The sequence below is a fragment of the Durio zibethinus genome, chromosome 4 (genome assembly GCF_047325235.1).
Source record: "Durio zibethinus cultivar Kanyao isolate XHJ-2024 chromosome 4, ASM4732523v1, whole genome shotgun sequence".
In the NCBI taxonomy this organism is placed as follows: domain Eukaryota; kingdom Viridiplantae; phylum Streptophyta; class Magnoliopsida; order Malvales; family Malvaceae; genus Durio; species Durio zibethinus.
The window spans coordinates 31,701,543-31,821,844 of NC_143165.1; the positions used below are offsets into that span (position 1 = coordinate 31,701,543).

Sequence of the window (120,302 nt, forward strand, 5' to 3'; positions counted from 1 at the left end):
AACATCTGACCATTGTATTCTTTCCTAACAATACTTTTCTTCAAAAGGCTGCAACATCAATGTCTTGTCATGCTTTTCTCATCATTTTTCATTCGCTTTTGTCAACTTTTAAAAAGTAATGCTAAGATCTTTTGTGTTTATTTTTCTTTTCATCATTTTAAGTTTAAGACAAACAAAATGCAATCACACATTTCTCATATTCGTACAGTGAACAAGGATATTAAATGAGGTAAAAGAATGGATAGGCGTTATTTCCAAATGAAAGCTAGCATATCTTATTAGACTGATAATAAGTGCATGATAACAAAAGTGTTTTAGTCAAAACAAAGGTGCCCAAGTAATGACTATAGGAAAATCATGAACAAAATATTCTCAAATTCTCTTTCTAAAACTAAATCAATTGACTTCATTGATTCTTCAGAGTTTGTCAAACTACACTTACCCCCTGTATTGTAAGATCATCTCTCGATGATGTTTCTTTTGCACATCCAAGTCGTCTTTCCAAGTTTTCAGATCAAATAAGTCATCATTTTTCATTTTTCATTTTTTGACTTTTTTTTTTTTTAATTTTTTTCAAGCAAAATATTTCTTTAGAGCATCTGAGTTTATCGGAATAGGTAAATCATTTCGTCCATTGCTGCCAAAATCAATGCCCCACTAGAAAAGGCCTTTTTCATCATGTACGAGCCTTCATAATTTGGTGTCTATTTTCTTCGATTATCATGTTGATTTGGAAAGATCCTTTTTAACACTAAGTCTCCTTCTCTAATGTGACGAGGGTGAATTTTCTTATCATGTGCTCTCATCATCCTCTTTTGATATAATTGACCATGATATAATGCTGTAAGCCTTTTTTTTTCAATGAGGTTCAACTGCTCATAGCAATTCTGAACCCATTCTACTTCTTTTAACTCTACTTCTATCAAGACTTTCAATAAAGAGAACAGGGTGGCCCCAGTTGATGTTCGGGCTAATGTCTTATAAGCATGCAAAACAAAAGATAACTTTTCATACCAATCTTTATAAGTATCAGTCATTTTCTTCAAGATTCTTTTAATATTCTTATTTGTAGCCTCCACTACCCTATTCATCTTTGGACTATATGGTGTCGAATTACGATGATGGATCTTGAATTGAGTGCACACTTTATTCATCATTTTGCTATTCAAGTTTTTAGCATTATCAAAAATAACTGTCTCTAGAAGCTCATATCTACATATTATCTCTTTTTTATGAACTTGCATATCACAGATCGGGTTACACTAGCATACGATACAGTTTTTACCCACTTCGTGAAATAATTAATCATCACAAAAATAAATCTATACCCATTCGAGGCTTTTGAAGTAATAAGCTCGATGACATCCATGCCCCACATAGAGAATGGCCATGGAAGAGCCAACACGTGTAATGCTGATGAAGGAGCATGGATCTTATCAGCATAGATCTGATACTTATGGCATCTTCTAGCATAATCAATACAGTCACTCTCTATTATCAACTAATAATATCCAACTCTCATAATTTGTCTAGCCATCATATGACGATTCGCATATGCCTTACAAATCTCATCATGCACTTCTTCAATAATCTTATTTGCTTTAGCTGCATTCATACACCTTAAGAGTACTTGATCTCGACTTTTTTAGTAGAGGATATCTCTATCCAAGAAGAAACTCATAGCCAACCTTCTGATAGTTCTTTTATCATTTTTTGTTACATGTTCTGGGTATTGTTAACTTTTGATGTATTGCATAAAATTATGATACCATGGCTTCCCATCAACTTTTTCTTCGACACTTGAGCAATGTGCTGGTTCATCCTTTATATCCAGTTTGACGGGTTGGATCTCGGTACTTATATCTATTTTAATCATTGCAGCTAGAGTAGCCAATGCATCAATAATTTGGTTTTTTTCTCTAGGTAGATGCTTAAACTAAATTTTTTCAAATTGTTTGACTAACTCAGATATGTATTTATGATATCTGATCAACTTAGAATCCTTTATTTCTCATTCTCCTCTAACTGATAAATGATCAAAGCTGAATCTCCAAACACATCTAACACTTTTATTTTCTTTTCAATTGCTGCTTGCAAACCCATAATACAGGCCTCGTATTCAATCACATTATTTGTGAAATTGAAATTCAACCTGGCTATGATGGGATAATAATGCATGTCAAGAGATATTAAAATTACCTCAATATCATGGCCTAAAGCATTTACTGCTCCATCAAAATACATTTTTCAAGACTCTTCAGCAGGTTTATTTTCTTCAATGGCTATCACATCTTCATCATAAAAATCTAGGTTTATTGGTTCATAATTTTTGGTAGTGCGGTCGACAAAGAACTCGACTACTATACTCCCTTTTATAGCATTTTGAGTTACATAAACAATATCATATTCCGAAAGCATAACTTGCCACTATGCTATTCTTCCTATCAATGATGGCTTCTCGAAGATATATTTAATGGGATCTAACTTTGCTATTAGCCAAGTAGTGTGATAGAGCATGTATTGTCTAAGTCGTCGAGCTATCCAAGCCAATACACAACATAACTTCTCTAATGGTGAGTACTTGAACTCATAATCAGTAAATGTCTTACTCAAGTAGTAAATTGCTCATTCTTTTCTATTAGCTTCATCTCTTTACCCCAGCACACATCCCATTAATTTTTCATGTACTGTTAAGTATAAAATCAAAGGCTTCTTTTTTTTGCATGTGACACTAATATGAGCGGATTTGATAAGTACTTTTTGATTTTGTCAAAAGCTTCTTGGCATTTGTCATTCTATTTTCTCATATCATGTTTTCTAAGAAGCTTGAAAATGAGACCGTACTTGTAGGTGAGTTGAGAGATGAAACGAGCAATATAATTCAATATTCCCATAAAGCCTCACATCTTTTTCGGTGTACGAAGAGGGGATAAATTTTGAATAGCCTATATCTTATCTGGATCTACTTTGATTCTTCTTTCACTGATCATAAAACTCAATAGTTTTCTTGATTTGACACCAAATGTACATTTGGCAGGATTCAACTTCAACTGTAACCTTTTCAACCTATTAAAAAGCTTTTTGAGATTGACTACATGATTTTCCTCTTCATAAGATTTTGTAATCATATCATCCACATACACTTTTATCTCTTTATGTATCATGTCATGAAATAGAGTCACCATTATCTTTGATAAGTAGTACCAGTATTTTTCAACCCAAAAGGCATGACTTTGTAGCAGAACATTCCTTACATAGTCAAAAATATGGTTTTCTCCATATCATCTCAGGCCATCTTGATTTGGTTGTAACCTGAGAAGCCATCCATAAAAGAAAATATCGAATGCCTAGCAGTATTATCCACTAGGGTATTGATATGGGGTAGAGAAAAATTATCCTTAGGACTTACCCTATTCAGATCTCGATAGTCAACACACATTCTCACTTTTTCATCCTTCTTGGAAACTAGCACTATGTTGGCTACCCATTCAAGATATTTTGCCACCTTTAAAAATTTTACATCAAATTACTTTTTCATCTCCTCTTTAATTTTTAACATCTCTGGCTTCATACGCCTTAACTTTTACTGTACTGACTTGCATTCTGGTTTCAAAGGCAACTTGTGTTCTATAATATCAGTGCTGAGTTCTGGCATATCCTATTAAGATCATGCAAACACATCGTATATTCTCAAAGTAGCCCCTCTAGCTTATGCCTTTCAACTGGTAAAAGGGATGTACCAACTTTAAGCTCTCTTCTATTTTCATCATCCTCCAAATTCACTAATTCAGTAATTTTTTGGTGATGCTCTATTGACTTATCTTCATGCTCTATTAATTTTAACAAATCAGAAAGCAATGTGTAATTATCTGAATCTTTTTCATTATCAAATTCATCAACATGAATTAAGTTTTTGAAATCAAATCCGAGATTATTGCCATAATTATCTTTGAATTTATTATTTGGGACCCTACAAAAGGTAAGATAAAGAGAATATTGGCACACAAAAATAGAATGACAAGAAAATGATGAAAAGAAAAAATGGAAAGCAAGATGAAAATGAAAATAATAGAAGAAATATGGATGCATCTTCTAAGTCTTTTATTAAAACGATAAACATAGAGACACCACAAAAGATCATCCAATGCTCATAAAAGTAATTAGGGATTTAGAGTTCCATAATACATTACTTTTCAAAGGTTTTAAAGACAACAGGCAGCTCTATGACTTTTCAATTATCTAGCTCAAAATCTGAAGGATAAAGGTGTACGAACAACTTTTTAACTTGACTCTTCTTTTTTTCACCATCCATTATTTTAAAGGTCAGCTCCAAAAATTCTTTCACGAGTCCTGCACGTAGGATTCCAGGCAAATTTAGGTAAATATATCCTTCTAAATGAAAGGAATCATAGAGGTATGGGATAACCATTGACTCTGACTCCGACTTATATCCCTCAAGATTAGCCATCTTCTTATCTTTTTCTTCATTCACCATTTTCATTCTATCATTTCTTGTTGGCTTATATCCTAAGTATTATCTATCTTTCTTATCATATATTACTGGTAGCTTTATGATTTCTTATAGATTCTTCCCTAATCCAATTTTAGGTCAACATCTCATTTTGGTAAGCTATTTAACAACCATTTTAGTTGTCGTAAATGGCAAATACAATTTCGATCTTTTAGCCACATATGTGGTATTGGTAATCTCGAAAGATTTATAAGAACATTCTAGTGCTTCATTTGCTAATTCCATATAAGGAGTATTTATCGATTGAGTTACTAGTAAATCTTTTTCTCTTACCATACACGTTAGCTTTTCTTTAACAATGAGTTTGACCTTTTGATGTAATAAAGATGGAACAGCATTTGCCATATGGATCCACAGCCTACCCAACAAATAACTATATAAAGGGAAAATATCCACAACTTAAAATTTTATGTTAAAAGTACATGAACTGATCTGTAATGGCATTTCTATGTCTTTCAGTACCTCTCTTTTGGTTCCATCAAAGGCTCACACTATCATATGACTAAGCTTCATATGAGATCCATCAATAGAAAGTTTTGTCAAAGTAGTCACAGGCATAACATTAATGGATAAGCCATTATCAATCAAAACCTTAGCCACTATATGACTTTTACATTTAGTAGTAATGTGGAGAGCCTTGGTACTTTCATGACCTTCGAGAGGAATTTTTTCATCACTAAAAGAAATATAGTTTGAAATTATCAAATTGCCAACAAGTTGTTTCACATAATCAACAGAAGCATTGTGAGACACATATGCTTGATTTAGCACCTTCAGCAAAGCATTATGATGCGACTCTGAACTAAGAAATAATGACAATAACGAAATCCTAGCTGACATCTTGTTTAACTGTTCTACCACTCTATACTCACCATGTTTTATTAACTTTAAGAATTCATAAGCTTTGTGCTCAAAGACTGGCTTCTGACTTTTTTTTTTGGGCTGCAATAGGATTTCTCTGACTTTTCTTTTCTTCTCCTACTTGGCTTTCTTCTTTCTAGCTTTCTTTAGAGCCTCCAGGGTATAACATTTCTCACTTCAAGTCATGCCTCCTACGTCCATTATGTTCATAGTATTTGGGTTGACTACTACATCATAATCGTACTTCCATGATACTGCTTTATTATTTTAATATGAAAAAGGATCAGAAACTTTAATTGTTACTACTGGTCAAAAAATAAGCTTTTTTAGCTTCAATGTCGGCTTCTCATCATAATAAATAGTTATCGATCTACGTGTAAACTTATTCTTTGAATTAATGATAGACCTTTAATTTTCATCAACTCTTCTCTTTTTTTGAAAAATTTTATCTGACCCATATCTATCAGTTTTTACACTTCTTGACAAAATTATTCACAATTTTTGATAGAGTGCCCCAAAGCACCTTTATGGTAGTTGCACTTCTCAATTGAATTAATTGTTCTGGAGTGTTCTTGAAGCTCTATTAATTTTAACATATCTATTTTAACTAAGGTTTTGAACACTTTAGCCATCGGAGTTTTGACTTTCTCTAACCCTTTTTTCACATAGCTTGCTTGTAAAGCATTTATTGATGGTCTAGTATGGTTCGATAGAAGGTTCTCATTAACATTTAAAGTTTTTCGTTGGCTAGTTTCAAAATTTAACACCCTTTCATTGATCAATCCTTGCACTTTATGCTTCAAAGTAGTACAATTTTTAGTAGAATGGCCTAGATTTCCATAATGATAACACAATATACATTAGGGTCAAACCATTTGGGAAACGAAAGTTTCAAAGGCTCAACAATAATGGGGGCTAGTAAATGTTTCTCTACAAGTTGAAAGTATAAATACGTGTATGTCATAGGTATGGGATCAAAAGTAGTTTTTTCTTGGGTAGTTCTTAAGGCTCTTGGACCACCATTAGGATTAGGCCTCCATTATGGTCTAGTGGGTGTAACAGAATAGTTGCAGATGGGTGTTCAAAATGATGACTGAAAATGGGGCAGATAAGTTGGTGGTTGTAGTGGTCGATATGGTTGTTATGGATGAGGGATAGATGTAACATTGTTTATGAGAGGGTAATGGGTTTGGTAGACTGGTGCAAGGAAAGGTATGAAACCTCTAAACTATTACTCCATATAGTTTACCACTTTAGCTTCGTTCTTTTTTTTTTTAGAACTTCACCTTTCTTTGCTCCACTTGTCTATCCTACATCGAGCTTGCCATTTTTTATGGTATTTTCGATAATCTCCCCTAATATTACCATATCTATAAAGTTCTTGGTTGCATTGTCTATCAATCTCTCATAGTATAGTATTTTCAAGATATTCACAAACAAGATAATTATTTTTTTCTCATTGAATGGAGGTTGTACTTGTACGATTATATCTTTCCAACTTTATGCATATTCTTTGAAACTCTTAGTTGCTTTCTTTTTCATACTTTATAAAGATATATGATCTAGAGCTAGATCCCTAACATGCTGATATTGTGTGAAGAATGCCTTTGTGAGCTCTTGTCAAGAATGAATATGAATTCTGTCTAGTTAAACATACTATCTGGTTGTAGATCCCTTAAGGCTATCTTGAAATACGTGTATTAATAACTTTTCATCATGAGCATGTGCCGCCATCTTATGACAATACATGATGATGTGAGTCATTGGGCATTTTGTGCTATCATATTTTTTAAATTCAGAAACCTTAAATTTAGGTAGAATGACCATGTCAGAGACCAAACAAAACTCGATTGTATCTGTGGAGCCATAAAAATTCATTCTTTCTATTTTCCTAAGCCTTTCTTCCAATAGCTTCATCTTTTCCTGGGCACTAGTATCTTTTACTTTTTTAGGTATCTTTATCCCTAACTTTTCTCTTTCTTTGGGATCATCCAAATCAGGAACCAAGATTGGCTCGGGTGATTTTTCCATCATAACAAGATTAACAAAATTTTGGAATTATCCTGGAGTAGGTGTGGATGTCATTCTTGGATAAGGATTAAAATATCCATCGAGAGTAAGAATTTGTACTCTGGTTTCTTGAGAAGGTTGGGTCAATCGTGGCTCAAACCTTGGAGGGTAAATAGGATCTACCATGTCTGGCGATTACCCTTGAGAGTTAGGATTTCTTTCCACTATTTTTTTCTTGTCAAGTTTTTTGAGCATCTTCATTATTATACTAAGATCCCCTCTTAGTTCTTCTTGAGTTTTCTCAATTCTCTCAAATCGACTGGCCTGTTCATGTTCCATAATTCTTATTTGAGTCCTGGTGTTGTATAAATAGCAAGTGAATTGAGTCAAAATTTTTGAAAGGCGAGCTATTCTTGAACCTTTACTACCATAAATTTTTTAAAAATTAGAATGCCATGTGTCAAAAAATTTTATTTTATTTTTTTGAAAGAAAATAAAAATGATGCAAATGAAGCATGAATGCAAGTGAAAAATATTTGCTCTTAGATAAATTTTAACACTAGAAATTTTTATTGATTCCATACAACTTTGATTACATGAGATTTATTATCCTAGAATTATATCCATAGAAGCGTTTGACTTGCTCATAATGGTCTTTCACCTCATCTAAAAAGTTTACTAGGCACTGTCCATATTCTCTTACAGGATTGACTTCTTGTATTAATGCTTCTACCTTTTCAACCATCTTCTATGCCTTTTTTATTGCCTTACAAACTTGACTAGTTACATGCTCTATATACTATTGCCTCCCTAAACTTTTTACTTTTCATATCATGCGAGCATCTTTTTTTAAATCACATGTGAAGATCCAATCTTTTTCTCTTCTCTGTCACTCATTTATTATTGCTGAAATATAGCTCTTGTGGTCTTGTAGTTGTAGCTCTAACCCTTGGATCATCCAGTGAAGTGATTATTTCTCATTCAGCACTTTCAAGTGCTTTTTTTTCTCCATCGTGATTATAGCCTTTAACCTTTCTTTTTCTTTCTGACATTCTACCAATCTTGCAAAGCCATATTATATAACCTTTTCCAATTCTAGCATTCTTGAGAGATTTTGGTGGCCTTCTCCTGCTTTTCTTGAGCTTTACCCTTATATTAGTTCATTTCTTCTCGGAGCTCATCCACTTCGCGTTGCTGACTAAGGTAAGACTTGGTGACTTTTTTGGTTTTGAATTAAACTCACAATCTCTTTTTTTTTTTTAGTGTAGATCTTTCAAATCATTATTGGCCACATCTCATTCTTTTATAATCTTTTCCAATCTACTCTTTTGTATTTCTACTTCATATTTCAATTGTCTCACTTTCTCACGAAGTCTCAAATTCTCTCTTTTTATTTTTTCTTTTTTAACTTTTAATTTTTTCTTCATAAGCTCAATTTCTGATAATTGCACTTCTTCTGAAAGATTAGCTTATCGATGTTAGCTATCATCAAGAAGGAGTATTATATCTCTAGGTTGCTTTGCTTTTCAAATTTGATAATCAGGGTTGACTTTATCAATGAAAGGCCCTAATCTCATTCTTCATTTTTTTTCATGCTTAAATCAGCTGCTCTAAGGTTCTTGGTGGATTTGGTTCCCCGTAAGTGAATTCTACTTGAGCCAGGCCATGAGTGGCGGGAATGAACTGCTTCACATCAAATTATTTAAGCACCATTAACGAAGCATAACTTGCAACACCCTATAGTCTTAATAACGGCATCCATGGCTTGTTTCCTCCATGATACAATGAGGGCACTCAAGGCATCTAAGGTGTCATCTATTCGATTTCATCCCCATTAAGCCTCTATAGGAAAAAGACCCACTCTTCCTTAGTCTTTGATGTCAGCCATTGGCTTCTGCAGAATTCTTCGATTGATGCCTTATTTTGAAGATATGGCTTTGAAAAAACACTCTTCTTACACTTGAAATAACTTTTAATCCACACATACAATAGTGATGCATATCTTATGAACCTTCTTTTTCTATTTCATCGACAGAAATTCAATGATCGGATGGTTTCTACTAAAACTGTTAGTGTGGGATTAATAGCTTGGGTTTCAATTTGCTCAAAAAAATTCACCACAGTTATCTCAATATAACCCAAAGTCTTCAAAAAAATTCTCATGCCATACAATGCTAGAGCAAATATAGCCATGCCTTGATCATCATTTAAATGCTCTTGAATGAAGTTTCAGAGAAAGTCCCAACGAATGTCGAGATGTTCACCTTTAGGCTTTGTGAAGGAATCAATGGTTTCCACTTTAACTCCCATAAACTTGGCCAACTTTTTGCAATAACCTAATTTTGGCTTTCGGGTAAATACTTGATCTAGACATTGTAGTTTTATCCCGAGTAAAATTGAATATTCTTTAATAGTTGGCACCAAATCTTTTTGATTAAAAATGAAACATCTATAGGATGGATCTAAAAACTGTATAACTGCCCTAATCAATTGTTCATCCATCACTATCGAAATAAGAGATGTAATCTGTCTGTACTTTTTGTAAAAGCTTTTTTTTCTCTTTTCATTTAACTGATCCCAGATAATGATCAAGTCTTCTAAAACATTTTGCATGAGATCTAAATGTACTTTCTTAAGCAACTTTAACACATAACTAGTAGGAATGTAATTTTTACTTTTTTGTTGGGCCTTTTTTTACCAAACATGTACTTTATTATAAGGCTCACATGGGATATTGATTGAAGATGAGTAAATCTATAGTTCTATAAGATCCATGAAGACTTCTTAGGAGAAAATTGTCCTAGAGTAAATATCTCAATACAGAGCTGTATAACATGATTATGCAAAAAATAAAAAGAAAACAAACAAAATTGAGTTAGTCTGAGGATGTGATTTAAGAAAAATATTTTTTTTTATGCTTTGAGATTTTTTGTTTTGTTTTGTTTTGTATTATAAATAGGTATTTCCTACAAGAAGGTGGATGAGGCTCTACCTAAGGCTAGTTTTTTAGGCTTATTACATGCTAAGTTTGGATTGACACGTGACTAAAAGTTTTCAAATTATTCCTCACTGTCATTCACATTGGACTAGTAAGGCACCTCGATCTTTCACCCATTATAAGCTACGAACGAAAAGGGCTCAATTTGAGTGAAAGTATTTCGCTTGCCATTACGGAAGTTATCACCTCACGAGGGCATAGGTACTCTACTTTTTCCTATAAGGGACGAAGCCCAGGTATAGAGCTCATGCATGAAATGCATCATGTTATTGTGGGTGCAAATGTTTCCTAATCTATCAAGAGTATTATATACGAAAAAATAAAGCATAAGAGGCATAATAAAAGAAATGTGTGTGAATTTTTTTCTTTTTGTTTTTGATTTTTTTTTACTTTTTTGTTGAAAATGAAAAATAAAAATCTAAGAAACCGATTATGACTGTTTAAATCAAAATTTGAGGATAACACGTAGTTAATTTTGGCATAACTCTCGAAAACAAATGGCATCCCCAGCGGAGTCACCAAGCTATCGTAACGATTTTGAAGCAGTCCGACGAATTTGAAAAAAAAAATTAAAACATAATGGAGTCGCCACCAGTCTTTTTTGGCTAGGTGCGATTGACCATCTATTAAAACATATCTTTTTAACAAAATCTTAAAATTAATTAAAATTTATTAAAAGAATAATTTTAAGGTTTGCAAAGCAGTTTGAGTTCGGGAGTCAGTTACAAGTGGGGAAGGATTAGCAACCTCACAACTCCCGTTCAAAAATGATACTACTTAACTATGTGTTATCTATTTATTTTAATAAAAACAGTCTTATTTTCGATGTTTGAAAAATAATTTTCTTTATTTTTTTATTTATTAGAATTTTTTTAAAAAAAATCTATTATTCAAATTTTATTCGAGAAAAATAAATCAGAACATTTTTATTAAAATAATTCTTAAAATGTTTCAATACATTAGTAATATTGAAAGAACTCTTTATCACCTAGAGATTTTTTAGGCATCGCTTTTCAGAATACTTTAGAATCTCATTTTCGGATCGGATCGGTCTTGATCAAAGGGTGAGTTGAGTTATCAGATCGGTTGCGAAGACCCCGGGTTAGGTCGGCAGGTTGATGCACGAATCCTAGGCTTAAAACGATGTTGTTTTGACTATTTAATGAAACGTTATCGTTTTGGCTTTCAACTTCCTATAAAAGCCTAAAATTTTTTTTCCATTTTCTCTTCTCCCTCTCTCTCTTTACACTCTCAAAGCTTCTCTCTCTACCATGTTGGTCGGTCACCATCGATCGTCGTTGATGGTTGATCGTCGGTCGCCATACACGACTGTCAAAAAATTTTTAAAAAGCTTGAAATACTCACTCAACTCTCTGAACACAGATCTGACCTTCTTTTCACCAAAAAAGGGTCCTCGATTCCCTAAATCTACCTTCAAACTTTTTGCTAAATTTTTTTTTTATATTTTGACCCTTCTTCTTTTTTACTGACTTTGCTTTCTTTTTACAAGTGATCTCGACGCTGGGTTCTCCGTTCCAAGGGACTGAGTTACTTTTTTGTATTTTTTTGTTGTTGTTTTTGGCAAAAAGTTTTTCCTTTTTTTTTGTAGGGTACTTTTCCTTTTTTTTATTGGTTCAACCAAAAACTCTATTTATAGAGCTCAGGCTATACCTTGTGCCTGGGTGAACGGCATAAGGCTTGGCAGAGAGAGATGCCGTGTATGTCACCTCAACATAGCCTATCTACCTTCTTTTTCTTCTTATGTCATGTCTAATGGTAGGGCATAATTGCAGTAAGCATAAGATGTGGGTGTGAATAAGGATGAATAGGAATGAACAGGGGGTGGCAGTGGCACCGTGCATGGCACACACTGCCACTGGCCATTTGTATTTTCCTTTTGTTTCTTAGCTTTTGTTTTTTTTGGTTTTGTATTTTTTATTTGTTTTTTTCATTTTGTTTTTTTTTGTGTATTTTGTTTAATTTTAAAAAAATAAAATAAAATAAATGGTAGGCTTAGCCTAAATAATAAAATGAGCTTCGGGCTAGATCGAATTTGGGCTTCAAGCCCAATCAAATTGAAATTGGGCCTCAGCTTGATTGAGCTTGGGACTGGGCCTCAACCCGATTAGATTGGGCCTCAACCCTAAAATCCGATGATCCTTACTTAAAATTCGGACAAATTTGATGTCTACAAGATAAACTAAAAAAAATCTGGAACATGAAGGTTGAAAAGATATCACATTTTCATTATGATTTGACAACAGATTAAAGTTGGAAAGAGCGTATAATTTTGAAATGATAACTTTTATATACAGGTATAGATATCACAATGCATTTATTAAAAATAAAATTTTTATAATTATTACAAAAAAATCGTTTTCTCTTTATTTTAAGTTAAATTTTTAAAATCAATGGCAAAAATGATACTTTCGTTTCCTTTAATAGAATTTTATAAATTTTTTTTCTAATAAATACATTTAAATTATTTAAGTAGGTTTTTTTTTCTTTTTTTGTTAAAAGTAATTTCTAGCTTTATTTTTAAAAGGACTTAATTTCATTTTTATCAAAATTTGTAAATATTCAAAAATAAAATAAAATATTGAAAGAAAACAAATCGAGATAATTGACCTTAAATTATTATTTTTTGGTATCATACCAAAACAAATTTATTAAAAAAATAAAATTTTTATAATTATTACAAAAAAAATAAATTGCTATTTTTGCCTTTGATTTTAAATTGAATTTTTTAAATAAAGGACAAACATGATAATTACATTTCATTTTTTAAAATTTTAAAAGTTTTATTTATTTTTAATAAATATAGTTTAGTATGGTAACAAAAAAATAATATATCTAATCTATATTCCTAAGTTGTAATTATTTTATAAAATTTAATAATAGGACCATCTTAATATCATTTTCAAATGTTTGAGATTATCATTAAATAATTTAGAGTTTAAGAATAAAAATGAAATCTAAGTAAAAGGTTTAGAAGTATAAATATACTTTACCCTTATTTTCGTAGTGCACAAATTGCGATATAATAATTTTATATTTTGCGCTTAATAAAAAACCAAACAAATACACAAACGATGAACTCCACGTCTTTCTTCCGTACAATCCCGGGCAAAACAGAATCAAATAAACTAGTAAGGTTTGAACCAACAGAAAAAAATAAACTAATAAGAAAAAAAAAAAAGGATAAGCCAACCGAGTTCGAGGCTTTGAGTTAGCGAAGTGAAAAAAATGAAAGCCACACTTCTGACACCCCAACTCAGGACTGCCATATCTCCACCTCTTTCAATCTCCCTTTCCTTCGCTTTCCCGGAGCACAGAAGGAAACTAAGCACCAGCTTTATTCTGAGGGGCGCACCATCTTCTTTCTCTTACCTTCCACTAAGGGTCAGTGCGAATTCTCAAGCTGCTGCACCTGCTTCTGCTCAAACGGCCAAAGCGACGGCTGTGCCTAGTGAAATGAAGGCTTGGGTATATGGGGAATATGGAGGTGTTGATGTTTTGAAGTTTGATGAGAAAGTGGCAGTTCCTCAATTGAAGGAAGATCAGGTCTTGATAAAAGTAGTTGCTGCTGCTCTTAACCCTGTTGATGCCAAGAGAAGGCAGGGCAAGTTTAAGGCTACGGATTCTCCCCTTCCGGTAATTCTCTCCTTTCTTTTCTTATCTTTTACTTTTTCTTTCTTCTCCTTAGTTTTCATGCAAAGCTTTGTCTTGGGTCTAGTTTGGTTGATGAGGAAATGTGGATAATAAGAATAAGATTGACGTTTGCTGGTTATAGGTTTTCCATTTGAAGCGACCTGAGAGTATCTTTTCGGTACTTAAAATTTAAGGGTGAGGGGACGTTTTCCATTCCAAGGCAGGGCAGTCCACAGGCTTCATAGAGGACTTGCATTATATTTACATATCTCCTTAGTCCAGTTTAAGGAGCTTCCCTTCCTTATCAATCTGTCAATCTGGTTCGATTCACAAGCACGTCGAATGTAAAATCTTGAATGCGGAAAATAGATTAAATCCTAACAAACCAAGATACCCTCTGATGGTAGTAAAAATAAAATCTCAAATTTTAGTTGGAAATGGAATTCTTAATAGTTATGGTTTAATGATGAAAAGATGGCAGTGTTTCTTAATTAAGATGGCGTTTATAGCTCAGTTTATTAGAGCACCCGTTTAGTAAGCTGGAGGTCTTAAGTTCAACTCTCAATGGAAGCGAATTTGGATCCTTTTGTGTTGAATTTTCAGTTTTAATTTCCTGAAGCTGTCAAATGATAGATGTTAGGGAATTTCAAAGGAGAAACGTGTGAAAGATAATGAATTTAAATTACCCTAAATTTTTCTTCCTCGTCGTTGCGCTTGCATATTCTGTCTATTAATGAATGGGTTCTTTTATCTGTATTTCTGTTTAACATGGGATAAGCATCGCTTCTTTAATCCGTAAATTATGTAATATTTCTTTAACTTGGTTTTCCTGTAGACTGTTCCAGGCTATGATGTTGCTGGTGTGGTGGTAAAGGTTGGAAGTGAAGTAAAGGAGCTAAAGGAAGGAGATGAAGTGTATGGAAACATAAATGAGAAAGCATTAGAGGGGCCTAAACAGTTTGGTTCCCTTGCTGAGTACACTGCAGTTGAAGAGAAGCTACTGGCATTAAAGCCCAAGAATCTGGATTTTGCCCAAGCTGCTGGGCTTCCTCTTGCTATTGAGACAGCTTATGAGGGGCTTGAGAGAACTGGCTTTTCAGCTGGTAAATCAATTCTTGTTTTGAATGGTGCTGGTGGTGTTGGAAGCTTGGTGATTCAGGTATGTCATGATCCTATCATCATCAAATTTTTGCCTGCCGTGGCCAAAATGAAAAATCCATTGAGATTTATGACAAATACTGGTTTGAGAAAACATAATTTTATCTATTAATGTTGAAGGTCTACATTAAGAAAGTCTTTCTTGTTTTTTTTTTTTTTTTAATATTATTTATGCTTAGCATCAATTAGTCTTCAGTCTGCATATCTTCTGTATGATTCTGTTAAGCAGTTTAGCTAACTTGATTTATCATCCTTGATATTCATGTTATTTGACTCAATTTTTATATCAAAATGGTTGATCATAATATTTCCAATACTTCTTTTGTTCTGCACAGCCTCAATCATTTTCAGCCTTTATATTTTTTTATGTTGTTATTCACCATATTTTGTGTCCTGCAAAATGCAATCGGCGTGGGAAAGCAGAAATATGGTGTTTTAAGTTCAAAAATGGATAATTCAAATCTTCTGTAATAAATTGTGATACTTGCCTCGAAAGTTTTGAATAAGGCACCAAGTGTTATGCTTAAGTTATTAGTTTCTTACACAAGGCTTTGTGCATTATAGTGTTCTTTCCGTTATCTTCTTCTCATTTATGCAGTTAGCAAAACAAGTATTTGGTGCTTCAAAAGTTGCAGCCACTTCTAGTACTGGAAAACTGGAGTTGTTGAAGAGCTTAGGTGCTGACTTGGCTATTGATTACACAAAGGAAAACTTTGAAGATTTGCCAGAAAAATTTGATGTAGTCTACGATGCCATTGGTAAGGTTCTATACTAATGTTCTACGTATTAGCATCATTTTCAGTCAAATGGGATCTTTACAAAATGAAATGAGGATATACCTGATTACTTCAGTGAGTTAGTCATACCCTAGATATTCAATTTGCCAAAATCCTTGTTGCATTAATTTTACAGTGCTAGAGCTACAAAAGAAAGTGTCTCTAAACTTTTCTATGTGCATTGCATGTCCAAATTGAATTCATATTTCTTTCTCTTTTTCAATTATAGGGCATTGAGATTTTCAGGGATTTGTTGCATAGGTAATTGTTTTGCTTTTTTATTACAGGGCAATGTGATAGGGCAGTGAAGGCCGTGAAAGAAAGTGGCAGTGTTGTGGCCTTAACTGGTGCTGTCACACCTCCTGGTTTTAGATTTGTTGTTACTTCCAATGGAGAGGTTCTCAAGAAACTAAATCCATATTTAGAGGGTGGGAAAGTGAAGCCAGTTGTTGATCCCAAGGGGCCATTCCTATTTCCTCAGGTTGCTGAGGCTTTCTCTTACATTGAAACAAATCGAGCGGTTGGAAAGGTAGTTATACACCCAATTCCATAAGTCAAATATAAAAAAGGGAAAACAGCTGTTTTGTATTGCATGCTGCAAACCCCTCTATAGTTAAGAACAACAAATGCCAGTTCTTATCAATGAATATGACGTTATGAGATTTTGCATGCTATTTTCACATGTTTCCTTGGTGTTTCATAGATTCCAAGTTATGATTAAGATCACAAAAATATCGTCTCCTACAAAGGAATGAAAAGATAAAGTTAGCCTTCATTATCCAGGTAAAAATGTCACCATATCAAACTGCATTTTTTGCGACAGAAGGCCTTTGGTTTCTATTTCCAATAGATCAATGCCTTCATTCACCTAGCTAGTCTTGTCCTGGTGGCTGGTATTTTAAGCTAAGAGAAATGAATAAATGCCTTCATGGGGATATTGATTATTGAACAGTTAGAACTTAAATTTTTTATTTTAAAGTCTCCTATTCATACTTTAGGGGAAAACAATATCAAAAGTTACATAATTTATCCATAAAATGTTGAACTTTTAATTTCACAACTCTTCAGGTTCGTGAAGTTGACTGTCATATATAATCAAATTGCTCGAATGGGCCTAGCCTAGCTAGCCTAGCCTAGTCACTTCTGGTTGGGCTTGAATACAATCTCATCGACTCAAGGCTGGAAGCTTAGAAATGGACTTGGGCCGAGAAGTGCCAGTCTTCGTAAATCAATTGCTCAAATAATCAAAGGTTAATGTCACAGATTGCTTAAAATTAATCATATCTGAAGTGAATATTATATTAATTATAGATTAATAATTTAAATAATATATTTACAATATTTTAAATTTAAATATTATATCAAATATGTTATTATAATTTAAAGGCTGTTCGTGATATTAACCCAATAATGAAATTACTTTGATAGCTTCTTTGACTATTCGATGCAGACAAGGAAAGGATGATGATCAACTACTTTCAAGATCATAGCCAAACGCCAAAGTCACAACCCTAAATCCGACACAGAGAACTCCAAAGAAGGAAAACGGCTATGCCTTGGGTCACATTCGCAATAAATTCAGTGTCCGTTGGCCGAATGTTGGTGCAGGCACATATGTCTTATTGATCTATGCTCGTGGTCCAACGATGTGTCCAAACAAATTCAATAAAGAGATGCAAATGTTTTGCTGTTTTTTGTGTGCCATAGCTCTGACCTGTGATCCTTCCGCATTCACCCGATGGCTATTAGCTGGCTTTGCTTCGTACGGACTGTCTCCAAAACTTTGGGTGCTGTCACAGAAGAAAAGTGCCAATAAAGCTTAAAATTTGATGTCTTAACTCTTAGAGATAATTTGTTGATTATATTAATTTTTTTGTTTCATTGGAATTAATCTTCTTCCCCTCAATTGAATTACATATATTTTGAAAGGCATTTTAGTAACTGCATGCCATTTCAATTCAATAATTAAGTCCATGGCATATAATTTGAAGGGCTAAGTGAGCCTCCCAACCACCACCAATCCATTTGACATGGTACCCTAAATAGGTGTTTTCCTTTTATAATTCATTTAATTTGTTGATGAAACATTCAACATTATCTAAGGAATGACAAAGAGAGAGGTAATTAGTTTGGCCTAATGTCATGGACATGAAACACATCATTTACACACCGTCATAATGGTTTTGAAGACTATTAGATAAATTTTTTAAAAAATTAAAACAATGAGAGTCATCATTAATATTTTTTGTTAAACATGATTGATTACTTAAAAATTATTAAAAGCAATTTTGAGTTTACAAAAGCAAAATTGGGTTTGAGAGTATGATTACATATAATAAAATATTAATACTCTCATTGTACCTGTTTCAAAAATGATACAAATTAACCATATATTATCCTTTAACTTTGATAAAAATGTCCGACTTATAATATTTAAAAATAATTTCTTCAATTTTTTTATTGCAAAAAATTTTTTTTTTGCTTTTTTAATCTTTTGCTTGAAAAATTAATAAGAACCTTATATATTGAAAATTTCTAAAAAATATTCTAATACTTCAGCAATATTTCTCATCTAGAGATCTCTTTAGAATCATTGTTTGGACTTCTCAATAATCTTTTTTTTATTTATATTTATTTTCAAAATCAATATTTATAATACATATAATAAAATATGATGCCCAAAATTTAATCCCAATAATATTTTCTTTTTAAGAAAAATTCATTCCTTATTTTTTATTAAATAAAAGATAAACAAGAAATTTTTATTGAAAATTATTCTAAATATCTCAATACTTTGAGGTGCTTTAAAAAAATATTTTCTCATCTAAAAATTTTTAAAGAATCACTACTTAAACTTTTTTTAAAATCTCATCCTCTAAAAATTTTCATTTATTTTCAGGATTACTATATATGCATGAGATGTCAATATGATATGCATGTAATTTCATTTGTCTTGTTAACCCCTATTTTTAATTATTTATTATCTATTATCACGTTTAATTTCCTTTCTGTTCATTTTCTATTTTTTTTGTTTTTAACAATTTTTTTTGAAAAAGAAAAGGAATTCTTTGTATTGAAAATTTCTAAATACCTCAATACTTTGATAGTGTTTTACATAAATTCTCTCATCTAGAAATTTTATAGGAATCGTTACTCAAACTTCTATAAATTCTTATCGTCGAAACCTTTTTTCTTTGTATTTATTATGATTTTTTTTAATCTAGTCTGAATTGAATTTCAAACATTTGTGAAATCTAAAATTTATTTTTAATAACAAAATTAAATATCTATTTTAAGGTCTAAAATTTTAAACATGCATAAACAAGAAAATAAATATTTAGCATAAATAAAAAAATTAAAAATAAATAATAATAAAAATAATAAAAAAAATTTACCAAAAATGATGGGTCAACACCAATCAATGGTTTGATTAGCCAATTCAAAGGGTTAGATCAATTTTTTGGTGGTCTAATCCAATTCATAACAGTTTTAAATGGCTTTTTGACAGTTCATGGTGGTTTAGAATGGTTTTGACCGAACCAATACTTGCTTAACTGGACCAATTCAAGACTGCTTAATAATGGTAAGGAGCAGATCAAGTGCGTAAACCTTAGGTTAGGTTCAATCCATGAGCGAATTAGCCCCTTTTCCCTTACACTATGTTTGGATAAATACTAATAAAGGAAATGAAAGGAAAAGAAAGTTTTTTAAAAGAAAAAAATGATACATGTAACCCTTGTTTGGATAATTAAAATTAATGAAAGAAAAAAAATAAAAGAATTTTAACAACCATTATTTGGATAAAGAGTAAAAAAGAACGGAAATGATTTATTATAATATTTTTTTTCAATTATAACCTTTCATTGCCTATGATTTTAGAGCACTCCTAGATCATAATATGTTTACTATCTTGTTTGGCCTTACAATTGCTACTATATCAATGATTTTTAATTAAGTAAAATAGGAAGATGTTTTATAAATATGCATTGATGAATTTTGAAGTAGTCTGACATCTCATAAACTTAAAAAATATATTTATTTGCATTAAATCATTCATTAAAATTAAATCACCAAAAAATTATAAAAAATTTTATATTGGAAGATATATATGAAACTTACTTGAAAAAAGAGATGGCTTTGAAAAAATTACAAAATGATTATGATTTGCTTAGGTTTTTTTAATTAGATTTATAGTATTAATAAAAAGTGGACATAATAGTCTTTTTATAAAAAAAAAAAATTGTCAACTTTCATTTCCCTAGCTTTTCCTCCATATTGGGGTATTCAAAAAAATTTGATTTACAAGGGAAACTAAAGGTTATTTGGTTTTCACCTCCTTTTTTTCTTTAAATTAAATATTTATCCAAATAAGAGAAAGGGGTTTTATTTTCTTTACTTTACATTCCTTTCTCCCTCATCCCTTAATCCAAATACACTATTAAAACATAACGTTTTGGTGTTTTGCACTTTTTTTCTTAACTATAAAAGCTCAAATTTTTGTTCAAACTCATTTTATCTTCTATTTTTGAAAAAACCATTGGAACCCTTTCAACCTTTCTAAACAAACCTAGCAACAACTTCCCCACTGCACAGAACCAAGCAATTGATGCTGAAAATACTCCAAAAAACACTCTAAACATCTTTTCCTCCTTATCTTCCACATAATTAAGTTAGATTTTTTCAAAAAAAAGCTAAAACTCCTAAGTCAAACCATGAAACAAAACTTTAAACTTTCGAAAACCCATTTTTTCGATGTCAAAATCAACCAAAATTTCACTATGTTGGTCCCCTCTTTTTGCTTTTCCTTTCTATGGCCTTAGATTCCCTGAAGCTCTTGGCCACCATGAGCCACCATCGCTGGCACTACAAGTTCTACTGTTGTTTTCTTCATCATAATCTAAAAAATAAACCTTTTTTCTCTCCATCATCACAAAAACAAACCAAACTTACCTAGAAGCACCTTTAGACCTAAAAAAATCCCCTATAACCTAAACACCATAGCTGTTTATTACTTTTTATCATGTGTTACTTTTTTTTGTTTCGATTTTCTATGTTTGTGGCTTCCCTATGGCAAATGTGGCTGATAGTTTTTTTTGTTAAGACTTTGTTTTTTTATTTTTTTGTGTTACTATTTTGGTCAAAATAGGTTTCAAATGGTTGGCCAATAGTTAATGATGGTTATACAGTGGACTTGTGGTAGTCTAGCAGTGATAAGGGTCAATGGTGGTGGAATAAGCTAGTGATTGGCAACGGTGGACACTTAAGTCTCAGTAGTGATGGTAGTGGATGGCGGTCAATTATTCTTAGGCCATGGTAGCTTGATTTTAGATTATGGGTGCTTTAATGGAGATCAATTAAAATGGGGAATGTGATTTTTGTTCTAGAAAGTTTTCTCGCTAGCTGTTGTTTTTCCCCATTTTCCCTATGTGTCGAGGTCACCCTTTTATCTGTTTGCTATGAATTCTGTGATTATTTATACAACCAAAGCTCTCATCCTTTGAACTTATGAATTCAATGTCTTTTGGATTTTTTCTTATTGCAACAATAGCATTATTGTTGGGCCTGAATGACAAATACAATAATGCAGAAGTAATATATCACAAATAAACACATAGCAAATAGACAATAATAAAAAATCAATAATGTAGAAAAAATAAAACTATCCAAGATTTATGTGAAAAATCTTTTAGTGTAGAAGCAAAAAAATTACGGATCATTTTAAAAATCTCTACTATCAAATAATGGATATACAAAGTTCTCCTCTAGCTAAAATTAAAGCTAATAAATAACTAGAGAAACAATTGAAGAAATATCACCAAATAGATTACTCAACAAATACACCTTAGATTTATTCTTAGAGAGTTTCAAACTCGATCTCTATCGTTCAGAATGTAGAACATTAAATTATGAATTTGCTAACAAAATTTTAGCTCAATCAAACCATAGATTAACTTCTATTCAATTGGTAATTCTTTTTTTTCTTTTTTTTTATCTTTTTTGGTTTCTTTTTTTCTTCTCAGCTCCACACTCTAATTGATAAAAAATACAGCCTTCACTTTTATTTGTAAGGCTTTATTTCACATAAAAAGTCAAAAAAAAAAAGGCTATGGGCCTTTTATTGGTGAAAACAATGGGGCTGGACCTTACATCCTAACAATCTCCCCCTTTAACCCCATTAAGAGGAGATTTATCTTTATAGTAATCTCATTTGAAACTTACTTTAGCTAAGGAACCCATTCTGGTCAAGTTACAGTAAAGCTCAAGCTTTTTCCTGAGAAGTATCTTACTTAACATATCTACTACATTCTCATTAATATGGAATGTTTTCAACTACATCTATTGCTCATCAATTACGAACATAACTAGTGATATCTAACATCAATGTATTTTGTTTTAATATAGTACATAGTAGTTTTAATTAAATCTAAAACACTTTAACAATCATAAAATACCACATACTCATTCTGATTTAACTTTAATTCAAAAAAAAAATTTCATCCAAAGCATTTCTTTACCTACTTTGATTTTTACAAGATATTTAACCTATGCAGTTAACAAGACAACACACTTCTACAATTTAGACTGCCAAGACATAGCTCTTTTTACAAAAGTGAACAAATATCTTGAAGTAGATTTTCTACCATCAAGATCATATGCATGTCAATATCAGTAAATCCTTTTAAAACGAGTTGTATAGTTTCATAACTCAAGCACATTTTTGATGTACCTCTCAAATATTTGAAAATCCATTTCTTAGTAAACTTTTTTCAAATTAGAAAGAAATCTATTCACTATATCAATTGCATAGGCAATATCAGGTCGTGTGTAAACCATAAGATACATTAAAAAATTGACTACAAAAGCATAAGAAATACTAGACATAACTAATTACTTTTTTCTTAGTTACCAGATAATATTTCTTACTCAAATAAAAATGGTTGGTAAATAAAGTGCTAACTGATTTAGCATGTTGTATGTTAAATTTATTAAGCACCCGTTCAATATACTTTTCTTATAGCAACCATAGTTTTTTAGTTTTTCTATTCCAGATAATATTCATATCAAGAATTTACTTTGTTGTACCTAAACTCTTCATGTCAAAGGATTTAGACAATTATTCTTTCCACTTACGAACTATACCAGCATCTTGTTCCATAATTAACATATCATCAACATATAATAAGAGAATAATGAAGTTACCATTAAAAAAATTTTTGACATACATACAAGGATCTGCTGCTGTTCTTTTATAGCTGGACACACCATAAAAAAAATGAATTTTTTGTACCATTGTTGCAGAGCTTGCTTTAAGCTATACAAATTTTTTTTTAGTTTGCAAACTAGATGATATTTCCCTCTCACTTCAAAACCCTCAGGCTAATCCATATAAATGTCCTTATACAAATCACCACGCAAAAATGTAGCCTTGACATTAAGTTGCTTAAGCTCAATATTTAATCTAGTTACTAATCCCAATACTACTCGAATAGAACTTATCTTCACAAATGGAGATAATATCTCATTAAAATCAATGTTGGGCTTTTAAGAAAAAATTTTCACCACCAATCAAGCTTTATACCTTACTAGCTTATCACCATATTTTTTTAGCTTGATCACCTATTTATTATTCAACGACCTTCTCCCTTGCAAAAGTTTAACAAGATCATATGTACCATTTTATCGCAATGACTCAATTTTTTTTATTACTTTTAAATAATGCTCTCTATCCATAATAGTTTGCATATCTTATAAGCTCTCTGGCTCTGCCTCATTGATAATTAAAATAAAATCTAAACTTAGATACATTATGAATGATCGATGCTCTTTAGTAGATATTCTAAGTTGACACTCTACACTATCTGATGCCGAAGGTAGCTCCCTTTACTCAATACTATTTAATGAAAAAGATTGCTCACCTTACTCAACACTCTCTTGTGAAAAAAACTGCTCTTCGTTACTCAAAACTGATTGCATCTAGCTCATCACTAACTGTGGCTAGCTTATTTGTATCCATGCATTCTATTTCTTACTTATTTTCATCATCTATGGCTCTTTTCAGTGCAACCTCTATTAGTATTGAAATATCACACTCAACAGTAACTCGTGTAGTCTTATTATTTTTTTCAAGATCTGCTATAGTCTTTTTTTCATGAAAAATAATATATATGCTTTCAACTGTCTTTCTCTTAACTAGATCCCATACCCTATAGTCAAATTTTTTATTATCATATCTTACAAACACACACTATGTGACTTTATGGTCAAACTTAAATGTCTGCTCTTTCGATACATACATAAATATTTTACATCTAAAAGCTTTCAAGTGAGAGTATGAAGTATCTTTTCATGTCCACACTCTTTTTGGAATGTTAAAGCTTAAAAGAACCGATGGTGATCTATTAAGTAAATAGCAAGCTATGTTGACTGCTTCACCCCAAGATGATTTTGGTAATTTTACTATCTTCAACATATATTTGACTTTTTTTATAATGGTGTTGTTCATCCTTTCAGCTACACTATTATGATATAGTATTTTAAGTTTTGTCATCTTATGCCTAATCTCATGCTTTAAATAATATTTTTCAAAGATTTTGGATGTGTATTCTTCACTATTATCAGTTCGAGTATGCTTCAAGGATAACCATGTCATCTTTTTCACCATGACATGAAATTTTTAGTACTTGGCTTTTATTTTTCAATATGTACACTCAAGGCTTACATGAAGTATCATCAATAAAAGTAATAAAATATTTGCTATCACCCAATGGCTCAACCTCAATGGGATCACATACATCAGAATGAATCAATTTCAATCTATTTTTTTCTCTGAAAAATTTATGAAAAGAAACTTTACGATGCTTACCATGTAAACAACGATCACATGAATCTAGAGATAAATCTTTGGTCAAGCAAATGAGAGACTACCTTGTCAAAACTTATAATCCTTTCTCGCTCATGTGTACTAGCCTTTTATGTCACATATTTGCTGAAGCATTATCCTCAATGACATTTATCTGGTTGCTATTTAATTATATCCATGTCTTATACATTGTGTAGTATAATTTTACTCTTGCAACTATCATAGATTCTTTGAAAAACTTTCACTACTCATTCTTTTATCAACTCTTATATCTTTCATTATCAAGAATATTAATTGCAAACAAGTTCATTCTCATATATGAAATGTGTCTAATATCCCTCAAAGTCAACATGCAGTTTGTACTAATTCGTATAATAATATAATTAATCCCAACAATCTATGACATACTTTAATTTTTTATCTTGATGCAACCAAAGTCCTCTACTTTGTAAGTTATAAACAACTCTCTCCTAAGAACACAATGACATACCACTCATGTGTCAACTATTCACTCAATGTAGGGATTACCAACATGATTATAATCACAATGTGTACAAATCAAAGTAACTGAATCACTATCTAAATTCATTGCTGCAACATTGCTATCATTTGAACTTTTGCCTTTCTCATCTTTTCACTCTTACTTCAAGATTTTGCAGTATCATTTTATATGACCTAATTTATCACAATGGTAGCACTTTACTTTATCTTTAGACTTGAATCTATGTTTAAACTTACTACGATCTTGTGAGTTCTAACCTTTGTCAATGTTTCTACCCCTGGTTTTTGTGACAAGAGCTTGATTCCCAGAGTTTGAATTTTTTCACCTTACTTCTTCATTAAACATACTATCATTTACTATCTCCAACGTCATCTTGTAATTAAGAGCTGAATTAAGAACAATCACAAATAGAGTATTTCAACTATCTGACAATGAACTCAAAAGAAATAATGTCTTCATTTCATCGTCCATTTTAAGTTCTATATTAGTCATCCAATTGAATATATCTTGAAAATCACTTAAGTACTCTATAATCGATCATCCATCCCTATACTGTAAAATTGTAAGCTTTTTAACAAGCGTATAGTAGTCATACAAATTTTTGTAGTATAAACGATCATTTATCATAGGCTTCCAAATTGAATAATTTGATACTGTCAATTTTATTATGGAACCTATATCACCTTTCATGATTTTAAACAAAATTTACTTATGTCCTAAGTTATTTTTGTATCAATATCTCAAAATAACCAATGCTTTAATACCACTTGTTGGGCTTTAAGCAACATACACAACGCAGAAGCAACGCTAAGATTAACAACGTAAAAAAATAGAAAACAATCAACAATTAACAACGTAAAAAAATAAATAAATAAAGCACGCTAAGATTTATGTAAAAAACTATCCAGTGTAGAAAAAATATCATAAACTAAAACTAAAGCTAATCAACAACTAGAGAGATAATTGAAGACATATTATCAAATAAGTGACTCAATAAATATACCTTAAATTTATTCCTAGAGGGTTTCAGACCTGATCTCTATTGTTCATAATGTAGAACATTGAATCATGAACCTGCTAACAAAATTTTAGCTCAATTAGACTACGGATCAATTTTCGTTCAACTGACAACTCTCCCTTATCCCTTTGCTCTCTATCATTTCTAATTCTTTTTTGCCTTTTTGGTGCCACATTCTAATCACCAAAAAACACAGCCTCCATTTTTATTTGTAAGGCTTTATTTCACATTAAAAGTCAAAAAAGGCTTTAAACCTTTTAATTGGTGGAAACAATAGGGCTAGACCCCACATTCCTAACAATTACTACATTTTGGGGAGAAAGAAAGAGAGGGTCTATAAAGGAGGGAAAGGGATCTTTGATAAAGTTATGCTAAAGGTAAATGCGATAAAATGAGCAACAAAAACTATATAGCTGAAATTGTAAAGGCAATTTAAGGAAGGAGATGAGAGAAAGGCTACCATGGCAACTAACCCTCTTCTTTTTGTAACAATATTTTTTATTTAATTTAATTTTATTAATTTAATTAATTATGATAAAATGATATTGGGTCTTAAAATTTAATTTAGAGTCAAAGTTGGACTTTGATCTTCTATTGGACTTTCAAATTCAAGTGATCAAATTTTGAATCAATCCAAAATTAAATCGAATTGGACTTTGGCTCATATAAAATGGTCAAAGAAATGATTAATCCAAAACAAACCTAAACGAATTCAATTCAATTTAAATGCTTAAGTTGGTCTAGATCAAAATGTTTCGATTAAATTTAAAAATTGAACAAATTTAAATTGATCCGAATAAAATTAAATGTTTCACACCTAAAGTTTTTGCAATTTAGCCTTCCAAAATAGCCTTTTTTAAGTTTTTTTTTTTTCTTTACAATAAAGTTTAGGTGAAAGAATGTTATCCCATTCCACGGACAAGAAATATGGCCGATTTCGTCAAAAATTTACACTAAATTTATAGATTATTCACCGGAAAGAACTGCTGGCAGTGAAAATGGAAACTAGGCCTTGTAAGCCTTAAAAGAGGCTTTTAAGTTTCTGCCACAGCAAGAAGTAAATCACAGATAGGGTCTATGATCCAGGGAGAGACTCTGTTTCATGAATGTTCTTTCCTTTCCCCTCTGTTTCAAATGTTCCTTCAAAACGATTAGTGCAAATTTCACATCCATTATTGCACTGAATAACAACTACAAAGTCAAGAAAAAGCTCAGACTCAGATCATGCAAAGAAAATGGTAACAGTAATGCATGTTCATTCTCTCTTCATTAACTCGATCCGAACAAAAATTGGAGAAAACACTACTCCATTATGTTTCGCAAGGTGCAAACATGAACTAGCCATACTCATTAACTCAAAATTTTCTTTCTTGAGTACAAAATAGCACTACTTTTTTTGACAGAGGAAATTAAACACAAAGTGAAACAAGAAATGACCCGACCACTGTTTTTATTCTATGGGAATGGTATCGACGAGGAAACATACAAGCAGCATTGCAAGAGGAGCTTTACTGTATGGTGAAAATGCAAAAATGCTCATACAGCTAAAGTGGGTATGATCTGGAAGTTCAGATTCCAGACATCAAACTTTCCATTGACAAAATCATAATGTGCACCCTTCAAGACAAGGGTTTTCTTCACCACTGCCTCCCTCACAAATGGATATGTCAATAGGTTCCCCAGAGATACATTCACTGCCTCCTGCATTAGTTTAACAACACAAATATTAACATGAATACCAAACATTAAAGAAAAAAAAAACACTCTGATCGTTAATGTATTAAGAGTGCAAACAAGTACTGATGTAGACTTGAATGTCACCTTCTCGCAGTTGGTGCATTGTTCTGAGAAACTCAGCTCATTATTTTCTGATTTCACCTTGGTCTTTGCAGGTGCACAGATGCTGACCCATTGTTCTATGAAATCACTGCAAAGTTCAAACTTCAAACATAAATACACAAAGTATAAACCTTCGTTTTGTCTTCAATCTGTTTTGGCATCCTTTATATGCTAACGTCTCTCCAAAAGGAGAGAAGGGAACCCAAAAATCAGGCGTAAAATTTCAAGTCCATAGCACTATCACAAGAAAACGGTTGGAAAAGAGAAACAGATCCAAATCAGACTGCCCATTAACAGTTATAGAGAACCAGCCGTTTTTAACGAAGTTCCCGTTAATACAATAGCAGCTCGGAGCTTTAACTAGGCTGGTTCATTTAGCCATTCTTATAAAGTGTCATACAGCTAAGGTTCAAATCCCAGTCCTTATAACCTTTCTTTTATCCACAAGCCTTCTTTATTAAAAAAAATATATAGTATACCCTGATATCACACGGGAACTATTGAGATTCTGAGACTAAAAGGCCAAAATATTGAAACACCTTTTCTTTATTTTCTAATTTCCTTGATCTAAAGTACATATGCTGCACTTGCAAGGTTTAAGCAGAGTTCTAAAATATGCTAATTTGCTTTTATTATGCCAAATTGATAAACTTCTTACCTAGAAGTGGTCCCATCGTCTGGGATAGACATGAGCCCTTTGATACCTCCACAGCAGCTGTGTCCAATAACCATAATATTCTCCACCTGTATCAAACATTCTTTTTTACACATTCAATTCCAAAAGGGAAAATTTAAGAAAGCAAATTAAGTTGAAGGAAAAGTAAAAGAGCACCTCACACCAATCACAAATCAGTATATAGAGGTGACAAAAGCTAACCAAGCTCAAAATTCTGCCCATCCGAATTCAAATTTAAATTTGATTTATCCAATTTGATTAAAAAATTGACCATTTGAATTCAAATTTATTTAAACCTAAATTAACTCAAATCTGAAAAATCCAAAATTGAAATATCGATTCAAATACAAATTTATCTGAATCCAAAATGATTGAAATTTAAATTAATCGAAATTTAAAATGACCTTATCTAAAATATCCAGACTCAAAATGACCTGATTTTTTTTTTAACCAAACCCATCGAAATTATTCAAACTTGAAATAAACCTTCTCATTTCTTGATCCAAACTCAAAATGATTTTCTTTTGATCCAAAATGATCCGACCCAAAATATCCCAACCTAAATCCATATGTGCCCATTTACCACGTCTATTGGTATAGATATTTGACTAAAATTCATCATTCATTATTTCTCTATTACTTATTTCAATATGTTTATTACTAATTAAATCAAAAGTTGAACTATACATCAGTAATTTCTACAGTTATTGTTGAAGCCTGCAATTGATGAAGATTCAAGGTGATAGATAGGGTAATGGTTTAAATATACAGTCTTTCCTTCTAGAAAGTACAAGGAAACAGTGCATTTCTTTGAGGTAGCATTGGTCGGTAAGACTTCAGACTTTCGGAGAGTTTGGGCATGCCTAGTGACTAGAGATCACGTTGCCCTCACCAAAGAGTCAACATCCACTAAACAAATATCCACTATCATTTAAAAAAATTAAGAAATATATAGTAGCAAATTGTGTTTATAAAGTAAAACTATACTAGAATATTTAATTCACCTTAAGATGCAGGACTGCATATTCAATGGCCGCGCCAACTCCTGAGTATTTTGTCTGCAGCGAACAATGCAAATCAAAACATAAATATACATTAAATAATAAGAATAATAATGCCTTCCAAAAAAACTGATAAAAATATTACTGGTTAAAATTAAGAAGATATTTGATTGGATCATATATGTCAACCTTTGAATGGGAGAATTATATGGAGATATCAACTGGGGTGATGGCGTGAGAGAAAGACCAAATGCGTTGAAAAATTAATAAATAATGTAAAATTAGGCGAACCTTTTCATAGGGCGGGACCATGTTGGCAATGTTTCGTACCATAAAAGCCTCCCCTGGTTGAAAATTCAGGATGTGGGAGGGGCAGACTCGAGAATCCGAGCATGCAAATACCAAAAACTGTACACAAAAATGATTTTTTTTCAACAATAAAAAAAGTTAGCGTACTGTGCTCGCCAGTCATATTGCATAATAATGATTATTAAATTGAAAGAGAAAAAAAAATCCATGCATAAAAATTTTGCAGTACTACTCCTTGAGGCTTGAATCGAGCCATAACTTTTTAGTTTTTATCATACATGATAAGCACCCAAAATAGCAAAAAGAAGACAACCGGTAAAAGCTACTGCAACTTCACTTTTGTCAACCTCTTCTTCATCTGGAAAAAGAGCCGGCTACTATCTTTCTAAAAGCAACATGTAAAAAAATAAACGGTTGACTATTCATTCAAAAGGCGTGTAAACTATGGCCATTCACGTTCCATTTCGTCAAAGAAAGCACGCAATCATAAATGCACAAAACGTCGTTTGAGTTGGTATATTCTGGGTTCAAATTTAATGCGTTGTACTCGAAAATGGAGCAATTCCGTTACCAAAATACAAATCAATCGTAAACATCTTGTAGTTGCCAAAATCCAAACCATCAGCTCAAGTTTTCACATCCATTTACTGTGTAAAATAAATCCAAATCTCGTCTGAAATGGTTGGTAAATATATATGAGAAAAAGGATGGGGTGGACGAACCTTGGGGCTTTGGCCTTTGGCAAGTGTACCGTACAAATTAGGATTTTTCCTGGAAAAACAGGTCAGCCAAATAGATTCCTATTAAGCTTATAATTATTCAATTAAAAAAAACACACACGCACAACTAGGAAAATGCAGTCAACCGATCGATTTTCTAATTCAACCACATACTTTTTCCCTTTTGTACAACTGCCAATCCATTTGCTTCACCTTTTCCGAATCCACATCCTTTATTATTATTTATTTAGAATACTAATAGAAATTATCCAATTTTTAATCTCTTTTTCGACAGAGGAAAAGAAACTATCGAAAATCTTTTTCAGTAGTAGTAGATTTATAAACGTACTCATATTTTTCTTTCTTGAAATGAAAGAAACCGGTTTCGATCCGCTTGACTGGGTCGAACTGTGTCGGGTCGGCAGCTGCCTCTAACTCGGCCGTTATCTGTTTGATTTTTGCGGCGGCGACACTTCCGAGATCAGCTTTATCACTGCAACCGAGGACATAAAGCCACCATTAAACAAACCGTTACAAGTTACAGACAGTTCAATGGAGTTTGTCGGCCCAAAGATCTTGGTCCAACCTGGGCTCCATCTTCGGACTATGTAACTGAAAAACACTATTTATCATGTTAATAAAACCGTAAAAACGACGAATAAGGACGGCAATCATTGATTAAATTGCCGTCCCAGAAATGAAATCCTTGACTTTCTTCTTTTTTTCCGTTTTGAAGGTTCGGAACGGAAAGAGAAACGTTAAAACAAAGGACAGCAGCACTGTCATACCTGAGGAGCTTCGACAAAGCTGCAATCGCCTCCTCGTATGACTCACTTCCCATATCTTCCTGTTAGCTCAACCAAAAAAGGTAAACAGAATAAAAAATCATAATCATATCTCAAAATTTATACAATTATAAATGTCAACCATCGTGATCTGCCAAACTAAAACGTGAAAATAGTTCCGGGAAATCTGTGAACGTTGATTCCGATGAAACAAGAGCCCAAGAGAAGTAAAAAGAAAGCAAAAGCAATCAGAAAAATTGAATCTAGTTAGAAGAGAAAAGAAAGGAATGGAAAGGTGAAGCTGTAGATGAGGTGCTCTGAATCGGGATCAACGCGAGAACAAAGATTAAAAAGCTGTGAACAGTTTCGGAAAGGAAGAATCCATTATGTTTATCACCTTTTCTCTATTACAAACTTTGAGATTCTTCTTTCTGTTTATGAATTTTGGCAGCACTAAAAAGGAGAGAGAATTCACCAACCTGGCAAGTTGATAATGACTCTTTTTTCACGTAATATAAACTTCTGCTACAGATTGGCACTCTATTTATATTGGTTTATTAATTACCATGGTAATTGAAGTAAGCTAAGGCTAGGGTTAAATCTAGGGATAGTTAAGTTAAAAAGGAGTTAATTACAGGCTTAGTGTTTTGGGGAAAATATTTAAATTAATATATAAAAAAATAAAATGTATAATTTACATCTTTAACTTTTAAATTATATATTATAATAATTTAAATATTAATTTCATTAATTATATTAATTTACATATATATATTCGATAAATATTATCAAATTATATGTTCAACACTCATAATTTTTATATTTTTTCAAGATATTAAAATATATTATATTTAAATTATAAAAATTATTCAAGATCAATCAATTATAATTCTCATGTGACATCCATATAACTTAATTTATCTATGAATTTTTTTGTAAATTGTTTAATTTTTTTAACTAATAAACATGCATATGATAAAATTATATTTATTAAATATCATATAAATAATTTAAATTAATAAGATTAAATTTTAAATTAAAATAATACATTATTTGAAAATTTAAAATATAAATTATATATTTTATTTTTTAAATAATAATTTATATATTTAAAAAAAATTTAGATACAAAATTGTAATTAACTCGTTAAAAAAATTAAGAGGAAAGGGATTAGATTTTGGAGAAAGGAAAGTTTGTTTTCATTACATTAGACAGGGGCGGTGGACGCGTTTGTCTTGTGTTTGTTTATGACAAGCAAAATTGGCTGTCTACGAGGAAAAATGGTACGGTGTTCGCAGTGTAGTATTTATTTACTGCGGGTCGTTCCATTGGTTCGCAGATGGTTGATCGGATGGCGAGCGACTTGTTCAAAAAAGCGAACGCGTCTTTGTCGAAATTAGAGAGCTACGGCTACCGGGTTTTCCGGCGGAAAAAGTCGAATAAGATGACATGGGACCGCTGCCACGTGGTTGGTTTGTGAACGTGACGCAATGGAAATTGATTAATCTAATTATTTTATATTGAATCATAGTGTTTGTTTGATTCAAGATAATGATTTTTTTATTGGTTTTATCCACCTATCTACGGGTTACATTCATCTCTCATTTTAATGGACGGTTTAGATTTGTTATTGAATATGAAATTGTCATAATTTATGTACGTGATATAACAATTAAATTAAAATATAAAAAATACACTCACATTAGTGTAAATTTCATTAATCAAAATGATTAAGATTAAAAATATTATTTTAATTTAAATTAATTATAAATTTAATTTTGATTTAATAATAAAAATAATAAGATTTACATTAATGTAAATAAATTTCTACTTTAAACTAAATATATAATAATTTAAATTTGATTTAACCATTATTATATCTCATATACATAATTAAAGATGACAAAATGAATTTGGAGTTAAATATCAATTAAAAAATTTTGAATCCAAAAAAATTCAAATTTAAAGTGATTGAACTCAAGTGATCCAAATATGAAATTGTTAAAATTCAAAAAGTTTAAATAACTAATAAAGTATAACGAGATAATAACATTTATTTATAAAATTTGAAAAAAACCTCAAATCTTAAAAAATTTAAATCGTAAATAATTTAAATCTACATTAATTTTAACTTGACATGACTCAAATTCAAATTGTTCTAATCTAAACTCGTTGTTTGTCACCTCCACATATAACTAAATGCTTCAAGTATACTTTTCATTTTGCTTTTAATTTCAAGTTTGAACTGTGAGAAAAAAACATAAATTTGAGTTTATGAAATCTTGTGTGACTTAATAGAGTCAAGTCAATCGTAAAATTTAATGAACAAAACATCTCTTTCACGGGAAAAGTAATCCACATCAAAATTTGTGAAATTCCATGAACTTAAAAGGTAAAATATATGTGAAAGTGCATTTGTAAACTTTGATTGGCGACCAAGTCTGATACATTCACGTAAAAATTGTTAAAACTTAAAGGTGAGGTTTGGTTATCATGATTTGGATGTAAGAATAATCAACAAAGGATAAATTTTATATTCAATTTTATAGGTAAAATTTTTTAAGTTTTTTATTAAAAATGAGTAAATAAAAATTTTAATAAAAAATTTAAATTAATAGACTGATAAAGTTTGATATGAATATTAATAATAAGTAAAAAATATTAAAAATATTATTTATAATTTAAATTTGATCGATATTTATTTAATAATAAAAATTTTATCAATATTTTTACTAAAAATATCTATTTAATAAATATATCAAAAATTATATGCTTGATTTATTTGATAAAATCTTTTAATTTAACAATTTTAATTTTTTAATTTTAATTTTTATTTACTCATTTTTAATAAAAAAATTTCTAAACTTCACTTAGAAAGCTTAGTGTAAATTTTTTCCCCCGACAAAGTGCTTTTCCATGTGTCCCCATTGTATTTTTGGCCTAGCATTGATGCTAACTTCTCTACCCTTCCCCAACATCCATGGTGATGCCAACGAGGAATATAATTATTAATGAATATAATTCTGAACCATACATTATTCAGCTTCAATATAGACCTATACTGTGCTCAATCACCTGTATATGTATTAGGGTGGACAAAATCACCCGAATCCGTCGGGTTTCGACCCGACTCAACCTCTTAGGATCTGTTTTTTTTTTTTTTTTTGAAAATCGGGTATCGGATCGGGTAGGGTAAAAAAAAATTCGGGTTCGGGTCGGGGTCGGGTTTTAAGCAAACCCAACCCTACCCAACCCGATATATATAAAAAAATTATTTTTTTAATTTTATATTTAATTATATATATTTTTATATATATTTAATTTTATATTTATATTTAAAATAATATTTTATTAATTTCGGGTCGGGTCGGATTTGATTTTATACAATGTCGGATCGGGTCGAGTTCGGGTATTAAAGATGAAAAAATTATCGGGTCGGGTTCGGGGCGAGCAAAAACCTGCCCCGACCCGACCCGTTGCCATCCCTAATATGTATTGATATTGTAAACCCAATTTTTTTTTTAAAATATTGTGAATGATACCTTTAAATTTTATTTGGATTTAATCATTTATTCAAATAATTTTAGAACTGTGCTCTTCGCATCAATTTGGTGTATTCAAGATTTTGTTTTTAAAGGTTTATGATCACTATGATTCTCTTCTCTTCATTTAGTAACCAAATCTTTTAATTGAAATCAAGACACATATATATTTATATTATGTTTGATAAAAAGAAAAGAGAGAAAAAAAAGAATGAAGTTTCTTTTCTTTTTGTTCTTTGTTTGATAGGAAGTAAACAAAGAAAAATGAAGGAAAATTAATGGATTATTACATTTTCCTTTCTTCCAAAAATCCAAGTCTTATATTTTCAAATTGGAAAATAAAAGATATTCTTTTTACTTAAATTAAACATATTATTTATAATTTTACCCATATCTCTTTTTTATGTTATTTTTTATTTTTCATGCTAAACACAAAAAAATAAATTTTTTCTCACTTTTCTTTTTCTTAATTTTCTCTTTTTAAAATTTAAACATTTCCTTTTTTTTTTTTCTACCAAACATAGTGTTAAGGATATTCAGTTAATATTCCTTAACCAATTGTGGTGCTCCTTGTTAGCCTTTCAAAATCACTGAAGCCTACCCCACCATAATACCCACAAATTTTGATTTAATCTCAATGAGTGTACTATTGGCTCACATGCCGCCTAATAATTTTCACAATCTCAAACTCTTAATCCTTGTCAACTTTACCATTTGCATCCTTAATTAGTTTCCCATCTTAATCACTCATCGATTTTTCTTATTTGGTATGTTAAAGTGATTTATTTTAACACAGTTTTAATAATTGCACATATAAAAAGCTTGATTTGTCTTCGTTGGTTAACAGTATATTTAACAATGTCAAATTTACCGTAATTGATGGTTTCAATTCGATCTAATTATTTAGGATTTTTTTTTAAATCAAGTTTTAAATTGAGTTAGGTAACAATAAAAGAATTTTAGGCTTAGATTTTAAATAAATCTGTCCTGATCCTATTTGATATATATTTATAAAAATTTATTTTTAATTATTTATTTAATTTTATATTTTATATATATTATATTTATTTAAATTTATATTTATATTAAAATAATATTTTTATTTAAAAAATAATATTTTATTAATTTCAGATCCTATCGGATCGGATATAATTTCATATAATATTGGATAGAATCGGGTTCGAATATAAAATAATTTTAGAAAATCAGGTCAGGATAATTCGAGTTCAGATATTATAGGTATAAAATCGGATTAAATTCGGGACAAACAAAAATCCATCCCAATTTAATCCGTTGTGATCTTCAAATATCCTATTTTTTTATCTCAATATTTTGTTTATCTAAGAATATATTTAATAATATTGAAAAAGCTAAAAAAATTTATTTAATGAACTATTGGATAAATTTTTTAATTTAAATGGATAAGTAAAGAAACACATACCTTTAAGATATATTAAAAAATCAAATAAATATCAATTTTGTGGAATTAAAATTTTTACTACAATAAATCAAAAACAATCTCTAATAGTAATAAGTACTAACATTGCCAAATAAAATCTTGCCATCATTAATTTGCATTAGGATGCACCCAAAATGGGATAAAATATGCCACCGAAACTTTTGCAATTTGGTAAAAAAGAATTAATGCAAAAAGTGAGATATATATAATCTTACCGGTTCCTTTGCCGAGCAACAAAGCATCATACACTTTGTAAATTTCCCAGCCATGGGTTTCACTTTTCGGCTTCAATTCACTCCCCTGTTTTGTTTTATCAAACACGTTCAACCAAATATACATAATGGAAAAAGGAGAAGTTCCAAAAGTAATTATGAAATTTTGACCTTTTTCCTAGGGATTACAAAAAATCATTATTGTCGATGAGGCCACACCTCTCTTAAAGTCACCGACCTTGTTTCGTCACCTAAAACCCTGTCATCATATCAAAATCAGAATTATAATGTTAAGAGATGATGGATAAATGAATTTAATAATGGGTACAGATTTTAGAGATCCATTTTTTGTCAACAATAACTTCACTTGATTGATGGTGGTGGCTCCTATACAAATATATGCTCATGGGACAAATCACTGAACAGAAATGGATCAAATTAAGCAATAGTTATCAACATTCATTTTTTTTTTTTTATTCTTCTCCTAATCGCTCTCATCTATGGTTGTTGATAATTTGGTTAAAACCGATTTAATTTCATTAAACGAACAATCAACATATTAATTTCAATAAATTATCGAAAACGATTTGAAAGAATTTCAATTTTCATTTATTCTAATTTGATAAGTATGAGAGCTCTTCAATATCCTTTTTCTTTTTGTCCTTTTCATGTTTTCCTTTACGTTGTTCTTTGAACTACAACAACAACCAGACACGTTTTCAGACTTGGTCTTCAAACTGTAAACATTAAGAGACAGGGAAAAAGAATGAAGAGTCCAAGTAGGAAATAAGAAATACTAACTTGGAGGCTGGAAGTCAGGTCAGCGACAATAGGCGCCTTTTCGATTTCTCGAATAAGCAATGTGTTATGAAGGAAAGTGGAGGGCGATTTCTAGGGATGAAAATTTGCTTTGACTGGGACAAATGGGGGGAATATATGAAAAAATGAGGGCAGGAGAATATGGGAGGAAGGGTCAATTCAAGGCTTCCCATTGCATAAAGAAAGTGAAATGTGTGACGACAAGGCCTTCTTCTATCCAGTAAAATTATGGATTAGAATCTCATGTTGGAAAATGCTTGGTAGTTCTATTCTCAATTGTCAGGTCTTACAGCCACCAAGCCCTTTATCTTTTTAATTTCAAATAAAAATAATTTTTGTGGATGAAAAATAACAATAGAAAGATAAGAACAGAAAAAGACACGAGGTTCAGTTACGATGTTTAGAAAGACTCAAAATGCCACATTATTATGTTTTGATTTACATAAAATTATATACAGAATCCTATATACTTAGGTGATGTAAATAATATATATAAAAAAAAAAACCGAAAGTTTATTCTAAATATATGTTTCAAACCAATTATTAATTGCTCCTTCAATTTTCAAAATTTTCTTGAAATTGTCTTGGAGAAAGTAAATATTTTCTCACAATTCTCCTCAAGTTGGCACGTGAAAATTAATTTATAGTGGTCAATTTGAAAAAAAAAAATTGCATAAATCAAAACCTAACAGATCTTTATGGTATGATCGATGAAAAAAGAAACATTGTAAAAAATGAGGTCCACTTGGTTTTGATTTGAAGTGAGGAAGTAGGTGCTGAGGTTTTGTAAGAATGATTTTTTGAAAATAAAATATTTAGGCTACGTTTGGTGTGAGAAAATGTTTTTTCTTATTTTCATTTTTTTAAAAAAAGTTTTTATTTTTTATATTTTGTTTTCTAAAAAATCTATTGGTAAATAAAAATAAAAATTATTTTTTAAAATACAAAAATAAATAAATAAATAAAATATTCAATTATATTACTATTAATGTCATTTAATTATAAATGTAACATATATTTATTAATTTATGATGTTAAAAAGTGTTTAAATATGATAACTTGCAAAATATAAAGAAAAAAGTAATGTACATATCTTATTTTTACAATTGAAAATATCTTTTTTTTTTTTATTTTCATATTTCAATCCATTTTCAATTTTGTTTTTTAAAAATTTATTTTTATTTTTATTTTTAATTATCAAACACGATTTTACTCATATTTTTTATTTTCTTAAAAAATAAAAATAAAAAATAACTCTATTTTCTGAAATGAAACACTAATTTAATTTTCCCATAATTGAATGGTTAAAAAATTGAATGAAAAATCGAGTAATTAAAACTCATCACATGAGCTGATAAAATCCATTTATTGATATTGGGAAAGTTATTGAAAAACTTCAAAGATGATAAAAAAATGAAATAAAAAACAATGAAAGTTAAGATCAAAGATGCTACGATATTATGTTAAATTTCAAGCAAGAATAATTTGCAAATGAACAATAACAATAGAAAAGTAACGAGATACATGGTTTAGTTATGGTGACCTATATCTATGAAAGAAAATGCTCAAAAGTTTGATATTTGAAATAGTATGAAACTGTATAAAAAATCTTATTTATATAGATGATGTACATAATATATAAAAAACAATAATAATAATAATAATAATAATAATAATAATAATAATAATAAAAGATATTATGGATTGCAACCAATTATAATTAATTTTTAATATATATTTCAAATCAATGATTGATTACTCTTTTAATTTCCAAAATTTTCTTATAATTGCTTTGGAGCAAGTCAATACTTTTCAATACCGATTATAACATAAAAATAATTTTACCAAGATAAAAACATATTATAATTTAAAAGTCAAATTTCAGGAGAAGTGTGAAGGTTTTAGTTTAATTCGATCTAAAATCTATATGATCTTCTGAGAATTAAATTAAAAAAAAAATTATTTCATAACTTTTCTATGTACATAGATTGAATTAGGAAAGCTCATTAGCTATGAACTAGACAAAGGGAGTGTATTAAAAAAAAAAAAAGTAGATGGTAAAGTGATAACAATAGAGATGTTTCGTTTTTTTTTTTCTCCAAGATAATAGTAATGGAGATATTTACAATTTTTAAAAAAAATAAATGAGAAATAAAGGCAAAAGAATAATGATGATTGGAGCAATCACCTTTTAGTTGAGCTTCAATTTTAACCTAAAAATAAGCCCAAACACATAGTTCATGAATTCTGGTCCATGACCCAAAAGATCGACAGCCATTGCCGCACTCTTGGTTTAAAAACGTTAAAACTAACAGGCCAGGCTCGCTGAAATTCAGCCCAAGATTCAGTCTCACAACAATAGAAAAATATCTTTCATTTTTTTTTATATAGTTTTTGTAGTATTTAAAATCGTCGTATCTAATTTTCATGTGTGATCAAAGCCTTGTCCCTGTTCTAAATCTATATGATCTCTACTTTTCCAACTGACGCCATCTATTTTTTGCAGAAAATTTCTCCCTCGTCTCTTATGCTTGTGATCACGTGAAAATAGTTCACGCATCAAAAGAGTAAACCTTGTAATAAGGTTTATCAATTGAACATATCCCTTCAGTGATAGACTTGAGAATGCAATGTATTGCTCTAAAGTTTACAAATTTATTTTGGATTATTGCTATTCGGTCTGGAATCATTTCCAGAGTTTGAAAAAATAATTGGAAGAGAGAGAAATCGAGAGAAACTTCAGAGAATTCTGCATTTTTGAACTCTGAACCAATGAATGGCTACTAAGTTTCTATTACATCCAATCAAACAGTTGGAAGAAGTCCAGTCAGCTTCAGGCGCTCCTTTCTTGAGAAGAGGGGCCTTACAGGTGATAAGACAGATGAAGCCTTTCGTCGTGTTCCTGTAAGGACATTGATCTTTTTGTTTCATAATTAATTCTCTCCAATTTTTTTTTCCATTGTGCAAATTGAAGGATGCACCTTCTGTCCTTCAAATGTGACATTCGGACAGGAAATTGACTCAAATCAAGGTAAGAAGTGACATATATTTTAAGCGCTTTGGCCGATATTTGGGTGGCTGTCTCTATTGTAAAGATGGCTTAGCTATTGGAATGTTTCATCCATGAAATAACTTTTGTTAGTTCCAATAATAGACATAGTAATTGCATATCCTTGAGCGCCTGATCACAAACACATTTTGCTTGGTAACGTCCATCAATTATATATCAAGAACAGACGTGCAATCAAAGGCTTTTGCTAGTGAACAGCTACAAGGCACAGCACAATCATCTCAACCTCTGGCTCCGTCAATGCTTACATCTTTTCCATCATCCCGTGCTGGGACACAGCTTTTCCATCAATGCTTATTTTATCAAGTCAGCATGGTACTCCCTTTTTTTTTATTATTGTTTCTAATTTGCGGGTGGTTCATAAGGGCTACACTCATAACATTCCTGTTTTCCACATTAATTGTCAAATGTCAGCCTAGCCCTTCGATATATGATCAAATTTACTTTCATTAGTATTAGATAGGTGAAAGAATCCAACACCAAAGCCAGTTCACTTTTGTGCCCGTTCTGAGATTTTATGGACCGGAAAAGGTTGAGTAAATATGATTGCTATAGGATGGTGACTGCTTCTTTGAAGGGTGAATCCATGAATGACCTGCTATACATGTCACATGTACATCCTGCCAGTAATAACAACGCCATTCCAAATATCAAATAATAACTATAATAATAATTAAAAAAATACTGTTGCTGACAAAGAATTGTGATTCATAGGGTTGATTTCAATGTTTTTTGTCCCATCCATAAATAGTTGAGGTCTCGTCTTGAAGCACCTACTACATCAGAAGTTCAAAATCGATTGGAATTAAGATCACTATATAATTGTTTTATAGCCCTACCTGGTGGTGACAGTGGAATGGTCATCCATGATTGAGCTCTAAGAACAAAATCTACAAGTGAAAAGAAATGGTTGTAACTAATGGAGTTGAACTGTGTGGATGCAATGTGAACCAATTAAGAAACTTCAATTCAAACAACATACGCAAATCTCTGAAAAATCATTATAATTTGATGATATAATTTCGCCAATTCACAGTGTGGGTAATGCACATTAGCTTTTGTTTGATTTCTAAAAAAATTCCTATTTTATTTTATAAAAAAAATTTGAGAAATTTCAATTCTTATATAATTTTTTAAAAGAAAAGTTTGAGAAAACTTTATCCCAACCGATATTTATGATAAAATTTGATAATTTTTGTATTTTAATTTTAAAAAATATGTTTAATATATAAAATTATTATATTACATTTTATGCTTTATTTAAATAAAAATATATATTTTATTAATAAAATATATTTTATTATTGTCAAGTTCATATGATTTTATTTAAAATTTTAGTACTTTCGTATTTTCTTATATTATTTTCATATAATTATACGGATTTAAAATTATCATATTTTCTTAATCCAATGAGCGATCCGGAACTCTTTTTTCTTAACGAAAGGCCACATGGCATAAACGAAAATAATATTAATATTGAAAAAAAAAAAGAAAAAGCTATATTCAGGTTCATGGACGTGGAACAATGTGCCTAACTGCTTTTTAAACCTCGATATTTTTTTCTGGGTTTATTTCTGTTTGATTAGAAAGCTAAAAAAGCATGTTAGATGGCAGACGACAGATTTTCTCAGCTGACAAACAACAGATATTCGCAGGTACAAAGATTTTTTAACCTCGTTTTTTTCTTTTCTGTTACGAATCTGTCTATATCAGCTTCTCTTGAATAAGACTGAAATCACTGGATTATCTATGAATTTGTCTCTATCAGCTTATTTATTTGTATGATTCTTATTTTTTAGATTCTTAGCATTGGTTTGAGGTCTCAAAAATTTTTATTTTTTGGTTGATAGTGACTGTACTGATGTTTCAATTTAGCTTTAATCTCTTAAAAAAAAAAGGGTTGTCATTTTCAGAGTGGATGGTTTAATTTTCTTGGTGAAATTAACACGAAAGGTGAAACTTTTTGTTGTTCTCTACCTACTGGCTTTTTGCATTTCTTTTTTTTTTTCTTCCTTATTGTTTTGCTTTACTAACTGAACTCGCTTTTTTATTTTTTTTCTAAAACCTAAGTCATGTAGCAAAACAAACAACTAAATGAATCAATTGATGATTTATTTGCTTATTCCTTGGAGTTGTGTAGTGTTTTTCAACCCATTTGACAAGCAAAGGGCTTCACTACTGCAAGGTAGACAGTCCTACAATGAAGCTTGGTGTTCTAACTTCTAATGCTATTGCTTGTTTTAAGATGGGAAATGAGAGATTTGGAGTTTCACAAATGTGCTAGGAAATGATATTTCCAGGACAACGGAGAAAATTTTATGTTCATAGACATGTTATCGTGTTATAATGTTATTTGCACTATCTGCCTTTCGTATAAAGGTCTCAACAATCTAATGAAACTTTAGTTACTTGAGTATGGTAGTTAGTAATTTATCTACCCAATTAGAACAAAAGAATGGTTAAACATTAGTTATCACTGGGCTTTCTGCAGTTTGAATTTTGAAATACTTGCTAATGGGAAACTTTTCTTTTAGAGAAAAAACACTTCCCAAGTTTACTTCATCAATAGTGTTAGCAGTCTAATTAATTCTCTGTACTTCATAATTTGGATGGAAACTAGAGACTAACAAGTTTAGAATTATCAGAAGGAAAATTTTTCTTTATCTTTGATTGTAGTTAAATGTTAAAGGTTGATTTTTTGTTGACTTTACTCTACAGGAGAGAAGCTGCGGCATAGCTCAAACAGAATGTCAAAGGTATAATTTTATGATATTCCTTAAATCTGGTATGCTTTCAAGGTTATCTTCTCAATTCCGAAACTTTTTTCTTTTATGAGCAATATCAAATTTATTATTTGTTTGGCTTGGTTACAGTTTGAGGATCTTTATTGAGGAAAAAGTTGGATTGGCATCTTGTAATGAACTTGATTCTGCAAGTAGTTGCTTAGGACATGAATCTCTTTGTCCGATCCCAGATCAGACAATCACCACATGCAAGCTCATCAAAGTTCATGCTGTTACTCAATCTTCTCCATCTACTATACTCTCTTTCACTGAGAATGTATCTCAAACTTCACATGTTTCACGTGTAATTGATTTGGACCAGCAGTCATACAATGAACCAGAGGCTTCTAGGGTGCTGCAGGATGTGCATATAGTAATAAACCTTAAATTATACAGTTTTGCTGTCTTTTCCATATAAACCCCTTTAAGTTTTTTCCAACTCCTCACGCCCCCCCCCCCCAAAAAAAATGTAGAATATAAGTGCCATTCTTATCATGTAGCTTTAAGCTTGCCTAAAAATTTCTCCTTCTCTTTCTTTCCTTTCAGTTTGCCTCACACCTTCAAATATATTAATTCGTTTGGAGTTTGCGTTTTTGTCTTGAAATGGCATAGTAGCTGATAAGGGTTGCTTATATTTTTGTTTTTTCTTAGTCAGCTCGATTAATGGAGGATTTTCTTGAACTAGCTAAGGACAACACAGAGAAGGATCTGGAAACCTGTGGTGTTCTTGGTGCTTTTCTTGTAAGATTCATGGCTTCGTTAATGTTGACATTGTTTTATGCTGTTGATATTTAGGATCATAGCCTGCTCTGTTTGTTGGCATAATTGGTTCTTTTCTTGTAAGGTTCATGCTCTAAAAAGTGCTTCTTTATAAAATAAATTTGTCTACAACTATTTCATGAAAAAATTGGAAGCTGGTAGAAGCATAACATTGTAAATGGTACTATGAAAATTTAGTTTGGTGGGAATGTCGCTTTAGCTGTTTTATTTGCCTGCTGTTATGTTGGCTCAAAGATTTGAGGACTTCAATATAGCCTTGTATGCTGTCCTGTTTAGAAATTTGTGAAATCTAGCATAGACCTAGGTTTGCATATTCTGACAAAAATTACTATAGACCTATAACCAACTTAAGCCCAGTCTTGGAAAATTTTCCACTCATGAGGCTTAACAGGAATCCCATCAATAGTATCATTTAGGTGAAATAATTCCTGCATTCAAACTATTGTCTACTATTGTTTTAAACACTGTAGCTGGAATCCGTTTTATTCTTAATATACTTGCGTTTCTTATTTGCATTCAAGTGAGCTAGTTCACCTTTATTTTTTTTTGCTAAACAATTTTTTGCTGCTAAAATCAGCATGCCATTATTAAAGTTGCTAATTCTTGTCATGTTCTTTGAGGTGTTTTTCGTGAACTTTTACTTCTGTGTTTAACTAATTTGCAAGACTTTTTATTTCAACTCATCCACATCCTTTACTTTAATGAATCAGGAAAAGGGGACATTCTATGTAACCACTCTGATAATACCTAAACAGGAATCAACTTCAAATTCTGTAAGTGTGTAGGGCTTTTCACATCTTTATTTGCTTTAATATTTTACCTTATCTTACACTCAGAGCTTTCAGCTGTTAACTTGTCAATAATGAACGATAGTGTCAGGCTGTAAATGAGGAGGAAATATTTGCAATACAAAATGACCGGTCCCTTTTTCCTGTGGGATGGATACACGTATGTCCATTCCTTTCTTTCATTAGTTTCTTTTAGATCCCTGTTTTTTTCCTCTGTAGATTTTACAAGAAAAAGTTAAAATCTCCAGTTGCTAGTACCTGCTATGCCCTCAAACTGACCTCTGTATTACTTTTCTTATTTACTTTCAGACACACCCTTCTCAGAGTTGTTTCATGTCATCAATAGATCTCCATACTCAATACTCATATCAGGTAATTGAGTTAATCGTTTATGCACCCCAATTATTGCTCAAAGGTTTGGTCTAGATCATCCCAGATTCTTATCTGTTTATCCCGCTCTGGATAACTGTCTTATCTCTTATGTTTTAACCTGTTTCATATTCTGAGATTTTGAAAAGCAATCTTTTAGAAAACAAACATAATAATTTCTAAATGGAAGTTACATGTAAAATGCAGTTGTAATGATAGTTTTTCCCTTGTTAGCTATTGAGATTATTGCCACAATATGACCTTTTTTTCTTAAACTGTATTCAGGTAATGGTTCCTGAGGCTTTTGCCATTGTTGTGGCTCCTACAGATAACTCAAGGTATGCCACTCATACACAACGATTCAATTGTTCACAACTTGGAGTATGAAATTGTTTGTGCAAGTACCACATAATACTGATAATGCCTTCATCTTCATATTTGGGTCTTTCATCCAGTTTCTTTGTATTTGGTGCTATAATTTTGTTTTCATCCTGCTGGTCAGATATGTTTTGCATCACCTCTAATAAACATGACTTCTCTTTTGCTTCTATAACATATCAATATCACTTCCTCTTCCATCATTAGCTTTTTTATTTTCTTTATTTCCTTATTTTGTTCAATTGCCAAGTTATTCTGTGTCTCATCTGCTGACTGCCATTATATTTAACACTGATGTGCCTTTAATATAAAATGGATTTGTATCCACCTTTTTTAAAAATATTTTTTTGAGCCAGTTCTCATAAATCTATCAAATTTACTATTCTTTACATTCTGTAAAATGTAAACTATGAATCTAGCTGGTATAAGCAGAAAAGTCTTTGATCATTGTTGACTTTGCTTCATCTGAGTTTATCTAAAAATGCAGTGCAGCCTTACTGTGTAGCTCTCAATTTACTTACACTCTCAAACAAATGAATTCTACATGTTTTAGATTGCAAAAAATAAAATAAAATAAAATTTAGAACCACATGCTAGGTGAGACTGCCTCAACGGGTAAGCTCTAAAGGTAAAACCTTTGCAAGAAAAACTAGAATACTCTCATTATTTAAGTGAAAAAGCATAAAACTGCTCTATGAACAAATCAACGAGAAATATCAGTAAAACGTTTTCTGAATATGTTAAATTATGATCAAGTTAATTGCATTGAGCTTTCCTTATTGAATTTTTCCCAGGAGTTATGGAATATTCCGGGTATCTGACCCCAGTGGGATGAGTGTACTGAAAGAATGCCAAGAGAAAGGATCTCAATTTCATTCTCACAAAGAACCAGTAAGTGGCAGCCCCATTTACGAACACTGCACTCATGTCTACAAAAATTCAAATCTAAGGTTTGAGATCTTTGACCTGCGCTAAATTATGTTAATGTCCATGATAAAATGGGTGCAACCTGCATGCTACATAACAGAATTTGGCTGATAAAAGAAGGCCGATTAGAAACGGTGTTTCTTTTAAATGTGTCTATTACTGTATTTATATCTGCAATAATGATGAGGATGCACCTGTAATGTGTTAATAAATTACATTTTCATTTGTTATGCATGCATTCTATTTTGTTCAGAATTAGTTATTTTACACTAATATCAAAATCTTCAAGAGGTTGCAATGGGATGGGAGGGTCATGACCTCTTCACCCCAAAATATTTTTGAAGTAGCCCTGTAAGAGATAAGAATTATAAGACTATATGAACCTCCTTTTCTTATAACCTAAAATCACATTTACAATTGACATGATCAATCATGATAAAAACTTGTGCCATGTGATTCTAGGATGATAAACTTTATCTTACTTGCCAAAATATTAGTCTTTTCATATTCATATGTTGGAGTTTTTACATAATTAAAGTATGTGAATTGTTTGGAGCGGACATATTTGAACTCTTGACCTCCTTTTTGGAGATAGGTGGGGTTGTCATTAGTTATTGATCGAACTTACTCAGTTTTGGAATAAAGTTGTAAATTTTACTTGTTTAGAATGTCACATATGATTTCATTGTGTGTTATTTTGACCCCTTACTGAAAAGTAGTTGGCCCTGCCCATGTCCAAAGGCAACCTACTTCCTTATTCTTGTTTTCCTTTCTTTGCTCAACCTTTCTGTTTCTAGAGGACACCATCTGGCATTGCATGCATGAAATAGGGAATCCGTGCTATCTCAAGACTCGAAGGAGTACTTGACATTGGCACTTTTGTGATTATAGTCCCCAGCCCTAGTGTTAGCTTTGTCCTACCAGTGTGCTTTGTTAGATGATTATTGTTTGTGTAAACAAATTGCTTATAAAAACTTGAAAACAGTTTAAAAAATGAAAACCAATGAAGGTTTCATGTAGGATTGGGAGTTTTCCAGGAATCCAAACATGGTCCACTTTTCCTGAGCCGACTGTTAAAAAGGTCGGGTAAAGGAAGGTCCCTTTGTTGAAATTGGCCTGTGCAAAAAACCAAAAAAAAAAAAAAAAGACAATTCTATTTGCTTTGGCACGTAGTTGATCAGAAAGCAGTGAAACCCACTTTCCTGTGAACCCAAAAAAGGGTGCTGTCAAATCCAAACAGCTCTTTTGCCAGCATCAAAGTGTTTTTCTTTTTTTCTCAGAAATTTCTTTACACGTTCGTGCATCTTGTAAAAGGAGGCAAGAGTGTGTGAGACTGAAAGCAAAATATAATATGTTGTCAAATCCAAGCATTTGGCTTTAGAAACTCCAAAATTCCCTGGAAATTTCTTAATGTGCACGAAATAATACTTCACCACGGTTGAGGATGAGGACTTTGTTATGATTGGCAATTGACCATAATAAAATTCTGTTTATTTTTTTTAAGAATACTAAAATTCTGGTTTATTGATTGCCAATGGACCATACTAAATTTTTCTTAAAGATAGAAACATCATCGACTTTATGGGGAGAAAATTGACAAAATTGTTAGGAGCATGAATCGTGTTCTCAAGGTTGTAAAATGAAGGTTTCAGCGGGCAATGCTCAAAAAAGAAACTACTACTAAAAACTGCGATAAACTATTACTCCATTTGGATTACACCGCAGCAGCGGCAGTGCGGTGCAATTTTAATGAACAGATGTGTTTGTTTTAATTTTTGTAGTCAAATGATATTTTGGTTCAATTGAAAAATGGTCGGTCATCAACTAGTCAATTTTGATTCAGTTAATAACTGGCTAGTGGGGGGATTTTTTATATTTTTATCCTTTAAAATTTACTATTATATCAAAAAAAATTTTAATTTTTTAATTTTTATTTAAAAAATATATAATAAATTTGTTAATTTAACATAATAAATAAATTTTATTAGTTAATACATCAATAAATAATTTAAATACATTTTGTTATTTATTAATAAAATTTATTATTTATTATCAAATTTTATAAATATTAAATTATTAAAATTTTTTTATATAAAACTTTCAATATAATAGTCATTTTTTTCAATATAATTTATCTCAATGCTATTATAACTTTTGTGTTTAAATATATATTTTACCATTAATTTTAATTCCATCATTATAATAATAATTTCATCTCTTCCATTATTTTTAATCTCATCAAAATTAATTTTACTATTTTTCTAAATAAATCCTGCTAATTAAATATATCCTACTAAAGAAATATCTCAAGGAAGAAAAAATATTTGGTGTCAAATGAACTTCATGGTTTTCTAAGTTGTGCCATCATTCTATCCTAGATTTGTCTTCTCAAAATATATGATGTGATTGGCACATCTGAAAAATCTTGAAAGTGTGTAATTTTTAGCATTTTATTCTTTTAAAAGAAAATTAGCATCATAATTGAAAAGGATGAAAAAAAAAAAAATTTTCTTTTTTACGTCGCTTGAGATTAGAAAAAATGGCAGGGAGGCTTTCTCTATTCATTATTGTTTAATGCAATTAGAGTTTTAATAATAGATATGATTAAGATGTTATTAACCTTTTATCATGAAGATAAACATGATCCACAGGCATTCGGATTTATTATTTTAAAGATAAAATATATAAATAATCATTTAATTTTAGAAGTCTTTTTAAAATAGTCATCTAAGTAATATATTTTTTCAGTTTAATGATTTAAGTTAAAGGCGAAATTTTTTAAACAACTATAAGACCTACGTTAATTTATGAGATTGCATGTTGGCCCCTTGAAAAACAATATGAAAAAAAATATAAGTGTAACAGAAAATTAAGATATATAAATAGATGTATGATAAGATTAAAAAAAATAAACTAAAAAATGAAAAAATATAAAAAAAAAATTAGAAATAATCCAAATTGAGGACAACATAAAAGAAGACCATTTGAGATAATTTGAACATGTGACACGTAAGTTTATCTATACATTAATTAAGAGAAATAAGCTTATGAATTTAAGCAAAACCAAAGTTTCTAGAGATAAATCACATAAGATGTTGATGCAAATAATTAAAAATAATATTAAGGTTAAGGAGTAGATGAAAAGATTATTTCTATAGAAATAAGTGACAAAAAAAATTTAAAATTATGACTTAATATAATTTTTTTTTTTTTTGCTTTATATAATTAACCTAAAATTATGGGATATAAAACTTAACTTCTTCTTGTTGTAGTTACCTAAGATTGAATAATTTTTTTTTTTTTATCATTAAACTGGTAATGACTAAAAGCATTCTGACGTGGCAATACCACATTAGTTGTCAAGCGCCACGTGACAATACCATGTCATTGAATAAGCTTAGTGGCATTGTGCGGATGTAGCATTATAAATTTTGAAAAAAAAAAAAATTCAATCACTTAACTTTTTTAAAATTTCTATCTTAATCATTCAACTTTAAACATTTATAATTTAATCACTAATAAATAATTCATCAATTTTTTAAAAAATATATAAATAGGCATCGATATTTTATTGCATGAAATTAAATTATAAATATTTTATTTTATTATATTATATTATTTAAATTTGAAACATAGATGAATATTATCCGATTGTCAAAATTATTAAAATAGCATTACTTCAAAATTTTGCAATTGAATCCATTTAAATATATTCAAGTAAGTATTTATATTTTATAATATCAAGATTCCAATTACAATAAAATTCATTATAGTTAAACAAAATTCATATTATTTCAAATGTTTTATTTAATTTTATGTAATAAAATATTAAAAGAAATATAGATAATATAAATTTATTGTAATTAAAATCTTGACATTATGAAATATGGGATTTATTAATGTTTTGATATTTATTGTCTAAAACTCATTGTCACTGTAAATTTATAATGAGTTGATCATCGACATTTATGATATTTAATACAATAAATTATTTTATTATTTATATTACCAATCGAAATATATTGAGATAATATTCAAATAAGTTATTGAATTTTATAAAAAAAATAGAAGCAAACATTCAATATTTTTGTTGTATGAAATTAAACTATGAACTTTTATTTTATTATAATTATATTATTTAAATTTGAAAAATAGAAGAATATTAATCAATTATCAATTTTTCGAAAATATTATTGTTTCAAATATTTGAAGTTGAATTAATCTAAATAAATTCAGGTAACTCTTTTAAATTTTTTATATTTTTGTCACCAATGTTTGTGAAGTTATTATTATTTTGATGTCACCCTCATCATAGCTTTATAAGGATTTAATCACCAACGGTTTTGTGAAATTTAATATAATAAATTATTTTATTTTATTTTATTTTGTTATCTATTTTTCCTATAATATTTTATTACATAAAATTAAAACTAAATCTTTATATTATGAAATATAAAATATTTAATTGAGTTTATTTAGATAAGCTGAATAATAAAATTTTAAAGTAATATTATTTGAATAATTTTTGCAAATGGATAATATTCTTTCACTTTGCAAATTTAAATGGTATCATTACAATAAAATAAAAAAATTTTAATTCAATTATATTCAATAAAAAAATCAAATACTTATTTATATTATTTTATAAAAATTGGGAATTTATTTATTAGTGATTAAATTATAAATTTTTAAAATTAAATAATCAAAATAAAAATTATTAAAAAGTTAAGTGACTAAAATTTATTTAATTTTTTACTGCGACGTTAGATGCTTGTTGAATAACATGGCAATGTCCCATGACAACTGACAACTAACGTGGTAATAACATTAATCAATAAAAAATATTTATTTAAATTTAAGTGATTGAATTAAAAAATTAATATTTAAATGATCATTTTAAAAAAATCTTAAAGTTAAGTGATTATTTATATATATTTTTTATAAGAAAAATGAAACCAACATTGTAAGCATTAAAATTTATTATTTTATATCATCAATCTTATAAAAACAATAAAATTACTATGATTTAAAATTTTATAAAAAGTTGTATATAAATTTATCAAAAATAAAAAATATATCTTTTAAATATAAAATATAAACATAAATTATGAAATTATAATTTTTATATTTTATATACATTAAATATAAAATACACAAATTATTAAATCTTACGTTATAATAATAAATAAAATACTCATAAAATTTTAAAAATAATAGATTATTGGACTGCTAAGAAATTTTATATGTACAAAAAAGAATAAGTTGAATACATCACCTTGAAATCTTGATTTATATTGCCGCCTTCCAAATCGCTAATAAAACTCACACCATGTACTCCCAAGATTTACATAAACAACTTAATTAATTAAATTAAAAATTAGTAGTAATAATGATATAATTAAATTAAAAACCTAAAACGGATGAACATTTCTGCTCAGCCCGTTGACATTAGTAAAAAATCCGACCTGCCCATACGGCAAGTATGACCGCCGTTTATCCCCTTCCCTCATAGCTCTGTTTTTAACGTAAAGCTTTTCGTGAGCGGACAGCGACGCCGTTTTACCACTCTTCTCTTTCTTCACCATTGGTTTTTCTCCTGTTTCTTTCACCTTCAAATTCTTCTCTTCTTTTTCATTTTTCTTCTCAGTTTTTACCGACGAGGTAGAGGGCGGATGGTGTAAGAATACGAACGCGTCTTTACCGTCGCTGCTACTTCGATGCATCAAATCTCTGACCCTCCAAAGCTTGGAGAACCCAGTGGAGTTGCTTTTCTTACACGTGTTCGGTGAGGTTTCCTCTACGGTTCTTCCACCTCTCCTCCACTCGCAGTGCGGTCCCACCGGATCAGACGAGCTCGATGACGTTGTGGCCGGTGAATCTTCGACGAAAAGCTTCCTCAATGGAGGCCGTAGAGAGACTTCACCCTCTTCGGACTTCAAAATAGGGCCATCTTCGTCCGCAGAGAGTAGATCTTGGTTAAATAAAGGAAAAACCGGGCGGATTTGACCGTTTTGGAACACGTCGTCCGCAGAAATCGGGGATCCATCGGGATTTAAACAAACAAAGGAAAACTCTTCGTCTTCGTTTTCCTCTTCCTCTTCTTCTTCCTCATCTATTTCCCGCTGATTGCTTGTCTTCTCTTCTTGTTCCTTGTTTTGATCGTCGGTTTCGAACTGTAATTTAACTCCAAAATCATGGGTAAAGTTACCATCGATGTCCGAAAATCCGGTTCCATGATACATGGTAAAGCTGGGAGACAAAGACAGAGACGAACTCATGACTTGCATCGTTAACCAAACCTCGAAATCAAACCTTTCAATTATCTTTGCGCCAAACAGAGAAAAAATTTAAGACGTGGTTTAAAGGATGTGGGTTTGGTCGGGCTTTTATAGAGGTGGTTGGTTGTAGGGACGCTGGAAACTTCCACGCTTTTTATTAAAAAAATAATGATATGAACACGGGAAGTGGAAAAGTATGGCGACAAAGTAAATGGGAGGAGGAATAAGGAACAAAAACAGAAAAGTAGGGCGAAATGTGTAGACATTTCATTTTATTTTTATGAGATTTTGACTTGCGCGCAAATGAATATTATCACCTGGAATTGGCATTGTGATTCGTGATCAGAGATAAGGTGATTGATCAAATCGGTTCTGTTTTAAAAAACAAAAATTAATTTAATTGATTTTTTTAAAAATTAAAATTATTAAATTATTTTAATGATAGAAAATAAATTAAACAATATAAAATCTATCAATTTCATAAAAAAAATTTAATTTTTTTACTATTCATTTATCATAATTTAAACAATAATTTATATTCAATAAATCTTATTTTATAATTTTATCATCAATATCATATTTGTCAATCTTAAACTAAAATATATATATAAATTGATTAATTAATAAAATTAACCATCTAGATATATATATATATATTCGGAAAATATTCATTTGGAAACAAATATAAAATGGCAAAGGAGTGCTTGACGGACAAGTAACACGTGTTGATATTTTCAGTAGGATAGAAGGCTGCGGGGCTTCTCCGCCCATGAGGATCTAGAAGGATAAATGTACTGGTTGGGTCACCCGCAGGTAACGTTGACCAAGGAACATCGTTTGGAAAGTCCAAAGTCAATATGATATGATATGGTATGGGTATATCATCGTATAAGTAATGTGCAAACCTTTCATGTTAAAAAAAAAAAAAAAAAAGTCCATCTATTTTTTGCGGGTGAATGCATCATGCGTGATGCAATGGGTATAGCAAGGAAATTACAGAAAAGGGTATTTTTGTCCAAAACATATTTATTAATCTTAAATTGGTCGATGAACTCTAGGGGTTGATGGCCAAACCAATTTTTTATTGGAATTTTTGGTGATTGTTTGATGTTATTTCACCAAACAGGTATTTCCTTGTTCATCATTAATTAATCAAGAATTTGATTTATCTTTCTTTGGGATATATTTTACTTTAATTTATGTTATTTAAATGTTGCATTGTTGAAATATTAAAATATGAACTGTCACCCAACCTGATCAGCTGAGGTTTGAAGTGACGACAATCAATCAATCAACATTTAAATAATTTAGGGTGCACATTCGGTTCCAGATTGGGTATCCTAAATATTTTGTTTTATATTTTTGTTTGATATTTCGTTGGAAAACGTTTTTTTAATAAATCTAAACTTTCAATAACTAAAATAAAAACAAATTTTCTTACCACTAAAGTCAACATCTGTTTGTACGTTATATTTACTCATCAAATCAATATGTCAATTTTATTTACATTGAATTTAATAAATTTATCAAAAAAATTAGTTTTCAATATTATTTTTAACAAATTTAAATTCGAGATAATTAAAATTATTACATCATCACCCTACATTCAGTAATTAAAAAATTTTATTTTCATATTCATCAAGTCAATATATATTTAATTATAATGTCATTATAAAAATAAATTAATATTTAAATCTTTCATCACAATACGAGTTCACTTTCGTTTATGAGCATACTCGCCCAACTATCATCATCAACGTCTCATTAAGATATCATTTTATAATAAATAAATTAACTTTTAATTTATCTAAAATTATTAAATTCAATTCACGCTTACTAATATAATTTTTTCTTAAGCTGCACGTGAATTTATTATAAATTATTAACAACTTTAATCACATCATCACTTTTTATTTTATATATATATATAAAGAAAATTCATATAAGACAATTTTAAACTCTTCTCCTCTAAGCTTTTTAAGCATTTTCTTAACTCATATTCTCTTTCTGTAACCCACATCTCTGTAATTATAATTTTTTACTATAAGTACAACTTACTCTCAATGCAACTCTTAGATATCACCTAGTTCATTCATACCAAAATAATAATAATAAAAAAAACTATAAACAAAAATAAAAGTGAATTGTCTTACCAAATAAAAATAAATTTTCTTATAACATTTTTACTAGGGCATTGAGGAGCTAATCTCCACATAATGCAAACAAAATAAAGAAAATCTGTTGACGAGGTCAATTTATTTGGGAACTTTGATGCGGGAATTCCGCTGTAAGACAGACATTTACCAGGTCGACAAGTACGACAATCTGTTATTACTTAATACAAGTAAATGCTGAATATTCTAACTTAATCATTCGGACAAGTTAATTTGAGATTAACGGAGTTCGGCTTTTCTTGGTAGAAGCATTGACTATCAAAGTTATTTGGTTCATTCGGACGAATCCTTGAAAAGAAAATCAAACGATTTTGAATTTGCTGTCTGAATAATGTCCAAACAAAGTTTCTTTTCGAATTTTGCCTGTTTATAAATCCTGGGGATAGGGTTTATATTCTTTATTGTATGAAGGAATACTGCTGGCAATGCATCATCAAGTGTCTCGGACGGTTTATATTAATGTCCGTTTATTGTAAAAGTGGGGGTCTAATCAAGGCACCTAAGAAAGTGATTGTTCAAATAATATGAAACCGGACATGAACAGAGACGGAAGAGTCCCGTTCACTTAAGCTGGAAGAATATTATTTGCAGTAATTCCTTTTTAAGCATTTTATGAATTTGAATGTGCGGCTCAATTTTGAATGACCAATTCTAGATTGATGATGCCTGATGCCAACTGGCAGCCAAGCTTTCGGCGGATCTTTACTTTTCATGGTTCTCCTTTGGACCTTGGGTTACTGCGTTTAGTCGACGCTAGCTAGCAATAGGAGGTAGAGTTGGATTGGACCACAACAACTATTTATGTTTTAGCTATTGGGTTGCCATTTACGATCCGAGAATAGGATGGTAAAATTGAGAATTAGTATTCCACAGACTACAATTTGTCTCGGTATGATAAGGATTTTCTTTTTCAAAAAATTGGAGTTGACTGAAAGCAGGTAAGGTTTTTTTTTTTTAAATGGGGATTTGATTAGAGACGAATTTAAAAGTACTTTATCTCAATCTATTTTGGAATATATAAAATATTTGTTTATTATTTATTTAATTATATATATTTATAAAATTATTATTTAATATTTTAATTTAAGATATCTTATTTTAGTATATAATTAAGATATAATTTATATTAAAAATAATATTTTATGATTATTATACTAAATTATAATTATTAAATTAATTTCAAATTAGATGTAGATGAGATGTGAGTTTTACATTCGAAATCTAATCAATCTAAATAATAATTTGTGCAATTTTAAGAATATTTACAAAATTATAAGATTAAAATTTAATGTAACTTAAATATGCTATATATGGATGCATATTCACAATTTTAAGATTGACAAAATCAATCTATTTGATTTAAAGTGAATATTCACGTAATAAGATAATTTTATTAACTAAATACGCTTTTAAGGAATTAAATAAATTATTAATGGATTGAGTAAATTTAAATTCAAAAATTGAGCTAAACATGTTAGTCAAATAATTCATTTATAACCCATTTAATTAGGCCCGACAATTTACAAATGGAGCCATTAATTTTGAGCACAAAATATTTTGCAAAATTTTTTAATTAAAATGACCATAAGCAAACTGACCAAAATTAATTAAATTATACCTAAATTTTAAAAGGGCTTTTAGATGCATCATATTTTTTGCTCATCACACTTTATCTCTTTTTTTTTTTCAAAATTTTTTATCAATGAAATTATTTAATTACTCTCTTCATAATTTTTAGATATCTATATCCAGTAAAATTTATAACTCATTGAAAATGGATTTTCAAAAAATTATATAACTTACTAAAAATGAATTTCCAAAAAGTTATAAAACTTTCAAGAAATTCATTTTCAAAAAAAGTTATAAACTTTTGTAAGAAAAATTACAAAATAGGAGTTTCATTAGAAATTTTTATTAATTGATGTAATAAAAAATTATTATTAAAAAAAATCATAAACTTCAAAATTAATAAAAAATTTGATTTTACTATTTTGACCTTAAAAAAAGAATAAAATTTTATGAAGCCCTAATTAAATGTTTCATCTCATTGATGCTACAAGAGATGATGATAAAATTATCAACTTTGATAACCATTTGAGAACTGAAACTCTTGAAAGCTGCATATTTAATATTATTGAATATTACATAATTTTATCAAAATCTAATATTTTAATTAGAGAAATCTATTTGATAAGTAGATAGATAGATTTCTTCAAGGAATTTAGTCCACTTAGAATTATTATAAAATTTTAACAATTGGTACCAAGGAAAAAAATATTCATTAAAAAAATTATGTATTTTAAATTTATAAAAAAATATATTTACTTTTTTATCTTTAATTTAATTAAAACCTCATAAGATTTTATTTTTTCTCTAATGTAATAATAATAAAATTAACTTTTTTTCTTAATTTTAAAATTTATTATTATTTTTTCAATAATAACTTTTTTCATTACAATAATTAATAAAAATTTCTAGTAAAGTTTCATTGTTTGTAATTTTTCTTAAAATTTTGTTGCCTACCACCGTTAAAATCAATTTCTTGAAAGTTATAAAATTTTTTGGAAATCCATTTTTGGTAAGTTATATAAATTTTCAAAAATTCATTTTTAGTAAATTACATAACATACTAGATATGGATATCCAAAATTATAATAAAGGTAATTAAATAATTTTACTTAAAGATTCATTTTGTTAAAAAGAAGTGTGTGAAAAGCAAAAACAAGGGTGCATTTAGAAATCCACAATTTTTAATTTTAATAAAATTGGTATAAAACAAAATGACCAAATTTTTAATTCCAATAAAATCGCCTAAACCTATATAGTCCAAATTAAATTAAAAGTAAAATTGACCTCAATTTAATAAAATTAATTTAAATTAAATACCCTAAAATTTAATGATTAAATTTGTCATAATCAAAATAGCCTTAAAAAAAAAAAAAAAAACTTTGAATTTTCACCAAATGACGTAATCTTGAAAAGGGCCAATAGGAAATAGATCAAATGAGAAAAATTGGACCAAATTTAAAGATAAGGAACACCCAAAAAGAGCCCCAACCAAATGGGCCAAAATAAGGGGCAAAAACGATTTTTTCCCCTCAAAATTTTCTTTTTCCTTTTTTTTTTTGGGTTATGTGTGTAAAACTCACGTGTCAGTTAATGGATGTTTGGCACATGTAATTGTCTGTTATGCTTGTAACACAAGTGCCACGCATTTGCCCGTGGGTCTTTTTCATTCAATTCGGGTCTTTTTATCCAACCACACCTGATTCACTGCCAAATTTACCATTTTTGTACCATTTCGGACTAAAACTGTTGGATTTCAACCCCTTTAAATCTTCACAACAACAAAACTACAATTTGGAGCCCAAAAACGTAAAAAACAAAATGGGTTTAAAAGACCAAAATTTTGAAAGCTCAAACCGAGCTTCAATAGCAGCATCCACACAATCGGAAGTGGTTAGTGACCTTTCTGATAAGTTTGGCTTTACCAACAATTGTTGGATTTGATGAAACCTCATCGAGTCACTAGTACAGAATTTAATTGAAACTAAAATTGACTTGAATGCGGATGAGAATTTAGTTACGCTCCGGTGCTTCCCAATGCTACCCTCCGAGGTTCCATCGATGCCCTACACAATAAAAGAAAAAAGAATTGCTGTTTACCTTTCAAACTAAACTTACGAAATCTAATGGGTTGACCTTACATATATATATATATATAAATAAAGGTGAAAGTAAGGATATTTTTAAATATATTAATCAATTTTGACCCATTTTATTATGAATTTAAATATATAATTAAATTAAAATCACATTTAATTAAAATCATACTACATGTTTAAATATATTATAACACGGCACTATTATAATTACTCAAAACTTGACATTAATTAACTTAAATTTAGATTAATTAATTATATTAGTCCACAATATGATATAACTGCAATAGAGTCAGGGTTCTTAGACCCCCAAATTATGAATTCCCTTTAATATATGCCATATGCTATAATCGTTTCACCTATAGTTATATACATTTAATTAAAATAAATTAGCAATCACATTAAAATTATTATTTTAATTTTATTTCTATCTTTCATATAATTTTATGTATTGTAAATTAGGAGGAATTAAAATTACGTTATAATTTGTCTATTTCTTGTATCCATAATTATTATTTAAAAATTCTTAAAACTAAGAGAATTGTTAGAAATATTAAGTCACATTCATGTATACTTAAAAAAATTAAATTAACTTTCTAATTTTTTAACAGGGTTTTAAGTTTTCAATCAAGTATTTAAAGTGTATTATTTATTTTAAGGGAGTACATATCTTCTCATATTTTTGTGTTTTTAAAAAAAAAAATTCTATCATATAAAACTTTAAATGATCTAAGTTAATTGTTCAGATTCTTCATTTTCTTTAAATTATTCTTGTTTGACATATATGTGATAAACATAAATATGAAGGTTGGACAATCTTAATATATAAAAAAACTTAAAATGATGAGTGTTTCTATATTAGATATATAATCATATTTGACACTAATTTTTGAATTCAAATAACATAATAAATAAAAATATATAAATTTAATTATCCGATTCAAAATCAAATATCAACATCTGTTATCCTTTTAATATGGGATTAACTCGATCCTTTAAAAAAATTCAATGAGATTTTATGGATGGTAAATGCGAGATAGAATCCAAAAAATCTGTTCAATACAATCTTAGAAGACAATATGGTCCCTTTTTGTTTTAAAATGTAACTTTTGGTCTTTTGACCAGCCAATGCTTTTTTTTTAATTTTTATCTGGGACCATCTAATGTTGCTAGTCAATTATTGGTCAATGGCTAATCAACAAATATAAAAAAATATAATTATATTTAAGCAATTGAAATTAAAAATTAAAAAAGTTAATTATATAATTATATTATTTTTATTATTTGAATATTAAAAATTTTTTAAGTAATTTTTTATACTTTCGATATAATTTTAAAAAAATTTTCATCTTCAGAACATTCAAAGAAATCACTTATTTCTTTGAAAAAGATTTGTCGTCGGATTTATTTTAATATTTTAAAAGCAAAATAGATCATAATTCTCTTATACCAAAATTTTTTATATGATTCTAAAAATTTAGAGGAAAATCACCATTTATTACTTCTTTTTAATTTTATTGTCGATGATAATTTTGATCAACCTTGAATTGTTTGTTTATTGTTTATAGCATTATTGAGGTCAGTAAAACTTTTATTGGTTAAATTCTCAAAATATTTTCAATATTTTTGGAGTATTATGAGAATATTACTTGCTTAAAAAATTTTGATAAAATCACCACTTATGACTTTTATTCTTATTTAATTTTACTTCTCTTAACAATTTAAGTATTTTATATTTTATTATTTTTTATTAAAAAGAATTTTGAAAAATCTTACCAATACTTTTGGTAAAAATTTGAAAGATACTTTTATAAAAATCACTTGTGATTTTATTATTATATTTATTATTCTTTTATTTATGTATTTATTTAATTTTTCTTTTTTATTCGAAGTGAATATTATTATTTTTTTTTTATGAAAAATTCTAAAATATTTTCAATACTTTTAGAATATTTTAAAAAATATCTTTGTATGAAAAATTACCACTTGTGATTTTATTTTTTATTAATAATTTTTTTTACTTGAAAATTCTAAAATATTTCTAACACTTTTGAAAATTTTAGAAAATTTCTTTGTGTAAATATTTTTAATAAAATCACTACTTGTGACTTTATTTTTTATTAACAATTTTTTATGCTTGAAAATTTTTAAAATATTTCTAATACTTTTAGACTATTTTAGAAAATTCCTTTGTGTAATTTTTTTTTATAAAATCACCACTTGTGGCTATATAATTATTACTAATATTTTATTTATTTTTCATTATTCTAAATTTTTTAATTTTTAATTTATCATCTATTATTTTTATATTTATTTCAAGGTATCCTAAATTGTAAATTAAAAAAATTAAAAAATGGAATAAATAACAAAAAAAAATAAAAATACCAATTTTTTCATCGATCAACGATGAGTCAACATCAGTCAAAGGTGAGTTAACCTCAAAGTCAAATGTGAGTGAACCTCAGAATCAAAGCTGATCAACAGCAACCAGTGGTTCAGTAGTGGTCCACCTTGGTCTGGTGTGGTATGAGGTGGTTTTGATCAGTTTAACCCAGTTCGATGGCAATTTGAGGCGGTTCAGTATGATTTTGTTCCATTCGAAGCTAATTTGATTGTACTAGTTTAAGGCTGAAGGAGGAACAGGTCACGAGTCGGGTTGCACAGACCTTGGGTTAGATTCGAGTCAACACACAAATCTTTTAGGCCTCTTTAAAATGACATCGTTTTGATTTTTTTTTTGTAGCACTATAAAAGGTAGAAAAAAAAATTTTATTTCATTTTTTCCTAGGTTCTTTCTCTCTAAAAAGAGAGCTTCTCTTTCAACTCTTAGTCAACCGTTACTCTGCCTAGATTCTTTTGACTTGCCATCGTGTCAGTGGTCACCCTATCATTATCGATCATCGAGAAACTCCAATAATTCACAAAAAGCTCATATTAGCCTCCTAAGTCTCTATTTGACATCCTTTTTACGAGAAATGGCTTTGAATGGTCTAGATCAAGGTTAAAAGTTTAGGCTAAATTATTTTTATTTTTATTTTTTGGTGTTGTGGTTCCTTACTACCTATGTTTGTGTTTTGTTTTTTTTTTTTTTTTTCAGAAAAGGTTCATAGAAGGCTTCAACTTTCATAAAAAAATTTATGTTTGAGTTTTGCAATTTTTTTCTCTGGGTTTCATCTCTTTTTTTTTTTGTTTGCAGAAAATGAGCTTTATTTATAAAGCTTCTAGGATTCAAATCTCAGATTTTTTCGGATTGAGATTTTAAATTTTCAACTTTGGATATATTTTTTTCAAAGCCATAGCGAACTTTGAAGCACCATGATTTCTTCTGCACAATTAAGCGGGTGTTAGGGGCTAGTGGCTGGTGGTCGAACTTGGCGGAAGGTGGTACAAAGGGTGTTTTTGGTGCATTTAATGTATTCAAAGATTTTCAGACCAAAAAATTAAAAAAAAAAGCAAGGAACCAAAAAGGAAAACAAAAGAAAGAAATAATAATAATAATAATAATAATAAATAAATAAATAAATAAATAAAATAAAATAAAAAAAGTTTCATTTGCATTGAAATTTAATTAGACCTAATGAATTAGAATAAAATCTTTTTTATTTTACAAAATGAGTGTCTATAATTAATTAAAAAATATAAAAATATAATTATATTTAAACAATTGACATTAAAAATTAAAAATTTTAATTATATAATTATATGAAATATTTTAAAATATTTTAATATTGAATAAAATTTAAAAAAGGTAAATTAAAAATCAACCTCAAAATCATAACTAAAATTTAAAAGTATCATATGGATCTATCCATCTTATAAAACATTCAATCAATTAGATAAATTTCGAAGCAAGTTATTTAAAATTAAATTAATTGAATTATAATATTTTATTTTTAGTAATCAAATTAAATATATTAATTTTAAAAATATAAAATATTAAATTCAATTTAAATAATTTTTTAATTAACTGAATAATAAAATATATTTAATTTAAATTATACATTTATCACTTAATTTCTCATATTTAAAATAAATTAAATAAAACCATCCAACAAAACCCTCAAATATCAAAAATTAAATTAAAAATTTTAACGCTTTATAAAAAACAGTAAATTTTGTGGATTTGATCGGTTACATGTAACATGTAAGTGGTGGCCCACCTCTTTTCCACAGAAAGTCCTATATGTGAGCAAGAAAAAGAATTCTGATTTGACATCCTCCTCCTCCAAGCCATTTAAAAACTCCAGAAGTTGTTCAATAATCACTGACCCCGGTAAGAGCTAATATCATAAAACAGTCGAATTTCCAAACTTTCTACATCTTTTTTTTTATAGAACTGAAAAAGATTACAAGCATAACCTTATATTAAAACGATAGATTGACAATAAATAACCTATTTGATTCTGTTGTTTAAATTGTAAGACTGAAGCCTCCACTGACAAGAAGTCACTAAAGCCTCCAAATTCTATCCATCATCGAACTAACTGCATCAACCGCCTTTTGCTGCTGCTGACTCCTGCACACTAAGACCTGATCAATTAACAACTTGAAATTGGTGAATTTAAAACCAAATTAAAGTCAGAAAATTGAATTCATCTTGAAATAGAAAGATATATTGTACAAGGTTGGAAGTTATCTCCATCCAGCAAAGGAAAATTATGCTGAAGAAGCTAGCCAACCAACATGCTCCTGTTTAAGGAAGGTATCGGCTCAAAGTTGAAAGTTGAAACTAACACCTTAAAAGCGACTTCTGACAAATACAGGAGAAAGTTATTATTAATTTGACAAAAACTACTAGTCATATTCTTGGCAAACAAGTAAAGTCAAAGACTTTGCTGGACCATCAATGCTTCAAAAGAGACAAGACAGTGGATGACGATTTCAAATTGGGATATGCTAGTGTTATACGTAGGTTCTGGACGCCCACTAGCTAAAACTCCATTTATTCGCAATAATTCAATCTTGCAGAGCAAGCTGTTGAAGCCCAAATGAATATACATGGTTTATAATAAACATTGCAAAGGGATATTTTTGACGAGAGGAAGCTTTGCAAACAAGTAAAATAAGATATATAGGGATACGGCGAAAAAGAAAACTGAAGCAGACATTGAAGTAAAAAACAAGAGATCAAAAGTTCAAACTGCACCTTGTTTGTGTACAAGCTGACTACAGCAGCTAACAACTGGTTTCCAGCTATTTCTTTAACTCTTTGTATCAGTTGCGGCCTGGAAATCTTTTGTTCCTGTGAAAGTCAAATGTACGGGAATAGCATGATGCGAGTCAGAACTCGAAGTAATTGCATATGACATAAAAGCAATAAAACCAAAAAAGTTTAGATGGAGAATTTAATGCAGTTACTCGAAAATCTCTATACTGTTTGTTAAGGGAAGCCATTTCTGAAGGACCTAAAAACTTTGAGCGCAGGGAAATCAATGTGGGAAACCTCATCCATGGCGATCTAGGCTTGATGATATTTGCCTTTACTAATCCTTTGGAGCCTAAATGATGCACAAATCAAACTGGCTAAAAATACCATATTATCAGATATGAAAAATGTAAATATACCAATGATGTAATATAAAAACGATAAAATATATATATATATAAATGATATAATTTAAAATTAACAAATTTCAAATATGGTGTTGATAAAAAAAATGTGTGTTGTATTTTATGTGCAGATAAGAATTATAGTATGATAATTTTTATATTTTATAAATATTTGATACGAAATAAATATAATATAGATACATAAATTTTTAAATAAAAAAAACTATGAAAACAAGTCCACACTAAACAAACGTTGCAACTGAATTAAGCCGCTTACCTCTTAAGTAAGGGGCCTCAAAACTGATGATGTAACAAGGGAGGATGTGAGAATTCATATAAGGACTCCAAACGATATATTTTCTGGGCACTGAAAGATCGTCTACACTGGAGTCGAACGCTGGACCAGTTAACATTTCAGTCCAGCATTTATGTTAAAAAATCATTCAAAAATAAAGCTAGATAAGCCTAGAATGGTAATCAACTATAAAAAATTTAATCAAAATTTAATTTTTGATGATTATTTTATCTCAAGAAAGAAAGTTTTACTTAATTTAGTTAAAAATGTTAAATATTTTGAAAATTTTGATTATAAATCATATTTTTGACAGATAAAGTTAAAAAATAATTCTAAACCTTTAATTGCTTTTAATGCATTAACATGATATTATCAATGCATTATTATGCTTTTTGGTCATAACAGAAAAAACTAGTTAGAATCGGCGGTCATCACTTCCTGCTTTCCCAATATAACGCGGCATAACAACAAATGCCTCAATCCATTTTCATCAACCTCCGAAGACAACACACTGCAATACATGAGAAAAAATTTTTATTAGAAATATGGTAAATTAGTAACTTTTTGCATCAATTACATATATTTTGCATCACAAACTTTGAGTAAAAAGAAAATGACATTTATAAAAAAAGTTCAGTGTTATGGTCATCGGATAGAAAAACTTTGTGTATACACAAAAAAAAAAAAAAAATGAAAAAAGTTTTTATAATTCAAGAAAAATTTAGCATCATTAACTAATTGTTTCCTTGGGATAGAACTTGCCTGTGGGTCTTCTTCATGACCCGATTACTTGCAATTTGGGTCCTCTTACTCAACCACATCTTATTCAGTCCAAAATTGCCATTTTTGTACCATTTTGGACTAAAAATGTTGGATTTCAACCCCATTCAAACTTCACAATAACAAGACTATAATTTAGAGCCCAAAAATGTAAAAAACGGAATGGGTTTAGAAAACTAAATATTGAAAGCTCAAACCGAGCTTCAATAGCGGCACCCATACAATCGGAAGTGATTAGTGACCTCTTCAATAAGTTTGACGCTAATACCAATTGTTGGATTTAATGAAACTTCATTGAGTAATTAGTACAAAATTTAACTAAAACTAAAATTGACTTGAATGTAGAGAGAATTCAGTTTCGCTCCCGTGCTTCCCGATGCCACCATCTGAGCTTTGATCAGTTACCTGCACAGTAAAAGGAGAAAGAATTACTCTTTACCTTTCAAACTAAAGTTGTGAAACTTAATTAGTTGGCCTCATGCATACAGAGGTGAAAGTAAGGATCCTTCCTAATATGTCAGTGAATTTTGACTCATTCCATTATGTGCCAAAATATAAAATTAAATTAGAATCATACTTAATTAAAATCATATTACATGTATAAGTATATTATAATATGGTATCACTATAATTATTTGATGTTAATTAACTTAAATTTAAATTAATTAGCTATATTAATCCACAATATAATATAACTGCGACAAAGTCAAGCGCCTCAGACCCCAAAATTATGAATTCCCTGTAATATATACCATACGCTATAATTGTTTCACTTATAGTTATATATATTTGATTAAATTAAATTAGCAATCACATTAAAATTGTTATTTTTATCTTTTACATAATTTTATGTATTGTAATTTAAGAGGAATTAAATTATAGTATAATTTGTCTATATATTGTATCCGTGATTATTATTTAAAAATTCTTAAAAATAATAGACTTATTAGAAATATTAAATCACATTCATGTACACTTAAAAAATCAAATTAACTTTCTAATTTTTTAACAACAATTATAGTCCCTCTTGTTTTAAAATGTAACTTTTGGTTTTTTGACCATCCAATGCTGCTTTTCTTTCTTTCTTTCTCTCTTTTTTTTTTTTTTTGGGGGGGGGGGGGGGGGGGGTGGGGCATCCAATGCAGTTAGTCAATTATGGGTCATTGGTTAATGAACAAACATAAAAAATATTTCCATCTCTGGGATACAGCAGGTACTACAATTATTTTATTCATATTCGGGACTTCAGCTTAATTGCGAGAAGAGTCAACTGTTTTCCTCAGGTGTTCCAAGAAGGGCATTACAAGAGATAGTGCAGGTGACAAGATTCAAACTAGGCACGCTCCCTGTAAGATACCTTGGGGTTCCATTAGTTACACGTAAGATCTCCATAAAGGATTGTACTCCACTAATAGAGAAGATAACAACAAGAATACGTAGTTGGGCAGCAAAAAATTTATCATATGCAGATAGATTACAGCTGATACAATCAGTCATATTTAATATTCAAAGCTACTGGTGCAGACATTTTATGCTGTCACAAAGGGTGATCCAAAAGGTAATACAACTATGTTCAAGGTACTTCTGGAAAGGGCAGCATGAATCAGCTAAAGGGGCAAGGGTTAAATGGCAAACTCTATGTAGGCCTAAATCCGAAGGGGGACTCAGATTAAAAGACTTATTCATTTGGAATCAGGCTTATATGATTAGAAATCTATAGTCTATTTTCTCACAAGCAGGTTCATTGTGGATTGCATGGGTGCACAGTTATGTACTTAAAGGGCGAAACATATGGGAGGTGCCTATTACATAAAGTAGCAGTTGAAGCATGAAAAAACTATTACAAATGAGGAGACATGCCACTTGATTGCAAACAGAGGAAGGCATGGATGCCACTTGATTGCAAACAGAGGAAGGCATGGGATGGAATAGGGGAGGAATTGGGAACTCGGTTACAGCTATATGGGAAGAATTGAGACTGAAACAGAAGAAGGTAGTGTGGCACTGACTAATATGGTGCAAGTTGCATGTACCCAAACATGCAATCATAGCTTGGATGGCGATATTAAATAGACTCCCCACCAAGGATAGATTGAACGCATGGGGGGTTACAAATGAAACAGGTTGTGTGCTATGCAAACAAGAGGATGAGTCTAGGAGCCGTATCTTCTTTAGTTGCAATTACTCTAAAGTTGTGTGGAAACATGTTTTACAGCTCTACAACTTACATAGAAAGGTATCTGGTTGGAAAAAGGAATTCCATTGGGCTGCAAGCAAGTTGAGAGGGAAGGCATTAATATCTATCATATTGAGACTGGTATGGGTTGCATACATTTATCTGATTTGGAGTGAAAGGAACAAGAGGCAGTTTGCTGCTGCAGAAAGTAATGAAGAACAGCTCCTTAGAATGATAAAAGAAGTGATACAATTAAGATTGATGGAAAAGAAGTGATACAATTGAGACTGATGGGGCTGAAAAATATTGCTTTTGATAGAGTAAATAAAGATTTTTGTGAGAAATGGGGTTTAAGAAGATATATATTGTATAGAAGCCAGATGAAATTATATGAATTGTATATTGATAGCAGTGAATTACTGTTTTAGACAATAAAATTATAAATTATCTAAAAAAATTAAAAAAGTTACTTATAAAATTTTATGAAATATTTTAAAATATTTTAATATTAAATAAAATTTAAAAAGTGTAAATAAAAAATTAACTTCAAAGTAATAACTAAATTTTAAAAATATCATATGAGTTTATCCATCTTATAAAACGTTCATTCAATCAATTTGATTAATTTCAAAATGAGTTATTCAAAATTAAATTAACCGAACTATAATATTTTATTTTTATTAATTAAATCAAATTTATTAATTTTAAAAATCTAGCATATTGAATTTAATTTAATTAATTTTTAAATTAATTGAATAATAAAATATATTTAATTTAAATTATATATTTACCTTTAAATTTTTTATATTTGAAATAAATTAAATAAAATTATCCAACAAAATACTTAATATTAAAATATTAAATTAAAAACTTTAACACTTTGTAAAAAACAGTGTTTCGTGTATTTTTAATTTTATGTTTAAGTATTTTTATATTTTCATTAAAACTTCATGGTGTATTTGATCGGTTGCTTGTGTAACTTGTAACTGGTGGCCCACCCCTTTTCCACAGAAAGTCCTATATGTGAGCAAGAAGAAGAATTCTGATTTGACATCCTCCTCCTCCAAGCCATCAAGAAGTTGTTCAAAAGTCAATGACCCCAGTAAGAGCTGATATCATAGAACAGTCGAATTTCCAAACTTTCTACATCAATTTTTTTTGATAGAATTGAAGAAGATTACAAGTATAACCTTATATTAAAACGATAGATTGACAATAAATAACCTATTTGATTCTGTTGTTTAAATCGTAAGACTGAAGCCTCCATTGACAAGAAGTCACTAAAGCTTCCAAATTCTATCCATCATCGAACTAACTGCATCAACCGCCTTTTGCTGCTGCTAACTCCTGCACACTAAGACTTGATAAATTAACAACTTGAAATTGGTGAATTTAAAACCAAATTAACATCAGAAAATTGAATTCATCTTGAAATAGAAAAGATTTATTTTATAAGAATAAGGATGGTTGGAAGTTATCTCCATCCAGCGAAGGAAAATTATGCTGAAGAAGCTAGCCAACCCACATGCTCCTGTTTAAGGAAGGTATCGGCTCAAAGTTGAACTTTTGAGACTAGCACCTTAAAAGCGACTTCTAACAAATACAGGAGAAAGTTATTATTAATTTGACAAAAACTACTAGTCATATTCTTGGCAAACACGTAAAGCCAATTCTACGATCGACAATTAAAGAAGTTAAAGTTGTCAAAGACTTTGCTGGACCATCAATGCTTCAAAAGAGACAAGAAAGTGAATGACGACTTCAAATTGGGATATGCTATTATTATACGTAAGTTCTGGACGCCCACTCCCTAGAACTCCATGTATTTGCAATAATTCAATCTTGCAGAGCAAGTTGTTGAAGCCCAAAGGAATATACATGATCTGGAATAAACATTGTAAAGGGATTTTTTTGACGAGAGGAACCTTTGCAAACAAGTAGAATGAGATGTATGGGGATCCGGCGAAAAAGAAAACTGGAGCAGAGCTTGAAGTAAAAAACAAGAGATCAAAAGTTCAAACTGCACCTTGTTTGTGTACAAGCTGACTACAGCAGCTAACAACTGGTTTCCAGCTATTTCTTTCACTCTTTGTATCAGTTGCGGCCTGGAAATCTTTTTTTCCTGTAAAAATCAAATGCATGGGAATAGAATGATGAGAGTCAGAACTCAAAGTAATTGCATATGACATAAAAGCCATAAAGCCAAAAAAGTTTAAATGGAGAATTTAATGCAGTTACTCGAAAATCTCTGTACTGTTTGTTAAGGGAAGCCATTTCTGAAGGGCCTAAAACCCTTGAGAGCATGGAAATCAATTTGGGAAACCTCATCCATGGCGATCTAGGCTTGATGGTATTTGCCTCTACTAATCCTTTGGAGCCTAAATGATGCACAAATCAAACTGGCTAAAAACACTATATTATAAGATATGAAAAATGTAAATATAACAATGATGAAATATAAAAACGATAGAAAAAAAATATAAAAATGATATAATTTAAAACTAATAAATTTCAAATATGGTGTTGATAAAACTAAAAAAAATGTATTTTGTATTTTATGTGTAGATAAAAATTATAGTATGATAAATTTTATATTTTATAAATATTTAATACAAAATAAATATAATACATATACATATATTTTTAGATTAAAAAACTATGAAAAAAAAGTCCACACTAAAAAAAATTGCAACTGAATTAAGCCGCCTACCTCTTAAGTAAGGGGCCTCAAAACTGATGATGTAACAAGGGAGGATGTGAGAATTCATATAAGGACTCCAAACGATATATTTTCTGGGCGCTGAAAGATCGTCTACACTGGAATCGAACTCTGGGGAACTTGGATGAAACTGGTTAGAATCGGCGGCCACCACTTCCTGCTTTCCCAATATAACGCGGCATAACAACAAATGCCCCAATCCATTTTCATCAACCTCTGATGACAACACACTGCAATATATTAGAAAATTTTTTTATTAGAAATATGGTAAATTAGTAACTATTTGCATCAATTACATATACTTCACATCACAAAGTTTGAGTAAAAAGAAAAATGCCATTTATAAAAAAAAAAAAAATCATAGAACTTTGAAAATCAAGATTATGATCGGATAAAAAGCTTGTCTATTAAAAAAAAAAAAGAATTTTTATAATTGCAAGGAAAACTTAGCATCAATAACTAATTGTTTCCATAGGATAGCATCCGATTTTAATTAAATTTTTTTTGTCAAATTAAAAGAAAATAAAATTTATCAAATATAAATTATTTTGTCACCATTTGTTCACAGCTATAAATAATTTAAAGTTAATTATCCAAAATTCTAGATAATTATATAAAAAATGAAATGAACTTTATAATGAAAAGCAAACCTTTCATACCTGTAAACAATTTAAAGTTAATTATCTAAAATTCTAGATAGTTGTATAAGATAAAAGTTTAATAATTAAAAGCAAACCTTTCATGGGAAGAACATGAACCTAGCTATAGGACTTTGGAGATAGTTTTACTAGCTTTCATAAGAAAAAAACTTAACAGAGAAGCCTTTGTTTCTTCCAACTCTCAAAAACGAAACTGAATCCAGAAATTATAAAAAAAAAAAAAAAAAAAAACACCTAGACCATTATCCACAAAACGTAACAAATAAATAAAAATCATCACAAAACCAATAAGAAAGTACAGTTTAGAAAAAGCTTACCTGTCGAAGGAAAACTTTGCAGGAGACAAAGATATACTATGTCTAGAACAATCTCGATTGCCATCAGCCTTAAGACACCAACTAAATCCATGCATCACAATGTCGGAAATCTCATCACTGGAAGCACCATACCAAGCATACTTGACATTGGCATCACCACCACACTTGTCAGCCACCGCCTTTGAGAAAACCCGAAAGCTTTGTGCCCGAGCTTTCCCTGACCAACTAGAGTTTAAATTCTTATGAATTACCACGATTTTTGTTTTCTTAGCCAAACCCGAGTTTTGTCCCATGCCTGAAAAAAAGCTTGTTCTGATGATGAAATCTTCCAAGCTTGATTCTTGTATCTTAGCCAAACCGTTTTTGACAACAAACTCTAAACCATCTGAATCAATCTCGTTGCTTCCGGACGTAGCACATGGTATTTGGTCATCACCAATAGTCACCGAGACTTGATCTTCTACAACAATTTGATTCATCTATTCCTTTAAAAATTACAAAATCACAACTGAAGGATGTAGGAAAGAGTTTTTTTTTTTTTTTTCCTGATAGAAAAAAAGAGAGTTACACTACAGCGGACGTGTCTACATAATTTATTTATAACTTTACAAAGATTTCCTCATCCGCCTCTTAAAGTATTTTTTCTTTTTTTTTTATCAGTTTTTAAATTGTAAGAACAAAGATTAAAATAAAATAACAAATAAGGCGGCTTAACGTTGCGATTGGCAGATACGCAGCTTTGGTGCCGCAGCATCCAAATCGAGTATGGAAGTGGCGGTCAAGCATCCCTAGCCACCTTTGAAGTTTCATTTTTTTTTTCTAATTACAAAATTACGATTTTAGCCTCACCTTTTATAGAAAGTGAAGGAATCTGCTCTAAAAATGAGATTGATTCCGCTTCCTCTAACTTTTTAATAGTTTCGTTTGATTTTGCCTTGATCCGAAGTCATATTATTATCTTTTATATTTGATTTTGATTTTGATTCGATACATGTATAATTTATATTTAATTTAAATCAATTCAAAATTAATTTAATAATTTTTATTAGTATAATGTTTTTTGTCATCATTTAGTATAATGTTTTAAAATATTATTTTTCAATATAAATTATATTTTAATTATATATAAATATAATATTTTTATTAAATTAAGATATTAAATATTAATTTTATTAATATAATATATAAATAAAAAATAAGTAAATAATAAAATAATATATATATTTATGCATATATATATTTCAAGGCGATACTAAACATTCCTAAAATTACCTTCAACTTTTTCGATTACTTTTATATGAAAATCAGTTTTATCTCGATCTAATCTTGATTAAAATAAATGTTCAAATTGAGATAAGTAAAGTCTGTTGAATATGATCATTTAATCATCTCTAACCCCGTTACATGAAAGGTCATTTTGGGCATTTAATAAATAAATAAATAGAAAATAAGGTATATTAATTAAATAAGCAATTACTTTGGAAGCAAGTGTGAGGTAGTTGCATCTTAGTCACGCCAACATTGTGCGTTTGGAATGAAAGCTTTCCATTTTTATTACTTTTTTTTATTTGTTAGAATTTAAAAATCAATATATCTTTTGCATCTTTCTTTCAAGCATTAATTTGGAATTGATGATCCAAATATAGTGGCTTTATCATTTTGGATGTTAACTAAAGATATGTGATTGATTTACTTGAAAAAAATTTGACTCAAATAGAAAGATTTTGATTTTATACCTTTTGAAATTTGAATTCAAGGCAAATTAACACTACCAAAAATATTGACATCATCAACGGAATTTTTTCATTAGTAATTATCAATGGATTAGCGACAAAATGTATTTGTAAAAAAATTTGACCATTACCAATGAAATACCAATTGATTATTGACGAAATTTACCGATGGATTTAATTTCGTGGGTAATCCATAGATAAAAAAATGATACGATTTATCGTAAAAATTATCAACAAAAATTTTTATCGGTAATTATTTTACCGATTAATTATCAATGAAAAATTTTCATTTGTTAAAAAATTAAAAAAAATAATGGTTGCCGATTACTGATGGAATTTCTATTGGTAATCCATAAAAAAAATCACATAAAATTTTAAAACCCTTTCTTAGAATTGAGAAACACCTTTTTTTCTGAAATTTTAAACCCCTAAATCCCTCTCTCTTCCTCCCTTTTTCCCCATTGTCGGTCATCCCAACTGGTCATCTTCCTTCACCAACAGTAATTTACTTATTTGTTTTTCAAGTATTTAGTTATTTATTTATTGAGTTTATCGTTAAACTTTTTATCATAGTTTTGTTGAGATTTGTTGTGTTTTTTGTTATATATTTATTAAGTTTTTGTTGGATTAAACTTTTTATTAATTTTTGTTGGATTTTTTGTTGAGTATTATTAATTTTATTGGTATTTTTGAGTTTTTTTTTATTTGTTGAGTATTACTGAGATTGATTGGATTTTTTAAATAAATTTATTAATTTTGATATGTGTAAAATTTATGTTGATTTTATTATAAGTTTAGGTTTGATGTGTATTAAAATTTATATTGGTTTTGATAATTTTTTATATTTATTTTTTTAAAATTTAATAATAATTATAGAAATTAAAAAATTTATGTTGATTTTATATTAAATTTGGGTTTAATGTGTATTAAAATTTATATTTGTTTTGAAAAAAAAATTATTTGATATTTTTTAAAAATTAATAACAATTATTGAAATATTGTAGTTAGAGCTGTTCACAGGCCAAGCTGAGCCTAAGCGAGATATGAAACTATTATAAACAAGCCTAGGTTCGACCTGGCCTGATTTTTAGGTCTTTCATTTGATATTTTTTAAAACTTAATAATAATTATTAAAATATTATGATTAGATCTATTCATAGGCCAGGCTGAGCCTAAGCGGGATATGAAACAGTTATAAACAAGCCTAGGTTCAACCTGGCTTAACTTTTCAAGTCTCATTTTTTGTCTAAACTTGTTTTTACATATAATAAGAAAGTTAAAACCTACCCAAAGTATTGCCATTTTTTTCAAACTAAAAAAAAATCACAAAATATTACACATTACAACACATTTACTTTACAAAGTTTAAAATAAAATCTAAAAACCACATAATATTTAATAAGTTTATTGTATAACATAATAAATTTAGATATTTCTTAGCTTGTAGATCATGAAAATCTAAATTAAAGTCTAAAAAAAAATGCAAGTTCAAATTAAATAAAAAAAATTTTCCAAAGTAATTGGAAAAAAATGCATTAGCATATTTTCCAATAGCTTCCTTACTTGTTGATAGATTTTCAAAACTTTACTTAAAACCTATAAGTTACAAAATAAAACATCATGTTTTAACAAAATATCAAATTAACTAAATTAAAAAGGAGAATTGTGATCTTTTAATTAAGATGCAAACCTAAAATACCATGGTAGAAGCATCATTATCATCATTCTCATTGTTGCTAGAGCTAGATGCTTTATCATCCGGTCATAATATAAAAAGTAGAGTAAACAATTAGGAACTTTAAGAAACAAGTACAGGTGCTATAATAAAAAAAAAATTAATATAATAATAATAAAAAAAGCATTACCTGTTGAAAAACCTTTAGCACATATCCAAGCATCAAAACAAACAATAACTTGAACAGTTTTTGGTTTGAGTGAACTTCTCAAAGAAGTAAAAACTCTCTTTCCAATGCTAAAAGTTGACTTAAAAGCCACAGTAGATATTGGAATTACCAAAAAATCACGAGCCAATAATGAAAGCTTAGAATATTGAATTGAGCTTTTACTCTAATAATCCAAGATATCAATATCTAATTGCAACTTTTCATTTTCAGTTTTAGATTGACTTAAAAACAATTTGTAATCATCACTCTCAACAGAGCTTAATCCCATATTAGCTTTAATCATATTAAAATCATACAAGCTAGAATTAACAAAATCAGCCCTTGTCACATTAGATGAATCATTGGGTTTGTAGTGTTTCACATACTTTTCAAATAAGATTTTAAGAGTACCCAAAACTGTTTGAACAAACTCTGAAGCATGACTACCATAAAAGCTTTGTATAACAATATTCCATTTAGTTCAACTTGTAACGAGGATCTAAAATGGCAGCACATAATAACACCAAACTATACTCAACCTAATATTTGTTGAATTTCTCTTGCATCTCTTTAACCATTAGACTTAAGAATGTATGTGGACCTTTAATAGTATCTACCAAGAAATTGTGGATTTTTCAAACCCTTCTAAAATAAATGTTTGTAGTAGTGTATTTAGAATAAGAAAACACACTTGTTACATTATAACAAATTTTAAAAATTTACAAATAATGCAAACATTTCCCCACCTTCGTCAAAAAGCTCAAAGAGTTGAAAATCTTTATTATGCTGCCCCCAATAAATTAACATATCTTTGTTATGAAGAGCAAAGTCAAGCATCAAATAAGTAGAATTTCATCTTACACACATCTTGACGTAACTTTTTAGTTACATTCATTTTAAAACTCTTTTCAGCAACATCATAAAACCTTTTCATATGAGGACCAGATTTTTTTATGTAGTTAATCCCATTACAAATTTTACTAACAACATCATCAACAAGATTCAAACCAGCTTGAATAATGAGATTCAAAATATGCCCATAACATCTAATTTGAAGGAAAACACCATCACATAAAAAGGCCTCATTAGCACAAAATTGACTTTTAAGAGCAGAAACTATAATATCATTGTAAGATGCATTATCCAATATGATGCTGAAAATTTTTGTCGTATTCCATTGAACTAATCATTAAAATAAGTTTATCAGCTATGTATAAACCATCAGGAAAAAAAAAAGGTTTAAAGCTTTAAACCTTATTATTCTCTTTTCCAATTTTCAATTATTATCAATCCAATGAGCAGTAATACAAATATATTCATCAACAATATGCTTAGATTTTTAGCTATCAGAGGTTAAGCATATTTGACTAGACGTATCAGCCAATTCTGTTTTGGTATGTTCTATTTCCTTTGCATAATAACTCAAGACATCTCTAGTAGTTGTATGTCTACTTATATTCTTATAGTGAGGACTTACAACACTCATCATGTATCTAAACCCCAGTTCCTCAATTGTTTTAAAAGAATATCTACCACAGACAAGAAAAGTTGATATAGCTCTACGGCATTCCTCTGTGTTATACTTATAATTTCTTGCACTTGAACCACCTCTTGAAGTTGTCTAAGTTGCAATGGTATATTGAGTAATATCATGATTGTGTCTTTTAAAGCAACTATTTAAACGACATTTCAAATGATAAGTTTCATTATAAGATTTAGCTAATAAAATAGACTTACAGTGGCTATATTGCACCTTCATAAATTAATTATCTTCATATTTGAGTTTAATCATCTTTTCCCACACCTTCAATTTTGAAAAAGAATTATTTTGGCTCTTAAAGGCACTTTTGTTCTTGTTATAGCCATCTTTCACATTTATAGGTGCATTTGAACTTGCCGTTATCATGTAGGTCTAATTAGTCTTACAAGCTACCAAGAAATGCATAATAAATACTAAATTTTATGAAGAAAAAAAAGGTGATGTACATTATTTAGAAACAAATTGAACCCTAGATTATTTCAAAAGGAAAAAAAAATATTTTTAGTTTAAGAACCTAATTTGATATCTAAAAATATGAAAAAAGAAAATAAACCAAAAATTATAAAGGCAAGAGTGAAAAAAAAGTTTACCTTAAAGTAATTAGCTTGCAAGTTAGAGAATACAACCCAAAAATGAGAGTGTCGATATAGAAGAAACAACCAATTTGGAGGAGATAATCTTAAAGAAGTTTGAAATCACTTAAACTTACAAGAGACAAATTGATTTTAAAATAAAATAAAAGAGAAATAAAAATGAAATAAAAGGAAACTGATGATGATGGCTACTTTATTCTACTAGTTGAAGATAAGCCTTTTTGTATAAATTAGCTTTTTTGTTAATATAAATTATAAAAATGAGCCTTGTTTTATATAATGAAAATAGGCTTTGTCTTATTATAACCAATAAAACACATTGGCTTTATCCATTATAAAAAATAAAATAAATTGGTTTTGTCCCATTAAAGAAGACAATAATTAAACTTATTCAATTATTGAGTCGAGTCAGGCTCGAGCTTTATATGATAAAACCAAGGCTCGACCCGATTTTTGGTCGGGCCTTATTTTCTTGTCCAGGCCCTTTTAATGGGCCTAATATTCATCTTCAAGCCCTTCAAAATTTTGAATGGATTGTTGAGTTCGGGTAGGTAGCTTGATCCTTGAACAGGTCTAATTGTAGTATTATTGTATTGATAAAAGATTAGTAAAATTTATAATATTCAATAGTATTATGAGTTGATGTGCTTGAAATTTTTTTTAATTTTAGGGGGTTTAGGATTTTGTTTCTATATATTTGGGCAAACAATTTTTATGATGAAATGCCACTAAATCAAGATACAAATTTATCTATAACAAGGAAAAGAAGCTCTTAAGAACCTGTCAAATGCACTAAACTTCTTTTTTTCTTGATTGTTAGGTACATGTATGGGTTTTTCACATTGTTTTGGATATTATATAAAATTGAACTATGAATATTAATAGAAAAAAAGAAGATACAAAATTCAAGATTAATAATATCTAAAAAATAGAGGTCTATGCTTTTTTCTTTATTAATGAAACTAATCATATTACCACCAACATTTGATCGTACAATAAATGTATTTTTGTAATGCATTTGCTTAAGAAACCTGCATGAGCCTAACATGTTCTCTTATTCTCATTTTTATTTCTATATGTTTGGCCTTAGGACCTGTCCTAGTGTTGATCACTAATAAAATTTGGGTGTGGGCTATAAGCTTCTAGTTAACTAGTCTATTAGAAGGAAACTGATAGGGTAATTAAGATTCCTTTGGTTGGTGTTTTTATTTTAATTTTGTGTTATTCATTCTTTATTTTTTAGTTTTTTTTTTTTTTTTTGCTTTTCACTTTTTTATCACAAAAGTAAAAAAGTAACTTATAAAAGTAATAACCATGAAGTTTTAACTAAACAAGTTTAACTATATCTAACTTTTTCTATTTATAAGAACTGGGTCTAAGATGAAATGACTTAAGCCAAGATTTCTTCCTTAAACATTAGTTCGAATTACAGAAAATAATGAGGAAAAATTTACTACAAAGAGAAACTAATAATAAAGGCTTTAAAATTATCTTCACCATTTTAAATAGCTATGATAAATAAACAGAAACTTAAGTTTCCACTTGCTCATTTCTAGTTAAATCATTTATCAAATAAGTAAAATTTTACTCTATTAAGAACATGAAGCTATCAAATTAACAGGTAATATCTCCAACAATAACTTAATAGCATTATGAAATTATACATGGATCATTTCATAAGTTTTATGTAATTTTAAGGTTTAGAAAGTGGACTAGAAAATCAATTTAGTTGTGAATTTATTCATTTTCTTTTAATAGAAATTTTTTATAATTCTTTTAAAAGACAAGAATGCATTACTTATGTACTCTTAGTCTAGGAACAAAATTACATCCTCCCAAATATTCCAAAGCTTATTTTCCTAGCAAAAAGAAGTACATTTTGGAATATCTACGAGAACAAAATCTTATAATTCCTAGAACAATTAAAAAATATTTTATCTAACTATTATTGCAACTATCTCTTTATAAAAGCTAGAAGTCTTTTTGGAATAACTTGTTTTACCTATTTTGTTGGTATTCTCTAGTAATTTGTTCAAAGAGCACTCTACCAATATTATAGTTTTTAATGCTCTAAAATCTAAATTATTGAAATTACTAAGTCTAGCAGCTAACTACTTATTATGCTTATTATGTCTCAGATGGATAGGGCTTGAATACTTGGGGATGCCATTTATTACTTAAAAGAGTTTCTGCAAAGGATCAATGATCTATATCATGAACTTTAATCCACCCCACCTGGCTTTTTGATGCTATCATCTACAAGCTTTCTCCGATTAACACCCACCTTACCTATTTTTCCATGTTGTGTCAAGGAAAAACTATGTCCTAACTCATTGTCGAGCCCTAAAACCTAACTTACAAAGGTAAATTTTTGGACTTAAAGTTGACTTATTTTTCCTTATTTGTTTGGTCAAGTTTCTTAATAGTTGCTTAATTTGTGTAATTCTTATGACAATTTATAAGTATGTTTACTTATTAGGCCAAAATTTTATGTGTGTTAACAGTGCCCTATTAAACCTATACAATAAGTGAATTCTTATATATGTACTTGCATGAATAATGGCGTTCAATGTTTCATCCTTTTAAACATAGAACATATGTTCATCAAACTTGGTAGGTTTTCAATGGAATTTATCATGAAAATTATCACATTCTACATTAGGTAAATATGATAGATTGAGGATATTAAAATTTTAATTTTTGAGCTTTTTTGGCTTTTTTATTTTATTGATTATTTTTTTATTTTTTGTATATAAATGCTTGAGAGCTTCTTGTTGGTTATGAAATGTGATATTTATTATTTCCTTTATCAAACATTATTCTTAATGTTTTTATGCTAGGCTTTTATTTCTTTGCATTTGGATGTAAAACTCACACTACAAGAAAATTGACATTTTATAGCATTTTTTAAGCGGCATTTTACTATATGGACATGAGACAAGATATATATACATATAGATAGATATATGCTTGTACAAATCTTTCACCAAGTTATGTTAATAGAACTTGTTACATCAAATGTTTTTTTTCTAAATTGTTTGAACAATAACTTAAGTAAACTCTTGACTTTTACATTTGTATTTGTGTTATTTCTAGGTGAAGATTAGAGTAAGGGAAGGAAGGGCTATCAACAATCATATGTTTTGCAGATATTTCTATTATTGTATATTAGAAGTACTTATTTATTTGACTTGAGTGTATTATCAAATGTTTGTACAGAATTTGTAACATATATGTATTTTTGTATTTTTATTTAATAGAATTCATAAACAATTTTGTAAAATATTTTACATTCTTTTATAAATAAAATGGAGCATTTTGTTTAATTATTTTTTTCTATTTATGTATATTTACTATTCATGTAATTACTTTAAAAATAAATTATAAAATAAAATAAAAAGACAAAAATTATAAATAAAATATATTAAGTATAATTAAAAAAATAAGTATTATTGATGAATTACTGATGGATTTACCAATAAAATTTATCAATGAATTTTACCAATAGATTTTATCGATGAATTTTTCGTCAAAAAATTTCATCCATAATAATTTCGTTGGTAATTATTGATGAAATAACATTAACGACTTGTCTATCACTGATAAAAATTTTTATCATAAATTCCCTCGATAATGCTATTACCGATTCCGTCAATAAAAGCTAATTTTTCAGTAGTGGAACTAAGTATCTAAATCAAATTAAACTAAAATATTTTTTATAGCTGTTTTTTTGGCAAAGACAGGATTATCATAGCTTTGGATGTTCTTATGACCTGGTGCATAGGTCATTCCTGGATAATTATACTTTGGAAGAGCTGCCTATTAAGGTTGAAAGAATGGTGTGATTTTTTTTGTGGTGGGTCGAGGCCTGAAGGATATACCGAATTAGTAACTTTCTATGAAGTATCTTCTTCTATTGATTTTCCCCTATTTATCTTTTTCAGGGCTTCTAGAATTTGGCTCAGTTTTTTCTTTAATGCTTCTTGGGCTTTCTCTATCCTTTCAAAGTGACTTGTATTATCTTGTTCTATTTTTTTAGCTCGAGCTCGAGTATTGTATTGATGCGTAGCTATTCTTGCACCTTAGTACCATAAATAAAAATTCAATGATAACGTTATGATAATAAATGCATGAGTGAATGTGATGCAAATGAAAGAAAACAAAAAGTAAAAGGAAAATGTTTACCCCTTAAAAAAGATCCAACAAAAAGAAACTTTCATTTATTTCACAAAAGTCTATTTTACATCAAACCCAATATTATTCCTCTATAAAATTGTCTAACTTGCTCATACTGGTCGTAGCTTCCTCAATGAAATTAAACAACTTTTGTCTATGTTCCCCTGCTGGTGTGATCAAAGCTCTCAAAGTTTCAGCCTTTTTTGCCATCTCACTTGCTTGGATTACGGCCTTGCTTATCTGAACAGTGAGGTATTCTATGTATCTTTGTCTTCTTAACTCTTCTCTTTTACCGCACTACACCTAATGGGATAATTTTTTATGCCTTTCTATAAGGAACTTGACACTATTTTTTGTTCACTCAACTTTGATGTTAAAGTCAGAATGTGGTTTGAAAGCCATTGGTTCTCTTAATCAACCTCTATGAAAGCATTTTCTATATGGTCGTGCTCTTCTTTCAACTTTTCATTTTCATGAGTTAACTCAGTATTGTTTATTTTTTTGGCTTGTACTTGTATACGCAATCTCTTATGCTCCTATTGTAACTCTTTTAGCTCTTTTAGGGCGTCATCCCATTCTCTAACAATTTTTTGGGCCTTGTTGTATTCTTTAGAAATTCTGTGGGCTTGGACTTCTAATTTCTCTGCTTTGTTTTACCATTGGTCTTTTTTTTCCTGCAGCTTCAAGATCTTTTATCTTAGTTTTTTCTTTTTCATCTCATGCTCTAATTCTAAAAGTTGTTTATCAGATTCTTAACCTACTAGTAAGTGATGATTCTGAGGCCCAGATGCAATCTCCTGACCTTTCTTATTTCTCCAAATTAAATATCCTTAAGTAACTCGATCAGTGAATCATCTTGGGTTGACTCTCTTGGGCTTCTTCCAAGCTTTAATTATGTTGTCAATCTTTTGGAAGGTTATAAGCTCCTTATATAAGCAGTCGAACTAGCCGAGCTTGTGGGTTATAGGAATAAACTGTTCAGCTCCGTACTACCTTCTTACTATTAATAGGGCATAACTTGTTAACCCCTATAGGCCTAGAAGTGGGACCTTGTCTCATCTCCACATTAGTATAGCATAGGTTTTCTACCTATCCATGGAGCTAACCATCTTACCTGACTAGCAGTGAGTCCTTGTAGCAGACATTTTCAGTCTTTTTGAGTTTTTATCTCTGGTCAAATGTTCTGACATAATTCTTTAATCGGACTCTAAGTATGGAGATAAAGTTTGGTAAATACATTTTTCTTAATTCAAAATGGCTCTTTATCCATACACATAATAAGGGTATGCAACCCATAAAACGTGCTTTATCCATCTACCTATAAAAACTCAGAGATCTAATAGTTTCTACTAAGATAACTGATAAAAGGTTACAACCTCTTTCAATTTGCTCAAATAAATCTACCACTTCTATCTCAATGTGTCCTAAGACCTTGAGAAAGATGACCAACCCATATATGGCTAAAGCAAATGCATTCATTCCTAGTCATCATCCGGATGCTTGATAATGAAATCCTAAATGATCCCCCACAAAATGCCTTTACGATTACCTTTCTCTCACATGTATGAATCTACAGTCTCTTTTCCCACCCCTAGCATCTGATTTAGCTTCTTGTGACTCCTTTATTTGTGTTTCTTCATGTATGTTCTATCTAGATACAATAGATGTATACCCATCAGAGTTGAGTACTCCTCAATTGTTTGTACTAGATCAATCTCATTAAAGATAAAACACCGGTATGAAGGATCCCAAAATTGTATCATCACCCTGATGAGGTAGTAGTCAACCTCCACTGACAAAAGATATGTTATATGTTCAAACTTCTCACAAAAAACCTCCTACCTCGAAAGCGTCATACCATTCTATGTGTTTAATAGGCTTTTCAAGTTATTGTGTTTAAGAAGTAAGTGGACTTCTCCTGATAGTGTAGGGACGTGACCAGGTGGTAAATAATCTCATTCTTTTAGTTGCCTTTTTTTCGCTTCAATATTCACCTTTATGGAAAAATCACATTTGAATAGCATAGATGAAGCACAAACCTGACGTTCCTGGAATCCATGAGGACTTTTGTTAAAATAGTTTTGGAGTAAGAATACTATGCAATCTGTGAACATATTCATAAATGTGTGCAAAAAAAGATAAAAGAAGACAAAGAAATTAGTTACTCATTTTAATAAAATATAAGAAAAGCATAACAACATGACTTATAATTTTAGATTATCTATAAAGAATGGAAAAAAAAAAGGCTTTATCTACGGTTGGGCTTCTAAAGTCAACTATATGTGGTTTGGGCTATTTCTAAAAGGTTCTCAAATTGTTCCCTACATCACAGTCCATTACAGACTAGTAAGGCACCAAAATCCTTACCTATCATAGGCTTCAAGAGGAAAAGGTTCAATCTGAGTGGGAATGTTTCGCAGGCCCATGCAAAGACATGAAATCTCATGATAGCATAGATACTTCACTTCCTCCTAAAAGTAGAGCCCGGGTGGAGGGCTTATGTTATGTATATGCAAGTAAATGATAGATATAATAAGCATATATTTAGGCAAATATAAATACTGAATAATAGGGCAGACAAATAAACAATAATAAAGCAGATATAAACAATGGAATAAGTAATTTCAAATTTGTTAGACAAGGCCTGGATAATAAGAAATCTTTTATTGGCTTAACTCTCCATAATGTCTCTAGTGGAGTTACCAAACTGTCATAATGTGTAGATCTGTGGACCTACCGCTAGACTTGGAATGAAAAGAGTCACCACCAATCTTTTTGGTTAAGTATGATTGGCTATCTGATTAAAGCTGATTTACAAAACAAAAATTAGGTTCAAAAGTCGATTGCGCATGAGAAAGATTATAGCACCCCCAAAACGTCCATCCAAGGGATGGCACTAGTCTGACTTCAAATTATGCAAGCCTTGCTTATTTCTTATAATTTACCAGATAATTTTTTAATTTTATTAGGATAGTAAACCCTTGCAAAACTTTTGTTCATTTATTTATTATTTTGAAAACACTATCTTCAAGAATTTTTTTTTTGAAATTTTTTTTTGAAGTATATTTTTTTTCAAAAAAGATATCAGTGGAAGAAGTAATTTTTTTGTTTTTTTTAGGAAACAAATAGAAAATAATAAAATAAAAAAAATAGGTTAGAAATAAAATAAAATCAAAAAATAAAATAAAAATGAGAAAAAAAAAACTTGCGATCAAGTCAGGTTAGGACACTGGTCGGTGCATGGGTTTTCAAGTCGACGTGCAAATCTTAGCTTGCCTAAAATGACATCGTGTAGAGGTGGTATATAAGGCATCATTCAACATTTTTTTCTCATAACTCTAGAGCTTTTCTCTCTCTACACCTCAAAACCTCTAATTTCTCTCTAGAAAAATCACTAGAAAGTTCAATCGAAAATTGAAAATCTCATTGATTTCTGAAAACTTCGTCAAAAAATTCAATCAAAAATTAAAAAACTCACCAGTTTCTGAAAAATTTATTGGATTTTGGAAATCTAGTCGGAATCTCACCGGAAACTTCAATTTTCGCCATAAAATTCAATAAAAAAATTCATCCTTTATTGGAAAATTCATCCTAAACCTAGAAAAAAACCCATAAAAAATTTAAAAAAATCCAAAAAAATTCCTATATTGTCCTAAACCCCCACTGAACCTCTTGCAACTTTAGGATCACCTTAGAACCTAGAATCTCAAATTAACTCCAAAATCCCAAGACTACATTCTAGAACCCTTTTTGCCCGAGAATTTTCTAAACCTACTTTCAGTATTTTTCACTATATTTTTTGTTTGTCCTTTTTGTTCTTATATGTTAGAGACAGTTCAATTTATAGGCATATCTAGGATTGATTTTAGGAAATTGGCAGAATCAATCTCAGGCTTGAATCTTGAAATTGAATTCTGTCCTAACGAGATTCTAGGTCCAAAATCTTAGTAATCACATTAAAACTTCGACCATGTGGGATTTTGATTTTGATTTCCACTCATGTGTGAATTGGATTTAGAAAGGAAAGAGGGAAAAAAGGAAGGAGACCAAAAAAAGAAAAATAAAATAAATAATAATAATAATAATAATAATAATACGTTTAATTGAACCAAAATGGGTCAGGATGGCCTAAACCAAGACAAACTTGATCAAATTGAGCTTAATTGGGTCCATACAAAATGGGCTTGGTTGGGCTTGGACCTGAATAGGTCCAATTGGACTCGGATCAAAATATGCCTAATGGGTCTTGATCGAAATAGGCCCAATTGAATTCAAACAAAAATGGATGTTTATAATTTATATTAAAAAAATAATATTTTAAAAACATTATACTAAATGATGACAAAAAACGTTATACTAATAAAAATTATTAAATTAATTTTGGATTGATTTAAATTAAATATAAATTATACATGTATCGAATCAAAATCGAAATTAAATATAAAAAATAATAATATGACATCGGATCAAGGCAAAATCAAACGAAACTATTAAAAAGTTAGATGAAGCGGAATCAATCTCATTTTTAGAGCAGATTCCTTTACTTTCTATAAAAGGTAATGCTAAAATCATAATTTTGTAATTAGAAAAAAAATCAAAATTCAAAGGGCGAGGTAGCTGTATCTTAGTCACGCCAACATTATGCGTTTGGAATGAAAGCTTTTTATTTTTATTACTTTTTTTTTATTTGTTAGAATTTAAAAATCAATTTATCTTTTGCATCTTTCTTTCAAGCATTTAAGTTGGAATTGATGATCCAAATATAGTGGTTTTATCATTTTGGATGTTAACTAAAGATATGTGATTGATTTAATTGAAAAAATTTTGAATCAAATAAAAAGAATTTGATTTTATACGTTTTGAAATTTGAATTCCAAGCAAATTAATACTATAAAAAATATTGGCATCACCGACGAAATTTTTTCTTCGGTAATTATCAATGAGTTATCAATAGAATATATTTGTAAAAAATTTTGACCATCACCAATGAAATACCAATTGATTATTGATGAAATTTATTGACGGATTTAATTTAATCGATAATTCATAAATAAAAAAATGACATAATTTACAGCAAAAATTATCAATAAAATTTTTCATCGATTATTATTTTACCGACTAATTATCGATGAAAAAATTTTCATTTGTAAAAAAATTTACAAAAAAAAGATGGAAACAAATCCTCACTAAACAAAAATTGCAACTGAATTAAGCCGCTTTCCTCTTAAGGGGCCTCAAAACTGACGATGTAACAAAGGAGGATGTGAGAATTCATAGAAGGACTCCAAGCGATATATTTTTTGGGCGCTGAAAGATCGTCTACATTGAAATCGAACTCTGGGGAACTTGGATGATACTGGTTAGAATCGGCGGTCACCACTTCCTGCTTTCCCAGTATAATGCGGCATTACAACAAATGCCCCAGTCCATTTTCATCAACCTCTGAAGACAACACACTGCAATACATGAGAAAAAAAATTATTAGAAATATGGTAAATTAGTAACTTTTGCATCAATTACATATATTTCACATCACAAACTTTGAGTAAAAAGAAAATGACATTTATAAAAAAAAAGGTTCAGTATTAAGGTCATCGGATAGAAAAACTTTGTGTATACACAAAGAAAAAGAAATGTAAAGAGTTTTTATAATTCAAGAAAAACTTAGCATCAATAACTAATTGTTTCCTTAGGAGAGAACTTGCCTGTGGGTCTTCTCCATGACCCGATTACTTGCAATTTGGGTCTTCTTACCCAACCACATCTTATTGAGTCCAAAAATTGCCATTTTTGTACCATTTCGGACTAAAAATGTTGGATTTCAACCCCGTTCAAACTTCACAATAACAAGACTATAATTTAGAGCCCAAAAATGTAAAAAATGGAATGGGTTTAGAAAACTAAATCTTGAAAGCTCAAACCGAGATTCCATAGCGGCACCCATACAATTGGAAGTGATTAGTGACCTCTTCGATAAATTCGACTCTGATACCAATTATTGGATTTAACGAAACCTCATTCAATAAGTAGTACAAAATTTAACTAAAACTAAAATTGACTTGAATGTGGAGAGAACTCAGTTTCGTTCCCGTGCTTTCCGATGCCACCCTCTGCTCTTCGATCAGTTACCTGCACAACAAAAAAGGAAAGAAATTACTCTTTACCTTTCAAACTGAAGCTATGAAACCTAATAAGTTGGCCTCGTATATATGAAGGTGAAAGTAAGAATCCTCCCTAATATGTTAATCAAATTTGACTCATTTCATTATAGGTCAAAATATAGAATTAAATTAGAATCATAATTAACTAAAATCATATTATATGTTTAAATATATTATAATATGGTATCACTATAATTACTCATAATTTGACTTTAATTAACTTAAATTTAAATTAATTAACTATATTAGTCCACAATATAATATAACTGCAACAGAGTCAGGGGCCTCGGACCCCAAAATTATGAATTCCCTGTAATATATACCATATGCTATAATTGTTTCATGTATAGTTATATATATTAAATTAAATTAAATTAGTAATCACATTAAAATTGTTATTTTTATCTTTTACATAATTTTATGTATTGTAATTTAAGAAGAATTAAATTATAGTATAATTTGTCTATTTATTGTTTCCATGATTATTATTTAAAAATTCTTGAAAGTAATAGACTTATTAGAAGTATTAAATCACATTCATGCACACTTAAAAAAATAAAATTAACTTTCTAATTTTTTAACAGGGTTTTAAGTTTTCAATCAAGTATTTAAAGTGTATTATTTTTTTAAGGGAGTATATATCTTCTCATATTTATGTGATTTTTAAATTTTTTTTCTTTCATATAAAACTTCAAATGAACTAAGTTAATTGTTCAGATTCTTCATTTTCTTTAAATTATTTTTGTTTGACATATATGTGATAAATATAAGTATGAAGGTTGGACAATCCAAATATATGAAAAAACTTAAAATGATGAATATTTTTGTGCTGGATACATAATTGTATGTGACACTAATTTTCGAATTTAAATAACATAGTAAATAAAAATATATATAATTTTAATTATTCAATTTGAAATCAAATATCAAAATTCGTCATTGATCATCCTTCTAATATGGGATTAACTCAATCCTCTAAAAAAATTCAATGAGATTTGATAGATGATAAAGGCGAGATAGAATCCAAAAAATTTCGTTCAAAATAATCTTAAAGGACATTATAGTCCCTCTTGTTTTAAAATGTAACTTTTGGTCTTTTGACCATCCAATGCAGTTAGTGAATTATGGGTCTATGGTTAATCAACAAATATAAAAAATATATAATTATATTTAAACAATTAAATTAAAAATTAAAAAAGTTACTTATTTAATTTTATGAAATATTTTGAAATATTTTAATATTAAATAAAATTTAAAAAGTGTAAATCAGAAATTAACCTCAAAGTAATAACTAAATTTTAAAAGTATCATATGGATCTATCCATCTTATAAAGTATTCATTCAATCAAATTGATTAATCTCAAAATGAGTTATTAAAAATTAAATTAACGGAACTATAATATTTTATTTTTATTAATTTAATCAAATTTAATAATTTTAAAAATCTAACATATTGAATTTAATTTGATTAATATTTGAATTAATTGAATAATAAAATATATTTAATTTAAATTATTTATTTACCTCTAAATTTTTTATATCTGAAATAAATTAAATAAAATTATCCAACAAAATACTATTAAAATATTAAATTAAAAACATTAACACTTTATAAAAAAACAGTGTATTTCGTGTATTTTTAATTTTATGTTTGGGTATTTTTATATTTTCATTAAAACTTCATAGTGTATTTGATCGGTTGCTTGTAACTTGTAAGTGGTGGCCCACCCCTTTTCCACACAAAGTCCTGTATGTGAGCAAGAAAAAGAATTCTGATTTGATATCCTCCTCCAAGCCATTTAGAAGTTGTTCAAAAGTCAATGACCCCAGTAAGAGCTGATATCATAAGACAGTCGAATTTCCAAACTTTCTACATCTTTTTTTTAATAGAATTGAAGAAGATTACAAGTGTAACCTTATATTAAAACGATAGATTGACAATAAATAACCTATTTGATTCTGTTGTTTAAATTGTAAGACTGAAGCCTCCATTGACAAGAAGTCACTAAAGCCTCCAAATTCTATCCATCATCGAACCAACTGCATCAACCGCCTTTTGCTGCTGCTAACTCCTGCACACTAAGACCTGATCAATTAACAACTTGAAATTGGTGAATTTAAAACCAAATTAAAATCAGAAAATTGAATTCATCTTGAAATAGAAAAGATTTATTTTATAAGAATCAGGATGGTTGGAAGTTATCTCCATCCAGCAAAGGAAAATTATGCTGAAGAAGCTAGCCAACCCACATGCTCCTGTTTAAGGAAGGTATCGGCTCAAAGTTGAAAGTTTGAGACTAACACCTTAAAAGCGACTTCCAACAAATACAGGAGAAAGTTATTATTAATTTGACAAAAACTACTAGTCATATTCTTGGCAAACACGTAAAGCCAATTCTACCATCGACAATTAAAGAAGTTAAAGTTGTCAAAGACTTTGCTGGACCATCAATGCTTCAAAAGAGACAAGAAAGTGAATGACGACTTCAAATTGGGATATGCTATTATTATACGTAGGTTCTGGACGCCCACTCGCTAGAACTCCATGTATTTGCGATAATTCAATCTTGCAGAGCAAGTTGTTGAAGCCCAAAGGAATATACATGATCTGCAATAAACATTGTAAAGGGATTTTTTGACGAGAGGAACCTTTGCAAACAAGTAGAATGAGATGTATGGGGATACGGCGAAAAAGAAAACTGGAGCAGAGCTTGAAGTAAAAAACAAGAGATCAAAAGTTCAAACTGCACCTTGTTTGTGTACAAGCTGACTACAGCAGCTAACAACTGGTTTCCAGCTATTTCTTTCACTCTTTGTATCAGTTGCGGCCTGGAAATTCTTTTTTCCTGTAAAAATCATATGTATGGGAATAGAATGATGAGAGTCAGAACTCAAAGTAATTGCATATGACATAAAATCAATAAAGCCAAAAAAGTTTAAATGGAGAATTTAATGCAGTTACTCGAAAATCTCTGTACTGTTTGTTAAGGGAAGCCATTTCTGATGGACCTAAAAACCTTGAGAGCATGGAAATCAATGTGGGAAACCTCATCCATGGCGATCTAGGCTTGATGGTATTTGCCTCCACTAATCCATTGGAGCCTAAATGATGCACAAATCAAACTGGCTAAAAACACTATATTATAAGATATGAAAAATGTAAATATAACAATGATGTAATATAAGAATGATAGAAAAAAAATATATAAAAATGATATAATTTAAAATTAACAAATTTCATATATGGGGTTGATAAAAAAAAATGTGTCTTGTATTTTATGTGCAGATAAGAATTATATTATGATAATTTTTATATTTTATAAATATTTAATAAGAAATAAATACAATACATATACATAAATTTTTAAATTAAAAAAATATGAAAACAAGTCCAAACTAAACAAAAGTTGCAACTGAATTAAGCCGCTTACATTTATTGTAAGGGGCCTCAAAACTGATGATGTAACAAGGGAGGATGTGAGAATTCATATAAGGACTCCAAACGATATATTTTCTGGGCACTGAAAGATCGTCTACACTGGAATCAAACTCTGGGGAACTTGGATGAAACTGGTTAGAATCGGCGGTTACCACTTCCTGCTTTCCCAATATAACGCGGCATAACAACAAATGCCCCAATCCATTTTCATCAACCTCTGAAGACAACACACTGCAATACATGAGAAAAAAATTTTATTAGAAATATGGTAAATTAGTAACTTTTTGCATCAATTACATATATTTCACATCACAAACTTTGAGTAAAAAAAAATGACATTTATAAAAAAAATTTAATATTATGGTCATCGGATAGAAAAACTTTGTTTATACACAAAAAAAAAATATATATATATATATATAAACCTAGACCATTATCCACAAAACATAACAAATCAATAAAAATCATCACAAAAACAATAAGAAAGTACAGTTTAGAAAAAGCTTACCTGTCAAAGGAAAATTTTGCAGGAGACAAAGATATACTATGTCTACAACAATCTCGATTGCCATCAGCCCTAAGACACCAACTAAATCCATGCATCACAATGTCGGAAATCTCATCCCTGGAAGCACCATACCAAGCATACTTGACATTGGCATCACCACCACACTTGTCAGCCACCGCCTTCGAGAAAACCCGAAAGCTTTGTGCCCGAGCTTTCCCTGACCAACTAGAGTTTAAATTCTTATGAATTGCCACGATTTTTGTTTTCTTAGCCAAATCCGAGTTTTGTCCCATGCCTGAAAAAAAGCTTGTTCTGATGATGAAATCTTCCAAGCTTGATTCTTGTATCTTAGCCAAACCGCTTTTGACAAAAAACTCTAAACCATCTGAATCAATCTCGTTGCTTCCGGACGTAGCACATGGTATTTGGTCATCACCAATAGTCACCGAGACTTGATCTTCTACAACAATTTGATTCATCTGTTTCTTTAAAAAATTACAAATTAAAAAAAAAAAAAGTTCACAAAGGATGTAGGAAAGAGGTTTTTTTTTTTTTTTTTTTTTTTTCTGATAGAAAGAAAAGCGTTACACTACCGCGACGTGGTTACATAATTTATTTATAGCTTTACAAAGTTTTCCTTGACGGCCTCTTCCAGTGTTTTCTTCTTCTTTTTTTTTTTTAATATTTTAAATTGTGAGAATTAAGATTAAAAAAAAAAAACAAAAAAAGATAAGGCGGTTTAACTACACGGTTGGCAAATTGCCAAATACACAGTTTTCGGGCCGTAGCATCTAAATCGAGTACGGAAATGGCGGTCAAGCAGTCCTAGTGATTTTTTTTTCTAAAGGCAAAATTACGATTTTAGCCTAACCTTTTAGGCAAAGTTAGATCAACGCTCTAAAAAAGAGATTAATTCCGCCTTGATCTAACTTTTTAATAGTTTATTTGATTTACTTGGTTTTTTTTATATATAATTTTGGTTTGATACAGAAATAAATTGTGTAAAAAATTTAAAATTATGATTTAATATAAATTTTTTTTTATATATTCAATCTCATAATTATAGAATAAAAAATTTAATTTGTTATTATAGTTGATTTCGATTTGATGTACGTGTCTATAATTTGTATTTAATATAAATCAATCCAAAATTAATTCAATAATTTTTATTTAATATAACATTCTTTTTTTGTCATAATTTAGTATAATATTTATAAAATATTATTTTTAATATAAATTACTTTTTAATTACATATAACTACAATATTTTTATTAAATTAATTTATTAAATTAAAGTATTAAACACTAATTTTATTAATATAATATATAAATAAAAATTAAATAAATAATAAAATATATCTTGAGACGAGATGAAGCATCCTAACGTTACCTTCACTTCGTCTCAATTAGTTTTATATGAAAACATTTTTCATTTTGAGTATTTAAAAAAAAACCGTTTAAATTGAGATTAGTGCAAAATTCGTCTGAGTATGATTGTTTAATCATCTCTTATTCCGTTACATGAAAGGTCATTTTTTATATTTAATAAATAAATAAATAGAAAATAAGATGTAAATTAAATAAGTAATTACTTTGGAAGCAAGTTTGAGATACTTGTATCTTAGTCACGCCTACATTATGTGCTTGGAAGACAGGCTTTCCATTTTTAAACCGATTTATCTTTTGCATCTTTCAAGCGTTAATTTGGAGTTTATGATCCAAGTATAGTGGTTTTATCAATTTGGACGTTAGCTAAACATATGTGATTGATTTAATTGAAAAAAATTTTGAATCGAATAAAAAGATTTGATTTTATACCTTTTGAAATTTGTATTAAAAGCAAATTAATTAAGTATTTAAATTTAATTAAACTAAAATAATTTTTATTTAACTGAATTTAAATTTGGTTAGAATTCTTGTTGAGTAAGTTTTGTCTTCTAATGAGATTACTCAATAAGTCTTTCCACTTTTTGATCTCGTGGTTAAAAAATTTTATAAAAAACATGTGAGCGTGGGTTCTAACTCCGTCATCCTTATTCTCTTTTGTATGAGCGTTACTTTCCTATGAACCAAAAAAATTACTCAATATCTTTTTATTTTGAGTTTTTAGGCTAATTAAGGTCTAATTTAATATTATTATTATGGTTGAAAAAATTTAGGATAAAAATTGTTTAAAAATGTGATAAAAATATGATTTAAAAATTTTAAGTATTTAGGGTTATTGTGAAAAAATAGTATAGTGATTAAAAATGTTTAAAAATATATGCATAAAATAATAAAAATTTAAATATACAAAAAAATAATGAAATCATTTTACCCATAAAAATTGGGTTTGAATGTAAAGCATCTTTTTGGGAGTTTTTGATTTGAATTGCAAATCAAACTTTTAAACCGAAAAATTGCATTTTTTTTTTATTGTTTAGAATTTTTAACGGAAAAAACTTTTAAACCTAGGTTATAGTTTTAAAATGCATGCTCAAACTAGTTGATTAATAGTATTTTTTTTTCTCGTTTCTTTTTTTACAAGGGATTTGATCACCCTACTAGTTGCTTGGCTATGACCATTCATTTCTTTTTTAAAAAAAAAGATCTTATATAAATATTCAAAAATTAAAGTTTTTGGCAAAAATAAAAATAATTTTATGTGAATATATATATAGTTTAATTTAGTGTCACGTTTTTTTTAATTAATGCATATAAAATGATTTAATGCCTCTTTAAATTAAAAATATTTTTGACTAAATTAAATACATTTATTTTGTTCAAATACCTATTATTATTGTTTCTATAAATAAGTTTCAATTCAATTTGTAATTATAAATTATTTTTTAGCGCCATTTGTTTTAAATTATTCTCAATTACATATTTAATAGCGACTTTTTAATGCAAGTACAAATTTTCTTTGGTAACTATAAAAGCACGTACTTTTGACAAAAAAATTTTACCTCGACAGAGTCGGTGTTTCTTCACCTATATTTTAACATGATTTGATTTTCCTTTTCGTGCGTGCTTTGGTTAATATAATATAAATATATAAAAATTAACCAATAAATAATTAATATAATTTATTAAAACTCGTCTTATTTTATAAAAAAAATTTTAAATTTAAATTTTATCAATAATTATTTATTAAAATCATCTTAAATATACAACTTATAATTATTCATCATAATATTTTATTTTGACATAAAAAGATTAGAGAGTCTATCCATCTCAAATTTTACGTGAATAGCGTCATTGAGAGTTGTGCTCCTGGAACTTATAAAAGGGCCAAAGCCCGTTGATCCAACTCAGCCTTTGGGGATGATAGTTACAATCAACTTCTCACGAAGGCCTTTCTTTAAATCAACTCTTGAAAGAGTTTCTACCTTGTATTTAAAGTTGTAGACTCTGGTCTCTTGAATATATATTTATGAAATTTCAAACTGAAATACCAAAAGAAAAAAAGTGAGAAATACTAGAATGTATTAGACTGCTAAAATGATGTCTTTATGAGTCTCACTATGAATTTTTTTTCTTGGTTTCCAATTGAGAAATGTTATCATAATTTGGCCAGGCACGATCACTCCTCGTTCAAGCCCTTGAAACTGGCGATTTTGGTTAATTAATTTAATCCGTGGTTTGAAAAGCATTATTTAAAGAGTCAGATGTTTAGGATTATTGATACGTGCGATTTTATCTTTCAAATTTTATTTTAATAATTAATTTTTTATATTTTGATAATAATGATAATCACTAACAATTTAATTTTAATTTGGGTATAACATAAGTAAATTTTTATAACTCTTTATAGACTTAATACTCAAAAATTTTATAAAATGGATTCAAACCTCCAAAATTTTATTACATGTAAATCAGTTTATATTTTTTTATTTTTATATAAATAAATCCATAAACTTTCAAAATTAATATAATTAAATAAAAATTCATTAAATTAGACTAATTTTAACAACTGACATGATGATATGATAAATAATGTTTACGTGGATTGTTGATATGATATTTTGCAAAAAAAAAAAAATTGCACTTGAAGCCAAAAATTACAATATAACATAAATAAAAAAGGAAATAATTGGAGAAAAACAATTAATATCTTTCACTATTCAACTTGCTTGTGTATTATTGAACAAAAATAAAAAAGTAAATAAGCACGAAAAGAATAGGCAATATCTTTGAATATGCTCTATCTTTCACCATTTTAAATCTGCTTGTGTATTATAAAACAAAAATAAAAGAGAAAATAAATAGGAAAAAAAAAATAAATATCACCATTTAGATCGAGGAAAAGTAAAACAAAATTTTGAAATAAAATTCGTAAAAATAAAAAAAAAATTTATTTCACTAACATCCATATACAACATCATTCAACAAAATGCCATAAACTAGATGTAAGTCTAAAAGTTTTTTAACAAGAAAATTCTTCAAATGAATCTTTTCATCACCACTATTGTATTTAATTCATTTTTATCAAGGAATGCTCTTTGTATTTTAAGCATATCATTGAGTTTTTTATGTCCCATATAAAATCTAAAAAATAAGTTATGCAAATTCTCATTTTTCTTAATCAAATCATTAACATTCAATTTTAAAAGCTCAATTTCCCTTTCTAAGTCATTATTTGCTTTAGTCAAAAGCCCATTCTCTACTTTCAACTTAGAAATCATTTTCCTATACTTCATGTTCATGCTTTCAAATTCTATAGCTAATTCATCAAAAGTTTCTTGCAATTCATCAAATGTATATGAACTTAAATAATTTGAATTAGAAATTACCTTGGCTTATCAATAGCCATGAGATATAGGTTGACTACTTCCTCCTCATTTGATTCATCATCGAAGAAGTCACTATTACTCCATTTTGCAACCATTGCTTTCTTCTTTAGCTTCATTGAGTTTTTTTTTTTCACAAAGGACAATCAAATTTGATATGACTCGGTTTATTATATTCATAGCAAACAATTTGATCCCTTTCTCTTTTACTTGATTCTTATTTGATCATTTCCCTCTGTGTTCTTCTTCTATTTGATAACTTGTTTATCTTTATGAACTTCTTAAATATTTTTTGCAAACATAGTCATTTTTTCATCTTCATCAACCTTATCTTGCTCAAGTTTTTCTTCATCTTTTTAAAAAGTTGAATTAAAAGCAATACCACCTTTTTTGATTGATTCTTGCCCTCTTTTGAGCTTCATCTAATAGGTAAGAAGAGAGCCTATGAGTTCATCCAAAGAGAGTGTGTGAGAATCTTTAAACTCTTCAATAGTTGTCACCTTAGCTTTTCAACTCTTTAGTAGACTATTTAGAACTTTTTTCTTCATTTTCACATTTGAGTAAGTCTTCCTAAGAGCTTTCAAACCATTAATGATATCAGTGAAGCAATTTGACATTTCACTAATTGTTTCTTCTTATTTCATATTGAATAACATATAATCATGAGTGAGCATTCTAATTTTAATCTCTTTCACTTGATTAGTACCTTCATGAATGATGGCCACCTTATCCTAAATTTTCTTTGCATTTTCACATAATAAAACTCTATTGTACTCACTAGGCCCCAATATATAAAAGAATGTATGTATTGCCTTCGCAATGAGTTTAGCCATCTTGATATCATTCGTATCCATTCACTTTCTTGCTTAACCATCTCTCTATCATCCATCATTTTTATTAAAATTTAAGGACAATTTACAATAACCTTCCAAATTTTATACTCATTAGCTTGAATAAACAATCACATCCTAGTCTTTCAATATAAGTAGTTGTTACAAAAAAAAAAAAAAAAAGTCTTACAATGGAATGGCCTTCACCTTTAAGAGATGTAGCAATTGTTTCATTTGTCATGGGATACATTTCTTATTGCCCACCATATTTGTTATAGCTTAAGGATGGTTGCTCCACATTGATCACTATATTTTTTTGAGTCATTTTAAGATCACTTTTCGATTGCTAGACCTACAAAAAATAATACTAGTTCTGATACTAATTGTTAGCTCAAAAACTTGAAATAAACTAAAATGGGATAAATTGTATGATAATAAATTTTTCAAAATTCAATATCTAACAAGCACAAATTTTACAAACTAATTTTCTAAGCAAATAAACACAACAAATATGAGTATACTAATAATCTTAAAAGTAAGAGATAGAGATAAAAAATCAAACATCAAAATTTATAAAAATTTGACCATTCCTTTAGGCACCTACATCCTCTTTCTTAGTCTCACTTGCCAATGAATTCAATCCATATTGTGTTGACAGTTACAACCTAACTCTTCAAAGTTCCATACAATCAAAACCACATTCTTTTAAGGGTTATCCTTCCCCTTAAGCTCACAACCTTATAATACACACTTTTAAGTGTTTTACAAATTCAAAGAACCTATTTAAGGTTAGGTGTTTGTTAATTTAAAGCACAAATCAAGATAAGAGAGAATGTTAACAGAAAAATAAATACAATATGAATTTTGTACACTTTTCTCTCTCTAAAATGCTCTTTAATACTTGAAGAATAAGATAGATGGAAACAATAAGATTTTTTGACTTTTTATACTCTTTAAATGTAGTGAAAAACCTTCATTTATATGTTGAAAGAGGAAGATATCCATTGTTTGCATTTAATGCTTGAAACTTATAAAATTTCAAACAAAATTCTAATCGTTGGAGCTTTTTGAGCATCAGACGATCGATCCTTTCATATAGGAGATCGATTGTGTCAATTAAAAATTAGACAAATTTTACGCACAATCAAGCTACCCGATTGATCAAGGAAGAGACCTGATCGATCTCTTATCCCAGGTAATCGATCCCTTATGTAGGGGGTCAATCCATTCTACAAGTTTTGAAACCTATTTTACTTTTCGATAAAAAATGATTAATCTCTTTAAATGGGGGATCGATTGATTTACTTAGAAAACCTAGTCTATCAACCCCTACAAGGAAGAGATCGATTGATTTTTAAAAAAATTGCATGAGATAAGCTACTAGAAGAAAAATGGATCAATCCTTTTAGTTAGGGGATCAATTGGGTCATGTGAGGAGATCGATCCTTTTTATCCCAAATTGTCCAAAAGTCCATATTTGTTTCTAGAACATATTTTGGTTTAATTCAAAAATAATTTTGGCAAGATAAAAGGCTGAAAAAATGTTTAATTTGAGATAAGATAAGTTTGATTCAAATTAAGTAAATTTTTATTTTGTCAATTTAAAAACTTTTATCAATTCAAGGTTAACAGATATAAAAAATTCATTCTAATTATAAAAAAAAAAAAGTCTTTTAATAAAAAGTCATTTGAATTAAAGTTATAAAAATATTATTAATTATATTTTAATCAATTACTTTTAAAATTTTTAAAATTAAAAATTTATTAAGAGTATTTTAGTTAATCAATTTTAGCTTTTTTAGTTTAATTATTAAAAAGAGTCTAATAATAAAAAATTCATTTAAATTAAAATTTATAAAAATATTTACTAAAAATATTTTAGTCAATTACTTTTAACATTAAAATTTTAAGTAATTTAATTTTACATTAACTCTATTTTTAATTTTAATTAATTTAAATTTAAATTAAATAAATTAATAAAAATTACATATTTATTATTAATTTAAAAATTTATATAATATTTAAATTAATCACTTTTAACCATTTTGAAATTCATATATAAAAAATAGATATAGATATAAATAGATAGCTGCCCCTTATGCTCGGTACTGTGGTTCGTTGAATAGAATACAGCAAAACTCCCTCAACACTCTTCCTTCCTCTTCCCTCTATGGCTGACCAGGGAACCCATTCCATCCCCAGAATCGGAGCTACAGGTGACACGAGAAGGCGGCAATAGCTTCAGCAATCACCTTGATGGGTTTTGGTGGACAACCATCTCAATGGTATGCTTTAGTACAGTCCTTAATTAATGTGTTTGTTAAAATGGTGAGTTACGCATCAATTCCCACAGACGGCACTTGGCAGTGACAACAGCTCGGAATATGACATGTATACTGGAGAACACAATTCCAGGGAAGTATCACGTGGACAACCAAATTCCTGGAAGTCTCGGTATAGTTCGGGTGACTTCGCAAGTGGCGAGTCAGAAATTCAAGCCTTTAAACCATCCAGTGGCGAGTATAGTGTTGCCTCAGTGAACTACAGTGGTGGTCGCTTCAGATAAACGTCAATTCCCTGGGCTATTCACACAGTTAGTTCAAATGAATTATTGTGCATAGTATTCTTATGTAAACTATGGATACTATCTTTACTTCCCTGGAATCATGAATTTTGAGTATCGAAAAGCTTGTAAAGAAAAAGAAGCCAACGTGAAACAAAAGCTTGATTGTCCTCTTAGATTTAGCAATTTTATGTAAAATTTGGTAAAACTACATGTGTAAGAACCAGCATCAAAGGGGGGGGATACCCACTAAATTTTTACAGCCAAAAGTTCTGAGTCATGATTGATGGAGCAGCTTGAAGTGAAGTTGCATGAATGGAACGGTTTCTTGTCTCTCAGCCTAGCTGTCCATTTACTGTACATTGTCTCACTCTCAATCTACATTTTCTGTACTGTATATGGAAGCAGGAATCTGATTTATCTAGTTCTGTAGGTCGGTCAACAAGTCTCTCAATTTCCTGGAATGAAAATCCCTGTTTGCCTAGCATACGTGTAACAGATACAGTGTTAGCAGAAAATATAAGCCCAAGAGGAAAATCACTCGTTACTAGTTCCTAAGACAGAAGTTCAATAGATTAACAAAAATATAAATATTTCTGTTTTTAAAATCTTTGAAGCTATGGTGCTATTATAACACTATTAGACTCCGTCTTTGGTACTTTGCAAAGCTAAATGGACTAATCGAATCCATATTGTTCCTAAGAAACCTTCAGAAAGATGTTAGCAATTTATTTCCATTGATGTCAACCATCCAGTGAGTCTTACCTCAACTTTGAAAATGTTGAGCACCTTTCCATTAAATGTTGTGACATTAGCATCAATCACCCGAAGTCCCAAAGAATCTATACCCTCCATCAACTTTGCAAAGCCACCTCGCTTGTGCTCATAGTAGAGCTTAATCAGAAACTCTCTCTTGGTTAGCTGGTTCACTTCTACATGTACCTGAGAAAAGATTCAAGACATAAGTTAGTTGAGGGTTTCATTGATCATGTTTGCTCCCATTGACAACAAATATATGGAAACTGTGACAAAAGTAATAACAAAATCAATGTTTAATTTCAATTCCATTTACCTCCATTTTTTCCATATCAGCAAGGCCAGAGGAAACCTGGTTCTGCTTAACAGCAGACATGTCCTTATGTAGCTTGTCTAACTTTGCAGACTTCAGTTCTAAGTTGCTCTTTTCACAGTCCTCTTCCTCAATTTTCGTGAGCTCATTTTGGAGTTTCTTCTTCTCCTCCTGCAAATCCCCTATATATTCGATTGCATCTGTAAGAATAGCAGTTCTATCCATCTACAATATAGAACAACAAAAACATTAGAGATATCAAATAAGAAAGCAGAAGAGTAAACTTGGCTATTACAGGTTTTGGCAGTTCTGGCTAACCTTGGATATCTTAGGGACTAGAGCTCGTAGCTTGAAGAGCCCGTCTTTTATCTTCTTCCTTCTATTCCTCTCTGTGACAAGATTCTTAGAATGGTAATTCTCTTTTTCTGGCTTCTTGGTAGTTCTTATTTTGTCATTTACTGAATTGGTCTTATGATCCAGAACAAATACTGCTTGTTGCTCAGACACATTTTTGCTACATCTTAGTCTTTTCGTCCCATTGTATGTGCCAATTAGCTGCTTCAATTGCTCATCTTGAGAACTACAGGCAGAACCTGAAGCAAATGGGGGATGTTCAACTGAGGGACTGGGACCCCTGGACGATCCATCCAAGCTAGGATGGGAGTTTGAATCTGATGCCAGCGGAATGGATTGTATTCTGGGAATGAAAGTTGACAAGCTAATGGAAAATGGCAAGTTATGCAAGTCCTTTTCGAGCAATGCGTTGTGATACCATTTGTCAAGATTTTCTTTTGTATAGCTTTCTGCAGTCATGACTTCTGGTTTTAAAAGTGCATTGCATTGAGTTGTTACTAACTCTATGATGTTTTGATCTTTTGGTATCTGATAAAGAGGACAAATTACATGTTTATCAGTTGGAGGAGACTAATGGATTGGAAGGAAATTAATGAGATGCGAATATGAATATCTCTATTGCATTGCAAAATACTGGTAAGTGAAAAAGCCAAAGAATCTTACATGCTTTGAAGCAAAGAGCTCGATAAGACCACCAAAAACCGGGATCAGAACTTGGGTTCCCATTGTTTCCTGTCATAATCATATTGATCATATCAAAATATAGAAACGGCTGGGGCAACATTTCAGACAATAAATACTCCATGATGCTTGAAAGATGATTGTCTTATATAAGGTAAAACTATAATTCAAGAAGACAATATGTACGTTTGTGTACATTCCACAAATTAGTTGATTAAACTAAAGCATCAAAGTGGTTTTTAAACAAACAGATTCATAGCCTTTTATTATGAGCTTGAGGTAGATCAAACATTCTAACCCAGGCATGCATGACAACTTAGCCCATCTATGCATTTTTAGTAAGCTAAACCTGCTTAAACTACCGAGATAAAACTTGCATTTTCATAAACTACAAAATCCAAGGTATATTTTCTCCTTTCTATTTGTTTGCACAGTGACCAAAAGAAAGTGATGAGAATGAAAACTACCCACATGTGAAGAATCCGAGCCAGAGGCATTGGCATGATTTACCCAATTTGGTTGATTTGACATAGCCACCTCTCCATGACTCCTGTTTTCACTGTCAGAAATCAAAATGTTTCTCGCTATCTTTTTTTCCCCAAATTGAAAACGAAGCAGTTTTTTTAGAAGTTGAGAATAGTCTACCCAGCATAGAGGGACATGACAAAAGGAAAATGGGAAAGAGCTTCACAAGCCTTTGATCTTATGGAATGTTGGAAGTGCGCATCCCTGCATAAGGGACCCAAGTGCTGCTGCGACTCATCTTTTTCCACTTTGACATGAATACCACCACTACAGCAACAATCCTTCCATTCAATAAACCTACAAAAAAAAAAAAAACCTTCATCTGAGTTTGAATTAACTCCCCAAATATTAAAAAAACAACGAACGAAGATGGTACTGGTTTATAGTGGGTAATGGTAATGAAACAGGTAGTTTGAAAGTACCTTGAAGGATCATCACCCAATTTCCAAACAACACAGAAATCCCAAGTCTTACTATCTACAAATGGTCTAAGCCACTCCACTGCTCTCTCAAAACCTCTCATTGTCTTTGTCACCTCCTTTCAGAACAACCAAGAAATTATTTTGACAGTCTTTTTCTGTCTCCCTATATACAACTACGAGAGTCTGGGAAAACAGTAGTAAATAGATAAAAGAAAGGGAAGATTTTAAAGCTCAAGGCAATGATAGTACAAGACAAGGGTAACCAACTATTTTTTCTTTTGAATTGGGTACTAAAAAAGGATCATCTTAATCGGGTACAATATCTGTGACAGAGGCATCTGATGCCTCCGGAGGCAGAGGCAGTTTTTTTTGGCTTGAATACTACCAGAATCATCAGTCTTTGAAACGACTATCCAGTGGTTCAAAAGCCCTTGTGACAGCTACCCGTAACTGCAAAAACCCATCACTATCCATTGCTAGCAGAGTATATTTTGTTGGCACAATTCATTTTCCCACTCTCCCTTTAGTTCTTTTCCATTGTTGCATGCGGAAGATTAATAATCTGTGCATTTATATTTGAATATATAAAATATAAAAACGATCATATCATAATTTGTATTAATAAAAAAATATATTTTTATTTTTAATAAATTTATATATTATTTTTATTAAAATTTTAAATTATATTATTTTCATATTATTTTTATTTTGTACCAATAGATCGTATTTATTGACAATTGGGCATAGCAATTGTTCTGATTTTCAGTTTCTTATTTTGTTTTTCAGTGACTTACAATATGTATTTTACATTCATCTGTATCTATATCCTAACAAAACAACCAATATCTCATCACGTGAAGAAAACGAAGAATGTAGGTTATGAATTGGTATGTTCTCTTGACTTGAAAACAAATCCACAACGGCGCATGGAAAAAAGTTAAAGAGAGGATTTGAGAAAAGAATATGAGAATATATTATTTATAATTTTTTATTATAATTTTATAATTGTTCAATTATAATAAAATATTTACGTAAAAATTCACAGAGTTTTATATAAAATTTTAATAAATCTAACATAATTTTAAAATATAATTAATTAATTGTATTATAATTAAATAATTATAAATAAAATGCTATCCAAAACTATGTGATTTTGGTTTTGGTTTTAGTTTTAGTTTGTACGCTCTTCTTTGCTAAAACTGTTGAATCATGTGATCATAAGAAGGCGGAACAGCTTGCAAAGCAAAACCACACGCAAAGAGCAGACAACTTTTTCTTCTTTCCCACGTTGGGCTTGAACAAACTAGAAGCAATCAAATAAAGCTCTGGTCATTACTCTCACAATGCACGGAATGGATATTGAGAGCAATCATTAATTGATTTATTTATAAGTTTAGAAAAATAAATTAATTATTTGCAGAATGATAGGATAGATTGTTGAGATTGGAGAACAAGTGCTCATCTTTGAGAGGGCAGAGCCTGTTGTTAGAAGCTCAAATATTGAGCTTAAGAGGTTCTTTCACCATAAAAATAATAATAATAATAAAACTTTAGGCTTCAACAAGCTGGACCCTAACGTTCATATACAAGCCCAACTTAGGGAACTAATGTCTATAATTGCAAGTTTACAGCTTACATTTTTTCTCGTTAAAATAAATCATGAAAACGAAATTGTAATTTTTTTACCTAAATAATTTCTTTTTTTTTTTTTCCAGAGAACCGAAATAGATTTTATTTTAGGAGAAAAATAAAAAATTCAGATAATATCCTGAATACCCTTGATTATATATATATATATATATATATAAGGCATAATGACATATTTAGCCCTCGAATTATAAAAAATTGATCATTTTGGCCCCCTTATCTTTTATTTGAATAAATTTGGCCATCATTCTTTTATTTATGGTCATATTGACCTGAATTTAATGTAAACAAGTCACGTGACTGCTATGTTATCCTCCCATAATCCTATTGCTTGTAGCTTTTACAATCCCATTGTATGTTTCAAATTTTGTATTCAAGAAAATGTTCATTAATGTGGAAATTGATTGTGGAAATCTATTAGAAAATTTTTTTCTTTGGATCATGATATTTTCCCTAGATCTTTGCCATATTATAAGATCAACATGAGCAAATAAATACATGTGCAACATCATAAAAATAAGAAACTCCATTAAGTTAAAGGCAAACATTTGCAAAAAGAAGATAAATAAAGTGCCATAACTCAGGAACGGTCTTCATTCTGTACCATATCACGCACCGGCCTTTATCGCTCCATCATCAACAGGCTTAGGTTCACCTCCATGTCTGGGCATTCTGAACCCTGTGGGATCCCCATTTCCTGGCATTCTAAATCCTGTAAGATCTCCATTTCCAGGCATTCTAATTCTTGCAGGATCCCTATGTTCAGGCATTCTGAACCCTATGTGATCTCCATTTCCAGGCATTTTGAACCCTTTATTGGGTTCACCATGGCTAGTTGATTTGGCAGCAGGAACCCTTCCGTCAAACCCGAACTCGATGTCCCTTTCTTTAGGACGGAAATCATGGTTTTGGTTTTGCTTAGAGGGTTTTGTTTGGCTCTTGCGCCGGTTACAAAGTCTTCCAAGAAAGCAAGCTATAGCTGAAATAACAATGATTACTGCCAGCACTATAAAAACTGTTCCAAAGGATCCATCCGAGTGAGAATGAGATGGCAGCGCTTGCCCTGACACAGTATTTGGGTAAACGACAACGGGTTGTTGTGTTTGAGGCTGCTGTTTTTGAGTCGACATTCTTTTGGTTGGTTTTTGAAATAAAAGATGAGGAGATGGAATGAAAGGGTTAGGATTTTGTATGAGTCTGCAGCTTATTGTTTTTTGAGTGCAGACAAAGGGATGCTTTGGAGAAAACTCTCGAAACAAGTAAGAACATTTGCCTGCAATAAGAGGTTATGTATAAATGTGTATTGGTTTTCAAAACTTCGAGTATTTGGGTATTTTCAAATTCACTAAAGGAGGAACCTTCTTTATTAAAGTACGACTGACAACTCAAGATATTCCTGCTGTTCTTTAATTGCTGTTGTAGAAGCGGCACTTGCACTTGCTTCGTAAAGAGAGAAAGTAAGATTTTGGCTGCCTTAGGACAGGCACAATCTCAAGTTCCCACCAAAGTAGTGCAGAGTTTGTGTTTACTCATTGGTCGACCCCTCGTGTAAATCGTGCATATCACAACTGCAAATGCTTGACCCATATACGTCCCTTAGCACTTAGTCATAATCCAAAATTGATCATATAAATATCTCTCTTGAAAGGACAGTTCCTACGCACTCTTTTTGAATAAGAAATCTCTTTTTTTTTTTTTTTTTTTTGTTTTAAGCAGTAAGGGTTGTGGGTTTTATCCACATATTCTCATGAAATAGATCCAAGTATATTTATTTAAAATAAATTCATAAAAGATTATTTTCTTATAAACCACAGCTTTTTAATAAATTCAAATTCAAACAATAAAAGGGGAACACGTTACCTAAGCCTATCGTAGAAATCTCATTTGCATATATAGCAGTAGTATAACTTTTGACTCGGGGGCTTATAAAAAAAATTAAAATTGTCTTTAACGTGATGTTTTTCAAGATGAAATCTTAAATATGTCTTTTAAGATCTTTCTTTAGAAGATACGATCTTATATCATTACATTAATGATTGCATAGTTAAAAAAAATCATGGTGGGACAAGTTTATAATCTTTGTTGAAATCGGTTTTTTTTTTTTTTAATAAAATGTTAAAATCATGTTTAGGTATTTAGATTAGTGGTCAAAGGTGCGGGCTTTGCAGCAATTCTGGTAAGCAAAAGTAGAAGGGGTTCAACATTGGGATTTGAGTAAAACTAGTGCAGCACCGTTTTCCCATGTATGATTTTATCTGCTTAATGGGGTCTCCTTATGCTTGATTTTCGTCTTTATTCCTTTTCTTTAACAAAGTAGGGATTCTGCCAGAGTTTGATTCATGTCTTTTGACGATTAGAATTTAAAACAATCATGTAGTTTAATAATAATGCAATTATTAGCAGATTGGTCCAAAGATTTTTACATTTAATGCATTACTTTCACTAAATTCAATAATATCATTTTAACTAGTGTCCAATGCCAATGTTTTCCATTTTTTGGCTTGTGTTTGGGTCTTAATACATGGTAGTATAAATTTACTGCAATAAATTGGAAAAACTTTTGTATGAAAGATGTAAAAAGAGGCACTTAGAGAGCCTCTTGGTCAACAACAGTGAGAAATTGGCATTGTGGGACAAGCAGAAGGTGGGAGGAGATTGGCAAAATTTCTTGACATAGCTATTGTAGGCTTAGATGGAAAACTGGATAGTAAATGGAATTTAAATGAGCACAACTTCTTTCATCTTTTTTTAATGAAGAAACTAATTTGATCACTGATAGGCTTTTTCACTGCTATGTTCCGGTTAGTGTTCTTGGTGAACAACAAATCTTGGTTTAATCGATGTGAAATTCTGTGAAGTGGAAAAGCCATGGTAGATCCAATTTGTTGATGAACCTGAAAGAATGATTAGGCAACAAGTGCAATAACAGAGATACCGGCTTAGCAGATAGAACTGAAAATAATAGAAAATGGCGATGCATATGAACCCTCTCAAACCAAAATTAAACCTAATTTTTGTTAAGTTAAAAAGTTTAATCTAATTATATCAACGAAAGCGAAATCAAATAATTAATTAATCATATAAGAGATAATAATTTAACGTTATTCGATCTAACTTATTGTAAACACCGGATTTTATTCGGATTTATATTTTTTATAATATTTAAAAAAAATTTAATTAATTAAAAAAATTAAACAAAAAAAGAAAAAAAAAAAAAAGAAAGAAAGGTAAACAAAAAAATCCAAATAGAAGAAGAAAAGGGCTGGTGCCAGCGGGTGCCGTGCATGGCACCGCTGGCCACCCACGCCCTGCCAAATCGACCTAGCCATCATGCCACTACCCCAGCCATCATACCACCCTCTCGTCTAGTCCCTTCACTCCATCAGCACACGCAATCACCGTTTCTAACCTTATAAAATACTTGATCTCCCTCCTCTAAAACTCTTGGATATCCCCTCACCAAAACACCAAAAAACACGCACCCCTACCAACAACCTCACAGATAAAAAAAAAACCTAAACAACCCCCCAAATACCCAAATAGAAAAACAAACAGATCTACGAAAATCAACACAAAAAAATCATAAAAATAGAAACCACAGTCCTCACTGAATCGGTGAGGAACCCAACGCCAAGGAGATATCTGCAATAAAAAAGAAAGGTTATTAGTTTGAGTTTAAAAAAAAAAAGAACATAAAACTTCGAACTTCAATCTACAATGATCGAGGTCGTTTCCGACGAAGAGGAGACCGGATCTGAAAAAATCGCGTCGAAAAGAGCTTCCAAGAGGATTTCAAAATTTTTGGTCACCGGTGACCCACATGATGGTCGGAGTAGCGCACGGCGCCGAATTTCGGTGGAGGACAGAGAGAACCGAAAGCTCTGAAATTTTCTTTTTCTTGGCAAAATAGCTGGAAAAAAACTGACTTTTATAGAAAACATAGAAGTAAAATGACGTTGTTTTGAGCATAGGGCTAAAACGACGCCGTTTCAAGCATAAGAGGATCCTCGCGTGGATCGAACCTAACTCGAGATCCCTGTAACCCAACCCGACGGTCCGCTTTAGCCAGCTTTGAATCGATTCAGACGAACCGCCAGTGAACCGATCCAAATCGTTGGATCACCGAACCACTGATTGAACCGTCGAACCGGTAAGACCGGCCCAGACCAACGTTGATCGGACCATTGACTGGTCCAGTTCAGGTAAAAACAAATTTTTTTAATTTTTTTTATATACTATTATTTTCGTTATTTTAAGTTTTTATATTTATGCATGATAAATGTTTAAATTTATTAGGATAAATATCTAATTATTTTTTTTAATAATAATAAAATGAAAACAATATAGGATAATAACTAAAAAAATATTAAAAATATTTAAATAATAATAATAATGTAATAAGCTTTTTATTTTTTCTACCTAGATGTTGGAAAGAATAAAAAAAATATTTTTCTAAAGAAATAATTTCGCCTAGATGTTGGAGAATTATTATTAATAAATTTTCATAAAAAAAATACATAATAAATTTTTAATTAGTTTTCAAAAATCATAAAAATCGAACTTGCTTCAAAAATTCGCCTAGATGTTGGAAGTTTTTAGAGATGTTCGTATTTTCTTAAAAACGAAACCTTAAACACTAATTTTTAATTTTCAAAATCCTAAAATCCAAAACCCTCATAAAATCTGAAACCCTTAAAAATCTAAAATCCCTTAAATTCAAACCCCTAAAATTCGAAACCCCTATAAAATCCAAAACCCCCCAAAATCTAAAATCTCAAACTTTTAAACTTTTAAATCCAAACCCCCTAAAATTCAAACCCTTAAATCAAAACCCCAAACCTCAAATTTTAAAACGAAACCCTAAAATCTTCAATCTCTAAAATCAAAACCCTAAATCTATTTCAAAACCTTAAGAATACGTGTGAAAATTTCACATGAAATGGTTTGTTCTCGAATGCTGCCTAAATGATAGGATATTTAGGAAACTCCATTTCATTAAGTTTTTCACACGAGTTCTTAATTCACATTAATAACAAGATTAATAAATAAAAAGTATAATAATAAATTGGGATCTTAAATATAAACAGTCACACCTAAACTCTGTCTAGATGTTGGAGAGTCGGTGTGGTCTCATTATACTTAAAAATCTAACTTTTAAATTGCATTTCATTTTATATGACATCCATTAGCATACATACGTTAGCGTGTTATCATCAATAATTGTCGGTATTATTTTCTCTTTAATTTACTGTTTGATGATAAAATATTTTATAATAAAAAAGAATAAAACATTTAAAATTTTTTTTGTGATATTATAAAATAAAATAAAAATAACATTTCGAAGAAAATAATTCTTGGTACTCTGCCTAGATGTTGGAAAGTCACTAACAATTATCTTCTATAAAGATTGTTATTTTATTTTAAGGATTATCGTGTTAAATCTTAAGCGAAAAGAGTTATTTTTAATTCTGCCTAGATGTTGGAGAATTTTAAGATAATTCTTTAACTTAAAGATTTTCTCAATATTTCTAAATAAAAATTTTTAGCAAAATTTTATTTTTCCAAATAAAGGGAATTAGTGTTAAATTTTAAATTAAAACCATTTTTATCCAACATCGAAAATAGCGCGTAATTAAATGGTACCAATTTATGGCGTTGTGAGGGTGCTAATCATTTCTCACACGTAACCAACTCCTGGACCCAACCTAATTTTCGTAAATCAAAATTTATCTTTTTGATAAATTTTAAACCCATTTTTATAGTTTTATTAAAATGATAAACTTTTGGGTGGCCAATCACACCCTAACCAAGATTGGTGGCGATCCCTTATTTTGATTTTAAAACTCATTTACGTCTGACGGTCTCAAAACCGTTACGATAGCTTGGAGACTCTACTAGGGACTTTAATTTGAGAGTCAAGCCAAAACTTTTAATTACGTGCTATTAAGAATTGTTGGATTTAATTGGTTTTGTTTGACATTTCATTTAATCTCCTTTATTTTGATTTTTTTAAAAAATATGCGTTAATGAATAAGATAAATTGTATGTTAGTTGTTATTTTATTTTAATTTTGTGTTTATGGTATTTTGATTAATACATTATTTTGCACACACTTTGCATATTCATGCATGAGCTCTAGACCCAGGCTCTATCCCTTTTAGGAAGAAGTGAAGTAGCTATGCTTCTATGCTCTCGTGAGGTGATAACCTTCGTATTTGCTAGCGAAATACTTTCACTCAGATTGAACCCTTTTCGATAGTAACCTGTAATAGGTGAGGATCGAGGAGCCTTACTAGTCTATAACGGACGATGATGTAAGGAATAGTCTGAGAACTTTTAAACACGTAAATCTTAACCTAGTATATAGTGAGCCGTAAGGTCCAACTTTAGGATAGAGCCATGCTGTCCCTTTTACAAGAAAATTACCTAAATTAAGACACTATGTATATTCTGTTATGACGCATGTTATACTTGTTCATTCATTTACTCATTTTTATTTATTTGTTTTATTTATATTATTGATTTTTTTAATTTTTTTATTATCTTCAATTTTGTTGCATGCATTTATATGTACCATTTTTTTAGAGGGTATTGTTTTGGACCAATCTTCAGCAAAAAAAACTTTCAAAAAACCTAAAAGATGTCATCCATGTGTAAGAGCTACTTAGAGGTCAAGAGTCATTCCAAAAGTACTCAGGGGAAAAAAAGAGATTGCTTAGTAGATGATCACATAACGGTGCTATCACAGTCAGTACATATAGATCTCAGTTAGAATAATATATCAAAATTGGAAGCTATTTGAAAACAGTTGAGAACAGAGAGAAAGAAATTTTTTTCCAAGAAATACGGGGATGTGGCATTACTTATGTCAGTGAAGGTTGATGAACAGCTAATGAGAGCCGTAATACAATTCTGGGATCCATCTTATCGATGTTTTGTATTTAACCAAGAAGACTTGGCCCTCACAATCGAAGAATATTCTTTTTTACTACGAATAGAATCTACCAATCAAGATAAGATCTATTGAAAAGAGCATAAGATTACCGGATATAGAAAAAAGTTAGCCAAGATCATGTACGTAGAGGTTGAAGAGATAAACAAACAGAAAAAGAAAAAGAACGAAGTTGAGACCATTCCATCAGTTTTTCTACTCGAGTATATAAAGAAGTATATTGAAACTGATCAAAGATTGGATGTGTTTTCTTTTTTACTGTGTATGGATTGATGATATTTTTTAAGGTGTTAGGACACATAGAAGCACCAATGATTAATTTTTTTGAGCAATTAGATAAAGGAATAAATCCTTCACCAACTATTTTTATCGAAGAAAGGGTTAATGATGATTTATAGGGTGTGCTCAATTACTTTTTATCTAGCTCAGAAGTCATTTTTGAAGAAAAAAAGACATCATTTTGACCATTCTCCGTTCATTCAGTCCTATCAAAGAGTTTATTGCTAAAGAATGAAGAAAAAATTAGACAAAATGTCAGTGGTTGGCATTCTTTCTGAAGCTCACTAGCGAGGATGTAACATGAAGGGCACAATGGATGCTTCTGATGGTCATTTGTATAATTGTGGAGATGAGTCATGGGTACCTTTATTAGAAATATTGGGGGTAGTGAGTTATGCGCCCCTTATGGTTCAAGACAATATGACTCACGACAGTTTATCCCTATGAATCATGGACTCAGTTCACTCAAGTTCGATTATGGGACACTCGATTACGTGAAAAAGGTTCATGAAATTATCAAAGCATGGAAGCAAGTCAACTGAATAAGTTCAGCTAGATTTACAGATAATGTTACAGAAGGTTACCTTACTTGGAGGATGAAAAGGGTTAACGAAATTAGGCTTTTACCAACCGATGTTTCAAAAAAGTTATCAGCTCTTATTTTAGTATCGGTATTGTCAACTTTTGAGGTCACCCAATGAGAGTTTGAGATTGAAAAAAAAAGGTTAGAGAAAAAGAAAATGGTTATGATGGATCAGGTTAACCAATTAAGATATGATTTAATGATGAAAGATAATGCAGTATAAAAATTGATCAAAGAATGAAAAATATTAAAAGAATATCTATAAAATCTACATCAAAAAAATAAGAAACTGAGGTTAGATAGTAGACTTTTGAAGGGATCCAAGAAGGATGTGTAAGAACTATGAGATATGATGGAATATTGAAAGAACAGAGCTCGAGAGAACAAAGAAATGATCTCCACACTCATCAAAGAACAGCATGAATGGAAAAAAAAACTTTCAAGAGTTTTTGAAAAAGTAATAGGTACCAAAGAGAAAGTGAGAAGCTGAAAGTCGAACTAAGGAAGGAATAGAATAGGAACTCTAATTTACAAAATGAGAAAAAAGCTCTAGAGCATGAATTAATGAGTTTAGAGTTTCAACTGACAAGCAATCAGAGTCACATAGATCAGATTTTGGCTGAATGGTAAGAGAGAAAGGATTATTGGGCTCGTACTTACAATATAGAGGTAGATGCTAGAGAGATATGGAGAGCAAAAAGTTTAAGAAAGTAAAAATACATCAAACATCTGATTGCTTAAATCTACAAGACTATACAAAAAGCAAGCAACATGGTTAAAAAGGCAGAAGCATTGAAAAAGGAGATTATACCAACCCAAGGTCATAGTCAGAGATTATTAAATTTTTTGTATGAAACTAGGGAGTAATATGCTCAAATCAAATGTTTCTATAGGTTTAATGCAAGGATGATTGAATGATATATAAAGACTCCCATGGTTAATGAAAGTTTCTTTTTGTTTCGATCGATCCAAGACAGTACCCCAATTTGCACTTCATTCATTTTATGCATGCATTTTCATAAATGTAAATACTAACAACAATACCAATAACATTATATCATGCGATCTAATTCATGGTTAATAAACTAAGGTTCAAGGATAGCAAAGTCGAGGAATCAAAATTAGTCAATTTCGTATAGATATAATACTCGTTCTCAGACTCGAGCCATGGAAGAAGATAATACAGCCAGATTTGAAAAGGTCAAAATGGTACAAGAAGAGATATGAGAAAGAGTGATGAAAATATAACAAAGCATCGAAGCACAAATGATTGAATTAAGACAACTGTTGCTTGGTTCAATAAAAAAAAATGAGTTACTGACACATCAAGGACAGAGGATAAAGTCAACATAAAAGAGCCATTATACCCTCTGAGATTCACTCCACCACAGGTTCAAGTTCAAGTCCCTCGGGGTATACACATACAGCCACCAAGTGCACAGTCATACCCCTATGTCAACCATTCTGCAAGTAAACAACTGACCCACTTGAATGTTAACTCGGGACCCATCCCAGTCGATCTTATCATGGTACCGAATCTTGATGACCCTGTTGAACAAGAGAAGTCTCACAAAATATCAAAACTTGTTATAAATTCAAAATTTTGAAACAAGTATGACCAACTTGAGGAGAGGCTCAAAACGGTTGAAGGTAATGACATTTATAGGGTTGTTGACACCAATGAGCTGAGTCTAGTACCTGAATTGGTTATCTCACCAAAATTCAAGGCCTCAATTTTAAAAAATACGTTGGAACAAAGTGTCATTCCGTTCATATTACCATGTTCTATAAAAAGATGACGGGTTATACTCATAATGACAAACTATTGATACATCATTTTAAAGATAGTTTGACTGGTTCAGCAGTAAAATGGTACGTGCAGTTAGATCAGAATAAAATTTGCTCGTGAAAAGATTTGGCCAAAATTTTTCTTGCTCAGTATAAGTATGTCTTAGATACAGCCCTTGATAAGCTGTCATTACAAAATATGAAGAAAAAATAAATAGAAACCTTTAAGGAATACGTATATCGGTAGAGAGATACAACGACTCAGATCCAACTGTCACTGATTGAAAAAGAGATAATTGTGCTATTTGTCAATACACTGAAGGCCCCGTATTATGATAGATTTATGGAGAATGCCACAAAAAACTTTTCTGACATGGTAATCTCAAGAGAGATGATAAAAAACACTATCAAAAGTGATAAAATTGAAGGGTCCAAAAAGAAGATAGTAACTTTAAAGAAGAAAGAGCAAGAGACACATGTTGTCACTCACAAAAATCCTTTAAACCATCATTTTGTCTCATATAATCCATATCCCCCTTACTACTCTACCACAAACCAAATCTCTCAATAACCATACCATTATCGAGTACCCTAACAACCGTTACCCAGATCAAGTTTTAGCCTTTAACCATCCAATTACACCTCTGCACCTCCAGCTCGATCATTTACCCAACCAACTTACCCAAACAGTAATAAAAAAAAACTCACAGAATAATAACAATCGGGAAAGACCTCATTTTGACCAAATTTTTATGTCTTACATCGATTTGTAGTCTCAGTTAATGAGAGGCCACCTTGTTGCTCCTACTTATGCGAAACCATTAAAACCACCTTATCCAAATTAGTATGACCCTAACGCCAAGTGCGATTATCATTACGGAGTTACAAGACACTCTACTGAAAATTATACGACATTTAAACATAAGGTGCAAGGTTTGATAAATGATAAGCTTTTATCTTTTGATACCAAATTCAAGCCAAGTGTTAGTGAAAATCCTTTGTCAGATCACACCGTAGGGAAAATCAATATGGTGGGTAAGAAAAAATATGTGAAGATCAAAATATGCACGGATGAAGTGAAGACCCCTTTTGAATAGGTGTATGACTGTTTGTATAAGACAGGCATGATTCAACCATTATTTTTGGATGACAATGAAAGTCATGAAGATCTTGACCATTTTTGTAAATACCATAGGAAAATAATTAGACATTCGATCCAAAGTTGTGAGGTCTTTAAGCGAACATTACAGAGCTTAATAGATGAGGTCATCATTGAGTTTTATGATGAATGTGATGAAAATAATGTGAATACAGTGGGTGACGAGCGTCTTGGTAAGTCTTTTATCTCTAAACCCCTCACTGTTTACTATGATGAGAAATCAGAGCCTCTATATAAAAAAGCCATCTTCCCTTCTAAGACACTAATGACCATTTATGTCTCTAGTTTATTCCCTTATCAGACCGATAAAATAGTTTCATAGAGATATGGTTATGATGTAATGATGCGAAGGCTTGTTATGATCTCGAATAATCCAAGCACAAAGAATACCGCCAATATAGTGAGAATAGGAATAATGACCCAAAGTGGTCGAATTTACACTTCTGAAATGTTAGAAAGGCCCAGAGAAGGGAAAGGTAAGATAGAAGAAGAAGACACAGGGGAAAGTCAAGATTTTCAATCGGTGGTAAACTCGAAAGTGCAAGTTAACAAATCGATGTCAGAAAAAGAAGTTCATGAGTTTTTAAAGATCATCAAACACAGTAAGTATAGTGTGATTGACCAGTTAAATAAACTGCCAACTCGTATTTTTTTATTATCACTACTATTAAATTTTGAGTCGCATAGGAATGCTTTGCTGAAAGTGCTCAACTAAACTTATGTCGAGCATAACATTTTTGTTGAGAATGTAGATCAAATGGTTGGGAATATTATAGCCCTAAATTTTATCACTTTCAATGATGATGAAATACCTTCAGAAAGACGTGATAGTGTTAAGGCTTTACATGTTACTGTCAAGTGTAAGTCTCACATTATAGCTAAAGTGCTGATTGACAATGGATCATCTATTAATGTTATGCCCCTAACGACATTGTTAAAGTTTTCAGTGGATCCCTCTCACATGTGAAATAGCCATATGATTGTAAGAACGTTTGACAGGGTACGAAAAGAGGTAATTAGCGATATAGAGATCCCATTATAGATCGATTCTTATATCTTTAACATTATATTTCAAGTAATGGACATAACTCTTGCATATATTATCTACTTGAAAGACCTTGGATTTACACGATCGAAATTATATCTTCATCTCTACATTAAAAGGTAAAATTCATCATGGAATGAAAATAAGTCTATGTGGATGGTGAGAAAAATGTATTGATAACAAAGACCTCAATAACTCCTTACGTTGAGGTAGCAGAAAAAGTAATAGAATATTTTTTCAGAGCTTTTGAAGTAGCAAATGCTACTTACATAAAAGAAGGGTTAAGGATACTGATCCTTCAATTGACAAAAGTTACGAATATGATGATTAAGCATACTGCTTGTAAGGGTTGACGAGCCGGGCAAGGCTTAGGAAAAGCTCTACAAGGAATCGTAAAAGCACCATGCTCGATTGAAAATAAAAAAAGATGAAGGTTAGGCTATAAGCCTACGACAGCTGATAAAAAGAATGTAATGCTGGAGAAAAAAGAAAAGAGAATGGCACGCCTCAAAAGATAAAATTCGATTGATGGAAAAATGGTGTTCCCTTATTTGTATGAAACTTTTCATTCAGCTGGACATGTCTATCTTAGGTCGATAGAAGTTAAACAAAAGGGACTGGTAATGAGATTAGAGGAAGCTTTCTTACGATTTCAAGTTGAAACAGATAAAGAAGTCATGCAAGATGAAGAGATCTTTTAAGAGACTCAAAGAATGGTGTATCATTTTTGTTGTCTTTGAACCTTTTAATTCAAAAATTCCAATTGCTTCTGCCCAAGAGCATGTGGAGGTTAAGTGTATGGGCTTATTTTCATTGTCTTAATAAAATGATTGATGCAATGCATTTCACTTATACCATATTCTCTATTTTTTATTTTTCTTTTCTTTCATTACCATTCTCTTTGCCTTTGCCAAGATCAATATATATTTCTTTGTGATTATACCTATTTTTAGGTTTTTTAATAATGAACATTATGGATGACCAAGGTAATAACACCGGGTTTGATTTTGAAAATTTGACTCACATTAGTGAGCTTGATAACGATGTTGATTCGAAGACTATGATTTATCTCATGATCTGTTGAAATGGATGAAACAAGAGAAAAAAATTATAAAACCCTACCAGGAATCAACTAAATTTGAGAGATGGTAGCAATAAGAAAGAAGTTAGGATCGATACTTTACTATCACCAATTGAGAAGTAAAAGTTGGTGAATTTATTGTAAGAGTACATGGACGTATTTGTATAGTCTTACCAAGATATGCTAAGACTTAGCATAGATGTGGTTGAGCATAGGTTGCCTTTAAAACCAAAATGCCGACCAGTACAGTAGAAGTTGAGATACATGAAGCCAGAAATGTTACTGAAAATAAAAAAAGAAGTAAAAAAGTAATTTGATACTGGTTTCTTAAAAGTAGCCAAGTACCCTGAATGGGTAGCCAATATAGTTCCAGTTCTCAAGAAAGATGAAAAAATTAGAATGTGCGTAGATTATTGAGATTTAAATAAGGCTAGCTCAAAGAATAAATTTTCATTGCCACATATTGATACCTTTATGGATAACATTGTTAAGCACTTCACTTTTTCATTCATGGACGGGTTCTCTGGCTAGAATCAGATCAAAATGGCTCGTGAAGATATGAAAAAAACTACATTTGTGATAATGTAGGGTACATTTTACTATAAAACTATGCCTTTTAGGCTAAAGAATGCTGGTGCCACATATCAAAAGGCGATGGTCACTCTCTTTCATAATATGATACATAAGGAGATAGAGGTATATGTTGATGATATGATAGCTAAGTCTCAAGAAGGGGAAAATCATGTTGTTAATCTCATAAAACTTTTTGAAAGATTACGGATATACCAACTCAAGTTGAATCCAGTCAAATGCACATTTGCTGTTCAATCTAAAAAATTATTAGGGTTTATAGTAAGTGAAAGAGGTATAAAAATAGACCTTGATAAAATTTGAGCCATTCAAGAATTGTCAGCACTACGCACGTAAAAGGATGTGAGAGGTTTTTTAGGGTGATTAAATTATATTTCACGCTTCATATCCCAACTTACCTCGAAATGTGATCTAATCTTCAGGTTGCTTCACAAAAATAATCCTGGTGAATAGGATGAAGAATGCCAAAATGCATTTGAAAAGATTAAAGAGTATTTGATAAGCCTACCGGTGTTGGTTCCACCAGTTGCAAGGAGACCGTTGATTTTATATCTAACGGTTTAAGAAAAATCAATGGAATGTGTATTGAGACAAAGAGATAAAACTGACAAGAAAAAGCATGCTATCTACTATTTGAGTAAAAAATTTACGGAGTACAAGACCAAGTACCCCTAAATAGAAAAATATATTGTGCCCTAGCTCGGACTACTTGTAGACTCAGACAATCCATGCTCTACCATACAACTTGGCTAATCTTGAAATTAGATCCCTTCAAGTGCATTTTTGAGAAATCATCTTTGTCGGACAGGACAGCGAGATGGCAGGTCATGCTCTCAAAATATGATATTATGTATGTGACGTAAAAATTCATAAAAGGGAGTGCAATTGTTGATTTTCTTGTCGATCGAACTACAAAAGATTATGAACCTATGAAGTTTGAGTTTTCAGATGAAGAGTTGATGGCAATCTTGTAGAATGAAGATAAAGAGCCTGTAAAAGAAGTATGAAAAATATTTTTTAGTGGGGCATCCAATATAATGGGGCATGGCATTGGGGCAGTGCTAATATCCCCAGAAGAGAATTACTATCATTGTACCGTAAGGTTAGATTTTAACTGCATAAACAATATTGCTAAATATAAAGCATACGTCATGGGATTACAGATGGCCATTGAAAAGAAGATTGGAACACTAAAAATATATGGGGATTCAGCCTTAGTGATTTATTAACTAAAAGGTGAATGGGAGACCAAAGACCCGAAATTAATGTTATATCAAAGGCACATAACTGGCTTGATGAAATATTTTAAAGAGATCCAATTTCAGCATGTTCCCCGAGAAAAAAACCAGATTGCTGACGCCTTGGCTACTTTAGCAACAATGTTCAGGTTAAATAATAGTATGAGAATTCAGCCCATTAAAGTATAAATGAAAATTTCACCAGCCTACTATTCAAATGTAGAATAAGAGGTAAGTCGACAACCGTGGTATTATGACATTATACAATATATCAAGTGTCAAAACTACCCATAGTAGGCTTCAAAAAATGATAAGAGGATCATTCGAAGATTAGCAGCATGTTTTATGCTTGATAGAGAAATCATGTATAAAAAAAGTTAAGATCAGATTTTGCTAAGGTGCATCGATGCTATAGAAGCGAGAATGATACTTGAAGAAGTACATAAAAAAATTTGTGAGACACATGCTAATGGGCATATAATGGCCAAACAGATCATGATAGCTGGTTACTACTAGTTTACAATGAAAAATGATTGCATTAGTTATGCTAGAAAGTACCATAAATGTTAAATTTATATAGATAAAATTCATTCTCCTCCAGTCTCGTTGCACGTCTTGGCACCACCATGACCTTTCTCCATGTAAGAAATAGATGTGATCGGATCCATAACCTCAAAAGCTTCAAATGGGCATCGATTTATCTTTGTGATAATCGATTACTTTACAAAATGGGTAGAAGTAGCTTCATATGCTAATATTACGCGATTGGTGATGTGTAGATTTATAAAAAAAGATAATATATCGGTATGGGCTCTCGAAAAGGATCATCTCAGATAATGCTAGCAATTTGAATAATAAAATGATGAAAAAATTACGTGCACAGTTCAATATCAAGCATCATCATTCAGCACCATATCACCCAAAAATGAATGGTGCAGTGAAAGCTGCAAATAAGAACATCAAGAGAATATTGAAGAAAATGACTGACACACATAAAGATTGGCATGAAAAGTTACCTTTTGCTTTGCTTGCCTATAGAACATCAATTCGAACCTCTACAGGGGCTACCCCATTTTCACTAGTGTATGGGATGGAAGCTGTACTGTCAATTGAAGTGGAAATTCTTTTTTTGAGGGTGTTGATGGAGACAAAATTGGATGAGGCAGAATGGATTCAGGATCGTTTCAAGCAACTGAATCTTATTGAAGAAAAAAGGCTCTCAGCACTCAGTTATGGACAAATGTATCAAAAAAGAATCATGC

The 120,302-nt window shown here is 30.0% G+C and overlaps 9 protein-coding genes, 1 long non-coding RNA gene and 1 pseudogene across 51 annotated transcripts; 2 read left to right on the forward strand and 9 right to left on the reverse strand.

The window, feature by feature from the left end:
* Positions 1-13,571: 13,571 nt before the first annotated feature.
* Positions 13,572-16,659, forward strand: LOC111287470 (NADPH-dependent alkenal/one oxidoreductase, chloroplastic-like). The gene is made up of 4 exons (XM_022878059.2): positions 13,572-14,054; positions 14,887-15,210; positions 15,808-15,967; positions 16,273-16,659. Exons 1-4 carry the CDS (start codon positions 13,647-13,649, stop codon positions 16,536-16,538), a joined length of 1,158 nt encoding a protein of 385 aa, XP_022733794.1. The 5' UTR covers positions 13,572-13,646; the 3' UTR covers positions 16,539-16,659.
* Positions 16,660-27,590: 10,931 nt separating this feature from the next.
* Positions 27,591-37,825, reverse strand: LOC111287288 (carbonic anhydrase 2-like). Of its 4 annotated transcripts, XM_089759885.1 has the most exons (11): positions 37,709-37,825; positions 37,079-37,166; positions 36,911-36,995; positions 31,698-31,756; positions 31,259-31,402; positions 30,913-30,961; positions 30,173-30,289; positions 29,885-29,938; positions 28,863-28,948; positions 28,187-28,292; positions 27,591-28,066 (listed from the first exon to the last, which is right to left on the reverse strand). In XM_089759885.1, exons 3-11 carry the CDS (start codon positions 36,962-36,964, stop codon positions 27,902-27,904), a joined length of 834 nt encoding a protein of 277 aa, XP_089616011.1. In that variant the 5' UTR covers positions 36,965-36,995; positions 37,079-37,166; positions 37,709-37,825; the 3' UTR covers positions 27,591-27,901. The 4 variants fall into 4 exon arrangements, with proteins under 4 accessions (XP_089616011.1, XP_022733456.1, XP_022733457.1 ...); XM_022877721.2 differs by lacking the exons at positions 36,911-36,995; positions 37,079-37,166; positions 37,709-37,825 and adding an exon at positions 32,174-32,248; XM_022877722.2 differs by lacking the exons at positions 36,911-36,995; positions 37,079-37,166; positions 37,709-37,825 and adding an exon at positions 32,092-32,230.
* Positions 37,826-42,279: 4,454 nt separating this feature from the next.
* LOC111287492 (AMSH-like ubiquitin thioesterase 2) lies at positions 42,280-47,051 on the forward strand. 4 transcript variants are annotated; one of them, XM_022878093.2, is made up of 9 exons: positions 42,280-42,451; positions 43,515-43,552; positions 43,670-43,952; positions 44,231-44,320; positions 45,070-45,132; positions 45,239-45,307; positions 45,457-45,519; positions 45,802-45,854; positions 46,689-47,051. In XM_022878093.2, the coding sequence occupies exons 1-9, from the start codon at positions 42,404-42,406 to the stop codon at positions 46,867-46,869; spliced, it is 888 nt and encodes a 295-aa protein (XP_022733828.1). In that variant the 5' UTR covers positions 42,280-42,403; the 3' UTR covers positions 46,870-47,051. The 4 variants fall into 4 exon arrangements, with proteins under 4 accessions (XP_022733828.1, XP_022733827.1, XP_089616009.1 ...); XM_022878092.2 differs by having other exon boundaries at positions 42,283-42,451; positions 45,233-45,307; XM_089759883.1 differs by lacking the exon at positions 43,670-43,952 and having other exon boundaries at positions 42,284-42,451; positions 43,515-43,581; positions 44,235-44,320; positions 45,233-45,307.
* A 4,972-nt stretch (positions 47,052-52,023) lies between these two features.
* LOC111287366 (uncharacterized) lies at positions 52,024-53,298 on the reverse strand. The gene has a single exon (XM_022877883.2). It carries the CDS (start codon positions 53,106-53,108, stop codon positions 52,233-52,235), a length of 876 nt encoding a protein of 291 aa, XP_022733618.2. The 5' UTR covers positions 53,109-53,298; the 3' UTR covers positions 52,024-52,232.
* Positions 53,299-63,278: 9,980 nt separating this feature from the next.
* LOC149519331 (putative inactive poly [ADP-ribose] polymerase SRO2) lies at positions 63,279-64,954 on the reverse strand. Its single transcript, XM_089759896.1, has 4 exons — positions 64,763-64,954; positions 64,294-64,433; positions 64,082-64,177; positions 63,279-63,451 (listed from the first exon to the last, which is right to left on the reverse strand). The coding sequence occupies exons 1-4, from the start codon at positions 64,896-64,898 to the stop codon at positions 63,425-63,427; spliced, it is 399 nt and encodes a 132-aa protein (XP_089616022.1). The 5' UTR covers positions 64,899-64,954; the 3' UTR covers positions 63,279-63,424.
* Positions 64,955-65,709: 755 nt separating this feature from the next.
* LOC149519332 (uncharacterized) lies at positions 65,710-68,281 on the reverse strand. The gene is made up of 2 exons (XR_016341704.1): positions 67,789-68,281; positions 65,710-65,965 (listed from the first exon to the last, which is right to left on the reverse strand). It is a non-coding gene; the product is annotated as an uncharacterized LOC149519332 (long non-coding RNA).
* Positions 68,282-68,830: 549 nt separating this feature from the next.
* LOC111287140 (putative inactive poly [ADP-ribose] polymerase SRO2) lies at positions 68,831-72,089 on the reverse strand. Of its 26 annotated transcripts, none has more exons than XR_016341703.1 (6): positions 71,432-72,089; positions 70,447-70,685; positions 69,975-70,114; positions 69,763-69,858; positions 69,262-69,619; positions 68,831-69,090 (listed from the first exon to the last, which is right to left on the reverse strand). XR_016341703.1 is itself a non-coding variant. In XM_022877412.2 (6 exons), exons 1-5 carry the CDS (start codon positions 71,908-71,910, stop codon positions 69,309-69,311), a joined length of 972 nt encoding a protein of 323 aa, XP_022733147.2. In that variant the 5' UTR covers positions 71,911-72,089; the 3' UTR covers positions 68,831-69,083; positions 69,262-69,308. The 26 variants fall into 26 exon arrangements, 23 of the variants coding, with proteins under 23 accessions (XP_022733147.2, XP_022733148.2, XP_022733145.2 ...); XR_016341702.1 differs by having other exon boundaries at positions 68,831-69,083; positions 69,262-69,661; XR_016341701.1 differs by having other exon boundaries at positions 69,262-69,661.
* A 3,026-nt stretch (positions 72,090-75,115) lies between these two features.
* Positions 75,116-87,144, reverse strand: LOC149519333 (zinc finger BED domain-containing protein RICESLEEPER 2-like; annotated as a pseudogene).
* Positions 87,145-89,375: 2,231 nt separating this feature from the next.
* LOC111287142 (putative inactive poly [ADP-ribose] polymerase SRO2) lies at positions 89,376-92,154 on the reverse strand. 11 transcript variants are annotated; one of them, XR_016341706.1, is made up of 7 exons: positions 91,465-92,154; positions 90,949-91,187; positions 90,480-90,619; positions 90,268-90,363; positions 89,919-90,125; positions 89,768-89,832; positions 89,376-89,596 (listed from the first exon to the last, which is right to left on the reverse strand). XR_016341706.1 is itself a non-coding variant. In XM_089759901.1 (6 exons), exons 1-6 carry the CDS (start codon positions 91,941-91,943, stop codon positions 89,546-89,548), a joined length of 1,074 nt encoding a protein of 357 aa, XP_089616027.1. In that variant the 5' UTR covers positions 91,944-92,154; the 3' UTR covers positions 89,376-89,545. The 11 variants fall into 11 exon arrangements, 9 of the variants coding, with proteins under 9 accessions (XP_089616027.1, XP_022733163.2, XP_022733162.2 ...); XR_016341705.1 differs by having other exon boundaries at positions 89,768-90,125; XM_089759901.1 differs by lacking the exon at positions 89,768-89,832 and having other exon boundaries at positions 89,376-89,589; positions 90,050-90,125.
* A 6,957-nt stretch (positions 92,155-99,111) lies between these two features.
* On the reverse strand, positions 99,112-103,203 carry LOC111288989 (transcription factor bHLH90). Its single transcript, XM_089758865.1, has 8 exons — positions 102,678-103,203; positions 102,376-102,552; positions 102,202-102,280; positions 101,713-101,781; positions 101,014-101,577; positions 100,699-100,920; positions 100,392-100,568; positions 99,112-100,107 (listed from the first exon to the last, which is right to left on the reverse strand). Exons 1-8 carry the CDS (start codon positions 102,776-102,778, stop codon positions 100,048-100,050), a joined length of 1,449 nt encoding a protein of 482 aa, XP_089614991.1. The 5' UTR covers positions 102,779-103,203; the 3' UTR covers positions 99,112-100,047.
* A 1,501-nt stretch (positions 103,204-104,704) lies between these two features.
* LOC111288542 (uncharacterized) lies at positions 104,705-105,619 on the reverse strand. Its single transcript, XM_022879466.2, has one exon. It carries the CDS (start codon positions 105,452-105,454, stop codon positions 104,933-104,935), a length of 522 nt encoding a protein of 173 aa, XP_022735201.1. The 5' UTR covers positions 105,455-105,619; the 3' UTR covers positions 104,705-104,932.
* Between the last annotated feature and the right edge of the window lie 14,683 nt (positions 105,620-120,302).

What these genes read in the sequence shown, in the direction of transcription:
- LOC111287470 (XM_022878059.2), top strand. Translation starts at nt 13,647, where the DNA reads ATGAAAGCCACACTTCTGACACCCCAACTCAGGACTGCCATATCTCCA. An exon ending in CTACGGATTCTCCCCTTCCG is followed by an intron (nt 14,055 to 14,886) that starts GTAATTCTCTCC and finishes GTTTTCCTGTAG; the next exon opens with ACTGTTCCAGGCTATGATGT. An exon ending in TGTAGTCTACGATGCCATTG is followed by an intron (nt 15,968 to 16,272) that starts GTAAGGTTCTAT and finishes TTTTTATTACAG; the next exon opens with GGCAATGTGATAGGGCAGTG.
- LOC111287288 (XM_089759885.1), bottom strand. Translation starts at nt 36,964, where the DNA reads ATGGCTGGGAAATTTACAAAGTGTATGATGCTTTGTTGCTCGGCAAAG. An exon ending in CCAAAGGCCAAAGCCCCAAG is followed by an intron (nt 30,290 to 30,912) that starts GTTCGTCCACCC and finishes TTTTGTGTACAG; the next exon opens with TTTTTGGTATTTGCATGCTC. An exon ending in AATGCACCAACTGCGAGAAG is followed by an intron (nt 28,067 to 28,186) that starts GTGACATTCAAG and finishes AAACTAATGCAG; the next exon opens with GAGGCAGTGAATGTATCTCT.
- LOC111287492 (XM_022878092.2), top strand. Translation starts at nt 42,404, where the DNA reads ATGGCAGACGACAGATTTTCTCAGCTGACAAACAACAGATATTCGCAG. An exon ending in TTCCTGTGGGATGGATACAC is followed by an intron (nt 45,308 to 45,456) that starts GTATGTCCATTC and finishes ATTTACTTTCAG; the next exon opens with ACACACCCTTCTCAGAGTTG. An exon ending in ATACTCAATACTCATATCAG is followed by an intron (nt 45,520 to 45,801) that starts GTAATTGAGTTA and finishes AACTGTATTCAG; the next exon opens with GTAATGGTTCCTGAGGCTTT.
- LOC111287366 (XM_022877883.2), bottom strand. Translation starts at nt 53,108, where the DNA reads ATGCAAGTCATGAGTTCGTCTCTGTCTTTGTCTCCCAGCTTTACCATG.
- LOC149519331 (XM_089759896.1), bottom strand. Translation starts at nt 64,898, where the DNA reads ATGTTAACTGGTCCAGCGTTCGACTCCAGTGTAGACGATCTTTCAGTG. An exon ending in TGAGGCCCCTTACTTAAGAG is followed by an intron (nt 64,434 to 64,762) that starts GTAAGCGGCTTA and finishes TGCATCATTTAG; the next exon opens with GCTCCAAAGGATTAGTAAAG. An exon ending in TCAGCTTGTACACAAACAAG is followed by an intron (nt 63,452 to 64,081) that starts GTGCAGTTTGAA and finishes CTTAGTGTGCAG; the next exon opens with GAGTCAGCAGCAGCAAAAGG.
- LOC111287140 (XM_089759887.1), bottom strand. Translation starts at nt 71,910, where the DNA reads ATGAATCAAATTGTTGTAGAAGATCAAGTCTCGGTGACTATTGGTGAT. An exon ending in TGAGGCCCCTTACTTAAGAG is followed by an intron (nt 70,115 to 70,446) that starts GTAGGCGGCTTA and finishes TGCATCATTTAG; the next exon opens with GCTCCAAAGGATTAGTAGAG. An exon ending in AACAGTACAGAGATTTTCGA is followed by an intron (nt 69,859 to 69,974) that starts GTAACTGCATTA and finishes TGATTTTTACAG; the next exon opens with GAAAAAAAGATTTCCAGGCC.
- LOC111287142 (XM_089759899.1), bottom strand. Translation starts at nt 91,943, where the DNA reads ATGAATCAAATTGTTGTAGAAGATCAAGTCTCGGTGACTATTGGTGAT. An exon ending in AACAGTACAGAGATTTTCGA is followed by an intron (nt 90,364 to 90,479) that starts GTAACTGCATTA and finishes TGATTTTTACAG; the next exon opens with GAAAAAAGAATTTCCAGGCC. An exon ending in TCAGCTTGTACACAAACAAG is followed by an intron (nt 90,126 to 90,267) that starts GTGCAGTTTGAA and finishes TGTTTATTGCAG; the next exon opens with ATCATGTATATTCCTTTGGG.
- LOC111288989 (XM_089758865.1), bottom strand. Translation starts at nt 102,778, where the DNA reads ATGAGAGGTTTTGAGAGAGCAGTGGAGTGGCTTAGACCATTTGTAGAT. An exon ending in AGCTCTTTGCTTCAAAGCAT is followed by an intron (nt 101,578 to 101,712) that starts GTAAGATTCTTT and finishes CCTCTTTATCAG; the next exon opens with ATACCAAAAGATCAAAACAT. An exon ending in TAGTCCCTAAGATATCCAAG is followed by an intron (nt 100,921 to 101,013) that starts GTTAGCCAGAAC and finishes TCTATATTGTAG; the next exon opens with ATGGATAGAACTGCTATTCT.
- LOC111288542 (XM_022879466.2), bottom strand. Translation starts at nt 105,454, where the DNA reads ATGTCGACTCAAAAACAGCAGCCTCAAACACAACAACCCGTTGTCGTT.